The 143,174-nt window shown below is 45.0% G+C and overlaps 3 protein-coding genes, 1 long non-coding RNA gene and 1 pseudogene across 16 annotated transcripts in view; 2 read left to right on the top strand and 3 right to left on the bottom strand.

Moving 5' to 3' along the window:
* MYH10 (myosin heavy chain 10) overlaps positions 1 to 54,576 on the top strand; it is a 152,773-nt gene extending 98,197 nt beyond the window's left edge. For 6 of the 10 annotated variants that reach the window (XM_039476894.2, XM_010339845.2, XM_010339844.2 and 3 more), the window contains 27 exons: positions 1,485 to 1,547; positions 11,441 to 11,634; positions 11,727 to 11,848; positions 14,794 to 14,863; positions 14,962 to 15,122; positions 17,959 to 18,067; positions 18,174 to 18,305; positions 19,167 to 19,373; positions 21,488 to 21,625; positions 23,383 to 23,506; positions 25,866 to 26,037; positions 27,426 to 27,638; positions 31,016 to 31,160; positions 32,501 to 32,707; positions 35,508 to 35,612; positions 36,837 to 36,989; positions 37,711 to 37,959; positions 38,258 to 38,470; positions 40,221 to 40,433; positions 43,076 to 43,237; positions 44,193 to 44,321; positions 47,034 to 47,122; positions 47,871 to 47,994; positions 48,075 to 48,283; positions 50,198 to 50,306; positions 51,518 to 51,690; positions 52,915 to 54,576. In XM_039476894.2, the coding sequence (XP_039332828.1) occupies positions 1,485 to 1,547; positions 11,441 to 11,634; positions 11,727 to 11,848; positions 14,794 to 14,863; positions 14,962 to 15,122; positions 17,959 to 18,067; positions 18,174 to 18,305; positions 19,167 to 19,373; positions 21,488 to 21,625; positions 23,383 to 23,506; positions 25,866 to 26,037; positions 27,426 to 27,638; positions 31,016 to 31,160; positions 32,501 to 32,707; positions 35,508 to 35,612; positions 36,837 to 36,989; positions 37,711 to 37,959; positions 38,258 to 38,470; positions 40,221 to 40,433; positions 43,076 to 43,237; positions 44,193 to 44,321; positions 47,034 to 47,122; positions 47,871 to 47,994; positions 48,075 to 48,283; positions 50,198 to 50,306; positions 51,518 to 51,690; positions 52,915 to 53,059 (4,130 nt within the window). In that variant the 3' untranslated portion in view covers positions 53,060 to 54,576. The remainder of the gene's footprint in view (positions 1 to 1,484; positions 1,548 to 11,440; positions 11,635 to 11,726; positions 11,849 to 14,793; positions 14,864 to 14,961; positions 15,123 to 17,958; positions 18,068 to 18,173; positions 18,306 to 19,166; positions 19,374 to 21,487; positions 21,626 to 23,382; positions 23,507 to 25,865; positions 26,038 to 27,425; positions 27,639 to 31,015; positions 31,161 to 32,500; positions 32,708 to 35,507; positions 35,613 to 36,836; positions 36,990 to 37,710; positions 37,960 to 38,257; positions 38,471 to 40,220; positions 40,434 to 43,075; positions 43,238 to 44,192; positions 44,322 to 47,033; positions 47,123 to 47,870; positions 47,995 to 48,074; positions 48,284 to 50,197; positions 50,307 to 51,517; positions 51,691 to 52,914) is intronic. The other 4 variants (XM_003929228.4, XM_039476897.2, XM_039476896.2 and 1 more) reach the window with 1 other exon arrangement.
* Positions 20,619 to 20,684, bottom strand: LOC120367008 (U7 small nuclear RNA; annotated as a pseudogene).
* Positions 54,577 to 59,820: 5,244 nt separating the features above from the next.
* On the bottom strand, positions 59,821 to 117,677 carry NDEL1 (nudE neurodevelopment protein 1 like 1). Of its 4 annotated transcripts, none has more exons than XM_003929226.4 (10): positions 93,625 to 93,786; positions 85,562 to 85,659; positions 84,080 to 84,233; positions 83,047 to 83,195; positions 80,032 to 80,168; positions 76,200 to 76,373; positions 73,513 to 73,604; positions 69,276 to 69,427; positions 65,824 to 65,858; positions 59,821 to 62,333 (listed from the first exon to the last, which is right to left on the bottom strand). In XM_003929226.4, exons 2-10 carry the CDS (start codon positions 85,645 to 85,647, stop codon positions 62,326 to 62,328), a joined length of 987 nt encoding a protein of 328 aa, XP_003929275.1. In that variant the 5' UTR covers positions 85,648 to 85,659; positions 93,625 to 93,786; the 3' UTR covers positions 59,821 to 62,325. The 4 variants fall into 4 exon arrangements, with proteins under 4 accessions (XP_003929275.1, XP_074244264.1, XP_003929274.1 ...); XM_074388164.1 differs by lacking the exon at positions 93,625 to 93,786 and adding an exon at positions 117,583 to 117,677 and having other exon boundaries at positions 62,242 to 62,333; XM_074388163.1 differs by lacking the exons at positions 65,824 to 65,858; positions 93,625 to 93,786 and adding an exon at positions 117,583 to 117,677 and having other exon boundaries at positions 59,822 to 62,333.
* On the bottom strand, positions 97,874 to 105,683 carry LOC141581795 (uncharacterized). Its single transcript, XR_012514534.1, has 2 exons — positions 103,425 to 105,683; positions 97,874 to 102,805 (listed from the first exon to the last, which is right to left on the bottom strand). It is a non-coding gene; the product is annotated as an uncharacterized LOC141581795 (long non-coding RNA).
* Positions 117,678 to 140,850: 23,173 nt separating the features above from the next.
* Positions 140,851 to 141,552, top strand: RNF222 (ring finger protein 222). Its single transcript, XM_039475800.2, has one exon. The coding sequence runs from the start codon at positions 140,865 to 140,867 to the stop codon at positions 141,543 to 141,545; it is 681 nt and encodes a 226-aa protein (XP_039331734.2). The 5' UTR covers positions 140,851 to 140,864; the 3' UTR covers positions 141,546 to 141,552.
* The last annotated feature ends 1,622 nt before the right edge of the window (positions 141,553 to 143,174 follow it).

Here is a 143,174-nt window from a genome sequence, read left to right as displayed (position 1 = left end):
CTAGCTTCTGTTCTGGAATACTCCTACATGTTTGCTCTCCTGATAATGCTGCTCTTAGCAGAAGGTGCTGTGGTTCTTCAGCTTAGGTGAACAATTAGTTTAATCTGAGTGACATAGAAGATCTCAGAGGCCACTCACTGTTGGGAGGCACTGTTCTTCAGGGTGAGGAGCAAGCAGAGAAGCAGTACCATGTTTGTCCAGTTTTGAGGACCGTTTGTTCCATATATAAAGTAGGGGCAGGCACAGAAGTTTGAAGAGGGTTCTAAGGTGGAGAATTTATCACTGCTCACTCTGGATGTAGAGATTTCAGGATAAGGGGAGCAATTTTTCTCTAGGAAAATAACCCTGGAAAAACATTATTTTCCCCTTTTCAGAGCCACTTAAAAGCAGAAAATGACAAGTTGACCGTGAACGGATGAATATATGGTATATGAATATAGTTTGCCTGTGAAGGTACAACACCTAGAGTATGAAACTTTTTGTGTTATTTTGAGTTTATGGCTGGACACGGTGGCTCACACCTGTAATCCCAGCAGTTTGGGAGGCTGAGGCAGGAGGATCGCTTGACCCCAGGAGTTCAAGACCAGCCTGGGCAACACAGCAAGACCCTGTCTCAACTGAAAAAAAAAAAAAAAAAGAAAGAAAGAAAAACAAAAGAAAATAGAGTTTGTTTTAGAGTTTTCTCAAGGCCAAACCAGGAGAAATAAGATTTATCGTTGGCAGCCCTGCCCTAGAGATTTATAATGCCCTAGTTTTTGCTAAAAGATGTTATTTGGGATCTCTTTACCAGCTATAAAGGACTTCTTAGCACCTCTTAAAGTTTAAATCCAGGAAAAAACCCTAAAGATTGCATTTTCATGTCAATGTACCTCCTAGGATATTTTCATGAGTAACAGTATAATCAATAAGTATAATCTTGCTTATGATTCAAAATTATTTTAACATTTTGCTACAACAGAACTTGAATTTTGTTTCCCTTAATGGTAGTTCTCTATTGTATAGTAATTTGTATTCAAAGTCAATTACATTTCCAATAATCTGTATTGGAAGTAAAATTACACAGCAGTGTAATTTTTGACAGTAAAAGCCGCTAGTATTTACAGTCGCCATAGTGCTGTGACGTAACTGCAGTCGCATCCTAAGCTACTAAGATATTTTTATGATAGACAACTCAAATAGTGCCTTATTCCTTTTAAATGTCATCTTGCATTTACATGGGATAATCATTGGACATTGATATCATATAATGCTCACTCCAGGATTTGGGAATATGCTCTTTGGATTTAACGTTAGTCTATTTTAGAAAGAACTTTGTCCAAATGTGCAAATTCTCTAAAAAGTCACGTTTGCATGGGATCTGCCCCGAACTAGCTCCTTTTGTAGCCCGATTTCAAAGTTGACTTGTGCTGTCGAATGTCTTTCACACTAACTGAAGTGTTTGTGTATTTGCTCTTCTGTCCTGTTTTTGCTGTTTCTCGCTTTAGAGATTCAGAATATTCAGAGAGCTTCTTTCTATGACAGTGTTTCTGGTCTTCATGAGCCACCAGGTGAATGTATAAAGCCTGTAGGTCTTCCAAAACAGAAGGGTTTTAAGCCCACAGGAAAAATGTGTGGGGGGACTGGCAGGGTGGCTGGGGAGGGCAGGGGGGTAGGCTTGGGGGTTGGAGTGGGTTTCTGGGTTTCTGTTTTTGTTTTGCTCATAGGCCTGCATGAACCTTTCATTTCATGCTCAGTTTTATTATACTTCAAGGCAAATGTTTGAGTGCATAAGCAATTTAATTGCTACTGCCTACACATTGCTTCTTATTTTATGCATAGCACTTATAGCACCGCATATTAAAAGGTATGCCACTACCTTTTCCAATAGTGCCATTGTGATACACAGTCCTCTAAGGGAATTGTTAAGAACTGATCTGCTAAATGACATCTCCTTTGCTTTTGAGTCACCTTTAAATTTTCAACTCTAAGGAATTCCAAGGATGAGTTTTCTCTTTTATTTAAGACACTAACATTTTGTAGACCAATAATTAGATATTTACCTCAGGCGTGTTGGTCTCATCATTATACCTTTTGTTTGGAATTTGTGTGCACATCTGGCTACTTGGCCTTTTCTTCTCAACCAGAGGCCCTGAAACTATCTATCAGGCCTGATATGTGCAAGTTGAGACTAATATAGAGTGGAGTGTTGTCAGAATTATACATTGAACCTGAAATTGAGCTCCAAATGTTTGGGCTTTGTGATCTGAATCCTTAGCCCTGTGTTGTAATACAGCCTAATGACAGCTACACAGTCTCCAAAAGCCCAATAAAAAATGAAGCCCACCCAGCCTACCAAGTGTTTAGTGAAATTGGCAAGTAGCGAAACAAAGATAAATTTATCTTATGAAATTTCCTTTATGATTTTTGGAACATGATAATGCTGAGATCCAAATCCATCACAAAAGTCATTTTTAAAATGTTAAAGGACCATGCCTATTTTAATCCAACTCAAAATTCCTGCCATCAACTCCAGTTCACATACTATGAAAGAAGTAGATTGCAAGTATGGAGTGGGAAGAGAGAAGAGATTATGCCAGAGACAGCATAAACAGGAATGAAAATTCCACAGAACTCCAAAGGAAAAGATCTCTAAATTCAGTCATCTTCGGCGCTGGGGAATACTGACAGTGTTGAAATGGAGACGGGGAGCTTGGAGGTAGTTTCCAGCTATAACCTGGGACTTGTGCTTTATTAAAGCTTAGTGCTTGATCTTTGGACTTTCTCCTAAAGTAAGCGCCCTCTTTAGATGAATTCCCTTTGGATTTCTAACCTCGTAAGAGAATTCCAGCCTGTGAGCTCTTTGAGGGCAGGGCCAGTGTCTGGCTTTACTCACTGTCATTTCTTCAGCACCTGGCACAGAGGAGGCACAGCATCACTAAGTCATGAGTGAGAACTGATGGATGGATGGGGTGGTAACGCCATATCCGTTTTTTCAGCCCCAGCAGCTTCGCCTACCACTCCCACCGTGGCCTTTCCCTCACCTAAAGCACGGACACTCTTTCCTTTGGGATCATGATCTTTGGGTTGTATACTCCAGGCATTTTGCTGTACCAGCAGCATCCAGTACGGAGCCACTCTTAGAAGACTTCCTTCTAATGAATGAGCTGGGGGAGGCTCATTCCCCTCACTGCACCCTCACCTTGGCACTGAAAATGTTTCCAGTTCTGTCTCTCTCTGTCAGGCGTCCCTTGGTTGAGTTACTCAGCTGAACCAAGTATCAAGGGTCTCAATCTCTACTTCACCTTGGAAGCCCATCCATCTACCAAGGCCAAATATGGTCTTTGAAATTGTGTGTAATATTTTACAGCAAAATTGTTTTCTCTTTAGTGTGTTTACGGATTCAAGACCACTACCCCAGGGAGGGGTAAGGATTTTTAAATGAAAATGTAGGACTTTAATATTTCCAGTGTTTTTTTGGAAGACAATGAATGAAGGAGTTTCTAGGAATCCAAATTGTGATTGCCTGTGATGTGCTGACATGTGGTAGGCATCTCTCTAAAGCAAGTGATACAAATAGGGCCCATGTGCGTACACATGTGTAATGATGGGGAAATAGCATTATGAAGAGCATGTAGGCTTCTGAGGATAAAAATGAGAGACTGGAACAGAGATTTCCAGAAGCACCACAGGACAGGTGTAAAAGAGAAAGGAACAGGGGAGAACAGGATCCCTAGAAGCAAATACAGAGGTCATACAAGTTTCTGCTAGAAAGTCAAGGAGTTTTCTTGCAAGTATATTTTGAAAGTCTGGACTGCAGAGATGAACCAGTAGTGGAAGACACAAGCAGAATGAACCAGGAAAGAGGGGTTGTAACCTCAAAGCTACACGCAGAGCTTTTGGACTAAAAGGGTAATAGGGTAATAGAGACTATCAAAGGCTTTAGACCTGATCCAAACCATGTTGTAGGGGCAGTTATGTATCATTTTCACTAACTCTAATTTATACCTACACCTGCAATTTCCTTCATAGAACGGCACCAGTTAGGCTCTTTGAACCGCCATGTGCGCTAGATTGCAGCTGACAGTTCTGGAAGAGAACCACCAGAGAAAAAATAGGGGGAAACCTGAGAAGTACATGTAGAGTCAAGTATCATGAGTCAAGATAAGTTGGTAGCCATTTAATCTCCTTATACGTGACATCCATTGATCATAACCCCTATCTAAAATCCCATTTTAGGATCTGTGGTTTAGGTCTGACATAGTTTCCATGTTTAAATTGTTCTCCCTTTCAGTGGATGAAGGTTTTTGTTATTGTTAACAGTATATTCTACTCCTTCATATTTTTTTATCATGAGTGTTAGCAATAGTTGGAAACTTCACGGAGGAGAAGCAGCACTTGGGGAATGCAGCTTGAGTTCCTGAGGGCAAGTGTGGACAGTGACATTTAGTTCTCAGGGCTACTGTGAGTATCAACTGAGGCCATGTGAGCCTGAATACGTGGCTCACGGGAGTGCCTGAATATGTGGTGTTGTAGAGTTGCTGTTGCCATGGCTGCATCTGCAGCAGCTGCTACTGTAATTACAAAAAACGGAGAACCCTGATAAATGTTTATTTCCTTGGCTTTATTTAACCTGAGTGCAATATCGCTCATAGTGTCCCAAGATGCAGCTGATAGGTAGTGTTGCCTTGTTTCAGTCAGTGTGGTGCCCAGTCTCAATGTGAGTTGGGAACACAGGACCCAACAAGGGAAGAAAGCGAGCGCAGAGCACAGTGAAGCTGCAGGCGAAGAGTGGCTTCCTATCTGCCCAGTGCCTTAGGTGGCTGAAAGAAATAAGAAGGTAGATGGAGGTAAGGGAGTCATTCAAGTTTGGCTTGAGACTAGTGCTTGGGATCAAGAAGATTGCTTTCTCCTTAAATCACATGCTTCCTCTCAACCTCTCAACTTCCTGGGGTTTTTCTAAAAATTTCCAGATGCTAGAGTAATCAGTAGATCAGTTCTAGCAACTAGTTATGTAACTACTGTAAACTGGTTATTACAGTACCATGTAACAGGGATATTATGGAAATAGACTGATGTTAAGATTGTTTCTGTGAATTCATAATAGTTAAATATTTTGTTTCCAGTTGTTTTTGACAGTGACATTTTCATCTGTACAAGAATTGTCTTACCATTATTGAAATGAGTATTGAGAACCTACTCCATGCCTCACATGGTGCTGGGCAGTAGAGACCTTTCATAAGAAGTGTGTGATGCCCCTCTCAGTCATCAGCATCTGGCTGGTGAAATTAACATTAAATAGGTCTCTTCCCCCTTTTTTGGTTTCTAGCTATATTAACTAGAATGAATATCTGAAGATCTAGCTTAAATACTTGAAATTAAATTTAGTAACACTAGGATTTTGACCCATGCACAGATTTGAAAAACATAAAAATCTACGGACCCGTCTCCTAGATGATCCCCTAGAAGAAGGGCCAGTTAAGGATTCTGGCACCAGCCGATGCCATTCCTTCTATGAAATTGTTATTGGCAGTTTCATGATGAGATAGATGACATGTTGCATTTTCTCTCTTAAACTGTGAATATGTCCTCACAGATTTTAGCCTGGAACTCATCAAATTTCCGACTGTTTAAACAAATTGTTATAGATTAGTAAATTAGGTGTTAGTATAAAATACCTTTCAGGCTTCTAGAACCAAGTAATGAATTTAAATGCCCACCAATAATCCTAACCAGACTCTCCTGGCAAATCAGATTGAAGAATTTGTAGTGTAAGAATAAACAAAGCTAGTCTTTACCCTGAAACTGTGGCTGGAGGAAAGTCACTTTGAGATTGAGAAGCAACATTAGGTTTTCCAAGGAGGCGCACTGCTCATTTCAAGGAGCTGCTGGAATCTTGTCTTCACATTTTCTGCTTTTCTCTACTTTCTGCTTTGATCAAGAAAATACTCTTAAAATAGAGGTTTTTCGGGTCTTGATTTTTGAGTAAAATCATGCATTATTAGTGTGGCCCAAATCATTAATGAATTTCCCTAAGTGTCTCTCTTTTACTCACAAGATAATTGTGTTGGTGGAATCTAACCGAGTTTAAAATGTTGAATTAAAGCTGGGTGTGGTGACTTACACCTGTAATCCCAGCATTTGGGAGGCCAAGGTAGGAGGATTACCTAAGGTAATCGAGACCAGCCTGACCAACATGGAGAAACTCTGTCTCTACTAACAATACAAAATTAGCCAGGCACGGTGACACATGCCTGTAATCCCAGCTACTTGGGAGGCTGAAGCAGGAGAATCAGTTGAATCCGGGAGGTGGTGGTTGCAGTGAGCTGAAATAGCGCTATTGCACTCCAACCTGGGCAATAAGAGCAAAACTCCATCTCAAAACAAAAATGTTGAATTAGAAACAAGAATTGAACATCTAAAGCATTACTTTTTAAAATCTGAATATTTAGCTTTGGATTATACTTATTAATATGAAAGTCAGGATTATTACGACTGTATTTATTGCTTACTATATTTTTTTAAAACCACACACACAACACTGACAGAGATTGTGTTTAAGAACTGCCTGTGCAGGCTAAAGTACTGCACAACCAATGTAACTGAATCCTTGCAGAGTAGCATAGTGCTCTTCCTCTGTTGTTGTGGTGAAGATTTGTTCTTCTGATAAACTTCATGCAAGTTCATTTAGCAGATACTTTATTAAATAGCTACTGTGTGCCCAGCACCAGACACTGGCCAATATTTGTGGGTAGGAGATTGTCTCCGCTGATGGTTGGGGGCCCAGAGACACCATGGGCACAGCTCTCGGGGCCCTGAGTGTGTGAGATGCTGAAAAAATGTTCCCTGGGAAGCTCAATCCAGTGAGAAGATACACAGAACCGCATGGAAATTCTGTCCCACGGATTCAAAGCCTAGAGGAGGGAGTGGCCTGTTTAGCTTTGGAGGCAGGGTGAAAACCGAGCCTAAGAAGAGTTCCCTGAAATAGCTGGTAAAGGAAAAGGAGATTTAAAAGTATTTAAGAGTTTGCCAAGATGAATGGAGCAGGCTGGGCATTTCAGGCAGAGAGAAAAGGATGAAATGTGAAGTCATTGTGTCTTTGAGAAAACGCAACTAGTTTCGTACAGTTGGCCTTCAGGGGCATGTGTGAAAGGGACAAGAGAGGTGCCTTCACTGAGCACTTGAATGTCTTTCAGGCTCACAACTCTGAAGTGTGGTCTCCTTAGCTCCATTTCAAGAGGAGGAAATTGAAGCTTAGAGAGGTTGGGTCACTTGTCCCAAAATCACCCAGCTCATGAGCGTAGTGTGTCTGACTCTAAGTGGAGGTCACTGCTGTGCTCTACTACTGAGCTTAGTTATTTGGACAATATCCGACAGGCTGTGGGAGAAATTCAAGAATGTGAATGCTTAGTTTTGTCTTTTAGAAATGGCTGCTAATCATTACACTGGGACCAAAGGCATAAATGGAAGGAACTGTGTGGCACTGGAATGGGGGAGAAGCGCAGGATCTAGGGCAGAAGCAGGAGCCCAGCAAGGGCAGGGAGAGAGGGGTGGATAGATGACATCTTAACCTTTGGCTTGACCAGTTTTGGTCAGTGGTTCCACTGGATAGGAAACCCAGGAGGAAGAACAGGACAGAGGGTGGGTCCATGCTCGGGTTTAAGACATGGACCTTTGTCCCCTCTCCATATCCTTTTTTTTTTTTTTTTTTTGAGATGGAGTCTCGCTCTGTTGCCCAGGCTAGAGTGCAGTGATGTGATCTCAGCTCACTGCAACCTCCGCCTCCCAGGTTCAGGTGATTCTTCTGCCTCAGCCTCCCAAATATCATGGTGGCGTCTGCCACCATGCCCAGCTAATTTTGTATTTTTAGCAGAGACGGGGTTTCACCGTCTTGGCCAGGCTCGTCTTGAACTCTTGACCTCGTAATCTACCCGCCTCGGCCTCCCAAAGTGCTGCGATTATAGGCGTGGGCCACCACACCTGGCCACCTTTTTTTTTTTTTTTTTTTTTTAAGACCAATCGCACAATCTCGGCTCACTGCAACCTTCATTTCCTGGGTTCAAGCAATTCTCCTGCCTCAGCCTCCTGAGTAGCTGGGACTACAGGTGTGTACCACCATGCCCAGCTAATTTTTGTATTTGTTGTACTTTTAGTAGAGACGCATGTTGGCCAGGCTGGTCTCAAACTCCTAACCTCAGATGATGGATCCTCCCACCTCAGCCTCCCAAAATGCTAGTATTACAGGCATAAGCCACCACAGCCTGCCTCAGTATCATTGTCAGCTCCTCCTCTGCTGAGCTCCCTGGGGATGGTCCTAGGCCCTCATCTCTTTCTGGTCTCCCCTAGGTAGAAGTTGACAACTCCCAAATTTACCATTCTAGCTCAGAACTCTCTTCCTAGCGGCAGACTGGAATATTCCTCTTGTCATTTGACATCTCTCTTCCACTTCAAAGGCCCCCAGGCATCCCAGACTTACTTAGAGTTTGGGTCTTGTCTTCCCATCCACAAAAACCACTTCCCTCCTTGTCTTCCCCACCAGCCACTCAGTTGCTGAAGCCAGAATCCTAGCAGTTGTTCTTGAAATGCCTCTCTTCCTCACTTTCCATATCAAGTTCGTCATAAGAGCAAGTCAATTCTCCCACTAGAAATATCTCCTGAATCTTCCTTCTCCGACCATCTTCATAATCTCACTAGTTCAAGCTGCCCTCATCTTCTAGACTGTGGACTCCTGGAAGGGTCACCTGTCTGGTCTCCCCACTTCCACTTCTCCCCTCCCCCATCCCCAGGCCATTCTGCAGGCAGCAGCTGGTGTGAGTGTCATGAGCTCCTCCTCATACTGGTGCCTCCTCCTTGGTGCTGGCCTTACTTCACTTCTTCCTGCCCCCAGCCTTCCACATATCTGTTTGTACTGACTGGAGTAGGTATCTTCCCACAGGCCCATTAATCTTTGAGTGTTAAATGGCATTTCCCCAGAGAGATCTCTAACCATTCATTTCTCCTATAGCATCCTGTTCTTTTCTTTGAATGAATTTCTCACTCTTTGTAATTACAAACATAGTTAATATTTGTATCATTTATTCATTGACATATGTATATCAAGCATGTTAGTGCCAGACAGCATGCTGGGAGCAGGATGCAAGACTGAGTCAAAGCAGACATGCTAGGATTGAACTAGCATTTGTAGAAGGCAGAGGCACCTTTGTAACATCTGGGTGGAGAGTAGAATACAAGTGTTTGGCAGCTGGCTCTGGGTAGTCAGGTATATCTAGTTAGAGTCATAGCTGAGATCACCCGGGCTGGGAATATGGCTTGAGAAAAGCAGAGTGCCAGTGTCAGCACTTGTATTGTGTCTTATTCTAGAAGGGTAGCAGATGAATTGATTTGGGGGTCCCAGGTGAGTGCCATGAGGTACAGGAAAAGCAGAAGAGAAATCATCAAGTAACACGGGACTGGAGTATCTAGAGGTAAGTAGGGTACAGGAGAAGGTGGGGCTCCTAAAAAAGCCAAGAGTGGGGAGTTTTTAGAATGCTGCTGTGACATCACCAGGTAAACGTACCACGATCAGGAAAAACAAGCACTGGGTGGTGTCTGTCTGTTTAGCAATTGACCAGTCATTGCCTGAGTAGCGTTGGGCAGGAAAGGAAGAGGGTGGCCCATAAGCCAGTTGTCTACATACTGGGAAGTTAGTGGCAGAGGATATGGTGTGCCAAGCGTGTCAACTTCTCCAGAAAGAAGCTTGGCTCTAAGGAGATAAGAGAAGTAGGCAGATACAGGGTCAAGGGAAGATTAGTATTTTATGGGGCATCCAGAAGTGGGTTTGGTGCTACTTTTTGCTGGGGCAAGTGAAGAGGGAGAGGTTGAAGGCACAGAAAGAATGCGGTCTTTGAGGTAGACAGTCTTAAATGCACAAGCAAAAGAGGTAGCTCAGACCCACAGCCTTGAAGCTGGTGGCTTTGCTTGGAAGCAGCTGTGGTACAGTGTGCATGCACGGGCCTGGAAATTAAACAGCTTTTACCCGCCCTTCTCCCAGCTTCCATTGAAGACTCGCATAACTTGAGCAGTTAACTTTTACCTCCTGGGATCATGGTTCTCTTTTGTTAAAAACCTCATTGGAGGCTGAGCACGGTGGCTCACACTGGTAATCCCAGCACCTCGGGAGGCCAAGGCAAGTGGATCACGAGGTCGGGAGTTCGAGACCAGCCTGACCAATATGGTGAAACCCCGTCTCTACTAAGAATACAGAAAAATTAGCTAGGCATGGTGGTACATGCCTGTAATCCCAGCTACTCGGGAGGCTGAAGCAGGGGAATCACTTGAACCGAGAGGCGGAGGTTGCAGTGAGCCAAGATTGCACCACTACACTCCAGCCTAGGTGACAAAGCAAGACTTCGTCTCAAAAAAAAAAAAAAAACCTCATCAGAAATTGATAATCGAATGAGATCTTGCACATAAAGCTCTTCATACAGTGTCAGGTCCCCATGTGCTTCTGTCACAGGAAACAGGACCCATAGCAGTTCCTGGCACACTGAAACGAGGTGTCTGGTAGGATTGAGGAGGGCATTAAAAAGGGCAGTTCAATTGATAATTCTGATTGATTTTAAAGTATTTCAGTAATATGTTTCATTCATTTAACGTTTTCTCAATAAGAGGATATGTACATTATGCACCAAATGTTTTGCTTGTGGCTGCTGCACTGTTTATGATCTCATCATTAGAAGTATTAGGTCTTTGTGGATAATGTAAAAATAGCAATTGCTCTAACAGGGGAATGTCTGACAGGTTTAGCCATCGAATACGTAGGAAGTTTAGGCATTTATTCATTTCAGAAGAGTCTTTCCTATTTTGTGTTCCAGCCCTTTAATAAGTGTCATTCATGTTTTGAGAAAGGAGCTGAAGCTGACACATTGCTAATAATCTGAACCCCTGTAGTCTAATCTTCCTGCATTCATTCCTAAAACTTGAATGATTTTTCTTACTGAAAATCTAATGACTAATAAGAAAGAGTTCTGGTCCCTAGTCCCTGAGCTTACTTGTTAAATGGATTTGTACAATCAGATATTCTTACATATTTTTATAAGCAATTTCCTATTTGGAGGCCTCTCACAGTATCAGTCTGTATGTATCAGTCATGCCAGCCAATGAATTTTCATTTACCAAGTAATTGTCAATGTAACAGGCAGAATGTTACCCAAGACAGTGAATTCCTGAAACTAGCGCAGCGGAAGGCATCTGCTGGTGTGTGTTAGTTTGGAGCTGTCAAAGCACTACAGTATCCTGCCATATAAGTGTGTGGCTGTGAGCTCCCGGCTTGTGCAGTGTGAAATATGCTGACTGCCTTACCTATATGGCATCTCCTGTCATTTGTTCCACAAAGCTTGTGCTGCTGCACTCTCACTGTGTCTTCTCTTTCCCTGCTCACGAGTGAGGTTTGGCTTATATTTGTCTTCTCCTTTCTTCTCACCAGTGGACCGTATTGTAGGTCTGGATCAAGTCACTGGTATGACTGAGACAGCTTTCGGCTCTGCATATAAAACCAAGAAGGGCATGTTTCGTACCGTCGGGCAACTCTACAAAGAATCTCTCACCAAGCTGATGGCAACCCTCCGAAACACCAACCCTAACTTTGTTCGCTGCATCATTCCAAATCATGAGAAGAGGGTATGTGTTGAGCAAAACATATGCTACTATTTGTAATTGATCTAAGTCCACTGCCAAAGATTAAACTGTGACACGATTGTTTGCTTGATTAGGCTGGAAAACTGGATCCACACCTAGTTCTGGATCAGCTTCGCTGTAATGGTGTCCTGGAAGGGATCAGAATCTGTCGCCAGGGGTTCCCCAACCGAATAGTTTTCCAGGAATTCAGACAGAGGTATTGCTAACTTTTCCCTTTTTTTTGCATATGTATCAAAGCTTAATATGAATTAAAACAATGATATAATAAGGAAATCTTTTTCCTTGTTCCCTACATAGTTTGTTTTCTTACGTAGCAAACATATAATGAGGCACTGGGAAAGGGACGACCCTTATTACCTTGAATATTGGTAGAAAAATTGAGTGCTTACTTTATAAAAAGGCAGTATGCTAGGAACTGCTATGGGCGCTGCAAAGAAACATGCCATGTTTTCAGGACCCTGAAGTTAGCTTTGAGATAAACATAGAAAGCTGAAAGCTTGGCTGGGCACAGCGGCTCACACCTTTAATCCCAGCACTTTGGGAGGCCGAGGCAGGCAGATCACGAGGTCCAGAGTTCGAGACCAGTCTAGCCAATATGGTGAAACCTATTCTCTACTAAAAATACAAAAAAATTAGCTGGGCGTGGTGGTGCACACCTGTAATCCCAGTTACTCGGGAGGCTGAGGCAGAAGAACCGCTCGAACCCAGGAGGCGGAGGTTGCAGTGAGCTGAAGTCACGCCACTGCACTCCAGCCTGGGTGACAGAGCTCAAGACTGTCTCAAAAAAAAAAAAAAAGGAAAGAGAAAGCTGAAAGTTTACAGTTTACTCATTCAGACATTTCTACCTGGGATCAAACTTAATATTTATTTATTTATTGAGATGGAGTCTTGCTCTGTTGCCAGGCTAGAATGCAGTGGCACAATCTCAGCTCACTGCAACCTCCGCCTCCCGGGTTCAAGTAATTCTTCTGCCATGGACTCCTGAGTAGCTGGCATTACAGGCATGTGCCATCATGCATCATGCCTGGCTAATTTTTTGTATTTTTATTTTATTTTATTTATTTTTGAGATAGAGTCTTGCTCTATTACCAGGCTAGAGTGCAGTGACTCAGCTCACTGCAACCTCCAACTCCCTGGTTCAAGTGATTCTGCTGCCTCAGCCTCCTGAGTAGCCGAGATTACAGGCAAGCACCACCCTGCCCAGCTATTTTTTTTGTATTTTTAGTAGAGATGAGGTTTCACCATGTTGGCCAGGATGGTCTCTGTCGCCTGACCTCATGAGCCACCCACCTCCCTAAGTGCTGGGATTACAGGCCAAACATAATTATTTTTAAAATTGATTTTTTTGGATGGTCTCTGTCACCTGACCTCATGAGCCACCTGCCTCCCTAAGTGCTGGGATTACAGGCCAAACATAATTATTTTTAAAATTGATTTTTTTAATAGATGAGTAATGTATGTTCCTTTTAGGAAAATTTGAAAATATAAAAGAAGTAAAAAAGTAAATAAAAATCATCCAGGAGAGAGTCCTGAAAACACATTGGGGTACTTCTTTCCATCTTTTCTCAATGACTATATCTGTATGTGTGTGTGTGTGTATGTGTATGTATTTTTTTCTGAAGTATGTATTTGTGCATACACATGCATGCAATTACAGTCTTTTAACTAACATAGGGAAAGGAGTAGATTAGAAAGGATTAAGAAAAAATAAAAAGGAAAAGATCTATCAACATGCAGTGGAAGTGGATACAAACATATGATGAGAACGAGTTTTCTTTTTTTTTTTTGTTTTGAGATGGAGTCTTGCACTGTTGCCCAGGCTGGAGTGCAGTGGCACAATCTCGGCTCACTGCAACCTCTGCCTCCCAGGTTCAAGCAATTCTCCTGCCTCAGCCTCCCGAGTAGCTGGGATTACAGGCGCCCGCCACCACGCCCGGCTAATTTTTTGTATTTTCAGTAGAGATGGGGTTTCACTAGGTTGGTCAGACTGGTCTCGAACTCCTGACCTTGTGATCTACCCGCCTTGGCCTCCCAAAGTGCTGGGATTACAGGCATGAGAGAACGAGTTACTTTTAACTTCTATTTGGTAATTTTCCTGAATAGTTACTTTAGTTTGCTTTTTTTCTTCTTTTTTCTGGAAATCACATTTCAAAGTATGACACTATTTGTTGTTCCAAATGGTGCTGCCAGGTCAAAGAATGGTCCTTGTGCCCTTTCTCCCACTGTTTTAGATAGAATCACCTTCAGAAGCTCTTCCAATCCTTGTATGTTTTCAGGAAAGCCATCATTCTGATCCCATTGTATAATAAAGTCTGGTAGAGTTTCATTTTTTGTTGTTAGGAGAAAAAGGGAGTATAATTGGCATCCAAGATACAAAGTTGATTGATGTAGCCAGGATTCATCCTTTAATACAGCCAGTATCTTTTGTTTTTCTGACTGAGATAGAGCTCGTATACAGTGAGGTACACAGATTTTAAATGTGCAGCTCATGGCCGGGCGCTGGGGCTCACGCCTGTAATCCCAACTCTTAGAGAGGCAGAGGCGGGAGAATAGCTTGAGCCCAGGAGTTCAAGACCTGCCTGGGCAATATAGTGAGACCCTGTTCTCCACGAAAAAGAAAAAAAAAAAAAGCATAACTTAAATGTGCAGTTCAGTGAACACATGTACGCATATATACCCAGACCAACATCATGTCAGATGTTATCCTGATATTTTCTGATGTTCTAAATAGAAGTCTATGAACACAGCTGTTACAGCCCTTTTTGTTATCTGATAAATGCTACAAATTGACAGAGACTTCAAGTACAGAAAGCCAGATTCTCTTTTGCATCTTGAGGATATGAACATTTTGTGGGAAATGAAGAAAAATGTAAGGTTTCTAAAACACCATGCTTTTGATTCTTCTCTGCCACAACCTCCTAAACCTACTTTTTGACCTGAAAGAACTAACCTCATTTTTACTTATGAGAAATAGAAAGTAGATCTACAGAAAACATCAGATTACCACCAGTTCGTTTCTTTACTGTTAATTGTACATGCATTACCCAAAATTTTATGGCCTCTTAGGGCAAAACTCACAGTTAGTAGATACACATTGTTCACAGATTTCTACAAAATACTTCTTGGAATTTGTTCTTACAGATATGAGATCTTAACTCCAAATGCTATTCCTAAAGGTTTTATGGATGGCAAACAGGCCTGTGAACGAATGGTAAGCTTTTCTTGATTTTTGTTCTTTTTTTTTTTGCTTTGTAGACTTAATCTAATCTTTTTTACAGTAAAAATGTAAATAAACCCTTTCTCTCTTAGATCCGGGCTTTAGAATTGGACCCAAACTTGTATAGAATTGGACAGAGCAAGATATTTTTCAGAGCCGGAGTTCTGGCACACTTAGAGGAAGAAAGAGATTTAAAAATCACCGATATCATTATCTTCTTCCAGGCTGTTTGCAGAGGTTACCTTGCCAGAAAGTAAGTGGGTATTCACAAATTAGTCATTGACTGAGGATGTGCTTGTGCTAAATAAGCATTGTGTTTTGGGCTAGGGATGCAAGAGTGTGTGAGACAAAGTCTGTCCTTATGGAAATTGCTTTATAGTGGCAGAGATAGGTAAACACGTGAACATTCTAAGTCATGGGATGTGTTGCGATAAGAAAACACACAGGAGACTGGGGATGGTGGCTCACACCTGCAATCTCAGCCCTTTGGGAGGCCAAGGTGGGCAGATCACTTTGAGCTCAGGAGTTCCAGACCAGCCAGGGCAACATGGCGAAACTCCATCTCTACTAAAAACACAAAGCCAGTCATGGTAGCACACACCTATATTCCCAGCTACTTGCAGGGGCTGAGGCAAGAGAATCGCTTGAACCCAGGAGGCAGAGGTTGCCATGAGCTGAGATTAGCCACTGCACTCCAGCCTGGGAATCAAAGCCAAACTCTACCAAAAACAACAACAATAACAACTTATGCCAGAAACATGCTACAACTCTCAAAAGTGCAGGAAATGAAGTATATAAATATACTTTGGTGCAGCTTTTTCGTTGATCTAAACCTTACTTGCAAAGTTTTCAAGATAGAAAGTTAAAGAGATTTCACTTGCATTATTTCATCTTGAGACTTAAAACTAACAAATCCATGTAATCGTATATGTAAGCCAGCATACCTTTGTCTTTGCAGCCCCTGCCCCTAAATATTTTAGTCACATTATATATATGGTAGGCTGGGACTTAAAATTAAAATACATCAATAAAAGAAGATAACCTATTCAAAGGAACCAGATTGTACTGTGGAAAAAGGTAGAATAGTGTTTATAATAGTCCAAAAAAAAAAAAAAGTTTCTGTACAGAAGTCTATGAACTTGAGGTTGAAGCACCCTGGAGGACATTGGGATAAGGATAAAAAGAGGAACAGCGTCAAAGCGATTTTGAACACTTTTGAAGTCTGCTTTCCAAACACTCAGAGATAGGTTGATGTCACAGAGCTGCCTCATGAACACCTGGAGGACAGTGCCTGACACATAGACTCAGTAAAAATCAGCTGGCCATTGTGGAAGAGGAAACTGGCTGCCTCATTCCACTAAACAAAGTGCCCGGCATGTTTTTGACTTATCATTTGACAGTTTTATCTCCCAGAGAGCCAAGAAGGCAACTAGGGCAGTAGTTTTTGCTAAGAAGATTGGGTGAAGTTTTACAGCTTTCCTGAAGGCGATTGCAAGAATTAGAAGGTGGATGCTTAATAGTTTTAAAAGTCATTTTTGAAACTTGTTTTTGTAGTAGAAACTCTTGGAATTAAGACTTGGCCAGTCCTGGCCGGGCATGGTGGCTCACCCCTGTAATTCCAGCACTTGGGGAAGCCAAGGTGGGTGGATCACTTGAGGTCAGTTTGAGACCAGCCTGGCCAACATGGCAAAAACCTGTCTCTACTAAAAATACAAAAAAACTAGCAAGGCATGGTGGTGCACGCTTGTAGTCTCAGCTTCTCAGGAGGCTGAGGCACGAGAGGGATGCTGAGGCACGAGAATTGCTTGAGCCCAAGAGGTGGAGGTTGCAGTGAGCCAAGATTGTACTTGTGCTCCAGCCTGGGCAGCAGAGCAAGACTCTATCTCCAAAAAAAAAAAAGACTTGGCCAATTATTTTTGGCTGGTAGGAATAAGTTAGAAATCTTTGTAAGGAGCAAGAATAAAAACAGTTATGAAGCAGTGGGCTCAGGGAAAATTCTAACCAGCAAGGAGGAATTCATTGGCAGTTTGGCAGTTGTGGGATTCTTGCAAGGAAATGTGACAGGTAGGTAATTTCTGCTCTAAAATAGCAATTGTGTGTCTTTTCTTAAGACACACCCACTCCTAATACAGCTGTTTGCTGGAGTGAATGAATAATTCAAAATTTTCTTATTTTTTCCATCACTTTCAATTGCTTCTTTCACAGGAGAGCCCTATAGCTACTCCTGCAAGCCATTATAAAAGGACTCCAGAGAAATAATCACAGATTATTTCTTAGGAAGTGTGCAGTTGTTAATTTACTCAGCAAACATATTCTGAGAAGGCCTAGAGTCTGTCAGTCACTTGGTTGTGTGCTGGGATCAAACAGGCCATGATCCCTGCTTCTGAGGGTCTCAGAGGCCAGGTAGGAGCATAGCCATGTGAGCAGGCTGTCGGAGTGGAGCATCGGCGCTGTTCGAGGGGTCCAGGAGACTCAGGCCATTCTGGTGCTCTGGAATCCAGGAATGGAATGTCCAGTAGTGGGTAGTCCCCAGAGGAGTGCAGCGCACAAGGTACTTGGCTTTGGCTGAGGAAAAGCCACTGAGTTCTGAGTCCAGGAGTCCTTTGTCAAGACCTGAAATGCAGATTCAGTAGCCTGGTAGGGTAGAAAGCTGACTTCTGGAAGCCAGGAAGTCAGTAACAGGAACATTTGCCTGTGGATCCTGAAAGTTTCATAAGGGGTTGAAAAAGATAAATTGCAGCCTGGCGCGGTGGCTCACGCCTATAATCCCAGCACTTTGGGAGGCCGAGGCGGGCGGATCACGAGGTCGAGAGATCAAGACCATCCTGGCCAACATGGTGAAACCCCATCTCTACTAAAAGTACAGAAATTAGCTGGGCGTGGTGGCTCATGCCTGTAGTCCCAGCTACTTGGGAGGCTGAGGCAGGAGAATTGCTTGAACCCAGGAGGTGGAGGTTGCAGTGAGCTGAGATCACACCACTGCACTCCAGCCTGGCAATTAAAAAAAAAAAAGAAAATAGACTTATTATGACAATAGCCATTCAAGCACCTTTTTCTTTACTTCATAAGTTTTTCTTATCGTTCTTCAGAGCCTTTGCCAAGAAGCAGCAACAACTAAGTGCCTTAAAGGTCTTGCAGCGGAACTGTGCCGCATACCTGAAATTACGGCACTGGCAGTGGTGGCGAGTCTTCACAAAGGTGAGCTTGGCTCACTTCTTTCCAGATCCCTTTCAAATAGCAGAGTTTGATCAGAAAAAACCCTTAGGAAAGAGCAGGGATGATAAACTGTTTAATTTTGTCATAGGTGAAGCCTCTTCTACAAGTGACTCGCCAGGAGGAAGAACTTCAGGCCAAAGATGAAGAGCTGTTGAAGGTGAAGGAGAAGCAGACAAAAGTGGAAGGAGAGCTGGAGGAGATGGAACGGAAGCACCAGCAGGTGTGTGCGGTGACCTCAGAACTCACACTTGGCCCTGAATCCCTAGGAGATCTTGCTCTGATAGCAACCCCCACACTATACCCACCATATCGTCTTATTTTATGTGAGGCCTTTTCAGTCATTTCCAAATTGTATACATTTTGCCAATAGAGTTAACAGATACATTCTGCCTCTCATTTTAGATTTCTGTAAGTTAAAAGCAACCTTACCTCTTGCATCTTTGCTTTTGTTATTCATGCTGTCAAGCATGTACTTAACACCTGTTTTAGATGAGGCTCTCAGTACTGTCACCTTCCTGTGTCTGTTTATGAGAGGAAATAGAAAAAAGGAAAAAGATGAGATGCTTGAGTAGAGGTCACCACCTATCCTTTAGCAACAGTGGCCTTGAATGCGTGTCCCTCTTCTGGGCAGCTTTCTTCATGGACAAAGCAGCGGCTCAGGAAACGTTTGTTGGCAACAATAATAGAATTATAGTGTTCAAGGGCAGAAATATTAACAATAAAGGCCAAGGATATCGCTTACTACCAGACAGGCATTAGTAATCACCATGAACTTTATAGCATTTGAATTATATTTTCAGTCTCCTATTTATCTGTCCCTTGTAAATTACCTTCATAGATAAACTGTAATGAATGTAATATGTACTATTCACGGTAACTTGAGACAACAGGAACAACCAAAAATGTTTTCATCTAGCTTATTTTTCTATAGACAAAAACATATTTGAAAGTTTGCCCAGTGATGTTATATATTTTTATCTCCCAGTTTCTTTGCTGTCCATTGACCATTGAAATCACAGTGAATAGATCCTGTGTATGTATGTACTAGGGGCAAATCGTAGACATTTTATTGTGATTGCAGCTTTTAGAAGAGAAGAATATCCTTGCAGAACAACTACAAGCAGAGACTGAGCTCTTTGCTGAAGCAGAAGAGATGAGGGCAAGACTTGCTGCCAAAAAGCAGGAATTAGAAGAGATTCTACATGACTTGGAGTCTAGGGTTGAAGAAGAAGAAGAAAGAAATCAAATCCTCCAAAATGAAAAGAAAAAAATGCAAGCACACATTCAGGTATTTATAATAATTTTTACTTAGAAGCATATTTTGGATTTTCAAGTGGATCTGTTGAATAGATAGAAGCTATGTGTATGGATTCATTTGTCCACAGAAAAGCAAGAGGATTCTGGGTTATGGGAATCCACCTCTAGAAAGATGACTACCATTTGAAGCACACCTATCATAGATTTTTTTTGAACATAGATTTGTCATTTTGAATAGGAATATTTTTTATGTTCTGAGTGGCATCTAATTTGCAAAGAGATTCAAAGTCACAAACCTCCCAGGGTCTGTAGCATTCTATAGAAGACCTAACTTGTTCTTCATGTTGTCAGTGCTTCTGTTGCTCACTCCATTCATTAGATGGACCTCTACTACATGGTTTGGCTAATAAGAAATGCTGTGTAATAGGAGGTGGCCAAGAGTCAGAATCAGAATTTTTGAAAATTACCCCTTTCCTGGTACTTAACTTTCTTATTGAAATACAAGCTGTAATCAAAAGGGACAATTTTTTTTTTATTCTGATTGAGACAAATGTACTTTGTAAATGGTCTTTATATTTTAGAGATACGGTCTGAAGGTTGTACCAATGAAATCTGATGTCTGGGATTTACTTCAAAATAACCCTGGAGGAGAAGGTAGAAGGTGGAGGCATAGAATAAATGGAATTGACCATGAGTTGATGCTTGTTAAGGCCAAAGTGATGCTTTTGTGTGGGTCTCATTATGCTGATCCGTGTGCTTATATGTGGGTTTCAAATTTTTACAATAAAACACTCATTTTTTGCAAGGGTTTCATTCTAAAATTAACAATGAGTCAATTAGCCAAAGTTACTTTGAACATTTCCTTCACTTGGCCATGTGTTGATTTGTACAACCCTGGTTCTGGCTTTTTGGGGATTTTTTGTTTTTGTTTTTGGTGTTTTGTTTTGTTTTTGAGACAGAGTCTCGCCCTTTTGCCCAGGCTGGACTGAAATGGCACCATCTCGGCTCGCTGCAACCTCTGCCTCCTGGGTTAAAGAGATTCTTCCACCTCAACCTTCTGAATAGCTGGGATTACAGGCGCCTGTTGCCACATCCAGCTAATTTATGTATTTATGAGGTTTCACCATGTTGGCCAGCTGGTCTTGAACTCTTGACTTCAGGTGATCCACCCAACTTGGCCTCTCAAAGTGTTAGCATTACAGGCATGAATCACTGCACCCAGCCTGGGTTTTTTGTTGTTGTTTTTTTAATTTTTAAAAATTATTTTGGAGCAGGTGGGAGCTTTCCGGCAAATAAAAACCGGAAAGCCTGCTAGACAAATTCTAAAAGAGCTGTAACACTTTTTAAAAATTTTTTAATTTTTGTGAGTATATATTAAGTGTGTGTGTATATACATGGGGTGCATGAGATGTTTTGATACAGGAATGCAGGGTATAATAATCACATCATGTAAAGTGGAGTAATCTATGATCCCAAGTAATAGTATATTTATCATAAACAGTAAAGTAGTTTAAAGATCTGCACATTTTAATAAAAATAAGTATGAACTATAATCCCGTCCAGTCTAGTGAAGTGCCCTGCTGTGAAAGGTGCACAGGAACTGAGACAGCTCATTTCTCACCACCTGTACTCTTTAAATTGTTGTTTTCGTGTTCTCTTTCTCTTCTCTTTGGCCAAACATGTATCTAGTTGAATTCAGCTAAATTAAAAACACATTTGATGAGTGCTACTACATTATTCATGTTTGCCTGAGTTGGCATTATTCCAAAATATGAATTTTAATTGCTATATGTTATTCCATTTCACAAATGTGCCAACATTTAATTACCCAGACCTTTTTGTACCATTTTTATATAAATTGCATCTGTGACAATTTCCTAAAATTGCTGGTTTAAAGGAAAGGCCCATTTTCAAAGCTACATTTTGCCATATTGGCTTCTAGAAGGATTGACCCAGTTTGTACTTTAACCTGTAGCAGATACAAATGTCTGTTTCACATAACTGCATTTCATATCTTTTAAAATATCATTGGCATTTTGAGAAATCAAAAATTAGTGTCTCATTATAACGCATTCCTGTGCTCTATGAGTATGTGGTCACATCTCGAGGAAAAAGTGGTGAGACTGACTGTGTGTTCTTCACAAGGACCTGGAAGAGCAGCTGGACGAGGAAGAAGGGGCTCGGCAAAAGCTGCAGCTGGAGAAGGTGACAGCCGAGGCCAAGATCAAGAAGATGGAAGAGGAGATTCTGCTTCTCGAGGACCAGAATTCCAAGTTTATCAAAGTAAGAGAGTATCCCCACAAAAAGCCAATTTTAGTTACAGAAAATATTTACATAATATTATGTTGATACACTCACTGAAAGTGACCTCAAACAGAAAATTCTCAAGATTTTGGATTCATTTACTGAATTTTTCTGTCAGTCTCTACTTGTATAGATTTCTAAAGATACAGGCACCACTGAATTTTTTAAACCTACCAGATATCCTATTAATCTTTTAGACTTTTAACGAGTGCATTTTGTGCACAGCGGTCACTCAGTGATGACTTGTTTCCATCTGTGCAAGCATTAATTCATCCACCATTGGCTATGGGACTCCGAATGCCAGGCACCTGGGCCAAGCTCCTGGGTGGGCACCAAGACACACCTGTAAGCCTTCCTGCCCTTTTGGAGTACAGTCATGCATTGTTTAACGATGAGGACACGATCTGGGAAATGCATTGTGAAGTTATTTTACCCTTGTACAAACAGAGTATACTGACACAAACCTAGATGATAGAGCCTGCTTATACACCCAGGCTGTACAGTGTGGCCGATTGCTTCTAGGCCACAAACCTGTACGGCATGTTACTGTCCTGAATCCTGTAGGCAGTTAGAACACAGTGCTAAGAAGTACTTGTGCATCTAAACATATCTAAACAAAAGTGTAATAAAAATATGATAGAAAGGTACAGTTAAAATTATAGGAAAGATTAAAAATGGCAGTTTGGCCGGGCGCAGTGACTCATGCCTGTAATCCCAGCACTTTGGGAGGCCAAGGCGGGCGCATCAACTAAGGTCAGGAGTTAAAGACCAGCCTGACCAACATGGAGAAACCCCGTCTCTACTAAAAATGCAAAGTTAGCTGGGCATGGTGGTGCATGCCTGTAATCCCAGCTATTCGGGAGGCTGAGGCAGGAGAATCAGTTGAACCCGAGAGATGGAGGTGTGGTGAGCCAAGATCACACCATTGCACTCCAGCCTGGGCAACGAGCAAAACTCTGTCTCAAAAAAAAATAAAAAGGCACACCTCTATAGGGCACTCACCATGAACAGAGCTTGCAGGACTGAACGTTGCTCTGGCTAAGTCAGTGAGTGAACGGTGAGTGAATGTGAAGGCCTAGGGCACTGCTGTACATGAATGCAGACTTTATAAACATGCTACACCAAGGTTGCAGTACATTTAATTTTTTTTTTTTTTTTTTTTTTTTTGAGACGGAGTTTCGCTCTTGTTACCCAGTCTGGAGTGCAATGGCGCGATCTCGGCTCACTGCAACCTCCGCCTCCCGTGTTCAGGCAATTCTCCTGCCTCAGCCTCCTGAGTAGCTGGGATTACAGGCACGTGCCACCATGCCCAGCTAATTTTTTGTATTTTTAGTAGAGATGGGGTTTCACCATGTTGACCAGGATGGTCTCGATCTCTCGACCTCATGATCCACCCGCCTCGGCCTCCCAAAGTGCTGGGATTACAAGCTTGAGCCACCGCGCCCGGCCAGTGCAGTACATTTAATTTAACAATAGAGTCATTGCACTACAGTGTCATGACAGCTCTGATGAATTTTTCAGCTCCACTGTCATCTTACAAGACCACTGTCGTGTATGTGGTTCTCATTGTCCAGAACGTCGTTACTCAGTGCATGACTGTGTGGTCTTCTGGGGGAGGCAGGGCTGTTATTACTTGTTTTCTCTCAAGTCAAAGACAGTTGACCTTTATGAGGAATACAGAACCCAGGTGCTTATTTTGAATGGCTTTTCTGAAGCAGTCAATTTTTCCTGTCCAGGAAAAGAAACTCATGGAAGATCGCATTGCTGAGTGTTCCTCTCAGCTGGCTGAAGAGGAAGAAAAGGCAAAAAACTTGGCCAAAATCAGGAATAAGCAAGAAGTGATGATCTCAGATTTAGAAGGTTGGTGTTTGGGGCTAGAGAAATTTAGGACCAGGACATGTGAGTGTTGTGTTTAGCTTTTACTGTAATCAGAACATGCAAAAATAAAAACATACATGATGATTACTAATAAGGATCATCAGTTTGGGTCGACTTATTAAAATAGGTCTCTTGGCTGGGTGCAGTGTCTCAGGCCTGTAATCCCAACACTTTGGGAGACTGAGGCAGGAGGTTTGCATGAGGCAAGGAGTTTACCAGCCTGGGCAACATAGTGAGACCCCCATCTCTACAAAAAATTTAAAAATTAACCTGACATAGTGGTGCACCAGCTTCCAAGTAGCTGGGGCACTCACTACAGTGTTATGACAGCTATGATGAATTTTTCAGCTCCATTATCATCTTATTTATAATGCCTCAAATAGCTGGGACTACTTGGAAGCTGAGGCAGCAGGATTGCTTGTGCCAAGGGGCTCACTGTAGTGAACTGTGATCGTGCCACTGCACTCTAGCCTGGGTAACACAGCAAGATCCTGTCTTTAAAAAATAATAGAAAGGGCTCTTATAGGTTATTTTGTATTACCTTGTCACTTAATAGTTTTCCTTTCTTTTTTTTTTTTTTTTTTTTTTTTTTGAGATGGAGTTTCTCTCTTGTTGCCCAGGCTGAAGTGCAATGGCACAATCCTGGCTCACTGCAACCTCCACCTTCCAGGTTCAAGTATTCTCTTGCCTCAGCCTCCCAAGTAGCTGGGATTACAGGCATGCACCACCACACCTGGCTAATTTTGTATTTTTAGTAGAGATGGGGTTTCACCATGTTGGTCAGGCTATTCTCAAACTCTTAACCTTAGATGATCCACCTACCTTGGCCTCTCAAAGTGTTGGAATTACAGGCATGAGCCTTTTTTAACTTTGGTGCTATGGTAAAAGATACTGCCCTGTGGTGGGCATGGTTGGGATTAAATCATTTGGGTCCTACAGACCACTGGACTTTGTGTTTAATCTAAGCTGCATTAAATAGTGCCCAGATTTCACCTCACAAAGGAACTGGCCAGTGACATAAAAGCTAGCAGGTACACAGAAGACACTGCTGTGGGCCACAGTGTAATGTCAGGAGATCCTAGGACATTATACAGTTTCTGCAAAAGAAATAAGAAAAGAGGATGGAAGTTGGAAAGAGCAGCTAGACTGGTATCACCACCAGAGGGAGGGAGCTCTGTGCAGGCAGGTGCCCACTGTTTCTTAATGTGTGCTTTTATGATAGGAAGAAGACAGGGTTGGCTTTTTTAAAATATTTCGGATTTTGGCCAGGTGCAGTGGCTCATGCCTGTAATCCCAGCACTTTGGGAGGACGAGGTGGGAGGATCACGAAGTAAAGAGATCGAGACCATCCTGGCCAACATGGTGAAACCCTGTTTCTACTCAAAATACGAAAATTAGCTGGGTGTGGTGGCCTGCACCTGTAGTCCTAGCTATTTTGGAGGCTGAGACAGGAGAATCGCTTAAACCCAGGGGGCGGAGGTTGCAGTGAGCCAAGATCACACTACTGCACTCCAGCCAGGCGACAGAGCAAGACTCCATCTCAAAAAAAAAAAAAAATTGGGGTTTTGTTTGTTTGTTTTAGTGTAAATTAAAGAGGGAATGCCAGTACGAAATTACTTTCGTAATCCATTTGTACTAGTAGATGGTTTTGCTGCTGAGGAAGTACCCATAAGCATATGTGCTGTTTTTCTTACCTGTTTGATCAGCCTGTGACACTCAGCGTCATCCTCTCAGCAAATTGGTTCCTGCTGGAGAAGACAAAGGCATACAGGTCATTGTGAGGAAATAAATCATTCAGTGAAATAGATCATTAGGGCTAATTGAGGGATCACTGCAGAATTTTAGAGGGGAGGGTGGAAAAGATGTCTGCCCTCTCTGTCCACTCTTTTGTCTTCTCTCTCCCAGTACTCGAGGATGGCCGTTTTCTTGGTTCAGACCAGGGGGTTCCCACGGAAAAGGGAATGGGGTGACAGGCAGCTCCGACTCCTGCCCCAGCACCTGCTGAGACACTTTGCAAACCTAGGCCCAGTGATGGGTTTGACATGAGAGGATTCCAGATCCCTTCAGCTCTCACAGTGTGGTCTCACCTCCCATGAAAGGACATTGTTAGGACACTCAATTCCTTCCCTAAAATTCCCTCCCTACACTAATTTGTCTCCCCTCCAGATCTCGGTGGGTTTGAAATGACTGAGCCATTGACATCAGGGCGTGACCATGTCATCAGGACAGTGACATGCTTTTGAATAAAATGGCTTATTTTCAACTTTGATCAGTTGAAATTTCAGTTTATTCATGTGAGTCGCTCAGTGTGTTTAAGAGCTTCTTATATCTTGCCTTAAAGAACGTTTAAAGAAGGAAGAAAAGACTCGTCAGGAACTGGAAAAGGCCAAAAGAAAACTTGATGGGGAGACAACTGACCTGCAGGACCAGATCGCCGAACTGCAGGCGCAGATTGATGAGCTCAAACTACAGCTGGCCAAGAAGGAGGAGGAGCTGCAGGGGGCGCTGGCCAGGTCTGCAGCCGCAGCTGTGTTGCGCGGGACCCCGTGAGGCTGAGTTTCAGCAGAATCCATTATATTTGGGAGCATCCAAAAACCCTGGGAGAGTGAGATGGGGTTTACTTGCTGTTGGGTGTGACCTGAGAAAGTGAAAAGCCCAGGAGTACAGAATTTGTGTCAGGCAGCAAGAAAGTCTCATAAACCAGCTCAGTATTTATACTTAAAAAAATGACTGTATTATGAAACCCTTGGAAATTCACACCAGAACAAATTATTTCACTATAACAAATGTTTTGGTCTCTGTGCATTACAGATTAACTGTGGTATGTTTTATTTATTTTTTTATTTATTTTTGAAGACAGAGTCTTGCTCTGTCATCAAGGCTGGAGTGCAGTGGGGCAATCTCGGCTCACTGCAGCCTCCGCCTCCTGGGTTCAAGCAACTCTCATGCCTCAGCCTCCCGACTAGCTGAGATTACAGGTATACACCACTTTACCCAGCTAACTTTTATATTTTTAGTAGAGATGGGGTTTCACCATGTTGGTCAAGCTGGTCTCAAACTCCTGACCACAAGTGACCCACCCACCTCATCCTCCCAAAGTGCTGAGATTACAGGTGTGAGCCACATGCCTGGCCTATAGTATGTTGTAGAACTTGAAGGGAAATCACTTTTCAGAAATTGTATTTCTCCACTGATAGCATGATTGAATAATCAGTTCCAAACCATTCAGTTTAGAATGTAAATCAGATATATTTATATCTAATGTTTCATTTCTTTATAAAGAATAACTATTTGGCTACATAGTTGTACTACTTGGAGTCTGTAATGTGTTACAATCAAAATCTTTCAAGAAAAGTCTCCCTCACCTCAAATATCCCAACTATTTCCAATCAGGAAATTCTACCAACATTTTAAACCACAGACATAAGCAAAAAGATGCCCTATGGAAGAGAGGCACCCGAGGGGTAAGGATGAGAGCCTCTTTCTTCCACTGTGTTCTTTGAGCATCTCTGGTTTGGCTGGGTTCTGGTGTAATGGACGAGGTCTCCCCTTCATAGTTATAAGCAGATTTCTAACTATAACAGCATTTGACTTCAGAGAAAATATTTTAGTATTCTAAGGCCTAAAGTAAGAGTGTCCTACCTTTTAATGGAGAAGGATGGTTATTTGGAAAGGGGGCTGGGCTGGAATCTAGTTCTGGCTCTGCCACCAGTAGCTTTGGGGCCTTCAGAAAGTCTTCCATCTGAAGTGCTGAGCGTCTGTACCCGTCTCAGGCCCCAGAAAGCGAGGGATGTGAGACGGGGGTCTCCTCGTGGCAAAGTGCTCAGGGGCTGGCTCGCCTGAGAAACAGGCCATCCAGGTGCCCATCTCTGAGTGCCTCTCGTGCTGGGTGTTCCAACAGAGGTGACGATGAGACACTCCATAAGAACAATGCACTCAAAGTTGTGCGAGAGCTACAAGCCCAAATCGCTGAACTTCAGGAAGACTTTGAATCCGAGAAGGCTTCACGGAACAAGGCAGAAAAGCAGAAAAGGGACTTGAGTGAGGAACTGGAAGCTCTGAAAACAGAGCTGGAGGACACGCTGGACACCACGGCAGCCCAGCAGGAGCTACGGTGAGTGCAGGAGAGGAAGCAGGGCCCGGGGCCCCCACCCACCTCCCCGAGCCCACGCAGAAATGCCTGGGTGTGCTTGCTGTCTTTGGGAGGCAGCGTGTTTTTCCTCGTGATGACAGGTGGAACAGTGATTAAATAGTAATGGTTAGAAACAGTCCAGCCTGTGGGTAGAAACACCTGTGCAGGCGTGGGTGGGTGGACCAGCAGACTGAGGGACACAGAGTGAGATGGGTGTGATCAGAAACGCTGGGGCCAGTGATGGATGTCTAGGGAGAGACAGGGACAACTGCACAGAGTGGGGAGCGGTGAAAAGAGATTTATAGATAGCAATTGATAGGACCAGAGGGAGAGAGCGGTAAACACAGGAATAAGAGGAGATACTCAGGAGGCCAGCCATGTGCTGGCAGTGCCAGGTGGCGTGAACAGTGTAGGTAACCAGCTGAAAAGGGAAGGGTGCCTTCATGGGTAAAAAGAAGGCCGGCGCAGGCACTGGACAGAGGTGTGCTGTCGGCAGAGGCAGGTGCAGTGTCACGCGCCAGCAGCCCAGGTGGGCATGAACGGTGATAAGCATAGGTGAACATGGCTAGAGAAGGCTCCTGGGTAGAAAGCTGCAGTGTGGCAGCCCAGGAGTCACAGGAGAGCGTAGCAGTGAGCCAGCACGCAAGCCTGGAGGTGCCGGCCTGCACCTCCCACAGCCTCGTAGGTGTCATCACTGTGGAGAGCAGCGTGGGGGTGTGCCAGCTTGCTGTCTTGGCAGATGCCATCTGCTCCCTCCAAGACTTAGACTGCCTGGAGCCTCAGGGCCACCCCAGGAGTCCCAGCCAGAAGGAAAACCTCACTGCCTTGGCTGGCTGCAGAGACACCTGCTGGCTCTTCCAGGGTGTGAATGATGGAAATAATAGCCCATCACCCTGGGGAGTTGCTGGGGCCTGGAATAAAACAAGAAAGACAGAAGAATTGTTTATGAATACAAGTGTGACCAGAGAGGCAGAAAATGACCCAGAGCAAGCAGGAGGGAAATGTGTTGTGGTGAAAACCACTGCAATTCCCCAGAGGACAAGGATATCATCAGCTGTGTCCCATCAAGCAGCTGGAAACCTGAGCACTTGGTCGTGGAAGGAATGACATCATGGTGTCTACAGGGCAGGCCGGCTCGATAGAGCAGTGAGACTGAGGTCAGATGATGAGTGTGAGGAGGTTCTCAGTGGTGGAATATGGAGGCGGTGAGCCTTGTGATGTTTGTCCATGATCTTGGCCATGACTATGTGCAACTACAGCAGCTGCAGAGGTTGGTTGGTTGGTTTTTGTCTTCACCTATTACCAAGAGGGAGGAAAAAGCCCCTCTGAGCCACACATGGTTCAAGGCTTCCTACCCCACTCTAGCAGAGTCACTGTTGTTAGTAGTTTTTAAGTCCTGGCCTTCTCTTTGAAATATCTGCTTTTTTAAAATCTGGAAACCACTGAACTAGACTTTCCTGAACTCTCCACTCCCAGCTGGGCTTTTGACTGCAGTAGAAAAAAAGGTTCCGATCATTTTTCCCATCCAACCCTTGCACAAAAGTTAACGTGCATATTTATTAAAACCATGTGTATGCTCAGCTGTAGCACTTAGTGATTCTGTTTTGCCTACAGCTCAAACGTGTACTCCATTCTTGCTAAGGACCCTTAGAGAACACAAACCACCACCCTGCCTGGGCCCTGGTTCTTCCCATGATTAGTATAAAGTAATAGTCCTCTGTAAATCGTATACTCTTCTGCAGACTCACTGACATTTTAACTCTTTTGAGGACTTTTGATGAAAGACTAAAAGAAATTGGGTTATTCAGCCTGCAGGAGAGAAGGTTAAGGTTTCCTTTGACTATTAGTAGAGATTAGGAACAGAACCATTTTCCCAAAAGACAATGAGCTGATAGTTGGAGAGATTTCCCTGGAGTCTGATCAGTGAAGCACTGGCCACTAGAGTAAACTGCAACAATCTTGATGGAAGCCTTGCAGAGACCAGGACCAGCAGCACACGTCTTTGACCTCTGGCTGAGCCAGTGGAACCTGGGGCTGAGCTAGGCTAGACCACGAAGAATCCTCAGTGATTCATTCTGGCTGGGCTACATGTGACCACAGAGCCGGCAGCCACCAGGCCCTGTTCTCTTGGCACTGGGATCTCTTAGCCAGCCCCTGCGTCTCATGACTCCAGAAGAGAGGCAAAGAGGGGAAGAGAAAATGTGTCCACATGGGAATCAGCGTGTGAATCCCTGTTCTAAGTTGTGACATGTTTTAAAGTATAGGGCAAGTTTGCTAGTGATATGCCTCAGGATTAGTGTGAGGTGGTAGCTATCTCAACTTTGCTAATACAGGTCTTAGCAGGAGTGCCGTTTACCTGACTGGCTTCAGTCTTCATCAAGTGTGTGCTTAAACATAGTGCTCAGATTAACAAATTTAGAGTGACTCCCCTGGGGGAGCAAGATCTCTTCTAGACAGTCAATAACTCTCATTATTCAAGTTGCCCTGTATCTATTACAGCCAATTTAAAAAATGTTAGAAAGCCATGGAAAGATATTTAATGCTAATGTGATCTTCATACCATAGAGTGCAGGTTACATAAAAACTCAGTTTACATCAGATCATTCAAGTTCTATGGCCATGGACCTGCTGCGTTCTCATATCAAACATCAGAGACCCTTTCTGAATCCTCTTTGAGCTGCCTTCTAATTTTCCTGCCCCTCTTCCCCAAACTTAAGCCATTTTCTAGTAGAGTTTTGGGAGAATGTTAGTTAATTGCGGCTTCTTCACATGAATGCTAAAAGTCTTGCTTTTTACAGCACAAGGTGCTGATTCATTTGGCCTTTGCCACCCCTTCACTTTGGAAAATCTCTGAGAGATTACCTTTTTCCAGTTGTATTCGTCTGTTGGGGCTGTAGCAGGCAGTTTGGCATCTTACATTAACCAATTCCTGACCTCCAGTAAAACCAGACTGTCCAGAACAATTTGAAGACCCCTAGGGATGTCATCCTGTGTCTTGATAAGTCAGATATGGCAAGGAAGTTGCACTGCTTTTTCTTTTTTTAAAGATAGGGTCTCATTTGCCCAGGCTGGCATGCAGTGGTGCAATCATAGATCATTGCAGCCTCAACCTCCCAGGCTCAAGCGATCCGCCTTGGCCTCCCAAATCGGCCAAGATTACAGGCGGGAAACACGACTCAGCCCTCTAGGAAGATTTCGGATATCACAGTAATAGACCTGCCAGCCTTCTGGAAATAGCACATCAAAAAAATTAAAGGAATTTATGTCATATTTAAAACAGCAGCACTTTTTCAAAAAGAAAATGTGTTTTTTAATCAGTCGGCCAATTCTGATCTTTCTTTAAAAATGTCTTTCTCTAGTACTAAACGTGAACAAGAAGTGGCAGAGCTGAAGAAGGCTCTTGAGGAGGAAACTAAGAACCATGAAGCTCAAATCCAGGACATGAGACAAAGACACGCAGCAGCCCTGGAGGAGCTCTCAGAGCAGCTGGAACAGGCGAAGCGGGTAAGGGAGACCCTGCCTCGTGCTGTGGCCTGGAGAACACCCGCCGTCAGACCCACTCCCATCCTATCTGGCCGTTCCATTCAGTCATGTATTGATTGGGGCCCGGCTTCTCTGTACGTCATTGAGTGGGCTGCTGCGTACCCAGCTGCCAAGGCAGGAGCGACTTTCTAAAAGCACACTGCCTAGTTAGGGAGAAAAGGCACACGCAAATGCTTGGATCCAGCCGCCATCCCAGATCACGTGGTCCTCCGCAGTGCCTCCTCTTACCGAATCACTCTCCATGGCTTCACACGAAACCCTGAGTGGTTTGAAAGTCTTTCTTCCCTTGCTTGTCTGCTGCCAGTAAGTCACAGGTCCTGCTGACATTCCCCTTCAGGGGTTCCTGACATTCTTCTCTCCCTTCTTGTCCTTCCCTGCCTGTGATCTCACCTCAGCCACCAAACGCAGTGTTGCCATTCATTTCCTTGTTCCCACTTCTGTATCTCAGATCTAGGCTTTCTGTTCTGCTGAAACGTGTGCCCTGGGACTCGCGCCACCCTCCTGACAGGCCTCCATTACTTCCCATAATATTCGCCTTCGTGACTTGGTTCTTGCTTCACTTTCCCCATCTTTCTATTCTTCGTTTAGCCGCATGCTGCTTTTTAATGTGGACAATGACAATGTTAACATTCATGGAACATTTACATTTGTGTCAGGTGCTGTGCTAAGTAAGCACCCTACATGAATTGCCTTCTTTAATCTTTGCTACAGCCCTGTGGTATGCCTCCTATAATTCTCATTTAAAAGACAAGGACACTGAGGCCCAGTGGTGTTAGGTAATTAAGCCAGGCCACACAGCTGGTTTGTGGAAAGGCAGCTTGAAGCCAGACAGTCTGGCCCCAGATTCCCATGTAGCCACCCTACCATACCTGATCTTGTCCCTGAGGCAAGATGTCATTGGAGATACATCCTGTTGTGACCCACCCCTGCACCAAGGGTGCTTGCTCGTGTTAGTAAGTATAAAACAATTTTTTACACTAACAACACTTGTTTTGTACAAAGGACAGTGTGAGTGATTACTCTGCAGACAGGACACACTTTGCATTGACAAGGATAATTACTTAGTACAGTGAGCCCCTACATACCTGCATCTGCTCCTCAGAGCAGGATGTACCTGTGTGTTCCTTATGTAGGAATCCTTACACTCAAAGAATAGCAAACGTTTTCATTCATTCATTCAACAAATGTTGATTACAGACTCACTGAGTGTTAGGCACAGTTCTGCAGACTCAGAAAGCAGTCCTGAGTATGGAGTTTTACAAAATAACTTGTGAATTATTTTTTTCCTTTCCATCTCCTAGTTCAAAGCAAATCTAGAGAAGAACAAGCAGGGCCTAGAGACGGATAACAAGGAGCTGGCGTGTGAGGTGAAGGTGCTGCAGCAGGTCAAGGCCGAGTCTGAGCACAAGAGGAAGAAACTGGATGCGCAGGTGCAGGAGCTCCATGCCAAGGTCTCTGAAGGCGACAGGCTCAGGGTGGAGCTGGTAGAGAAAGCAAGTAAGCTGCAGGTAAGCGAAACCTCTGTCCTACAGAGGCCCTCATTGACCATTTTACCCCTCTGTGCAATAAGAGACGCATGGTCCGTGTGCTGTGCAGTACCTGAAAATGACTAGCCAGTGAATGCATCGGCTCTTAGGTGTCTCTAGGGTATATTACTTTGATGAAGTTAAACAATATTTTAAGAAGACAGCATGAATTGGACGTAATTAGTTCCACTTTGAATTGTGTTTATCATTGCTTGAACGGTTTGAAGCACTTCATTGGCAAAGATTTTCGAGAGTTTTATTCTCTACACTGCTGGTACAAATTAGTGCAACCTTTTCTAAAGGACAGTCTGGCAGTCTTAGATCACAAGCCTCAAAACTGGGAGTATCCTCAGATCCGAAAAATCCATGTCTAGTCATTTATCCTAGGGAAATAGCTAGGGATGTACACACAGAATCAACCTCAAGAATGTTCATTGCAGAAGTGTGTACAAAAATATATACAGTCAGCCCTCGGAATCCACTGGGGGATTGCATCCAGGACCTCCTACAGATACCAAAGTCTGCAGATGCTGGAGTCCCTAATAAAAATGGCATCATACTTGCATCTATGCACATCCTCCCATATACTATAAATCATCTCTAGATTACTTGTAATACCTAAGACAATGTAAATGCTATGTAAATAGTTGTTACACTGTATTTTTTTAGGAAATAACCACCCAAAAAAGTCACGTTTTTAGGAAATAACATGTTGTAGGAAATAACTCGAGAGTCCTCAGCTGTACCTGTTCAGCGCACATGCAGGGTATTCTTTCTGAATATTTTTAATCCATGGTTGGTTGAATCCACAGATGGAACCTATGGATAGGAAGGGCTGACTGTGCTTTGAAACAACTTTAATGTTCCATACGGACTTCTATGCAACCAGCAAAAACAATATAGTCGATGGGTCCTCATTGGTAAGAAAAGATGTACATCATGTATTGCCACATTGAAAAAGCATTACAGAACTGTGTTGTGTCAGAGGCCCAAGAACGCACTGCAGTACATGATTCTCCAGGACTCAGAGGACTCCACAGAGAGGGCTGCTCATGGCAATGATTTATTACAGTGAAAAGCAAAAGCAGTAAAAGGGCACGAGAGCTGAAGTCCTGAGGAAACCAGGAACGAGCTTCCAAGAGTCCTCTCCCAGCAGAGTCATACAGGATGTGCTTCATTCCTCCAGCATGAGTCCTGATGGCACGCGTGAAATGTTGTCTCCCAAGAAGCTCTTTACAGACTCAGTGCCCGGGGTTTTTACTAGGAACTGGTAACGTGCACCCCCCTTGCCTGGCATAAACCCAAACTGCAGACTCCCAGAAGAAACACAGGTGGTCAGCATAGACCACATTGTCTACATGGAGAGTTTAGAGAAGGACCACCCTTATCATTTAGGAAATAGTGGGAACTCTTGCTAAATTCAAGTTCTCAGACGCCAGCCAAGGGTCAACGTCGCAAGCAGGCCTTTCGAAGGAGGGCAGTCCCAGTCTGCTATGTTAACGTGTAGGTACTGAAATACGGTATGTGTGCTCTCACACATCTGGAAAGATATTCCTAAAAGAGAAAATCTCTGAAACAGCATGATGAACTCTGCCTACAGCAGGGAAAGGAGGGGAGCGACAGTTCCTCATCCCCTGTGCCGCACCAGGCGTGTGTTAGGCTCCCATGTACGCTGTTCCCCATTTAGTCCTCAGGCAACCCTCTGATAGGTGAGGAACCTGAGGCTCAAAGAAGCTTAGGCTCTCGCCCCCTCTAGCGCTGGTGTGACTTCTAGAGCTGGTGCCGAAGGCAGGAATCCCTTCCCCACCACACTGTTCCCAAGATGGAAGAAGTGTGAACTCTGTGAAGGATATGGCTAAAAAGAGTGAAAATGCGTCACAGCGTGCACTCCGTTGTGGCTGCCCCGCTGCGTCCCTCCGCTTTTTCCCAGCACCCTCTGTCCTCAACAATTATAAAGCGTCTTATACCATGAAGATTTGTTTGGAAAATATTTTAGAACTATTACTGAGAAGGAAAAATATTACATTATTCATGTAATCTAATCATAAGAAATGGCTTAAATATTCATGATGAATCTATAATACCAGTTTTTTAAAATCTTAAAGAACTTCTAGCTGGGCATGGTGGCCCAAACCTATCATCCCAGCTACTCGGGAGGCTGAGGCAGGAGAATCTCTTGAACCTGGGAGGCAGAGGTTGCAGTGAGCTGAGATCATGCCATTGCACTCCAGCCTGGGCGACACAGTAGGACTCCATTTCAAAAAAAAAAAAGAACTTCCTTGTATCCCTTTTATAGAAGCTTCAAGTTCTATAAGAATGTGAATTATACTTGCCTCTCAAAGCATATTAGCACATCTTCGTGTGAAGGAAGACGAAAATCAAGCACCAGCTGGCCTTTCAGCATCCCCGCAGAGGATACAGCCACTCTTTCAAAGGCTTTGCTTTAATTTTTGTCTCTTCATGATAAAAATAGAAAAAGGTAGGAAACCAGTTAGGAGGCCTCCCCCACCCCCGCCCCACATGGGCTCTATTCTCCTCCCTGTCTTTTCCATCGGTAGAGACTTTTAAGGTGGCCAGGGAGGCAGGTTCTAGTACCTACTTATTTGAGCTTCATTTGAAGGCAACAGACTCTTGGTAGTGAGTCTGCCTTAACTGAATGGGTAGTTTCAGGTTCACACTCCCCTTGAGCTCTTCTATATTTGTGTTCTGCTTAAAAGCTGTGTTTCTAGACCTTTTCTGCTCACTTACTATTGAGTTGAATTTAATCTTTTACTCTTTACAGAATGAGCTAGATAATGTCTCCACCCTTCTGGAAGAAGCGGAGAAGAAGGGTATTAAATTTGCTAAGGATGCAGCTAGTCTTGAGTCTCAACTACAGGATACACAGGTATTCCACGGGGAGCAAGGGGTCTTTATCATAACTAACATTTCTGGAATATATAAGCTGGCGAAATACGCTGCTCCCAGAATTGCCCTCTGTGTCACCCCTTACTCGTTTTATGTCATACTTGTATTTGGCACCAGCCTTGCTACTCGGGATTTCTCCCTGGAAGCCCAGTGTCTTGATGCAGAGCCCCTGGGGTTCTTGTGTCTGGCAGGCATGTGGGTGGCCTGGGAGGCAGCTCCAGCTGTCATTCACGGCCACTGCCTGGGCTGTGGTTCACCCAAGCTGTGGTCCTACTGCACACAATGTATTGCTAGCCATTTGACATATGATTGTTTCATTATGGTTGAAATTTCATTGTGCTGACCTAAGAGAAACAGTCCATTTTGTAAACGGGTGAGTTGACGCTTGCTTATCATACTGTTAAGACTTGTGTTGAATCATCTGTTAGGGATGTTTTTAAGTCAGCTACAGGTAACTTGGAAATAATGCAGCACTTTATTCTTGGAGTTTTTCATCTTTTGTTAAACTTACAAACATTTATAAGTGTTTATTTGCCAGGCTCTAGGCTAGGTGCTGGGGATTAAATATATATATATCAGACAAGCAGAAAGTGAAATAATTAGGCAGTTGGGGACAAATTCATTTTAACTGAAGCATACCCCGTGACAAGGCACAGCCTGGTGAGTAAGACTAGACAAGGCCAGAGCCAGAGCACAGAAATTCTGCTCTGCACAACTAATGCCTTTGAAGATTTTCTAGTCTGAAAGTAACAGGAAAGACATGTTTGTGCTTACATTTTAGAAGTCGATCTGGCAGGAAATATACAGGACAGATCACTGAAGGGATGCCTAAGACGGGAGAGGTGATCCTAGTGCGAAGGGCATGAACTACGGCGGGGAAAGGGGTGGAGAGGAAGGGATTCTAGATGTGCCTAAGGAGATGCAGGGGTGTGGCAGGGATGCCTGGAGGCCCCAGCCTGGGCTCCAGGGTGGGCGGTGCAGCTGTTCATTCTTCAGAGACAAGTCTGAAGCAGTGTCGGTGTGAAGAGCTTTTACAAAGTTATTATGTGTTTTTTTTAAATCATCTGTGTTTGTGACTGTCACTGGGTATCCTCATGCACCGAGGCGCTCTCTCTTTTTTTAGGGCATGAATTCTTTAATACAGGTGTGTTTATTTTGGTGATAAGTATGACGGACATGTTGCCCTTTTAAAAAAATGACACAGGAGCTTCTTCAGGAGGAGACACGCCAGAAACTGAACCTCAGCAGTCGGATCCGGCAGCTGGAGGAGGAGAAGAGCGGCCTCCAGGAGCAGCAGGAGGAGGAGGAGGAGGCCAGGAAGAACCTGGAGAAGCAAGTGCTGGCCCTGCAGTCCCAGGTGTGCGTCCTCTTTAGGAAGCCGCGGTGGCCTCAATGTGTGTCTGCAGCAGCTCTGGCCCTGCTGTGCTGGGCTCTCTCAATGCCATTTGGGACAGTTAATTAGGTTGTACTAAATTAAGCCCATTAAATAGTTTTTCTTTGACCCAGCCACATGCTGGTTATGATGCTGGAAGCCCTTAAAATAAATACCTAGGACTGTGTCAACTATGTAAGGTTTCAATCCAGTCATCATTTTATAGACCATTAGCTACGAAATTAAGTGACAGTCTAAGATTCATTTGTTGTAAAATCACAGTATGGATTTTTCTTCTCTCAGAATATTACAAACAAATTTTTTTTTCTTTATTCTTCAAATGCAAAAACCAATTAAGGTTTCTTGTGGGTTTTTTTGTTTGTTTTTGAGACAGAGTCTCACTCTGTTGCCCAGGCTGGAGTGCAGTGGCACAATCTTTGCTCACTGCAACTTCTGCCTCCTAGACTCAAGTGATCCTCCCACCTCAGCCTCCCCAGTAGCTGAGACTACAGACAGGCAATTTTTGTATTTTTAGTAGAGATGAGGTTTCACTCTATTGGCCAGGCTGGTCTCGAACTCCTGACCTCAAGTGTTCCACCCGCTTCGGCCTCCCAAAGTACTGGGATTACAGGCATGAGCCACCATGCCCGGCCCCAACTGAGTTCTTTAATACTGATCTTTCCGTTTGTCCTTACGCAAAACCTAGTTGGCTGATACCAAGAAGAAAGTAGATGATGACCTGGGAACCATTGAAAGTCTGGAAGAAGCCAAGAAGAAGCTTCTGAAGGATGTGGAGGCCCTGAGCCAGCGCCTGGAGGAGAAGGCACTGGCATATGACAAGCTGGAAAAGACCAAGAACCGCCTGCAGCAGGAGCTGGACGACCTCACAGTGGACCTGGACCACCAGCGCCAGGTCGCCTCCAACTTGGAGAAGAAGCAGAAGAAGTTTGACCAGGTGGGTACTCTACACCCCGACTCCCAAACCCAAGACCCAGGGCCATGTGCCATTTCCTCCTGGCAGAGCTCTTGCTTTTGTTGGTTTGGTTTAATCTTATTTAAAGGCAGTTAAATATGATACATATTTATATCAAAATTGGAAAACGTGGGAAAGAAAAAAAAAAAAGAAAATACGAGAACAGCATAATCTAGTAGCAGCATTCTTGCGATAAATCAGCTAAATCAGCCACTTAGTGGAAGAGAAGAGTTTATGTCACTGTTGTGGTTTTTAATATTCCCCATCCTCTTCTGCATAGCTGTTAGCAGAGGAGAAGAACATCTCTGCTCGCTATGCCGAAGAGCGGGACCGGGCTGAAGCAGAGGCCAGAGAGAAAGAAACCAAAGCCCTGTCCCTGGCCCGGGCCCTCGAGGAAGCCCTGGAGGCCAAGGAGGAGTTTGAGAGGCAGAACAAGCAGCTCCGAGCAGACATGGAAGACTTGATGAGCTCCAAAGATGACGTGGGGAAGAACGTAAGTCACCGTGGGCTCCACGCTTTGGCACGGGAGAGTATCCCTGGGGCTTCGCAAGGGAGCAGGCAACCCCTTCAGGGCACCTGAAGGACCTGGGAATGCAAAGCGCAGCCCAACACTGAAGCCATCCAGGAGTGTCTTGGCCTGTGCCTGACTCGGGGGTTCAAGTCTTTTGGGACCAGATGTCAGGTTTTCTGCAGTCTCCACACCCCCCAATGACAAGCTAGACGTGGAGCTCTTGCAGCAGCACTGGCTGGAGGGGAATGTTTCTCCTTGTCGCTTTCCCTGCCCCAGCCTGCATCCTGGCAGGGGGGCCTTTCAACAAAAGGGTTTCATGGTTTTGCCATCACAGGTAGTTATCAAATGTGAGACCACAAGATCCCTTTAGATTCAGGTGAGTGGGGACCCGGAGGGAAGGAGGAGGGAATGGCAGCTTCCTCTGACCTGGGTCTTCCCAGGGAGGTCCCACTGTTTTCTTTGAGAGCTTCAGTAGCTTTGGGGGCTTATCCACAGCTGAGAAGCTTCTGTCTCGGTTTCTCTTCCCATTGCATACATCTTCCACAAGAGCTGCCATGATACTTAGTTATCCTCCATCCTTTCCTTAGTATATGACATGCTGAAGACAGCAGAACCAACCCAGGCCTGGTATCTGAAGACAAGGGCCTCAGCCTGGCTCCTCCACGGGCTTCCATTCTGACCGTGGGAAGCCACTTAAACTTTTTAAGCCTAGATTCCTTATCAGTCAGATGGACATTATACTTGTCCAATTTCATGAAGTTCCTGTGTCTGCTTTGAAAAGCATCAAGTCAAGAGGCAGGGTCTCATTTTCGTGGGCTATGGGCCATCCAGCCACATCGTAAGTTGGTGAAGGTGGTCCCACCTTCCTGCTGCGTCTCCCACAACTTGGCACTTAGGAACTAGCCTCATGGACAAAAAGAAGCCACTGAAAGAAGTGACCAGGATCACACAGTAACATGAGAGAGAGCTCCACAGCTGATTTCATATTCATTTTCTGTAGAATCCACACTCACATGTTCATCCCACAAATATGTCTGGTATGCCTACTGAGCACCAGACACTGGAGAGAAATGGGCCTTCCTCCTGTCCTGTTTCCCCGTGCTCATCCTGTGAGAACTGAGGTGGTCCTGGACCCCAGAGGGGACACACAGCAGCACCAAGGCCTCCCTCCAGAGGCTGCCTCGAGGATCAAAGGGGTCAGGAGGTGGAGCTGCAACCCAGTGCCTGGTGCAGAGAATGAGAGAGATGGTGCTGGGGGGATCTTTGTCCAGAGAAAGATGAGGCCTCTGCACTGTGTCCTGCTTAGGCCTAAGCCACCCTCATAGCACTTTCCACGTGTGCTTTGCAATACGAATCTACAGCAAGAGGTGTACTGTGGTACTTGTTCCTCAGGCAGCAGGCAAGGGGTCAGTCAGCAGACGGGTTCCCCGGCATTGCTGTTTCCATTAGTGTTTGGCTCACTGAAGAGCTCTCGGCTTAAAGGTCATCAGAGGAGGATGACCAGAGAACACATGTGATAAAATCCACACTGCAGTTCTAAACTGCATACACTGAAATGGGAAATAGCAGCAGCCTGAGGGGGAAAGGGAAGGACGTGCATGTGGCAGGGGGCCAGCCCAGGGGGACCAAAGTGGCCAGCGTGCCATTAGTGGCCCTGTAAAACAGGGAGAGTGCTGTTCTTCACACATGCCTCCGCCCAGGTCAACTCTTTCCTGATGCTTCGGCGATTTAGGTTCACGAACTTGAAAAATCCAAACGAGCCCTGGAGCAGCAGGTGGAGGAAATGAGGACCCAGCTGGAGGAGCTGGAAGACGAGCTCCAGGCCACAGAAGATGCCAAGCTTCGTCTGGAAGTCAACATGCAGGCCATGAAGGCCCAGTTTGAGAGAGACTTGCAAACCAGAGATGAGCAGAATGAAGAGAAGAAGCGGCTGCTGATGAAACAGGTCGGTCAAAGGGGGCGTGGCCTCCAGAACAAGGGTCTGAAGGCCCCCAAAGCCCAGGTCTGGGTCAGTATCTTGTTCGTTCATGTTAGAACACATTTGAGGAAATACAGAGTTGAGTAACACGTGGAATGAATGGATTTATTCGGTCATTTGAGAATTTTCTTAAATTTTATTGTAACTGGTTTAGGTTTTTCTACTTCTCAGACAGTATCATTGCTGCTTACAAGCCAGGACACTTATCAGTTAGAAAGCCCTCAGCAGACTCCCGAGGTTCACATTCCTTGTCCTAGAATGTGGGTATAGGAAAGAATTGATGCACAGCAGACACAGTGGTTCAGCAGATTTCTGCAGTTCAGATCACAGGTCCTAATAATTAAATCACTTTTCAAAAGGAAGAAAATAGCAGATAAATTTTTCATTTTATAAAGTTATCCATCTAAGTTGTATACTTTTCTGAATGTATATTAGACACTTTTCTGCATGGATGTTAAACTTCTAGTCTAGAAGTTTACTTTAAAAATTAATTGTGGATGGATATTTTAACAGTCCCTTACAGTTCATGGCAGTAAGTCTTGGATTTAGGGTGTGTGTGTGTTTTTTTCTTTTTTGGGATGGAGTCTCACTCTCTCACACAGACTGGAGTGCAGTAGCATGATATTGGTTCACTGCAACCTCTGCCTCCCACATTCAAATGATTCTCCTGCCTCAACCTCCCAAGTAGCTGGGACTACAGGCATGCACCATGATGTCTGGCTAATTTTTATATTTTTAATAGAGATGGGGTTTCATCATGTTGGCCAGGCTGGTCTAAAACTCCTGGACTCAAGTGATCTGCCCACCTTGGCCTCCCAGAGTGCTGGGATTATAGGCATGAACCACCACCCCTGGCCAGATTTGGGATATATTTAATTTTGCTTTATTTTGTTATTTTCACTCTCCTAACTATTGGTCATTTATTGCTGGATAACACATTGCTCCAAACAACAAATTATGCAAACTGTAACAACATGTATGTCACAGTTTCTGTGAGTGAGGAATTCGGAAGCTGTTCAGTCTGGTACAGTCAGGACCTCAGCCCTGGCTGCATCATCTGAAGGCCCAACGAGGGCTTGGAGGAGCCGTGCCAAGCTGGCTCACCCACATGGTGTCAGCAGGAGGCCTCAGCAGCTCACCACATGGGCTTCCTGAGTGTCCTGGAGGGAGCCTCAGGAGACTGAGAGATCCAAAAGAAAGCAAGCAAGGAGGAAGCTTCCAGGCCTTTTATGACCTAATCTCCCAAGTCTCATGTGATCACTTTTTTATTGTTTGTTAGAAACGAGTCACTAAGACTGGCCCACATTCAAGAGATTACACTCCAACTGTTTAAGGTGGGGAGTAGTAAGAATTTGTAGACATTTTTTTAAACCACCAAACTTTGAAATACCACGTTAGTGGCTCTACATTAGGAGCCTCCTGCTCTCCTGTGCCTTGAGGTACAACCCTGGACCTCTGCAGAATACAGCGAGCAGATGATGAGCACCTCTGCATGATGCAGGAGCAGCTGCCCTGCTCGTCCTCTCCCACACCAACCCCTGCAGAGGAGCAGCAGCCACAGCCTTGTTTCTCCCCTTTGGTGAGGACCAGTGGAGCCACCACTCCACCAGGCCCCACTGCCTCCACAGCAGCCCCCACACCAGCCGCCATCCTCTTCGCGGGAAGGGGAAGTTCTGTGAAGGCAAGGACCTTTCCTTGCTCACCCAAGCCTCCAGCTGCTAGAGCACTACCTAGGCCACAGGTATTTATTAAGGTATTTATGACCCTATACCTTAATAAATACATGACAAAGCATTTATGGCTGAATAAGGGGAGGAAGCAGGACAGGTTGGGAAGAGCGTGTCAGGGCAGTGGCACACTGTCCCCGTGGACTCATGGGCTGATAAGGTTTGGAGCTCAACAGCTTCATGTCTAGTGAAGGTTTAAGGATTTGGTTTAAGGACTCCAGAGCACCTTCTTCTGAGCACCCCTCACACAGCGTGAACGTAGTACCCCATCCCCGCTGCACATTAGGGGGCTCACCAAGAGAAGAGCACCACAGAGTGAGTGAGTCCCCCTCGGTTTCCAGCCCACATCTTACTCATCCTCACTGTCCCATCTGCCTGCTCCAGAGCTGGAGCATTTTGGCCCTCCTCCGTTGGACAGCTTTGACTGCTCCCCACTTTCCTGCTCATCAAAGGCAGTTTCTGACTGGTTATGACACCCCTGAAAAGTGTCCATGCCCCACACTCTCACAGCTTTAGGAAAGACATGCCATCTGCACCTCTTAGCAACTACCGCAGCCTTTATTACGTGGTTACCGCATCATCTCGGGTCTTTCCATCTTGGCTTCATCTACACTCTGAGCTCAGGTCACTGGCTGCCTTCTCGTGTGCCTTGAAGCAGTCAGTGGGGTGGTTTGTACCAGGTGGTGGTATTTAAAGATCTCTTTGAACAAAATTCAGCTACTGTGGTTTTCTGTTCATAACAGTTTGGTAACAGAGACCTCTGCAGAGTAACAGAAGGTTCTACTCACCCGAGTCACCAGAGCTCCCACCTGAGGACAGGCTGCCTGCTCTCTGTGAGTGGATACTTGGACTTATCCAGCATAATCCGATGCTGTTCATTAGGTGCGGGAGCTCGAGGCGGAGCTGGAGGACGAGAGGAAACAGCGGGCGCTGGCTGTGGCTTCCAAGAAAAAGATGGAGATAGACCTGAAGGACCTCGAAGCCCAGATCGAGGCTGCGAACAAAGCTCGGGATGAGGTGATCAAGCAGCTCCGCAAGCTCCAGGTGCGTGCCGCTGCCCACAGGGACTCCGCGTGGCACCACATGACCCGTGCCACTGCCCACGGGGGTCTCCGCGTGGCACCACATGACCCGTGCCGCTGCCCACGGGGTCTCTGCATGGCGCCACATGACCCGCGTGACTCTTACACAGGGAGCAGCACTGCGCCGCTGTCACCCACCATGGGGGCATAGCACCACTGTCAGCATGGCCATGGGTGGGACAGCAGGCCACGTGTGTCCACTGTGTCCACAGGAGATGCTTGAGCGCACTTAGCAGCACGTCCTTGTCTTGTTCATCTTTTAGAGGGAAGGCATTCAGTCACTGATCCTTACGTATGATATCGGCTCAGTTTTTCATTGATGCCCTCTATCAAGAGTTGGATTTCCTTCTGTTTATGGCTTGTTGAGTATTTTTATATTGAAAGGGTATTAGATTTTGTCAAGTGCCTTTTCAACTTTTATTGTGATGATCAATCATATGGTTACATTAACTGTTACATTATAGTTACATTCACTGTTTATTGTCAAACCAATCTTGCTGTCCTCAGAGAGATCCCACTTGGTCGTGGCGTATGATCCTTTTTACATGTTGCCAGATTCATTTTGCTACTATTTGGTTGAAAATCTTGGCATTTGTATTCATAAGGGATTTCACTTTGATCTGTAGTTTTCTTATGATATCTTTGTCATTTCCATATACTTTTATATTTACAGTGAATGTATATTACTTTTATAATCTAGAAAAAGAATCATGTTTAAAAGCTAAGAATGGTGCCAGGCACAGCGGCTCACACATGTAATCCTAGCACTTCGGGAGGCCAAGGCAGGAGGAATGCCCGAGGCCTTGAGTTGAGAACAGCCTGGGCAACATAGCGAGAGCTCATCTCTTAAAAAAAATTTTTTTCTAATTAAAACTAAGAATGCAAATCACCCCCAAAACCTTCTTATTTAATCGTAGGCTCAGATGAAGGATTACCAACGTGAATTAGAAGAAGCTCGTGCATCCAGAGATGAGATTTTTGCTCAATCCAAAGAGAGTGAAAAGAAACTGAAGAGTCTGGAAGCGGAAATCCTTCAATTGCAAGAGGTTGGTTTGTTACTTACTTTTCAGTATTTGTCCTTGAAATTTCACCAAGATCAAAAAAGTTTTTTATATCTTTGTAGTCCACTGTAATGTCAGTATCCATTTTAGTTGTTGCATTTATTTTTGGGGTTTTTTTTTTTTTGAGTATCCATTTTTAATATGGTCTCCAACCTTATTGCCACTTCAGTTTGGAAACACAAAGTGATCACTTCAACACTGCTCATGTATATTCCTCTACCTGGCTAAAGGCAAAGGAGCTGATGAGCAGCTTTTCAGGCCACCTTCTTGGCCTGCTCCCCGTGCAGGAAAGGGAAGTGATACTTTAGTGTTGATAAGCGCGAGGACTGTGTAACCCCAACCGTGGTGATGCAAAATTGCCTGTTTTTACACAGAAGCACTACTCATGTGATAACTTAAAAGGAGAGAAGTTTCTTTAATTGAATTCCTGTTATTCCTTTATCTTTTTTGTAAGTTCTCATGATGCAGGGACTGATAAAGTGTTGCCTACAGGAATTACAACAGAGCAAGACACGCTTAAATATACACATTACCATGTAAAGGATGGATAGTCAAAATTTCTTCAAACCTGGAAAGATAAGTTAAACGTTAGTATCAGTTAATATGAAAAAACTCCCGATACAAACACCTAGAAATATTGGGTAAAATATTAACAAAGGCAGAGCTGAGCTTGCAAGAAAAGATGGCTCTCTGGGAGTGAGGAATGAACAAGGAACTGAAAACTAGATCAGCAAACGCCGAGCAGACCCCAAGATAACCCGAGAGCCAGTTTTGGGAGGTTTTCATCTGGCTGGCCTCTATCTCACCATTTTTGCTCCTTGTTTTTCTGACTTCTTGAGTCGGACACCTAGCTCATCAGCTTTCAAGCTTCTTGTTTCGTATGTCTATAAAAGAGTGTAAATTCCCCTCTAAGATCTGTTTTTGTCTTGTCCCACAGATTTTGATGTGGAGTCATCTTACTGTCATTTAATTCTAAATTTTTTAATTTCTATTACGGTTTCTTCTTTATCCCATGAGTAATTTAACCTTGCGGCTTCAATTTTCAAATGTATGGCATTTGCTTCTTTTTAAAGTTCATTTTAGTTTTATCACATTGTGGTCAGAGAATGTTGAGAGCGCTCTGGCACCTAGAACACATTTGTTTTTGTAAGTGTTCCATGTATGCTTAAAAACGATGCATGTTCGTCGACAGAGTAGATGTGTAAGCTCTATGTGTCCATCATGGAGTTGACTGGTGAGATTCCCCAAAGGCTCATTTCCCCAGGCGCTGTGGCTCTTGGAGCCTGCCTCCTACAGAGCGCTCCTGGGCCATTACCCACGTGTCCAGGCGGCATTCGGTGTACCATGCTCTGTTTTTTTTTCTGAAAGTGTTTCTTTCAGACTCTCAGGCAAGGTCCGAATCACAGTGCATTAGGGAGAAGAGACTGAGCTGGAAAGCTGGCCCAACCTTTCCCCCTGTTGCTGACACTTTTCCTTCCCTCAGGAACCTCTGTTCATTTGGCTTAGAAGCCCCAGGGTCCTTTCCTTTCTCCTATGGGTCCCTCAGTCTACCTAAAGCACCCCCAGCCAGTGGACATTCCCAAGAGGGCAGAACACCAGAGGCCAGATGGCAGAGCTGTCTGGGTTCAGTGGCTCTGGGGTCAGGCTGGGAGCAGGTGCTGCCTCTTTTTCCCTCCTGACTCCCTCCCTGCCCCGGGCCTGTCAGGGGACCCACAGCCCACACTCATGTAAGGCAGGTGCATGTGCTGGAGCAGGCAGAGGAGCTCCCGTGCAGCCCTCCTCCTGAGACACCTTCAAGGTGTGCTCTTGCCAAATGTGGCATCTTTTGGAAAGGGCAGCTGGTGGGAAGAGCCCTGAACAGGGAGTCAGAACCCTGACTTTTTGCTGCTGACCAGCCTTGGGACTTTGGGCCAGTATCTTTATCCAGGTGGGCCTCAGTTCCCTCATTTATAAAACAAATGCACCCTTGACTCCTTTCTGTGGCAAATCATCTTTCCAAGGAAGTTTGTGGAAAAACAGGCATCATGCAGTTCCTCTCACGGGCTGGCAGGCACTGGGCTGTCCCTGCTGTTCTGCCCAGTCCTCACAGAGCCCCCTGTGAAGCCACAATGGCCTGACTGGCCAGGGCTCCATCCCCTTCAAGAAAGAGGCCCTGCTCACCACAGAGGCCCAGCCCTACGAACGCTTGAGCCCCGCGGGTGCCCCCACCTGCCTTCTCCCTGTGGGAGCGCTGATCCTCACTGCTGCACAGCTGCCTGGATCCGCACTGGTCCGTGCAGCCAGTGTACTTGGATCGCAAACTATGTATGTGAAAGATACTGCAGGGCAGTAAGCTGGTACAGCTCATGTTTCTTAGGGCTCAGGGTTTGTATAAAGTTCCTGCTCAGTTTATATTAAGAAGTATCTGCTTTCCAAGAAGGGCAGGAACGTAGCCACCTCTTTAGGTTGGAAGTGACAGCAAAGCCCTGATGGCAGCAGAGTTCCCTCTGGACACTTTTGTGTCAGATGCTGACACCACACACCACCTGGCTGGCCTGCACCAGATTTCCTTGCCAGTTTAATTTCTCAAATCTAAACGACAGCTTGAAGTACAGGTAAACAGTGACGGGAACAAGGTCACTGCAGCTCCAGCCACTGTCAGATTCCACAGGTGAGGAAACTGTTCAGTCAGAGCTTAACACAGTCTCCACTGCTTAGGAACTTGCCTCGTCTGAGCGAGCCCGCCGACATGCTGAACAGGAGAGAGACGAACTGGCCGATGAGATAGCCAACAGCGCTTCTGGCAAGTGAGTCTCCCACGGCCAGGGGCAGGGGCGGGTTCTCAGGGCACTGCCGAGAAGGCTGGAGGTGTCAATACACCTGGCATCAGCAGGTGGTTTGCTCCCCCTTCGCTGGGCCTGGGCTGCCTCAGCCATCGTACCCTGTGCCAGTCCTGAGTCCCACAGGTGTGAGCCATGGTCTGCACTAACTGGCACTGCAGGCTTTCACTTCCCAGTCCATTAGGTTTGGCAAACAGGTTCCTCAGATACGACCTTTCTCTGAATTCATTTTTCGTTAAAAGTCATTATCTTTTTTTCCAATTCAGTTGATTTCTCCACTGAATTACTGAACCAAAGGTTCATCATGTACCTTTTTGAGCATGCCGTATGAGAATTGAGAATTGTATTCTCAGTGCACTGGAAAACCACTAGAGTCTATGGGGGGTGGGGGAGGCTGGGCTCGTGCTTGTGTTCTGAAAGTTGACTCTGGCAGCTGTCTGTGGAGAACAGCTGGAGAGAGGCAGACAGGGCAGCTGGAGGCCACCCCAGCAGTCCAGGTGAGAGATGACAGGCCTGCATCTGGGTGGGGCAGCAGGGGAGGGTGTTTGCAAGTGTCATCAGTGGGACCTACTGATGGATTCAGGGATGGGTCCAGGAAAAGGAGAAACTTCAGGATGGCTGCTCAGGTTTCCAGCACCAGGGTGGGTGGAGGAGTCTTCCCTCCTCCCGTGCTGTGCTGAGCTGGGACCTGTTGCCTCCTCCTCTCCCCGGCCAGGTCCGCGCTGCTGGATGAGAAGCGGCGTCTGGAGGCTCGGATTGCACAGCTGGAGGAGGAGCTTGAGGAGGAGCAGAGCAACATGGAGCTGCTCAACGACCGCTTCCGCAAGACCACTCTACAGGTGGCCCACTCAGGGGCCCGCCACCCAGGGAGGGCTATGCCACCCCTCAGGCACAAGTGACTAAACTCTCTCCTCTCCAGGTGGACACACTGAACGCTGAGCTAGCAGCTGAGCGCAGCGCCGCCCAGAAGAGTGACAACGCACGCCAGCAACTGGAGCGGCAGAACAAGGAGTTGAAGGCCAAGCTGCAGGAGCTAGAGGGTGCTGTCAAGTCCAAGTTCAAGGCCACCATCTCAGCCCTGGAGGCCAAGATTGGGCAGCTGGAGGAGCAGCTTGAGCAGGAAGCCAAGTAAGAGGTTTTTGTTGCCATATATCCAAACTTACCCACCAGGCTCAGTCAGACAGACACGCCACTTCCATGAAGGGCTCCCCACTGCGCGAGCAGAGAACACGCACAACCAGAGTGGGAGACAGAAGTTGGCGTGAGCTGTGAGAAAAGAGCGGCGAGCGTTCAGAGGGTGGAAGGACAGACGGCCTCTGAGAACAGTCAGGGAAGACTGGGCTTTAGGACTCGGCTCAGGGCTAACCACACCGGGCCTGAGTTTGCATCTCCTACCCAGAGTCCATTTGCCAAGTGTGTGGCATCGCATTAAATGCCGGTTTGCTGGCAGGGAAGAAATGCAGTATGACAAAAATCCAAGCCTTTCTCCTCCCCACAGGAAGGGATTGCTTAACAGCTTTCATATTGTTGTATCCAAGCATTCTGAAATGTCTGAGGAACTATACAGTACAGCTCTGGCAGGCAGGCATTTACAAAGCTATCAGGCCACATTCCCCAGAGCCAGGCAGACCTTCGGATTCACCCTCTGGCTGGGGAGCCTGGAGCCCAGAAATGCAGGACTCGTGGCCAGAACCCTGCATCCTCCCCAGCCCCACACCCCAGGACTTCCGACTCCACTCCTGGGACTCCGGTGGGCTGAAGTAACATAATTCACTCTTTGAGCTGACTCCTTCTGTATCCATTTTTGCATATTTGTTAAGGAACAAAAAGTAACTTTTTCTGTTTTCCATGGAGCCATCCAAATAAGTTACCTGTCCTTCATATGGGACAACATAGATCTGTCTAGAAACATGGGTTTGTTTCACCTCTAACCAAAGAGTGAGCATAGAGGATTTTTGTTTGTTTTCAATGTGAGCTGCCAAAGCCCTGTAAATTCTCAAGTGAGACAATCACTTAATAAATTGGGTTGTTTCTCAGGCTAAAAGTTTAGGTGATTAAACTAAGGATTGTGTCTTCAAAAGTCTATGTTCAGCCGGGCGCGGTGGCTCAAGCCTGTAATCCCAGCACTTTGGGAGGCCGAGGCGGGTGGATCACGAGGTCAAGAGATCGAGACCATCCTGGTCAACATGGTGAAACCCCGTCTCTACTCAAAATAGAAAAAATTAGCTGGGCATGGTGGCGCGTGCCTGTAATCCCAGCTACTCGGGAGGCTGAGGCAGGAGAATTGCCTGAACCCAGGAGGCGGAGGTTGCGGTGAGCCGAGATCACGCCATTGCACTCCAGCCTGGGTAACAAGAGCGAAACTCCGTCTCAAAAAAAAAAAAAAAAGTCTATGTTCAGTATAACCGACAGGTAGCTTGTATGTAACATTTGCTGTTGAGAAAAATCACTGCATACACACCAGGCGCGGTGGCTCACAACTGTAATCCCAGCACTTTGGGAGGCCGAGGTGGGCAGATCACCTGAGGTTAGGAGTTCAAGACCAGCCTGGCTAATGTGGTTAAAACTCCATCTCTACTAAAAATACAAAAATTAGCAAGGTGTGGTGGCACACACCTGTAATCCCAGCTACTTGGGAGGCTGAGGCACAGGAATCATTTGAACCCGGGAGGTGGAGGTTGCATTGAGCAGAGTTGGCACCACTGCACTCCAGCCAGACTGACAGAGAGAGACTCCATCTCAAAAACAAACAAAGAAAAAAGTAAGATAACTGAGTAGTGATGAATACCTGTGTACAGTGATTAATACCTACACATGCAGGAATAGTTTGCTTTTTCTACCTTTTGCTATTGAGGAATACATTAAAGGCAATTCCTTTTTTGACCAGAAGGAGGTTTCAGCACATTAGTCGTGATATTCTGGGCAAAGAGGTCCATCACCTCCACCATGCGTCATCTTCCCAAAGAAAAAGGGCTTTTAAAATATTTTTCCCACACAAATATCATTTCAAGAATTTCAGAACTAATGTGACCACTTTCATAGGGAACGAGCAGCCGCCAACAAATTAGTCCGTCGTACTGAGAAGAAGCTGAAGGAAATCTTCATGCAGGTGGAAGATGAACGTCGACATGCAGATCAGTACAAAGAACAGGTACGCCGGTGCCTCCCTGGAAGCACGTGAGTGAATGAGCTGGTGGCACAACTGACCGGTGGCATTCAGAAGCCTCCTCATTCTGACGTTTCAACTCACATGTGCCGTTCCATGTTCCTGGCGGGTATCTCTGGTTGCTGGGGACACAGAGGTGGTAAAACGGGGGCACTCACAGGAGGGTGGGGAGAGCAGATCAGGAAGCAAGTTCAGTGAGGACTGAACTGTGAAGCTCCTGCATTCTCCACTAGAATGAATGAATGCTCGGTGAGCACAGGGGTTTCTGCCTGTTTTGCTCCCTGTTATCTCCCTAGTGCCTAGTATAGCTCCTGGGCATCGCCAGCAGTCATGAGGCACTGGCTGGATGTAGGGTGGACGCAGGAGAAGTGACTAGAAAGTGAAGGGGAGAGAGGTCCTGCACGCTGCACCGGGGTGGTCTCCAGTGTCTGCATCCAGGCCCTTTTCTAAGGATGCAGGGAATGTTCCGCAGAACTTTGAACCGTGGGTCAGAACTGTCCGGACTGCAGTGTGGGCAGCTGTCCCCTCCCTCCCCTGAGGATTTCACTGCCTTTGGCCCAAACCCTCCCCTACTGCATTCAGTCAGGCTACCTGGCCCTTCCCACCTCTACCCTTGAAGACTACAGCACTAAGAACAGTTGAAGGTGGTGTGAGCTGGACCCACAAGACACTGGCCAGTCCCTGTGCAGCGCAGGAATGGAGGGCCCGAAAGGGAGGCTCTTCGTTCTTGGGTCAGGTCATCCCAGGGTGGCTTTCTGCTTGCATCTGAGTATAGTATCTGAGATGCCCATACTTGAAAGGAGATGTAAGAATGCATTGTGCAATCTCCCGGGGTTGGGGATTATCCCACATTGCTGGTTCCTCTGCATTTTGCAAGAATAGCAATTTCCTTTCCGTCCATTAGGTCATGTGTGTGAAGATATTAAACACTCATTTTTCTGCAGAAAACTCACCAGTAAAAACAGTCTTGAATATTTTTTCGTTTCTGTTGGCCTAGTGTGCTCTGTAGATGCTGGCTTTGCTGAGAGCAGCAGGCTGGTTACAGAGACTCTGACCAGCCCCCAGCATGTGTGTACATCTGTGTACACGCACGCTCACAAGGGCAGGCAGAGTGCCACACTGCCACACTTGGGGTGCAGAGAGGCCGACACCGGATTCACCAGTTTGCTTTGTTTTGGTTCACGTACCTTCCCAAGATGGAGAAGGCCAACGCGCGGATGAAGCAGCTTAAACGCCAGCTGGAGGAAGCAGAAGAAGAAGCTACACGTGCCAACGCATCTCGGCGTAAACTCCAGCGGGAACTGGATGATGCCACCGAGGCCAACGAGGGCTTGAGCCGCGAGGTCAGCACCCTGAAGAACCGGCTGAGGTGAGCGGCCATGTGGACCCAAGCCGGCAGGCAGCTGCTCTGCGGGTTAGCTTAGGCTCGGGGCACAGCTGGTCGGAGAAAGTTTACTTAGATTCATGCGCAGTGACCCATTCTTTCTCCTGAACCACTTATTTAAAATGATCTCCGACCTTTATAGTCATCCTTTGAGGAGAATAAAAGAGGAGCAGGCCCACTCAGTGCCAGTCACTACAGGACCACACCAGTACACTGCAGCAGGCTTGAGCTGGGTCAGGTGTCCATCCACGTCCAGACATCTGCTAGCGAGGTGAGGTCCCAGCCTCTGTTAAAAGCGGGACAGGCGCTCCTCCCGGGACCCGGTGTCCCCAGCCCTCCTCAGCGCCATCCTCCTCGCCACACTGGAGCCACTGTGCACCAGTGAGAGGGCGGAGCATGGGACAGCTACAGCTAGTCTCTGCCCCAGAAGAACAAGTCAGCTGAGGTTTCAGCAAATCTGGCCAATGGGCAGATATAGTGTATACCCTGCTTTTGTGCGGCCATCAGGCAAAGAATGGTTTCTACGTTTTTAAAGGGTTATAAAAACAGAAAAACAAAGAATATGCAACAGAGTCCCTACGTGGCCCGCAAATCCTCAAAATACTTGCTATCTGGCTGATCCCTGGGTAACAGGTAGAGCTTGGCCATTGTCTTTCCTTTTTTTTTTTTTTTGAGACGGAGTTTCGCTCTTGTTACCCAGGCTGGAGTGCAATGGCGCGATCTCGGCTCACCACAACCTCCGCCTCCTGGTTCAGGCAATTTTCCTGCCTCAGCCTCCTGAGTAGCTGGGATTACAGGCACGCGCCACTATGCCCAGCTGATTTTTTGTATTTTTAGTAGAGACGGGGTTTCACCATGTTGACCAGGATGGTCTCGAACTCTCGACCTCGTGATCCACCCGCCTCGGCCTCCCAAAGTGCTGGGATTACAGGCTTGAGCCACCGCGCCCGGCCATTGTCTATCTTTCTTACCGTTTCCATCACAGACTGTCCTAGGCTGAATCGAGTCTTCCCCGGTTCTCTGAGGACTCTGCTCCGCTTAATCTGCAGGCGGGGTTATGGCAGAGGCGGAAAAGCAGTCTTTTCCCCACCAGGTCGTGTGTTTGAAGAAGGGACGCATGGGGGAGGTTCCGTGGCACTGAGTGGCTAAACATGTTGACAGCCATGTGCTCCTCTTTACCCACCCGCATCTGCTTCCTGTTCTCTCCAGGCGGGGCGGCCCCATCAGCTTTTCTTCCAGCCGATCTGGCCGGCGCCAGCTGCACATTGAGGGGGCTTCCCTGGAGCTCTCCGACGACGACACAGAAAGTAAGACCAGTGATGTCAATGAGACGCAGCCAGCCCAGTCAGAGTAAAGTCGCAGGAAGCCAGAGGAGGCAATACAGTGGGACACTTAGGAACGCACCCGGTGCCAGCCTGCCTTGGGGCCTCCTGCAGACTTAGGAAATTGGCAAGCTACAGGATTCCTTCCTGAAAGATCAACTGTGTCTTAAGGCTCTCCAGCCTACGTATACTGTATCCTGCTTCAGACTTAGGTACAATTGCTCCCCTTTTTATATATAGACACACACAGAACACACATATTAAACAGATTGTTTCATCATTGCATCTATTTTCCATATAGTCATCAAGAGACCATTTTATAAACATGGTAAGAACCCTTTTTCAAACAAACTCCAGGCCCTTTGTTGCGGGTCGCTGGGTCACTGGGGCAGCGCCGTGGTCGTCGCTGTCACTGCATGCTCTCTGTCGTACAGACAGGTAACCTAGTTCTGTGTTCACGTGGCCCCGACTCCTCAGCCACATCAAGTCTCCTAGACCATGGTGGACCCTAAACTGCACCTGTATCTCTCTTTTCCTTCCAATAATGATCAACATGATTTCAGTGAGCAAACTGTGAAAGGGGCTTTGGAAAGAGCAAGAGGGGTGGGCTGGATTGGGAGCAACACTCATTTGGGCTTACCTTGCCGGTCCCCCAAGGGGGCCTGCCCCTCGAGTCGATGGTGTCCCGCGTCTACTCACGTGAACTGTCCTTGGCCAGGGCGGGTCTGTGCATAGCAGGGATCATGGCCACAGTGCGGCCGAGGCCCCGGCTGGCAGCCATGGATCACTAGACTTCCAGATGGTCTCCCGAACCGCCTGGCTCTGCCGGCGCCCTCCTCACAGCAGGAGCAAGCAGCCGTGGACCCCTAAGCCGAGCTGGTGGAAGGCCCACCCTCGCCAGCCAGGCCCTCACGCTGACCTTGCAAATTCAGCCGCTGCTTTGAGCCCAAAATGGGAATATTGGTTTTGTGTCCAAGGCTTGTTCCGAGTTTGTGAATGAGGTTTATGGAACCTCCAGAACAGAGGCCATCCTCCTGAATGTTGACATGCCAGTGGGTGTGACTTCTCCTCCATTCCTCCTTCTCCCTTCCCTTTGGACAGTGTTACAGTGAACATTTAGCATCCTGTTTTTGGTTGATAGTTAAGCAAACTGACATTACAGAAAGTGCCTTAGACACTACAGTACTAAGACAATGTTGAAGATATTATTTGCCTCTATAACAATTTATGTATTCAGTTTTGACTGTGCTTCATATCATGTACCTCTCTAGTCAAAGTGGTATTACAAACATTCAGTGACAACGAATCAGTGTTAATTATAAATCCTTGATCCTCTGCAATGTGCTTGAAAACACAAACCTTTTGGGTTAAAAGCTTTAACATCTGTTAGGAAGAATTTGTCCTGTGGGTTTGGAATCTTGGATTTTCCCCCTTTATGAATTGTACTGGCTGTTGACCACCAGACACCTGACTGCAAATATCTTTTCTTGTATTCCCATATTTCTAGACAATGATTTTTGTAAGACAATAAATTTATTCATTATAGATATTTGCGCCTGCTCTGTTTACTTGGAGATAAAAGCACCCGTGGAGAATAAACAGACCTCAATAAATAAGAATAATCATGTGAACACAGAATCTGTTTCTCACCTTCTGTTCTCGATTTCCCACCCGTGATCTGACTGGAGGGTGGGCGCTATGCAGACTTCAAATGATGGTGCCAGGCCTTCTGCTGAGGGCGCTGTCTCCCAGGTCAGACAACAGGATGATTCTCAGGGCTGTCCTGGCTTCAAGTCCTGTTCCTGCCAGTGGCTCGTGGGGTGCAGATGCACTAGGAAGGGAAAGACCACCCAAAGGCAGGAGCTGGCCCAACTGTTAAGGGGGTGATTTAGGAGGGAGCTGGTCACCAACCAATGACGCATACTGCTGGGTTAGAACATGTTAAGAGGATCCAAGACGTTTCGGGCTGCATTTTCAGGGAGACAAGCAGTGAAGGTGCCTTTGGGAGAATTCAGTAATGAGGCCAACAGCAGCCTCGCCTCTGTAGTGTGGGCCAAGCCAGGTGGAGAGCAAAATCCTAGGGCAGCACAAAAATCACAAAGAGAATGCTAATTTCTTATTCCACAGTATTCTTGGGTTGAGCTGGTTCTGGTATAAGGGGTCTATCACTAGGCTTCCTGGCAACAGTGGAACCGTGTGAAATGGCAGAAATGCCCTCTTCCTCCTGTGCCACTACCATGGGAGAGGAAAGGTGAGTCACAGGTATGGTGTTTCAGCGGGGTTTCCACCCCTGCATCCAGTTCTTATCCAAAAGTGTATGGAATTCAGAGACTTGTTTTTCTCAAAAAGAAAGAATTCTGGGCTGGCTGCAGTGCTCAAGCCTGTAATCCCAGCACTTTGGGATCATTTGAGGTCAGAAGTTCAAGACCAGCCTGGCAAACATGGTGAAACCCCGTCTCTACTAAAAATACAAAAATGAGCCAGGTGTGGTGGCGCACACCTATAGTCCCAGCTACCTGTGGGGCTGAGGCATGAAAATCACTTGGACCCAGGAGGCAGAGGCTGCAGGGACCCAGCTGAGATCGTGCCAGTGCACTCCAGCCTGGGCGACAGAGGAAGACTATCTCAAAAGAAAAAAAGAATTCTTCCCTGCTGGCTGGTCTAATTGGCATTCATGTCAGTTTCCCAACTGCTCAGCGTGCCAGGAGAAACAATCTGTGTGGACCAATTCCAGGGCCTGATTCTGCAAAAATACTATTTATAACTAGAAAGGACCTTTCTTTACTGAACCATCACTCCAGACCTAAGGAAAGGTAGTTTATACCACCTTTTGTGAGCATTCAGAGCACAAGGAAGACAGTTTATGGCAGCTGGGCTGTGAGTGTATCAGAAAGTGAAGCTGGTCAGCTTCTACCCAGCAGCAGTGTGGTTCCCGGTGAGGACGAACTCAGGCAAGACTTGGGAAAGGCTTGCTGTCTCGCTGAGGTGGGGTTTAGACGACACACGCTGTGCTGGGGCTTCATTTAGGGCTGTGAGTGCTCTGCCCTTGCCTCATCATAGGCACTGTTTTTATTTTTGTTTTTTGAGATGAGTTTCACTCTTGTCACCCAGGCTGGAGTGCAATGGCACGATCTTGACTCACTGCAACCTTCACATCCTGGTTCAAGCGATTCTCCTGCCTCAGCCTCCTGAGTAGTTGGGATTACAGACATGTGCTACCACACCCAGCTAACTTTTGTAACAAATTTTAGTAGAGATGGGGTTTCATCATGTTGGTCAGGCTGGTCTTGAACTCATGACCTCAGATGATCCACTCACCTCAGCCTCCCAAAGTGCTGGGATTACAGGTGTGAGCCACCGTGCCCAGCCTTTTTTTTTTTTTTTTTTTTTTTTTTTTTTTTTTTTTCAAAATGCAGCCATTCCAGGGGATTATTTTAAACTGCTCTGGAGGGATAACAACTTTTTTTTTTTGAGATGGAGTCCCACTCTTGCCCAGGCTAGAGCACAGTGGGACGATCTTGGCTCAGTTCAAACTCTGCCTCCAGGTTCAAGCGTTTCTCTGCCTCAACCTCCCAAGTAGTTGGGATTACAGGCGCCCACCACGCCTGGCTAATTTTTATTTTTGTTTTGTAGAAACCGTTTCACCACGTTGCACAGGCTGGTCTCAAACTCCCGACCTCAGGTGATCTGCCCACTTTGGCCTCCCTTCCCAAGTGCTAGGATTACAGGTGTGAGCCACCATGCCTGGCCAATAACACCTATTTCTAGCCTGCTGGCTTGAGGGGATACTTCCAATTCCTGATGGTGTCAGGCTGTAGATTTGTCACATCTTTCTGTCACCAATTTTTCCTGTCCCAGGAAACCTCAGCTAAGATGAACTGTGGGCCATAGGCCAAGCTGTTCTAGCCAACCCTTCCTACGGCCCTGGGTATGACTGGCCCATGGCCCTTTTCCCCAGGGCCGGTATTGCTGAGGGACAGACATGTCCATGTCAGAGAAGAGAGCTCCTGGCTTTCAAACCACACCTTCCTGTCCTTCCTTCATCCCTCCAAAAAAGAAAAAAGCCAGAACAGGCTCCAGGTTGGAATCCTTAGAAAGCGGTGATGACTCCTCCCCCTCCAGTTGCAGGCAGGTCTCCCGTCAGGGGCTCACCCACACAGGCTTCCCAGTCTCTGGCAGGGACGCAAGAAAGCACCTCTCCCTTTCCATCTTTCTGAGACAACATCTGTACCAAGAGCTTTCCCAAATTTTGAGTGTTTGCCAAAATGCTGTCCTGAGCCAGCTGTCAGGACCAGACACAGAAGTCGACTTCCTTTTGTAGGCACCTGCCATTTGGGAATAAAGCAAATTGTGAAGTACCTCATCTTGTTGGAAATCTTAGTATGAAGCTATGAAAGGGTGGGCGTCTGTCATACTGCCGCTTTTCAGAGATGTTCACGTAGCTACAGAGCCTGTATACTGGGCAGAAAGTGTGGCTCCGGCCTTCAACCTCTACTGAGACTAGGCAACCCACTAACAGGCTCTATTCTGGCTGACTGGATGTCATAAAGCCTTATTCAAGAGGTAATGTGACATAACCGGCAAACTGGGTCTGACAGATTCCCAGGCAGAGCACTGCCTCCCAAGCATGTGTCATACTGCACAGGTGCCAGGGCGCCCCCGGCTTCACGTACACAACATCTGTGTCTCGTAATCACTGTCAGTAGGCAGCAGCTGTGATGGTGTCACTGCCCGACTCCTGGCGAGATTGATAAGCCCAGTATCAAAACTTGCAGGATGGGAAATACAAAATTAGAAGTGGTAAAACATGCCTGTAATCCCAGCTACTTGGGAGGCTGAGGCAGGAGAATCGCTTGAACCCAGGAGGCGGAGGTTGCAGTGAGCCGAGATTGTGCCACTGCACTCCAGCCTGGGCAACAAGAGCAAAACTCCATCTGAAAAAGAAAGAAAGAAAAAAAAACCTTGCAGAATGGGCATCAGCAGCTTAGAAGGAAAATTTGGAATCTGCTTTCCAGGAATGCTGTATCACCAACACCCACCATGAGACAGGGCACCACACCGTTATAGACAGGGAGAGGGCAGAGCCGGCTACAAGGCGCTCCCTAAAGCTGTGGCTCCACCCAGATGCCTCCCCTTTCCCAGAGGTGCCAGCTTCCACTTTGGCTCTCAGAGACATGCACTAGTGGCATCTCTGGGGCAGATGCAGAAAGAGGCGGAGTCAGCATGTGCACGTGGCACAGAAGGAAGGCTCCTGCTGCAAAGGCTGTGCCGGCCCCGCCCCTCATCATTTCCAAGCCTTCCAAACCTGCTCCTCTCCCGAGGCACAGGACAGAGCATGGGAGTCAAGGCCAGCGAGGCCTCACGTTTGGAAAGGCACAGCAGACGAAGACCGGGCTCATGCCCAAGCCTGGCTTCACCATGAATTAGCCGTGTGAGCTCAGGCAAGTCAAACCCAGGCCCACAGTCCCTTCTGCCACCTGCGGTCAGAGCAGCGTGTCCTGCCCTCAGTTCACTTCTGTGTAGTTCTCGCAGGCCTCCCTGTGACTCAAGTTCCCAACTTTGGCTTCTGGCTCTCTTCTGCATTGGTGGGGGGGTCATATCTGGCTACTCTAGGCTGAAAGAAGTAGAGTGCTAGCTACTACTCTTTTTTTTTTTTTTGAGACAGATTCTAAGTCTGTAGCCAGGCTGGAGTGCAGTGGTGTGATCTCGGCTCACTGCAACCTCTAACTCCCAGGTTCAAGCAATTCTCCTGCTTCAGCCTCCCGAGTAGCTAGGACTACAGGTGCACGCTACCACGTCCGGCTAGTTTTTATATTTTTAGTAGAGATGGGTTTTCACCATGTTGGCCAGGATGGTCTCAATCTCCTGACCTCGTGATCCACCTGCCTCGGCCTCCCAAAGTGCTGGAACTACAGGCACACACCACCACGCCTGGCTACTTTTTCTATTTTTAGTAGAGACAGGGTTTCACCATGTTGGCCAGAATGACCTCAATCTCCTGACCTCAGGATCTACCCACCTCGGCATCCCAAAGTGCTGGAATTGCAGGCATGGGCCACCACACCTGGCCACTACTCTTCTAAGATGACATTTGGGAACGAGGGGTAGGACTGAGTGGCTGTAATACAAACACCTGGAGGCAAGAAGCTGCCCACCACCTGGGAGATGAGCCCCACCAGCAGGGAGGAACAGCACATGGATGCAGCTCAGGGAGGCTCATTCCCGAGGTTTCAACAGGATGAGTGAAACCAAGCACCTGGTAGCCCCAGGAAGAAACCCTACCCAGAGGCACCCTTTAGCTAGACAGGCAAACAACACATAGCGACATTCATGCCAGGTAGCAGATGCTCTCTCTGACCACATCCAAAGTAGCAACTTACACCACACAGTCCAAACAGAAAGTGGGAGATGAGGTCCAGGCAGTCAGTTTCCTCCCAGGGTCATTTACCAAGAGTTGCTACAGCCACAGAAAATGTCACTAAGGCTGGGTGCAGTGGCTCATGCCTATAATCCCAGAACTTTGGGAGGCTGAGGTGGGTGGATTACCTGAGATCAAGAGTTTGAGACCATCCTGACCAACATAGTGAAACCCTGTCTCTACTAAAAATACACACACACACACAAAAAAAAAATTAGCCAGGCATGGCTGTTGGCACCTGTAATCCCAGCTACTTGGGAGGCTGAGTCAGGAGAATCTCTGGAATCTGAGAGGCAGAGGTTGTGGTGAGCTGAGACTGCACCACTGCACTCCAGCATGGGCAACAGGGCAAGATTCTGTCTCAAAAAAAAAAAAAAAAAAAAGTCACTGAAGTTGGCATATAAGCCCCCACTGCTAAATTAGACTAAGAAAATTTTTTAATTTTTAAAGCGGAAGTCTCCTCCCAAAGGGTCCAGAAATAAGCCCAATGGTACACTGCTACTGTTCCAGGGACATGGCCCAGACTCTTCTAGACCCAGAGCAGTGGATGACTCGTGGGCTCCCGTAGCCAGGGCCCTTCCTCCAGCCATCAACTGAGTGACCAGCAACTGGCAGAGCAGTTTGGGTAAGATGAGGCTGGTTAAATGCAAAGGAAGTGAGAAATCATTTGGAGAGCCAGGGACCAGGATTCAGGGCTCCAAACATCATCTATGCTGTAACCAGAGTTAAAGCCCTGCTTGCTGTGTTTTAGTTGGAGTTTCTACATAAATAGAGGTTGGCTTATGTTGAAACCTCTCATTTAATCCAATCCTTCCAATGAGGGTTGGGAAAGAAGCTGGAAGTTGCTGCATATCAACAGGAGGCTTAGGATTGTCCTCTCAGCCACTGCCAGCCTGGCCGGGCACAGCACACACCCCACTGCCAGTGTCCCTGGAGAGGCAGCTCAGGATAAAATCTCCAAGAACAGCAGATATTCCTGTCCATAGATTAATAGAGAATTGTTTGACAATGGATCCTACTTAATAGTTCTTATTCACTCAGGGTTTGATTCACTTAGTTTTCATTTACTTATAGTTTTAAAACTGTAAGATATACTGTTTACGTTGTTATAAGCAAAGTGTCAGAATCTGATGCATTCACATAGACTCCCAGTTTACGCGTTCTTCAATGTGTTTGTTACCTTGCGTCTTGCTACCAAATATCTGGCACCTTCTCTCACTCACTAGCATTAACCTGAGGGGTGAGGAGATGCGCCAGATCGAGGTGACTTCTAATCCCAGAATGACGACATCTGTCATGAATAGCAGCACGGCTGCAGGACCAGCTCCCAGGTCCGCCCCAGTTACTCCGGCACTTCATGACCTTCCACCCTCAACATCCTCTCCTGGTCCTTCCTTCCAGATTTTCACATGGGGCCCAGGCCATTCTCAACCTGCTCCTGGAAACACAGCCAAGCCCAGAAGCCAGCACCAAGAAACAGCATGAGGACGCCCGCTCCACGCAGGAGACCTCTCCAGAGACCGCCTCATCTCTCTCCCACTCCGGCTGCTGCCCGCTGCGCATCCCATGCAGAGCAGCAGTGACACTGGAACCTGGCTTCATGGGCCCCAGCGCTCCTCTCGTGGGATGGCAGAGACTGAAGAAAGCAACAGCAATCCTTTTTTTCTGTGAAATTTATTGTTTCCACATTAAAAGACTGTTTTTGAGGGGAAGTATTTTTTGTAACCACATGATGATCCTATACAGCTGCCCAGAGTAGGACACCATCAGAGTCATTAACATGCCATGTGAGTTCTGAATAAATAAAAGCTACAAAGCCCAAGTTATATACAAATATCTTAGGCAATAATGTTTACAAACCTATGTACAATAAAACAAATGTAAACAGTAAATGCAGCATGAGAGTAATCAAAGGATGCACAGGGACAACCACCATTATCAGTCCGCCCCCAGAGCCGGCGCCAGCCTGCCCTGGAGCCACTCATCCTTCCTAACACAACAGGACGGCCCTTGGAAGAGAAAACAAAAACGCTCTGAAGATGAAGACATTGTTGAACTAAAGAAACGGAAGGCTGGCGAGAGGCTGCCCCGCTCCCTCACCCCGAGTCTGAGGCGCAGGGAGGAGGAGACAGCACAGAGGCTCGGCCTGTGTGTGCCCTGCCCCAGAGGCCCTGCCACGTGGGGCTCAGGCGGGCGTTGTGCTGCTCTGGGAGGTAAGTCCATGGAATGGTAGCTGCTGAAGTAAAATCAGAAGGTGCAGAAAACATTCCCTAATTCAGTAACCTTCCTGACTCTTGGCCAGAAACAGGCCCAAACTGTGAGGGGCGGAGTGGGGGACACATGATCATGAGCACTGGAGATGCCTGGGTGGGAGCTCCGGAGGGCACACACTGACCTGATTTGGGGAGAACTTCTAGAAGATTTGCAATGTCCTAAACACAACTAAATCCTATCAGTACAGCAGAGTGGGGACTATGAGGCAGGTGTGATGAATGGGTACTTCTGCATCCAGTGACCAAGTAATACACGTATGTATCACCTTGTGACCCACAAAAGTGCAATCATGTGAAACCAACGGCACTACGGCGAGAAGAGAAAATAGCCAGTATTGATATCGCGCAGAGTCCCGGGGCTGGGCAGGGCCCAGCAGCCGCCACTGCATGCAGCCTGCCCTCTGCCAGCCGTGTGGAGGCAGACGGAGGGGCATGGGGCCGGGCCCAGGCACCAAGGGGTGAGGCGTGGGTGTCCTGGGTTGTTGGAGGAGGGCAGGAGCCCCCACCTGGAGGCTGGGCACTCACACACTGAGAGGCAGCATACCCGGTGCTGACGAGGGGCGCGAGGAGCCCAGACCAGGAGGAGGAGGAGCTGGGTCAAAGCCGTTTACTGCCCTGTGGGAGCAACCAGAGCACAGAAAGGAAGAAAGCGGAAGAGAAAAACCGTCATTTACAATCACTCACACACAACGGGAAATTCATTTGCTTTCTAAAACTACTCGCCCACAGTAGGGTCCTGATGGCCCAGGGGGACTGGCTGCCTGGACAGCACCAGCTCGTTAGAGAACTGAGCCTCAGGAATGCGGGGGAACCAGGACCACATGGCCCTTCTTGGCAACTTCCGCACACCGGCCACTGAAGCCACAGTCCTGATTCTTTCCCCAGAGAGCAGCTCCAAATGCCTGGCAAGAGGGAGCTAGTTAAATAACGGTACAACTAAACAATAAGATATCACACAGCCATTAAAAACACATTCCACGAGTTAACAGCATGGGAAAATATTCAGTATGTAACCCTAAGTTACATACTGAAAAAGAAGGAGGTTACCAAACTGCATATATTCAATAATACAAAAGAAAAAAAAGCAAACAGTAAATATTCTAGATTCTAGACTACAGCCCCTTAGATGTTACTATCTATGTAGCTAAATCTACAATGCAGGAAGGGACATGAGTATATATGAATGTATATATACACACATTACATATGCACACACATATATAAACACACATATACGTACATAGGATCATATATATCATAGAAAAAAATCTAAGAATCATTATTTTTCTTCCCTCTGGGTTGTGAATTTTGTTTACTTTATCCTTTTTTAATCATTTTCCAAATCTCCTACAATGTATTAACACATGAGTATCTTAATAAGGTGGAGAAAAATAACTTTAAAAAATTATTTAGCAGGCAATGCCAGATGAGTAGGCTTTTCAATGCAGACTCGTGTGCAGGCAGCCCAGCCCAACCCACCAGCCTGCAGCCAGGACCCAGCACCCAGAGCCCAGCGATGCAGGGAGCTCCCCAGCGCCCCCCTTTGCCCCCGTGCAGTGCAGCCACAGAAAGCAGCGAGAGAGGGAGGGAGTATGCAGCCTGGAACCTTCCCTCAGGAGCCACTACAGCCCTTCCACCTTGAAAAGCTTCCTAGGAAAACTTGTCCCACTAGCAATTAGGGAGATACAGCCAACTACAACGAGGGGCCACACTGCACCCCATCTGCCCACTACTGCTCCCACCTACTCATCAGAGGGGTCCAGGGAGCTGAATACAGACTCATGGAGAGAGGTTCTCTTTAAAAAAAAAGAAAAAAAGTACCGACACACACTCCCTGCAGAGACAGCTGTTTCATACATGGACAAGGTGAGGGTAACCTCACAGAGAAACAGGCTTGCAGAGACATCAGTCCCTGCCTACCTGGAAGAAACAAAGTTGATATCTAAAGAAACTCAGAGTACACATCTGGCGTTTCAATTCCAACCACGCATACAGAGACCGAGAGCCACAGCACAGGCTCTGCCCATGTCATTTCTCCCTGGTGTACACCGTCCTCCTTCAAGGACAAACAGCCGGATCTCCCCTTTCCTCATCGGGTTAGGAGAGGTCTGATTTTTGACCTTCAACACATTTGAAAGTTTAAACCATGCTTTCCCATTCTCCCAAGGTCACACGCCTGTGCCTCTTCTGGGGCCAAGGCCATATCCTATTTGCCACTGTAGCCCTCATATAATAGGTTCCATCTGTCTGGCTAGTCCCAGAGTCCCTGACACCTGCTTCTCCTAGAAACCTCAGGGATAACCAGGCAGGCCCCACAAATGACCGCAGCTCTCAGCAGCGAACCTCAGATTCCCAGCCTCACAGACCACAGTGGCAGCCTCCAAACTTGGACTGCAGACAGCCCTCGGAACCCAGCAGAAAGGGAGCACCAGTGGATGCCAGGATGAATTTGGCACCCGGGCCACAGAGGTGTGCAAAAGCAGCAACTAGGAGATGGCTCCTCGAGGAGGCTGAGGGCTGAGATTCTGGACTTTTCAGGTGGGACGGACCTTTAAGGAACATGAGGTTCATCCCACTATTACACTGCCAAGGAAACCACAGCAAGAGAAGGTCCAGCCATTAACCTCAGCTCGCCTAGCGAGCCGTCGATGGGGAAGTCGGGCCCAGCTGCCTCCAGATGCCCAGGCCAGCACCCTTTCCTAGTCTCCTGGTCATAGGCACCCAGCAGACCTCAGCGAGCAACCAGCTCAGCACTCCCAAGGAAGCTCGGCTCTGACGGGAAAAGCAAGTGATGCAGCCCAGGCGATAAAGAGAGAACCAGTAGATTTCTGTGTGGACAGAAATGAGTGCTTCACGTGAAGGTGGGTGGAACAGAGAGAGAACGACAATCCACCAGGGTCTCACCTAGCACCTCTCTTGTGAGTCAAGAAGTGGAAAGTTAAAGAACAGAGAAGAAAGCTGGCCTTATAGGTGGGATGACAGGTCTGGTGAGATCCCTTCGGGGACCTGCAAAGTTTTGCCCAAGAAAAAGATTACCAAGAGAAGAGACTCAATATTCAACATACGCAGTTTCAGGGAGCAGCAGGGAGCCCCAGGGCAATGTCCCAGTGGACAACACAGGACTAAAGGAAGAGAGAACGGGCAGACTTGAAGACACAGATCTGGGAATCATATATGGAAAAAAGGTTCCAGAACTATCAAATGCCATGATCTTACCACCAAAGACTAGGTAAGGAGACTGAAATACAGAGACTCCCGGTGAGAAAAGGTGCTAAGGTCAGCTGTAAAATGGCAGTGGAAGAAGTGCAAAGGGGGAGGAACCAAGGCACATTTAGAAGCTGCTCAGAAAGACAATAAATCTAAAGCAACCCAGGTAAAGGATGGAGACATGAAATCTGTCGAAGAAGCAAGGACGAGGGCACTGGAGAGGGCAGGAGGGTGGGCTAGAGCGATCCTGAAAAGCCTGCGGGCAGGCACCGCCACACCTCGACTCTCCCTGTTTAGTGGATGAGTGTGTGCACAGAACAGCTCCAACCTGCTCCAGTCCTCAGCCCAGGCTCTGCAAACTGCAAAGCAGTTCTGAAATGTAAGGGAGATCTTACACACATCCCCGTCTACCATTCCATTTTAACTGGGGACTACACGTGTTGAGCGCAGAGGTAAGGGAGTGCCCATACAGCAAGGCTCCGTCATTGCTGGTGCCTGATTTGAGAAAACAGAAGCAATTGGGTCACAGGAAGAACCTCAGTCCCATGAAGACAGTCAAATGTGATCCCAGGGCCTGACAGTGACCCTATACCCCATCATCAGACTCTGACTTCAACACTGCAGCTCCCTAGCCCACCTCAGGGGTGCCACCTGGTATGCTGCTCCCAGCCACCCCCAGGACCACTGCAACTAATTTGTTCTTGCTTCCCACAGCTGAACTAATAATAACGGCATACAGTCAAGTTCGACAGCTCCTTGAAAGCTCACTGATGGGCTGTAAGTGGGTTAAAGCTGAGTCAGCCCCATGCAGTTAGTAAAACCAGATTGTTAATGTGTCTTCCACCACACACCAGGATTGAGAAAGAATGAAAAGAGCACAGCAAACAAATTCAGTTACCCATGAACAACGTGGGAAATATGACTTTTTCTTGCCTAATAAAAGAAAGGAAAACATATTAAACAGTAATACAAATACTATTTCCACACCATGCCCTAACATCAGTCCACCTACACACAGCCCAAAAGAACTCACACTGGCTACAAAAATAGAGCACATTGCATAAGAAGTAACTACATAAAAGTTATGCAAAGAAAACAATGTTTTTGAGGGAATCCAAGTGACTACGCTACACATGAAACGTGTGTCCTTTTAGATGCTGAGATGAAGGGTTACCACGGCTGAAGGAACAGCTCAGCACCAGGGAAGCGGGCACGGCAGCCCATGTTTCAGGAACTGGCAGAAGTGATCACAGACTAGGCAAAATTCCGAATCCAAAAACCCCTCAAATGACCAGAATTTACAAGAAAAATCTGAATCCCATAAAGCAATATAGCCCAGCTAAGGTATATCGTTTTATGTGAGAAAGCTTCACTGCATCTCAGGTTGTGACGGGGTGGGAAGGTGGAGTGAACACATGGGCACCCACACACGTGCACACGCACACAAACCTACTCTGATTACATCTTTTCCCCAGACAATCCTGCCACAGGCTTCTAGCGGCACCGGTAAGCTCTCACCACAGTGCTACAGACTACCCAGGAGTGAGAGGGAGGGCAGGCAGGTTCCGCAGTGGAGGGCTTTTTGAAATGGGGAGATTTTCTCATGCTGAAACTACAAGCCATGCTTCTCTACTTCTATACAGGCAGACTTTTTTTCTTTTTTTTTTTAACCTGCCAGAGTGTAGAATGGATCCAGGAACTGGGATATCCTGCCCTTCCTTTTGCACCTGATACACAACATCTTGGTTTTTATCTAGTCAACAGGTCGGCAGGAAGAAAGGCCAGAGGTAAAAAGCCAGGCAGGCTAGAAGCCACAATCGAAGCAAAGCAGCAATAAAGTGAAAAAACAGCAAAACCCACGAAAGAGTTATCCTCAGGATACAGCAACTACAAAGCTAACCCGCAACAGGTTAATATTTCAGTGCGTACACACAATCCACTTATCATACCAGGTAAGCACTCGCACAGCAGCCAGCCCACAAAAGCATATTTCTTAATAGAAAAGGCACAGTGTAAAACCAAAACCAAGTCTCTGTAACTGTTCTTATTGGGAAACACAGCACATTTCCAGGTTCAGTTCAAGAAAGAAAGCCTATACTTGATGCTCTTGAGAAACAGGCCTGGTTTCCACTCACACTGAGTCCTCACATCTCCCTGAGAGCAAGTTCACCTCTTGGCAATCCCTGCCCTGGTGCTCTGCATTGGGAGGCAAGTGGCAGGCAGGAGTAGTGACCCTGAACAGACAGTGTCATCCTTCCCCCATCATGACTGTCCTGAGGGCTGCCACACACACAGGCACCTGTCCAACCAATCCATTTATGTTTCATGCCTGCTCTCATGTCATAAGGCACCTGAGGCCCATCAAGAAATATGATTCCAAGGAAAGATTAATAACTACTCTCAGAGAGGTTCATTTTAAGTTGCAGGAAAAAATAATCAGGCACTGTTTCCAAAATTTATGAAGACTTCCCCAAACGTTCTCCATATCATTTGGGGAAAATGGTTATGCTCATGTGAAAACATCCAGCCATTCCATTTACCATTCCAGCATAAAAACAAGGGCTACCACAAGTCTGCCTAAAACTCCTAAGCCTGAGGAAAATCAATTTTATATTTACTCCACCCGAGAAACCCCAATGGTTAGAATAAAGTTCTGATTACAGATCAGCATGGTAGCAATCCCAGGACTTTAGGAGGCTGAAGCAGGAGGATCACTTGAGCCCAGAAATTTGAGAACAGCCTAAGCAACATAGTGAGACCCCATCTCTTAAAAAGACAAAAAATAGGGCCGGGTGCGGTGGCTCAAGCCTGTAATCCCAGCACTTTGGGAGGCCGAGGCAGGTGGATCACGAGGTCAAGAGATCGAGACCATCCTGGTCAACATGGTGAAACCCTGTCTCTACTAAAAATACAAAAAATCAGCTGGGCATGGTGGTGCGTGCCTGTAATCCCAGCTACTCAGGAGGCTGAGGCAGGAGAATTGCCTGAACCCAGGAGGCGGAGGTTGCGGTGAGCCGAGATTGCGCCATTGCACTCCAGCCTCAGTAACAAGAGTAAAACTCCGTCTCAAAAAAAAAAAAAAAGACAAAAAATAAAAAATGTTTAAAAATTTTTTATAAGAATAAAGTTCTAATTTTATTCTTTTTAATAGTGATGATTTACAATGTGCTTTTAATACAAAATCCTTAATGAAATGTATATAATTCATGGTAAAATTCTCTTAAGGGACAGATATCAACCAAAACACTCCACTACAAGGATAAGACCCTTTTCAGAGTGCCCTGTGTGTCCAATCTGGTCCTTTATAAATGTACTATCATTATTGGGGATGGCAGAAAATACCAGCTGCCTTAAGAAACTGTGAACATTTCTAGAGTTGTACCTGCTCTGCTTTCACAGAAAAGCAAGAATTACCTCTATGACTCAAAGCAGAGATAGTGGCAAGGGATCATGGGTGCCTGTTAGCTGTTTCAATAACCACCTTTGGCAACATGGTCAGCATCCCCAGGCCACAGGTCCTAACTAGTGACCTACATTAAGGCAATCATGTAGTATTTAAAAATACATAAGAAAACTGAGGTAGAAAATACACATGACATGAAAAGATAATGGCAATATAAGTCATGATAGGCACAATGCAAAGCAATCTTTAAAGTATAATCCCGTAACTGTGTTAAAACAACTTATGCATAAAAGACGCATAAAAATATGATTTGACATGCCTTGGCATAACTAAGCAATGCAGAAACAGTGTAAAAGCAGGAAACACTGACTTTTTAGTTTATGTACTTCTATAGCAACCCAAATTTTTGCATTAAGGATTATCACTGCTTCAATCTTAGGATAATTTTACTTCAATCTTCAAAAAAGCCTTAACTTTATACAAAAGTTGTATCTCCTAAACTGTATTTGATCCAGTGCCTACATACTTCAAGGTCTTATATTTCTCTAAAATTCTCACAGGGGAGGTCTGTTGCAGAGTTTGCATATATTTAATTGTGATGCTCTCTTGTACCCTTAAAAAATATTTGCAAGCTAGCCAGCCTGTAAGCGCCTGGAGAACAGGGACCTTATCACAGTCACTTGACTCACCAGAGCCTCACACTGCTGCCTTTCAAGAGTCTGCTTCCCAGGACAGAAGCCTCAGATTCAGGGTTCCTGGGGCAACAGACTCCATGGGGACTAGAGGATATCAACAGACTTCATGTCCCCTAAGATTAGAATGATAACAGGCTTCAAGTAGGTAGGTTAGTCAAGCTGAGTTTAGCTTTGCAAGGCTTCATTATGCTCACTTAATAATCTGTAACTTTACTAGTCAAAAAATTATCACTGTAAACATTCAGGACTTACCCTTTGTCGAAGAATGATGTGTGCCCTGATCGAGAGAACTTTGTGCCATTGCCATTCAGCACCCCACAGTTAACATTCCCTGAAATATAGGATTTTCGTGATGCTTGGTCCTTTGCAAAATTCCTGCAAGCTGCTAATTTGGATTCTAAAGCCTACAAAAAAAGAAGGAGGAATGATATGGTTGTCAAAACAGTAGCTGCACATAAAAATTTGCATTTCAAACCATTTCCATTTCAAGCCTCAAAACCTACTCATCTCAGTAGACAATGATGGTTAGTTCAGCCACAATCACCTTGCTAATAAAAAGGGGAATACTTATGTTCCCTTTCTAATGAGCTTAGAATATTTTATTTCTTCGTCTTAGCATTACTGAAGGAAACACACATAATCTTCCCCTTACTGGCACAGGAGGCCCGGCAGATCCCAGGTCTCTTGTCCCTACCCATAGTTGGTTTCTAAAGTGTAGGCTGTTGGTTGCTGTTAGGGGGCAGGGTGCATTTTGGGAGCAAGCACTACTAAAAAACCCAAAAATATCACTTGAGAATTTTTTTAGTGCAGCCAATTCTTTCTCTAAGTTCTTCATTTTTTCTACTGCATGGGAATGGATGAGAGAATTTACAACACTTTACATGAAATTAAAAGCTGTTTTATTTCTCAGAGCACTCTGTAAAATGTTTAACTGATATCCTTTGTTTGCAATTAAATAATTCACCTGCAAATGACACTGGCCCTTCAGCAGTTCCCTCTAAATTGGGCACCCTCGGTTTGTACCTGTCAGCACAACACCTGGCAAGCACCAGGCTCTACTAATAAACAGATGACATGAAGAGATCAGGCGTTTCTCATCTATTTCCACAAGCTCAGGCATCACCAACTCCCTCTTTCCCATAAACACTTTGCCCAAATCAAACCCCTCCTCCTCCAAAAAGAAAAATACCATCCATGGGGGGAAAAAAATGCAATTCATGTCTATTATCCACTACGCTAAAGGACTGGGAATGCAAAGCTAAATTAAGTCCACAGGTAACACACACTTCACTTTGAGAATCCATTCAAACTTCCTCCCCCCACATTCCAATAAGAGCTATTAAGAAACAGCAACGAGGCCAGGCGCGGTGGCTCTAGCCTGTAATCCCAGCACTTTGGGAGGCCAAGGCGGGTGGATCACAAGGTCAAGAGATCGAGACCATCCTGGTCAACATGGTGAAACCCCGTCTCTACTAAAAATACAAAAAAAAGTAGCTGGGCATGGTGGCATATGTCTGTAATCCAAGCTACTCAGGAGGCTGAGGCAGGAGAATTGCCTGAACCCAGGAGGCGGAGGTTGCGGTGAGCCGAGATCGCGCCATTGCACTCCAGCCTGGGTAATAAGAGCAAAACTCCGTTTCAAAAAAAAAAAAAAAAGAAAAGAAACAGCAACGACGGCTGGGCACAGTGGCTCATCCCTGTAATCCCAGCACTTTCGGAGACCAAGGCAGGTGGATCACTTGAGGCCAGGAGTTTGAGACCAGCCAGGCCAACATGGTAAAACCCGGTCTCTACTAAAGAAAAAATTTAAAAATTAGCCAGGTGTAGTGGCATACACCTGTAATCCCAGCTATACACCTGTAATCCCAGCAGGAGGCTGAGGCACAAGAATCGCTTGAACCCAGGAAGCACAGGTTGAGCCTTGATAGCACCACTGCACTCCAGCCTGGGCAACAGAGCAAGAGACTATCTCAAAAAAAGAAACAGCAACAAAAACAGACAAATTTTTTTCTTCTCTTTCTTTCCTATGACAAAAGTACAGTGACCTAATAAAATGACAACAGGAAAAAGAGGTAATGACCTTGTAGGACAGCTCTGAATAGGCATAATTCAACAGTAATTCAGCAGCTTATTAAAACTACACACACACGGTAGAAATTGAGAGCCATTCATTTTCCATATTCAAGACATGTGTTCATTCATTCATTCAAATACATTATTGAGCATCTATCACACAGCAGGCACAAGTTATGTCTGAGACACCAGTGAGGCATCCAAGCACAAGCAAGCAGGTCTTTTCAGGGGAAAAGAGTGGCCTAGAGATTAGGATTTGAAAGATATCCACACCCAGCAGTGGATGAAACCATGGTTGTGATTAAGATCAGAAAATCAAGGACAGAACTCTGAGTAAAACCAATACTGAAAGGATGAGCAGAGGAAGACCCAACAAGATGACTAAGAGGAATGCAAAGAAAGTTGGGAGCAGCCATGAAACAGCATCAGAGAAGCAGAGAAAAGAGGGCATTAAAAAAAAAAAAAGGTCAGTGTTGAATGTTTCAAGTAAAATTAGGACAGAACAGCATCCGTTAGACTGGACAGCACTGAGATCATCAGTGAGCAGTTTCCGTGGCATGAGCAGGACAGAGCCCAGGCTGAAATCTCTGGGGAGTGCACATGCAGTCAAAACGCTAACAATAAATGAAGACATGCTTTCAAGAAGCTTTAAAGTATGTGGTATGTACCATGTAAGTACTACATATATTTATATGGATAACATGTAATACAGAAATACTAAAGTATACATGTATAATACATAACATATAATGTGTAATAAATAAATGTTACACATAAATATTAACACATACCTAGCAAAAGGTAAGATACAGGAGAAATAAAGATTTTAGGGTTGGAAAAAATGAGATCCAAAGCACAGATGGACAAAATTAGCCACGGGCAGGAATTTGTACTTTCACCACTGGGACAAAGAGGAGGAATGGCTACAAATAGAGGTAATAATAGGAGGGTAAAAACAGAAGATGAAAATAGAAATCAAAGGACCTTAAAGCAAATGGCCTTGATTTTCTGTGTGAAGAGGGACTTCCAGTTCAGCAGACAAAGCCATGTAAAGAGGCATAAATGAAATATTCACAGAAGCAAACGAGGGCTGGTGGACAGCAGCAGACCAAAAGTGCTGGTGATTTTTGGAGGTCATCACTTTGATGACTCTTGGAAAACAGATTGTCGGCTGAATGCATAAACCATTCAAGGATGCCTAATTAAACTTTCATGCACCACTTCTGAATAAATTAAAATACTAAAGCAAAACAAACAAGGAACAAAGACAGACAACATGGGGTTGAGGAACAGGCAGAACTAACCCGAGAGTAAAATGAGGAGAAATTCAAGAGCGACAACAATGCAGCGGCCCTAGAAGCACATCAGGGCATCCTGCAGAAAGTATGAGTGAGAAGCTGGAAGACATAAGAGCAAAGACAAGTGCAAGTTTCTTCTACTCAAAAGAAAGAAGGGGAAAATAGAAATGCAGGAAAAGAAAACAGCACACAGGTCAGCTTGATATGAATATTTAAAAACTCAACATGATTTTGAGTAAATTATAGTTAAACAAAATTCTCAAAACACATTTGTTGAGTGGCACGAATATAAAGACCAGAAGTGAAACTGTTCTGGAACACAAGGCTCATACCAAGGAGAAGGCGCTGAAGTTGAGGTGGCCAAGGAACAATAAGGTGGGCAAGACTAAGAGTAGAGAGTGATGCCGTGAGCCAAATGTTAAAGTTCCACAAAACACAAGACAAGGGAATGACCAGGAAGACGGGAGACAGCAGCAAAGACCAGGATGAGGGTGGTAGAACACACAGCAGGCCTTAGACAAAGTATTCTAAACAAGGACAGAGGCATTGTGCTGTTCAAACAGGAATGGGGACAGGAAGAATGCCCTGGGGGGAGCCTCCGAGCTCCGGATACAGGCTTTTCTTCCGGGGCATCATGGAAGTGTCATCTGGACTAGCCTCTGGCTAGTCACTGGATGCTTTTACTTCTCAGCTTCACTACAGCCTTTACTACAGAAAAGTATCCTTTCTTTCTTCCTTCACTTCAAATTAAGAAATAATTCAGCCAGGCACAGTGGCTCACGCCTGTAATCCCAGCACTTTAGGAGGCCAAGGCCGGTGGATCACCTAAGGTCAGGAGCTCAAGAGCAGCCTGACCAACATGGAGAAACCCCATCTCTACTAAAAATACAAAACATTAGCCAGGCATGGTGGCACATGCCTGTAATCCCAGCTAGTTCGGAGGCAGGAGAATCGCTTAAACCTGAGAGGTAGAGGTTGCGGTCAGCCAAGATCGCGCCACTGCACTCCAGACTGGGCAACAAGAGTGAAACTCCACCTCAAAAAAAAAAAAAAAGAAAAAAGAAATAATTCAATACCTTGTCAGTGGGAACACCTAGTGATCAATAATTGAAACTTACCCCGACTTTGCGTAAGAGATCCCCCACGATATTCAGTGCTGATATCCTAGCAGAAGGAGTTAGTGGACTGGTACCAAAACCATTTGGTATAGCTAGAGAAAAATAAGAGATGAGTGATTACACTTGCATTTCCCTTTACACTTGGGTTTGGCTGCTGAGATTACAAAGTAGTGTAACACTCCACACAATATCAACAAACTACTTCCAACTATGAATAAAGTCTAGATACCACAGCAGGTTTAACCACTCTCCAATTGGTGAACATTTACATTATGTCAAATTTTTCACCATTACAAATAATGCTACAAGGACATACTTTTACACATCTAGACAAATATTTCTGGAAAAGAGATTCCTAAAAATAGAACTGCTAGGTCAGAGCATATGCCCATTTTTTTCACCTTAATGCTCTCTAAAAAGCCTGTACCAGTATCAGCAATCTATGTGGTGGTACCCTCAATAAGATCAGATATTTTCTTTTTTTTTTTTTTTGCCAATTTGATAGTCATGTTTAGTTTCTATTTCCATAACTAGTCACTTGAATCTCTTCCAAAAATCAGCTGCTTAGTCTTTGTATGTTTTTTCTACTGGTTTGCTGGGAGGCTGAGGTAGGAGAATCGCTTGAACCCAGGAGGCAGAGGTTGCAAGTGAGCCAAGGTCGTACCACTGAACTCTAGCCTAGGCAACAAGAGCAAAAATCCATCTCAAAAAAAAAAAAAAAAAAAAGAAAGAAACAAACAAACATTGTAAATAGTAAGATACAATTAGAGACAGACTACTTCAGAAAGATCAGCTCTAAGATCTCACGGATTTCTCTGATCACCTGCTGCTCCTTGCAATTCTGTGCTTTCTTGCAACGAAATTGCAGTGATCTAGTACACAGCAGCTTTTAGGTTAGCCAGTGAAAATTTACGCTATCGGTTCCAGCCTAAAAACATATCTATTAAGCAAATATTACTGCCATAGGGTTGCCATATCTCAGACTGTGCCAGAGCAGGCTCCATGTCCCGTTGACTCCCCAAGTCCGTGAATAAAAACTCTAACAGGCTATTAAAAAATACATGCACCACCTGTGGGTGTCACCGCAACTGACGCTTTTAACTATTCTGATTAGTCCTCAACTAAAGGATTTTCAGATCTGCATAATTCTAATTAGTAACATAATAGCAAACTTTGTTAGCCCTCAGATGTAATTGTGAAATCTTCAAATACACAAGCAGCTATTCTGAAAAACCAATAATGAGGGCTCCTGATGACTGCTGTAATCTATTGCCTGCCCTTTGTCCTCAACAGTAAAGATGGCATACTAGTGCAATTAGTAACACCTTACGACCATATAGCACCTTCACATACCTTATCTGATGTCACCTGGTAACAAGGCAAAGGCAAGTTAAATTAGCTACTCAAGAGCTACTAAGCACTTGAAACGCAGTTAATGTGAACAAGAAACTGAATTTTGTATTTCATTTAGAGTAATACAAATTTAGGCCAAGGCGGGTGGATCACAAGGTCAAGAAATTGAGACCATCCTGACCAACATGGTGAAACCCCATTACAAAAACTAGCTGGGCATGGTGGTGCGCGCCTGTAGTTGCAGCTACTCAGGAGGCTGAGGCAGGAGAATTGCTTGAACCTGGGAGGCGGAGGTTGCAGTGAGCCAAGATCACGCCACTGCACTCCAGCCTGGCACCTAGTGACACAGCGAGAATCTGTCTTAAAAAATAATAATAATAAATACAGTCACATGGGCTAGTGACTACTTTATTGAGTAGCACAGGCACAGCTCACTGTACTAATTGCCCACACAGCATTTTGAAAGATAGAACCCTATAATTGAAAAAGGGGTGGGATGACAGCTTCTAATATAGGGTGAAAAAAAGCATGGGGGGACAAGAGTAGCTGAAACATGAACTGTGAGCTGCAAAATCTAAACAAATCTCAATTGAGAGCTTTGGGATTCCATTTTAAGGTTCTATCTAGTGGCTAAGTGGTTTTTCTGCTTATTTGGATTTTTAAAAACACACTGGCTGATGGCCACATGACTATTTTGTATATGCCAATCATCAATTACTCTGAAAGATGCCTTTGAAAATGGCAGCTCCTGAAGCATGTAACAAAATGAGCATGTCCATCCAAGCCGGTACATGAGTCTGAAAGATAACTTAATGATTCTCTGTACATTCTATGTAGAAAAGCCTCAGGTCTCCCATAAAATGCAAAGTGGCAAAAGGAAGAAATAAGACTGTGTTTAAATATGATCCCCAAATTTATATGTGACAAAGAGATGTGCACAAACACAAACACACAATTTAAAAAAAGACTCCAAATGTTAATGGTGGGTGTCTGTAAGTGATAACATGATTTTTATTTTCTTTTTCGTGTGTTTTTAAAATTTTCTACCTAAACATACTGCTATTATCAAAAAATCTATTGCTGTAATCAAAAAATAAACTTTCCTTAAAAACCTTTAACTTTTAAAAATCTCATCTTAAATGTAGCCATCATTTCACTGTTTCCTATGCATGAGTGGCCCAGGAAGGCAATTCCTTCTTCTGTTTCACATAGACTAGACTTCACCAACTTTTAAACTAAAATTACTCTTTAAACCTTAGCAACCCACTTCAGCAACGAACTCCCTTAAGCTGATAATCTAACACAACACCTCAAAAACAAAAGACATTACAAACCTTTTGGTGAAGGAAAAGTGTTCTCCGTTCCTTTGCCAACAGGGGTTGCTGGCAAAGAGAGTGACGCTTGGACAGCAGAGTCCATCTTTTCACAGTCTAGAGTTGGAGAGCTAGGAGCCGACTTTCTAGTTACTTCCTGTTGTCTTTCTCGAACTGCTAGTTCTTGCCTTAAATCTGTAAAATATTGCAAACGAGGGAAGGAATACTCACTAGAGGAAGAAAATATATCAAGAAAAGTGACATCTAAAATGTTGTAAAGACTTTCTTCCTAAATTACTATTTCTCAAAAAATAATTTTCTAGTTATTAATAATTTTTCTATCTAGGGTAATAAAAATGGCAAAACTACTATCGAAATGATCTTTCAGAATTTAAAAATGTTGTAATCTGAGAGAAGTTACTTATGCTCATATGCAAAAAGAAACAGTGCAGAGTACAGAGTACAATTCACACAAAAGTAAATATTCTTCACCAACTCATTTGCTTTTATTTTCAAATGTGTAGTTTTGGGATTACTGCAAAACTGTGTGGATTTTTGTAATTTTAAATGGGTTGGTATCAACTATCACCACTATGAAATATTTGGTTTTAGAAAAGAAGTACTCGGAACAGTTTAAAGTTTTTTCTTGCTTTCAAATATCAAGGATTTTTTTTTTTTTCTGACGAGTCTTGCTTTGTCACCCAGGCTGGAGTGCACTGGTGCAATCTCAGCTCACTGCAATCTCTGCCTCCGGGTGCAAGCAATTCTCCTGGCTCGGCCTCCCCAGTAGCTGGGATTACAGGCACCTGCCAGTATGCCCAGCTAAATTTTTTGTACTTTGAGTAGAGACAGGGTTGCACCATGTTGATCAGGCTGGTCTTGACCTCAAACGATCTGCCCGCCTCAGCCTCCCAAAGTGCTGCGATTACACACGTGAGCCACCACACCCAGCCAGTATCGAGTTTTTAACCAAAAATTAATGTTTTCTTTTCCTATTATGCAATTAACCTTTGTTTCTTTGTTTAACAAAGAAACAAAGTCATCCCCCTTTTGGGTATGTATCCTAAAGAATTCAAAACCGGATCTCAAAGAGATGTATTTACACACCCATGTTCACAGTGACATCATTCACAATAGTCAAGAGATGAGAGCAACTCGATGTCCACCCACAGATGAACAGATAAAGAAAACGAATACGTACAATGGACTATCATTCAGCCTTAAAAAAGAAGGAAATCTTGTCACGTGCTACACATGGATAAACCTTGACAACACTATGTTAAGTGTAATAAGGCAGTCACAAATAACTCTATAATTCCCCTTATATAAGGTATCTAAAGTAGTTGAACTCATAGAAAGTAGAAATGCGGTTGACAGGGGCTAAAAGGAAGGAAAAACGAGCAGTGACTACTCAACAGGCATAGTTTCAGTTTTGCAAGATGAAAAAGTTCTAAAAATCTGTTTATACAACAATTTCACTATACTTAACACTATTGGACTGTACACTTAAAAATGGTTAAGAAGCCAGGCACAGTGGCTCACACCTGTAATCCCAATATTTTGGGAGACAGAAACAGAAGGATCACTTAAGGCCAAGAGTTCAAGACCAGCCTGGCTGACAAAGTGAGACTGTGTTGTCACAAAAAAATGTTTTGTAATTAGCCGGATGTAGTAGCACATTCCTGTAATCCTAGCTACACAGGAGGCTGAGGTAGGAGGATCACTTAAGCCTAGGAGTTTGAGGCTGCAGTGAGCTACCATCACTCCACTGTATCCTAGCCTGGGCAACAGAGCAAATCCTGTCTCAAAAAAAAAAAAAAAACAGTAGTTAAGATGGTCAACGTAGGCCGGGCGCAGTGGCTCAAGCCTGTAATCCCAGCACTTTGGGAGGCCGAGGCAGGTGGATCACGAGGTCAAGAGATCGAGACCATCCTGGTCAACATGGTGAAACCCCGTCTCTACTAAAAATACAAAAAATTAGCTGGGCATGGTGGTGCGTGCCTGTAATCCCAGCTACTCAGGAGGCTGAGGCAGGAGAATTGCCTGAACCCAGGAGGCGGAGGCTGCGGTGAGCCAAGATCGTGCCATTGCACTCCAGCCTGGGTAACAAGAGCGAAACTCCGTCTCAAAAAAAAAAAAAAAAGATGGTCAACGTTATGTGTTTTTTACCACAATTATAACCAAGTAAGATATAAATTATGAGAAGTTCTTCAGGTAAATATACCACTTCCTCAGAGGAAAGAAAGGACATAATAAAACTATCTCTGAAAGATTCAATAAACATTGGACAAGAAGTTTCACAAGTAGTAATTGAACTACAAATCAGAAAACGAGATAGCAATTTTCAACTTTCAAATGGACTGATAAATTATTCTGTTAATAATTATTATTAACAAAGCTGTAGAGTATGAAGACACTCAGTTGTTACCACTAAAAATATTTCCTTTGCCTCTCCTAAAGAAATCAGCAGATACTCCTAAATATTATGAAGATCTTAGTCGCAGCACTACTTATAACCAACTCATTACTAAAACATAACCATATAATAGGTTATCTAACATTTTGAAAATCTGTTTTAAAAGATTTTTTTATTGTCATGGACCGTATTTTCTACGTTAAGTTGTGGGAAAAGTGGGGAAAAGAAATAAGGGTGCATGTAAGAGTCTGTGTGTCTGCATAGTACGGTCTTTCAAAAAAAATAGGCAGATAGGTACAGTCATAGGAAACACTGGAAAGAAATTCAACCAACTGTTAGGGGGTTCTCTCCAGATAAAGGATTGGCAGTACTTTCTATTTTCTTCTTTGTGGTATTTTGAATTCTATAATGCATAAGGGAAAAAGGGGGGGAAAAGGAAAATTTTAAAGGAAAGTATATATGAACTATACATATAATACGTATACAGCAGTATGTATACTATTTATGTGTATGTATACTATGTGTACATACTGCTGTATACGTATTATATATATCGTTTATTATTTAGGTAGGAGCAACAAGGAAAAAAACCAAAACAAATGCAACAGCATATGCACAGTGGTAGTGGCTACAGCTTTGGAAATCAGACCAGGGTTTAAACCTCAGCTGACAAGCTATATTACCTGGGACTAAACTCAAACTCTGTTTTCTCATCTCTAAAATAGAGATAAGAATATCTAGCTCTTAGCATTGATGATACAGGTATTAAATAAATTAGCAGATTTGCAGATATCACAGTGCTTAAAAAAGTATACAAAAGTACAGCTTTGTCCAGGCATGGTGGCTCACACCTGTACCCTCAGCACTTTGGGAGGCCAAGACAGGCAGATTATTTGAGGTCAGAAATTCGAGACCAGCCTGGCCAACACGGTGAAACCCGGTCTCTACTAAAAATACAAAAGTTAGCCGGGCATGCTGGTGGGCACCTGTAATCCCAGCTACTTGGGAGGCTGAGACAGGAGAATTGCCTGAGCCTGGGAGGTGGAGGCTGCAGTGAGCAGAGACCATGCCATTGCACTCCAACCGGGGCAACAGAGCAAGACTTCATCTCAAAAAAAAAAAAGATAGTATAGCTTTGAAAAAGTTGACCCTAAGCTGCTTCTTGCATAGGGACAGTAAGGTAAGGGATGACAGTTTTCCCTCAGTATACATAGGGACTGGTTCTAGGACCCCCACCTACACCAAAATTGGCACATACTCAAGTCCCACACTTGGCCCATAAATATGAAAAGTCAGTCCTCCGTATACAGGGTTTTGAATGCTGTGTATACCGTATTTTCACTCTGTGTTTGGTTGAAAAAAAGTCAAAGTGGACCCACACAGTTCAAACCCACATTGTTCAAGGGTCAACTATATTCTTTCAGTGATAAATTTTACCTCTTGCTTCATCCTTTAACCTCTGTACAGAGACCAACAAAGATTCCTTTTCATCAAGTTCACTTTCTAAAAACGCATTTCGTTCAATGGCCTGATTTAGCCTCTGTTCAAAGTCTTCCAGTGAAACTATTGTTGCCCTAAGAAGAAAATCAGAGTACATGAATTAAATAAATAACACATGCAAACAGAGAGTACAAATGAAAACTGTCATTTATCTCGTGACATTTCCTGACCTAGCCAGGCTGGCCCCATCCAAAGAAAACGATCTTGTCCCTTCCTACCACTGCTGGTACATAGTGTCTCTATCATTTGGGCAATATATTCAATATATTCTCTTAAATTCCCATCTATTCCGTAATGTTCCCCACTGATAGGCTAGTTGTTACGCTATTTATATCTAACACTGTATATTGAACACAATACAAAATCAAGTACACACATTTTCAGAAAGAAAACTTTTCAACACTTGTCATGTATATATGTAAGAGTTTGTTTAAAACATTAAGTCCTAAGTCAGGGAACTTAAAGCCAACTCACACTGACTTCCTAGAACTAAATCAAAAGGAAAATCCAAACTTTCCACACCTAAGTAAGGAAAGGCCCAGAGGTTCCTCTTTGCTTTCTGCAACCAATCAGACATTTGCATAGGGTGTTACTTTGTAACTTCACTTCAGCCTCTGATTTGGTTGCCCTCTGCAACCAATTAACCAATTAATTAGACTGATCACGGGCCACTACTTCATTTGCATGGGGTATACACCAAGTGGCCAATGGAAAACCTCTAGAGGGTATCTGGACACCAGAAGATCCCGTAACCAGGGCCCCTCAGCCGCTGCTTGGGCCTGCTCCCATCCTGGGGAGTGTATTTCCATTTTCAATAAATCCGTGCTTTTGTTGCTTCATTCCTTCCTTGCTTTGCTGTGTGTTTTGTACAAATATTTGTTCAAGAACCTGAATGACTTGCAGTCAAGACCCTCCACCAGTAACTGTCCCACTCCATTTACCTCCTGCCAACCCTTTTCTTCCTGGACTTCTCAGACACTCATTCAACAAACATTAACATGCACCTATTCTATGTCTCACACTATGTGCAATCTGCTATAGAAATAAAATTCCCTCACCTCAAGTCAGAATTTAAAGCCACATCTAATTTTATCAATTCCTACCAATTGCCAAAATGTCTCTCATATCCATTTCTTCTTCAACCTTCTGTCCCAAACTCCTCCAAAATTCTGCCTGAATTCTTCATTCATCACCTGGATTACTCCTAAATGGTCTTTACACCTCCTCCCTACTTCCAATTCCTATTATCTTCTCCAATCAAAATCTGTTATTACTCCTTTGTTTAAAAAACCAAATTAATGAGTTCTCCATTGCCTAGAGAGTGACTTTCAAACACAGCCTACTAGGTTGTTCACAGTCTGGCCCCAACCACCTTCCAGGCTCATCTCCTTCAGCCACACTATCACTATACACATCAATCAATGTGAAATATGGGCCAGGGGCAGTGGCTCATGCCTGTAATCCCAGCACTTTGAGAGGCCGAGGTGGGCAAATCACTTGAGGTCAGGAGTTCAAGACCAGCTTGACCAACATGGCAAAACCCCATCTCTACTAAAAATACAAAAATTAGCCAGGCATAGTGGCACACACCTGTAAACCCAGCTACTAGGGAGGCTGAGGCATGAGAATCGCTTGAACCCAGTAGGCAGAGGTTGCAGTGAGTGCAAACGGAGCCGCTGCACTCCAGCCTGGGCAACAAAGCAAGACTCCCATCTCAGAGAAAAAAAAAAAAAAAAAAGATCAAATATGAATACTTCAAGCACTTTCCTGCCTCTCTGCCTTTGCACCTGTCTTTTTACCCGGTTAACGGCTACTCTTCCTTGCAGACTCAGCAATGGCTTCCCAAATTCCACAAGGTGCTCTGGCTGCTGCCTCCTCTATGCCCTTGAGCAGCTTGCCCACTTCTTTTTACTAGGCTATTGACACAGTGAATGTACCTACGTGTCACCCCCAAGGGTAGTGACCTGACTAGCTCTGCATCTGTACATCACTGCATAAATAGGAAGAAAATATCAGGAAACTACTATAAAGTAATAGGAATTAAGTTTGGAATGATTAAGAAACAAATAATTACAGATGCATGAAAGTCTGGCAACAGTAATAGCAAGCCACTGTAGGCTGCTCAGAAAATTTGAACTGAAACCAACATTTTAAGAAAATTCATCAGTCAATAATAAAACACAAGAGAAGAAAAAGGAATAGAAATATAAAGACAGATCAGCTAGAAGATAACTGCAGAAACCAGGTATAAGATGTGAGGACCGACAGAAAGTACGGAAGTGTTAAGAACACAGAGGGAAGATGGAGGAAGGCATGGGACAGTTTAGAAAAAAACAACCCAGGCCAGGTACAGTGGCTCACGCCTGTAATCCCAACACTTGGAGAGGCCGAGGCAGGCAGATCACTTGATGCCGTAATTCAAGACCACCCTGGCCAACAAGGCAAAACCCATCTCTACTAAAAATACAAAAATTAGCCAGGTGTGGTGGTGCACACCTGTAATCACAGCTACTTGGAAGGCTGAGGCACAAGAATTGCTTGAACCTGGGAGGCAGAGGTTTCAGTGAGCCGAGATCATGCCACTTTTTAGGGCAACTATTATTGCCCTAAAAAGAAAAATTAGAGTACATGAATTTAATAAATAACACACTCTATACCTGCACTCCAGCCTGGGTGACAGAGTAAGACCCCGTCTCACAAAAACAAAACAAAATCAGTAAGATCAACAATGGCATAAGGAAGGAAAAAGGAAAAACTGAAAGAGAAAAGCTGTGAAGGGCATTATCTGGGAGATGAGGATTTGGGGTTCTTTTCCATACGATGAGTTACAGGTGACATGAAAAACCAAAAGGAATGTTCTAGGACTAAGATCTAGGAGAAAAGCCCAATAAAGATTTTCAACACTAATCATCAACTTCATTTTTTTCTAACAAAATGCAGTCATTCGTTTACCTTTTGGCTCGCTCCAGGTCGTCATTGGCCTGCTCCAGCTCTCTCACATACTTATGCAATTGCTCCTTAATGGCTCGAGTCTGACTTAAATCATCTTCTAACACTGAGACCTGCTTGTAGCTCTGTGCATACTGATGCTCTAGCTTCTCCTGAAGGCATCAGTTATAAAAAAGTACATGTCATTAATATACAGTCCTCTTTTAATAAAGATGTAACTCAAGTTAAAAGGGTGGGGGTAGAACCCAAGTAATTTGCCCACACTCTTTTAACAATTATTTTAAAAACAACTAAATCACACATTCATTCTAAGTGCCTAAACTCATGTTAAGTTTCGTCGACCAGTCTCCTCTCAGAAAGACACCCAATAACAATCTCTCTGAAAAGAAGTAATATAAAAAAAAACCCTTGCCTCAAAATCCCCAAACTTGTTGGGGAAACCTCTGGGTTTTCAGGCTAAATGTGGCCCAGGGTAAGCACAGAATTCAAATGCCCTACCCTTTACCTTCCCACCCAGAGTTCCCCAAACCCACCTATTCCCCAAACACTAAACACCCTCAAACATGTGGCTACAGTAGATGGCAAAGGGCAGAGAAAAGGATTAATCCTTTGGCTCCTAAAAACTCCTTTTTTAGAAGGGAAATCTTTAATCCAAATTAAATTCCAAAACTGAAAGAGCTATAAACAATAATGAAATAAATCCATATTTCCTATAATTGTAAACATACTTCAGAATGAGGTACTCTGTCAAAACAAATAATCAGGCAGCTTTTGAAAAGTATAGGAACTACAATATAATACAGCTAGAACATTACAGCTAGAAAAGTGACAGCTACAAAGTTTTTAAGTGAACTCCTAAACTCTAAACCACCTTTTCCCTTGGTTCCATGGAAGAAAACATTTTATTCAAAAATTAATTTCAAGCCTTTTTTTTAAACCACTTTTGTCACCTGCTGCTCTTAAGCACCTGAAAAATATACTTCTCATTTTAATTAAACCCAACACATTAAACACCAGCTTCTACTGCTGCAATTACCTTTAATGCCTCCACTTCATATTTCAGTCTTTGGTTATCAGCCTGCAAGTCTCTATTCCTTTGTTCAGCCTGTACTAATTGTGCCTCCAACTCTGCTTCTAATTCTCTGCTTCCTTCCTGGAATTCAACTAGCTCATCCCGAGCTTCCTGGAAGCTAATCAGAAACAAAGTGGGAAAGATGAGTTATAGTAAGAACCACAAGAATGGTCCTGGAGATGATTATATAGCAATTCGATAATTTTTGCTTGAATGCTAATGCTCTCATAAAATATACTAAAGACAATCTGTTTTCCATCTCTTACAGTATATATTCAGGATTCAATGAAAATTACTTACAAGCCCAAGAAGCAGTCACAAGTCAGTGATTACAATATTTATGAAAAGTAAGTCTACATGGTTCAATACCATTAACTTCTTCCACCACAGAACTCAGATGGGAGAAAAATGCATCTTTACTTTCATTAAAGTAACAAATTTGGCATTTCCCTCTGCTTTATTCAACAGAAATCACAGATATTTTCATGTCACAACAGAATTGCTGCATCTATCGCTAAATATCACTTATTCTCATGACTATTTCAAAATTAGGTAGTTATTACATTCACTTCTGTATCTTTTTTACTTAATGCATTAATAGAGAAGTACATATTGCTATGCCATAAATTAGATAACTTTTTTCAATACAGTTCATTTCCTTTGTAATTCTATTATTCTATGCACTTAAAAATATTATGCTGAGAAGTCCATAGGCTACCCCGGCCTATTACAACATCTATGACACAGAAAAAGATTAAGAATCCTGCCATAGATACACACCTTTCATATCCACTGGCACAACAGAATAACTGACTTCGGTGATAATAATGAAAGAGGAGTAAAAGGTTTGATAAGACTTAGTAAACTCTGTTAACCAAAATAGGAAAATGTATCAATATTTAGAAAGATCCCATTTTAAAAACAGAAATTTGAGACAAGTTTTGGTGCAAAAGGTTTTTATCTAAAAGTTCTCCCAACCAATAATTGAAATTGTATAAAACATTCCATGCCCCTGAAGCTTCTCCCCCTCCCTCAAAGCTTTGCTGGCTCTAGACACTGATCATGCTTGCCTGAGGAGAACGTAATCTGTTCTACGCAGCCCTAGACAGCTTATCAGAATCTCCAAATGACCAAAATGAAGAGGCAGAATCAGTGCACGCAAAGCAGGCCAAAGACGGCCTAAAAAGCATAAAGAAAGCAAATGATCAGAAGAAATCATAAATGACAGTTTTCCTACAATTTTAATAATTTGAACAATATAAAGACTTACAGCACGTTTATGCTATTTAAAAATAAGCAATGTGGCGACTATTTCTAGAATCTCAATCCTAGAATCCTAAATCTGTAATTCTAAATTTAGCTTTATGTTAAAAAGAAAAACATACAAACAAGACATGGTGCATTTCAAACGCCCTCCCCTACTTTTAGTGTGCTTTTCAACATTACCTTTGCTTATACTTCAAGGAAAGTTCCTTCCAATAAGCAGTTTCCTCCTTTAAACTTGAAAAATCTGGTATATCTTCACCATCCATGATCAAGAAAGCCTGTGAAATATTAAAGACAAATTAGAAAACAGAGAAATCTGGGCCGGGCGCGGTGGCTCAAGCCTGTAATCCCAGCACTTTGGGAGGCCGAGGCGGGTGGATCACGAGGTCAAGAGATCGAGACCATCCTGGTCAACATGGTGAAACCCCGTCTCTACTAAAAATACAAAAAATTAGCTGGGCATGGTGGCTCGTGCCTGTAATCCCAGCTACTCAGGAGGCTGAGGCAGGAGAATTGCCTGAACCCAGGAGGCGGAGGTTGCGGTGAGCCAAGATCGCGCCATTGCACTCCAGCCTGGGTAACAAGAGCGAAACTCCGTCTCAAAAAAAAACAAAAACAAACAAAAAAAAAGAAAACAGAAAAATCTAAGCAAAAGCATAAAATCTGGGACAACAATAAATTGCAGCATTTTGGAGGGAATAAAACATGAGATTCTAGTGGTCAACTCTCTTGTAACTCAGGCCTGTAAGCCACTTCACTGCTCCTCTCAGGGACCACCAATATTGTGAATGAGGTCTTAACAAAGGTTCTTTCACACAAAGCAACATGAGGCACTTTGGTTGCAGCACAGGTGCTGGGTGACTTGGCTAACAGAATCATGATGCACACAGAGTTCCAGCAGTTTGTTTAAGGCCAACTGGCCTTCTGGGAATCAGGAGACAGAAACAAGCTGATTGTCAGACGCTGCCACTGCTGCATGCATGCCCTTCCCAGGTGTACAATTGCTTCAAAACAGCTGCATCGAACATTTTATGCCATGTGACCCTACTAGAAAATCAGGTACCACATTCCCAATAATTTACTAAGATCAAATTTCTAAAAACTTCCTGTTAATTATCTTTGAAGTCCAAAGCTTCCTTCCAAAAGGCCACTAATCTCCAACTTCAGTGATCTCTCTTTCATCTTGGTTCTTCTCCCAAGGCATTCAGAGGGGGAAAAGCGATTTAATGAACTTACATTTGGACTAGCTACCTAAAACTCCCAACCGATCATCAGGCTCACTCTAGAGTCATGCCTACAGTTTCCTAGCACCCCACTTCCCAAGCATCCCACTTTACATTCCAGCACTACTGTTCAAAACTATCTTAACACACCATGCTATTTCAGGTCTGGAAAACCCACCCCAGGTCTTCTCTAGCTGGAATTGCTCCCCTAACCAGGAAAACTTCTACTTATCCTTAAAACCTAGTTGTCATCTTTTATAGAGAGGTTTTCTTGCCCTCAATTGAACAGCATTAAAATCTCTTGTACTCTTTGCTACCTCTATACCCTACACATGCTTTCACTGATATAATTACCACAGAGCAATGCATTTGCTTATACCTTTTGTGTCAACTGTTAGGCTGACTTATTTAGTTCCGTCTCAGTCCAATGCCTGCACAATAGTGTTTCAGGAAACATCATAAGAACTCTTATGATGTTTACTGAATTAAAGCATAATTGATTCAACCTAATCCATACTAGGCAGCAAGAAATTAAGACCAGCTTTAAAAGTAAATTAATAAAACCTGGAGATGCAGAGAACTTGGAGTTTATCTAGCACAAGCCACTCAGGAAGGTTTAGCAAACTTAAAGAAATGAAAGATTAAATCTCTCCACATCATCAAACATGGATCACAGCAGAAGTTCAGTAAATATTTGAATTAAGGTTGGGCATGGTGGTTCATGCCTGTAATCCCAACACATGGCGAGACTGAGGCAAGAGGACTGCTTAAGCCCAGAAGCAGTAAGGCTGCAGTAAGCCATGATTTTGAGGCTGCAGTGAGCCATGAGTGTGCTACTGCACTCCATCCTGGGCAACACAGCAAGACCCTATCTCTAAAATAAATAAATATCTGAAGTGATTTATAATCACCCTTTCATTATTCCCTGTTTACTTTCAAAGTACCACTTTATTAACATCTGAATTCCTACTTCAGGAATGGAGTAAGCAAAAAGATGTGTGGGTAGTTTACTTCTAGCTCACAATGTACCACCATATATTAAATCAGTATTAGAAAACCTATCATCAGTTAGACACAATTATTAATCCATACATGGGCAGCCACATTCAGTCACTTACATTGGCTCAGTACAGGCTCCGCATCAAAGAAAAGGGAGCTGATGGGATTTATCGGGAAGAACCCCGGGGATAACCACTGCACACTAGCTACCTCGAATCATCATCGTCCGGCCCTGAAATATAAATGGACAACCAAGAGCCACCCAACAAATAAGAAAACCCAGTAGCATGAATAAGAAAATTTTAGGACCTATTGAACTGACAGGAAACAGACAACTGAGGAAATGAGACTTTTTTCTTATACAAGAACTCAGGAGGTACTAGACAAAGACTTAAAAAAAAAAAAAAAAAAAAAAGTCAGGAGGGCTACCATCCTACACACTTCCTGAGACAAGCACACAAGAAGGGAGAAAACCATGACCTGGACAGCACAGGATGCAGGAAACCGGCTAAAACCTAGGACTGCAATAAAGAGAAGTCTCAGGATGAAGCCTAGTCCATTGGGCCTATAGAATGCTTCATACAGATGGATGACACCAAGAAAAATCAAGAATCCTGCAGAACAGAGAGCCTACAATACAAGTGAGAGGCTAGATATATTTGAGGTTGTGGTGAAGACATGTTACTCTACTGTCAATAAGAAAAAGAGCAATTTAAAAGCTCAGGAAAAAAGCAGCAGAAGTCCTGATTCATATACAAAACATTTTGTAAGTTAATAATTTCAAGTCTAATATTTTTTATTGATTTCACCTTATTTGAAGCAACTGGGATAAGTTCCATAAATTTATAGCCATCAATGAACTTCCTGTTTTTGGTCTTAACTTTGCCCTAGGTCCCATGTGTTGTCCTCTTGGAAGCTTCCAGGGTTTGGTGAACAAAACTGTATTCTCCTTTTTTATGCCCCCTCTGGTTTTGTAGCCTTTGATGATAATACCTCTCAGCCTTGGTCTTCCCAAAGTGATGATTTCTTGCCTTTTTAGCCTATAATCATTTGGCAGCCATCTCAGTTCCTTAAGTATTTTGTCATGCTTTATATTGTCCCTAGATACACCTGTCTGCCTTTCTGGGGCCAAGTGGCTAGTGCTGCTTCTGTGCTGAACATTTTATTCACCGGTTGGATAATTTTTCTTTTGAGTTTTCAGTATTCTTTGTTACTGTGCAGCAAGTGATGATATTGCCAATAGTGTGGCCCATGAACCCATATTGTTACAGAAGTTTCTAATGACTGTTAGATGCCTTCCTTAGTATCTAACATCTATTTGAAGGTGTTTGAAATGTGAAGCCAATTTTTCTACAAAAAGAGTTACAATTGTTTTGAATCTACAAATGCTATTCAGGAGTCCACTTCAAAACATTACTGTGTGGGGGTATTTTTTGTTGGTTTTGACCCATTTACATAGTATCAGAGGACCTACCAGCAGCTAATGCTTTGAAGAGCATTTAGTCAAATAGTGATTCCCTGCGGAATAGCATCGTTTACACCTCTAGATATACTGCGAGTATCCATTTGTCTCTGATTTTTAGTTCTTGAACAGGGACATCCTTTAATACAACCACCAACTTTCCCATGAGTGCCCACCTCCCCCATAACTCAGGTTTTAAACAGCCTTTTGCATGAAACTTCTTGATAATCTAGCCCTTGCATCCTCTTTGTTCAATTATTTACATTCAGTGTCAAATAATTCTAGTAAAACTATTTTACTTCACACACAATATTTTTTTTCTGAGACAGAGTCTCACTCTGTTGCCCAGGCTGGAGTGCAGTGGCACAATCTCAGTTCACTGCAACCTCCGACTCCCAGGTTCAAGCAATTCTCCTGCCGCAGCCTCCCAAGTAGCTGGAATTAGAGGTGCCCACCAACACACCTGGCTAATTTTTGTATTTTTGGTGGAGACGGGTTTTCATCATGTTAGCCAGGCTGGTCTCAAACTCCTGACGTCATAATCCACCCGCCTCGGCCTCCCAAAGTGCTGAAATTACAGGCATGAGCCACCATGCCCGGCCACATTCTTTATTTTCTTGCTAAATCTTACGTGAACTGAATGTTGACCACAACTTTTCTAATTGACAGGCTATTTTCACAACATGCTGATATTATACAACAGTATTATGTCAGATCATTTACTAAAAGGGCGATCATCTCTTCCAGATCAAACCAATTTAAAACACTTAACCAAGAATACGTCATAGGAGCAGCACAGCGAAGTGGTTAAGAGCCCAGACCCTGAAGCCAAACTGCCCAGGTCTAAAGTCAGACCTGGAAGTTCTGACTCTCTACTGACGCATCTACTCACTACTTGGGTGACCTTGGGCAAGTTACTTCATTATTCGGTGCCCAGTTTCCTCAGCTGTACAACAGGGATAATCATTAAAATGAAGTTATGAAGTGAGTTAATATTTGTAAAGTACTTAGGACAGAACCCGGCACATGGTAAAAAACATACATGTCGCTGGGTATACCTGTAATCCTAGCACATTGGGAGGCTGAGGCAGGTGGATAATGAGGTCAAGAGTTCAAGACCAGCCTGGCTGGCCAAGATGGTGAAACCGTCTCTACTAAAAACACAAAAAATTATCCAGGCGTGGTGGTGGTAGGCTATAATCCCAGGTGCTCAGGAGGCTGAGGCAGAGAACTGCTTGAACCTGGGAGGCAGAGGTTGCAGTAAGCCAAGTCTGCACCACTTCACTCCAGCCTGGGCAACAGAGCAAGACTCCATCTCAAAAAAAAAGAAAAAAGAAAAATATGTTCATCAAACTATCAAAAACTGGTAATTCAATAGTAGACCTTCCAAGTATGACCACAAAGTAAACAGGCTTCAAAATTTAAAACATCAAATGATTCTTTAAAATTAATCATTTCAGGAAGCTATATGCATATTCCAGTGATACCACCATTGCTGAAAAACATTTCCAAAACTACTTTTTTGGAATAACCTTTACGAGCCACACTAAAAATAAAGCAGGCTGGGCTCAGTGGCTCATGCCTATAATCCCAGTACTTTGGGAGGCTGAGGCAGGTGGATCACTTAAGGTCAGGAGTTTGAGACAAGCCTGGCCAACATGTTGAAACCTCAACTCTACTGAAACTACAAAAAAAAAAAAAAAAAAAAAAAATTAGCCAGGTGTGGTGGCGAGTACCTGTAATACCAGCTACTCAGAAGGCTGAGGCAGGAGAATCGCTTGAACCTGGGAGGAGGAGGTTGCAGTGAGCCTAGATCACACCACTGTATCCATCTCACACAACAGAGCAAGACTTCGTCTCAAAAGAAAAAAGAACAAAGCAAAAACTTCTTACTTTGTGGTCACACCTCATTTTTATTGCTTCCTAACTGGTATTATCCAGCTCTATCACCCTACTTTTTACCTATGAGATTTACCCTTTTCAAAAATCAGATTCTGGCCAGGCATAGTGGCTCAGGCATATAATACCAGCACTTTGGGAGGCTGAGATGGGAATGTCACTTGAGTCTAGGAGTTCAATACCAGCCTGGACAACATGCCGAAACTCCATCTGTAACAAAAACGAGCTGGGCATGGTGGCATGCACCTGTGGTCTCAGTTACTCCTGAGAGTGAGGTGGGAGGATCGCTTGAGTCCAGACAGTTGAGGCTGCAGTAAGCCGTAGTCACACCACTGCACTCCAGGGTGACAAAATGCGACCCTGTCCCCAAAAAAGTAAAAATAAAAATCAGATTCTTTACAAATAACAAAATTTGCTACCACTGCAGCTACTCAAAAGACAGTTTAAGGGACTGTTCTACAGTCTGTTCAGTTTGCTTCAAGTTACATTGGGAGGATGTGTTCACTGTGTTATTTGAAACTATGTAACTAGAGATATTCAGGCTATAGAAAGTTAGCCAATATAGAAAACATATTGCTAAAACAATGTTCTAATGGTACATTCACAATTTTCTGAAACTAAAATGAAGATGGATACTTATGTATTATTCTCTCCTGCCCCCACCCATCTTTAATATCAGGTCTCAATATCAACAGTCTCAAAAGCATGACAATTTTTACAAAAAGCATTACCATACCGTGTATGACCTTCAGAAATCTAGCAACAATCAACTCATTTGGGTTTAATACAGCCTGTCCAAAACGCTTTTTATTTACAAGGAATTACTCTTTGCACAATGGTAAGATAATCTATTTTAAATAATATTGTTTCTTGTTAACAGTTGTAAAATGGACTAGTGAGGTTGGAAGAGTCCTTTCGAAACTGACTATTGGTAATACATGCCTTTTGACTGAAATTCTACTACTCTCAAAGGTGACATTTACAGAATTTTTAACTCTTCAAAGTTGATCATAAACATGGTCTTTGATTTTATCAGACTGTTTTTTCTACTTTATGGAGTGTTCAGAAACTTACTTCAGAAGCAATTTTAAGCTTTAGTAACCACATTTATCTCAGCATTGTTTACAATGAAAATAAAAATAAGTTGTTTTGCAGATGTCATGAAAGCAAGATCTAAGTTTTACTAAGGTTCCTACTTATTTTAAGCTCCTTATCCAATTTCAATTTATTTAATTTTAAAAATCCAGCCTGGGCGACACAGCAAGACTCCGTCTCCCCCCAAAAAAAAAAAAAGAAAAAAAGAAAAAAAAAATCAAAAGAACTACAGCTTCAGAAGATTTAGCAACTTCTATCTGGATCAAGTCAAGCTCTAACCAGGGCTGGCCAAAGATTTTCTTTGTTCCTCATACATTCTAATTTTAAATAACAATAATCTTAATAATTCAGAAGACGTATCTCTTAGTTTCCCTTTACTTCTCTTCAGCCCGTGACTTAAGACTGCATTGTGCCCATCAGCTTCATGATTTAGCAAAGCCATTACCCTATCTTTTAAGCACATGAAGTGCAACACAATTTATCAGACAAAATAATTAACGAGCAACTCCTGAACAAGCTTCACAGTAAGAGTTTTCTCATGACTGAGCAGCAGTTTTTATCCTAGGTGAGTTTGCTCAAAAATAAATGAATCAGTAATCTACCAGCTTCTGGCGTATCTTTGGCAAGTCATACTTTCTGCCTTATTTTCTAGCTGAGAAGGATATAAAAATCCCACGAAAAGAAACCAGAACTCCGAGCCTAGAAATGTAAATTACGATCCAAGCTAAGCCACTCACCAGTTGGCTGTATAAATCAATTACCCCCATCCCAGCTGAATGTCTCTATCCAAATGGCGATAACATAATCAGTTGCAACCACCAGGTGATGCGGTTCAAAAGCAATAGGAAGAAGAGTGTTCTGAAACGTGTAAAGGCGCTACGTAAACAGATGGTAATAATCAGCAGTGATAGAACTCTCACTTCCTCTGCAAAACTTAGGGTCAACATCTTGTGGCTTACAACAAGAAAAGAGGCGAGGACAAGTAACCTGAGCCCGTAGGTGACACTTTCCCGACTCCAAGGGGAGGATGATTCGCAGTTCAGGGCGGAAGTCAGGGGAATGCCAATCCGAGCCCAACGTGGGCTGCTCGAGCTCTCGCCCCCCATGGGAAAGAGGCTCTGCGAGATTAAAATCCAACCCGGCTCCAAGCCACCCTCGCAACTGAAGGAATTTCGGGGAGAGGGGAGGAGGAGGGCTGGGCGCGCCGCTGCCACCTCCGACTGGGCCACTCCTTGCGCCGCCAGCGCCCCAGCTCGCGGTGCCACGTCCCGGCCTCCGTCACCGCCATCCCTCACCCCACCCCGGAACGGGGCACATCCTCCAGAGACCGCAGGGCTCGTTCCCTTGCAGGCGGCCCTGGGATGCCAACGTAGGAACAGGGAAGGAAGGGGACAGTTAGAGCGGTTGGAACAGTTGCCCCGGGCTACTCGCCCCAGAACGCCGCCGGGTCCGCCCCGGCGGAGCCTCAGACACGGCCCCGGGCCGGGCGGGCTCCCCAAGGGCAGGCCTCGGCGCCGCCAGCCCGGCGCAGCCCCTTAGGGAGCGGCCCCGCGCTGCAGGCTCACCTCCAATGTGTCAAAAGCGCATGTTCGCCGCCGCTCGACAGACGACTCCGCTCCGCTGGCCTGGCCAGGCCCGCCCAGCCGCTCAGCTCGGCTCCCCTCCGCAGCCCCGAGCTCCACTCCGCGTACCTCCGCGCCCGGCTCCTCCCCGACACGTCAGGGTCTGCCTGGGTGTCCGAGGCCATTCTGTGACGCACGGAGGCGGGGCTCGGAGCATGCGCGGTAGCGCGCTGGTGGGCAGGGCGGGGCGGGGCAGGGCTGGTGTCACAGGGGGCGGGCCAGAGCCCGGCGCGCTGACGTCAAATTGAAGGCGTCCTTTTGCGCAGGCGCCCCTGGACCCCGCGACCGGCTGCTTTTCGCTTCTGCCATTCCCTGAAACTGCTATTCGAGAGGGTGGCACCAAGACAGATGGGATCCTGCCTTTAGTTTTACGGCCACCAAGTCCCTTCAAGTGTCTGTGTGTCAGTGTTCCCGTTTATAAAATGAATCTCGGCTCATAGTTCACCTCCGATTCCATTGCCTGCCGAACACCCAATGGAACACCAGGAGCATTCTATTCCCTCTTCACCACGCTCACAAAGCTGTGTTGTTTTTACAGCACTTCCACTGCTTAAATTTTATACTTGTTCTTGTCTTCCTCCAGTAGAATTTTAAGTTTTATAAGAGCTAGAACCTCTTATGCCTTGCTCACCCCAACAAATAACTTGATTCTAGGCAAAGTGGACGCTCGAGTATTTGATAAATGAATGAATGGATTCGTTGGCACCAAGACGATTGCATATTTGCCCGTTTATATATTGTATATATCTGAGCATATGTTCATTTTTATATACATCCGTGTCTTTGTGTGACTTTCTCCCCTTCAGGGCCCCCAAGAAATGGAGACCTACATATCTTTTATGTATATAAAATATATATACCTCTTACAATCCATCTTGCATTATTGTTTATGTTTTAGTATGTAAACACACGAACCTGTGTGTGTGTGTGTGTATACGTGTGTATTCCCTAACAGACTTGGAAGCAGGCTGGAGGAGACACTAGCGCAAAACAAAAAGAGGGATACGCAACTTACATAGAGAGTGGAAACTTAAAGGAAGAGATACATTTCTAAAACAAGTTTAAGAACTTTTGCTGTATAATGTACAATGTAGTCTTTTCTATTTTAGAGACAGGGTCTACTATGTTGCCCAGGTTGGTCAAGAACTCCTGACTTCAGCTCACAGCTGTAATACCAGCACTTTGAGAGGCCGAGGCAGGTGAATCACTTGAAGCCAGGAGTTCGAGACCAGCCTGGCCAACATGATGAAACCCCGTCTCTACTAAAAGTGCAAAAATTAGCTGGGCATGGTGGCAGGCACCTGTAATTCCAACTACTCAGGAGGCTGAGGCAGGAGAATTGCTTGAACTCAGGAGGCAGACCTTGCAGTGAGCCGAGATCACACCACTAGACTCCTGCCCGGGTTACAGAGTGAGACTCCGTCTAAAACAAACAAACAAACAAAAACAAAACAAAAAAGAACTCCTGACTTCAGGCAATCTTCCCACCACCACAGCCTCCCAAAGTCCCGGGATTACAGGCGCCAGTCTCCATGCTGGACCCAACATAATCCTTTCTAATTTCAGTGCTTTTAGAATTGAATTTGTGGGTGTGAACACAAAAATAATGTATGAGACATGCCTCAAGGTGAAAGCAAAGTAAGCCTAGGAGGCCTAGTTTATACTTTTGAGGGAGATGAAGATAAACATGAACAATGCAAGATGGATTTTAAGAGGAATTCCAATCAATAAAGATCAGAGAAGGGATTAATGGGGTTTGTGGGAAGGATAACATATTACATATGCCGATTATGAATAATATTTGTTTTTTGAGATGGAGTTTCGCTCTTGTTACCCAGGCTGGAATGCAATGGAGCGATCTCGGCTCACTGCAACCTCGGCCTCCTGGGTTCAGGCAATTCTCCTGCCTCAGCCTCCTGAGTAGCTGGGATTACAGGCACACGCCACCATGCCCAGCTGATTTTTTGTATTTTTAGTAGAGACGGGGTTTCACCATGTCGACCAGGATGGTCTCGAACTCTCAACCTCGTGATCCACCCGCCTCGGCCTCCCAAAGTGCTGGGATTACAGGCTTGAGCCACCGCGCCCAGCTATGAATAATATTATGAATAATATGCATATTATGAAAAAACTATTCATGGATTTCAAATTTTTTTTTTTTGCACAAGGCTAAGCATAGTGGCTCATATCTGTAATCCCAGCACTTTGGGAGGCTCAGGTGGTCAGATCACTTGAGCCCAGGAGTTCAATACCAGCCTGAGCAACATAGTGAGACACCTGTCTCTAAAAAAATAAAATAAATGTTGGCACCAAAATAAATGTGTTCTAACTTGCTACAACATTTCTGAACAGGATCTAGCTTGAAGCAACAAGATGAGATAAGAAATCAGTTTGAAAAGAGTCCCTATAAGAACATGTATTCTACAAAATTGAAGCAATAAAAATATTAAATTTATGGTGAAGGCTGGGTAGAAAAATGGTGAAATCATTGATGCTTTATAAAAAGTTTATAAGGGCATTGCCCCAAAAGAAATCAGCAGTTTACAAATGGATAACCCATTTTAAGAAGAAACAGGACAATGTTGAAGATGAAGCCCACAGCAGCATACCTTCCACATCAATTTGTGAGGGAAAAAAGTCATCTTGTTCATGCCCTAATTGAAGAGGATCAATGATTAACAGCAGAAACAATAGCCAGCACCACAGATATCTCAACTGATTTAGCCTACCCAATCCTAACTCGAAAATTAAAGTTGAGCGAGCTTTCCACTCAATGGGTGCCAAAACCATTGTGCCCAGATCAGCTGCCGACAAGAACAGAGCTTTCAAAATGTCACAAATTTTAAACAAGTGGGATCAAGATCATGAAGCATTTCTTTGAAGAGTCGTAATCAGAAATGAAACTTGGCTTTACTAATACAATGCTGAAGACAAAGCACAATCAAAGCAATGGCTACCAAGAGATGGAAGTGGTCCAGTCAAAGCATAGTGAACCAGTCAAGAGAAAAAAATCATGGCAACCATTTTTTGAATTGTTCAAGGCATTTTGCTTATTGACTTTCTGGAAGGCTAAAGCATAATAACATCTGCTTATGGCCTGGTGCAGTGGCTCATGCCTGTAATCCCAGCACTTTGGGAGGCCAGGGCAGGCAGATCATGAGGTCAGGAGATTGAGACCATCCTGGCCAACGTGGTGAAACAAAAATTAGTTGGGTGTGGTGGCATGGGCCTGTAATCCCAGCTACTCGGGAGGCTGAGGCAGGAGAATCACTTGAACCAGGGAGTCAGAGGTTGCAGTGAGCTGAGATCACACCATTGCACTCCAGCCTGGTGATGGAGTGAGACTCTGTCTCAATAAATAAATAAATAAATAAATAAATAAAAACATCTGTTTATTATGAGAATGTTTTGAGAAGGTTAGCCAAAGCTTTAATGGAAAAATGCCCAGTAAGCCTTCACTAGGGAGACCTTTCCACTATGACAATGTTCCTGTTCATTTGTCTCATCAAACAAGGGCAATTTTGCAAGAGTTTCAGTGGAAAATCACTAGACATCACCTTACAGTTCCAATTTGGCTCCTTCTGAAGACGTTTTGTTTCCCGATCTTAAAAAACCTTTAAAGAGCACTTTTTCTTTAGTTAATAATGTAAAAAAGACTTCATTAACATGCTTAAAAACTCCTAGATCCTAAGTTCTTTAGGAATGTACTAAATAAATGACAGATGTCATTGGTTACAAAAGTGTCTTGACCTTGGCTGGGCACAGTGGCTCAAACCTGTAATCCCAGCACTTTGGGAGGCCAAGGCAGCCAGATCACTTGAAGCCAGGAGTTCAAGACTAGCCTGGCCAACATGGTGAAACCCCGTCTCTACTAAAAATACAGAAAAATTAGCTGGATGCGATGGCATGTGCCCGTAATCCCAGCTACTCAGGTGGCTGAGGCATGAGAATCACTTGGACCTGGGAGGTAGAGGTTGCAGTGAGCCAAGATCATGCCACATCATTGCACTCCAACCTGGGTGACAGAGCGAGACTCTGTCTCAAAAAAAAAAAATAAGTGTCTTGACCTTGATGGAGCTTATGTTGAGAAATAAAGTTTATATTTTTTATTTTTATATTTCAATCCCATTTTTCTATGAACTTTTCAAAGTTCTCTTGTAGGCACTGGCAAATGTGCTATACGTTTGGTCTGCACAATTTCATCCTCACAATGATCCCATGAGATAGGTACTGTTATTCTCTTTTTTTTTTTTTTTTTTTTTGAGATGGAGTTTCATTCTCGATGCCCAAGCTGGAGTGCAGTGGTGTGATCTCAGCTCACCACAACCTCTGCCTTCAAGGTAAAAGCAATTCTCTTGCCTCAGCCTCCCAAGTAGCTGGGATTATAGGCATGCACCACCATGCCTGTCTAATTTTGTATTTTTAAGAGAGTTGGGGTTTCTCCATGTTGGCCAGGTTGGTCTTGAACTCCTGTCCTCAGGTGATTCGACTGCCTTGGCCTCCCAAACTGCTGGGACTATAGGCATGAGCCACCTCACCTGGCCCCTTATTCCCATTTTTTAAATGAGGAAACAGACTCGTCAAGAAGAAGTTTCCCAAAGTCTCTCAACTAGAAAGATGAGGCCTCAAACCTCAAACCCACCCAGTTTGGATTGTCTAACTCCCCAGAAAACACACTATTAACAACTATTATACTGCTATTCAAGAATGAGTAGTATTTGCAATAACTACCATTTATTGGTCTACAGCACTGTGCTAAGTGCTTTGCGTGCTTTCCCTCCCTCAATCCTCACATCATGCCTGTGAGGCTGTAATTATTGCTTCCATTTTACATACTGTAAACTCAGACCCAGAGGAGCTAGGGCTTAAACCCCAGCAGGTCTTACTTCAAGGCCTGTGGCCTGAGACAGTGGGCTGGTACAGCTCGTTCAGGCTCTGGGGCTCTGCTTCCCTGGCTGAAGCTATGCTCTGGCTGATGAGATCACAGACAGGGAGGGGATGAACGAAGGCTTTCCTGTGGACCTGGTGCCAAGATGGAACAGTCCTATCCCAAGAGGAAAAAATAAGGGCTGCAGCTCTGTCCCTGCCTCCTGGCTTCGGTGCTTGGAAATGCACTGAGTCATCTAATGCCAGGCCAGGCCCCTCGAAAAATGTTGGCATCATCTTCCAAGCTGCCACCCCTCCCACGCAGCCTGGACCCAGAACTGGTGTTTGTCAGGACTGGACTGTTGGCTTCATCTTAATGAATAGGCTTTGCCTGGCAGGATTCTATGAGGTGCCAAAGGGCCCATACTGATCTAATTCCTTCCTCCTCGTGAGTTGAGCTTTCTCCCTGGGAGATGGGCTTGGGCTGGGCATGTCAGTTAGCCATCAGCAACCTTTGCCCCAGACCCTGCTTCTAATATGCCAAATCCAGAAAAAATAAAATGGAAAGGAAGATGGAAATCAGCCCTGAAAGGGAACAGAAGTTATGAACCAGCCATGCGGTGGTAGAAAAGGTGAGCGAGGGCTGCCACACCCTTCTGCCTTTATAAATCTTTATAAAGGAAGGGGTTTGCTGAGGCGTGGGTCCAGTACAAGGTCTTTCTTGGACTGAGCCAAAAAGGTTAATGTTGCTATCCCTGAGGGCATGCATGAGGATCCCAACATCTCTCCTGTCGAAAACTCTGAGATTCAGGAAACAGAGGCCAGATTCCACCACGGGGAGGGGTGGAGGTTGACCGGCTACCCTAAGGGAGATGTGGGTACAAGCCCAAACCCTAGCTAGTAAAGATACTGGACTCTGGCCACATCACACACTCACAGAAGGTGATGTAATGCACATGGGCCCACTGTGAAAATTCTGACAAGATGGGGCATATTTAATTCTACTGAATCAGGTGAGCAAGACATGGCAAAATCAAAGACGTGCTCCAGCCTAATTTCTCTCTATTCCTTTGGCCAGCATTTTTTGCTCATCTCTCAGGGTATAGATCTAGCTGGGCAAAGAGCACCCAATGGCTGGCCAGTTGCTAATGGTCTGGTGAATGTGTCCACCAGATGTCCCGCCACCACCTCCAGCTCTACAGGACGAAAACCCAAACAGATTTTCCTTTGCCGCAACAGCAATTTCCAAAACAATTTTCATGTTTCTGCCAATGGTGCCATCATTCTAGTCACTGAGGCGCAAAGCACTTATCAAATCCCCCGTAATCATTTCCCTCCCCAGCTCGCATCTCACTCACGTGATCACCAAACCCAAAGACTTTCCCTTCGTAAACTCAAGTAAATGTACTCATTTTACAGTGCTTTCTTCCCACATTGCCCATAATCCAGAAAGTTTCCCATTTGTCTGCCCCTCCCTCTCCAAGCTTCTCTCCCTAGAATTTCTTCTTGTTTCAGCCAGCAGTCCCTACATAACCACAAGAATAATCTAACTAGGTCATGGGTGGTGGCTCACACCTGTAATCCCAGCACTGGGAGGCCAAGGCAGGAGGATCACAAGGTCAGGAGATAGAGACCAGCTTGGCCAACACGGTGAAACTCCATCTCTACTAAAAATACAAAAAAAAAAAACAGCCGGGCGTGGTGGCTCAAGCCTGTAATCCCAGCACTTTGGGAGGCCGAGGCGGGTGGATCACAAGGTCAAGAGATCAAGACCATCCTGGTCAACATGGTGAAACCCCGTCTCTACTAAAAATACAAAAAATTAGCTGGGCATGGTGGTGCGTGCCTGTAATCCCAGCTACTCAGGAGGCTGAGGCAGAAGAATTGCCTGAACCCAGGGGGCGGAGGTTGCGGTGAGCCAAGATCGCGCCATTGCACTCCAGCCTGGGTAACAAGAGCAAAACTCTGTCTCAGGGGAGGAAAAAAAAAAAAAATACAAAAAAAAAAATAGCCAGGCATGGTGGCTCATGCCTGTAGTCCCAGCAACTCGGGAAGCTAATGCAGGAGAATCACTTAAACCCAGGAGGTGGAGGTTGCAGTGAGCTGAGATTACACCACTGAACTCCAGCCTGGGAGACAGAATGAGACTCCATCTCAAAAAAAAAAAACAATCTTTCTAAAATCCCACTGTATACAGAACATCCCTGGCTCCAAAACTTGTTTTGGCATCTTGTTACCTTTGTGATAAAGAACAAAGTAGTCTGGTACTCAAAGCCCTCCCAAAGCAAGTCCAAGCCACTTCTGTGGTCTATATCCTATGGATTACCTATCTAGGTCTAGCCAGACCCTCCACCATGGTCCCGCAAATAAATGATTCCTTTCCTCTATGGCCCTATCTTACTGACTCCCACTGCCCTGGGAAGTGGAGACTGCAGTGAGCTGAGGTCATGCCACTGCACTCCAGCCTGGGTGACAGAATGAGAAAAAAAAAAAAAAAATATATATATATATATATATACACACACACACATACAGACATACATATACTCTTGAGCTCAAGCTTCAAGAGTGAGAAGTGGTTTTATAGAGAGAGAAAAGTCTTTTCATTCATCAGCAAGGAGTGTGGTGCCTGCTGAGGGCCACGCATGGTTTTAGGTGATGGGATCCCACCACAACTTGAAAAAGCACCCCATGCCCCTACCCAATATAATTAGCTTATATTCTAAAGGTAAAGATAGACAGCAAGCAGACAGACTAATCTATTTCTGCTACATCATAAGAAATGCTATAAAGAAAAACAACCAGAGCAAAGGAGGTTGCAGTGAGCCGAGATCATGCCACTGCATTCCAGCCTGGGCAACAGGGCAAGACTCTGTCTCAAAACATATTTATGTTTATGGGATTCTCTTCCTCCATAAGTTGTCAAGGCCCTTAAAACAAAAGAGTGCAATGTAAGATGTAACCAAGATGCAAAATTTTAAAAGAACGTAAAAGTAGGCCGGGTACGGTGACTCGAACCTGTAATCCCAGCACCTTGGGAGGCCAAGGCAGGCGGATCATGAGGTCAGGAGATCAAGACCATCCTGGCCAACAAGGTGAAACCCCATCTCTATTAAAAATACAAAAATTAGCCGGGCATGGGGGCACGCACCTGTAGTCCCAGCTACTTGGGAGGCCGAGACAGAAGAATAGCTTGAACCTGGGAGGCGGCGATTGCCATGAGCCTAGATGGGACCACTGCACTCCAGCCTGGTGACGGACTGAGACTTCATCCCCCCCACAAAAAAAGTGTATGTGCAGATGCCTTAAACAGAGAAATGCACTTTAATTTTTCATCATAACATTTGGCGCTGAGCGAGCACTCAGTAAATATTGGTCGTGCGAATGGCTTGCTGGGTGGTCCACAGAATGCCAGATCCTTCAATCAGGAGATGAATTTCCCCTTCCAAGACATTGGATGTTTTTTTGTTTTTTTGGTTTTTTTTGGTTATTTTTTCTTCTTGTTTTGTTTTTGTTTGGAAATGGCGTCTCACTCTGTCTCCCAGGCTGGAGTGCAGCGGTGTGATCTTGGCTCACTGGAACCTCTGCCTCCCAGGTTCAAGTGATTCTCCTGCCTCAGCCTTCCGAGTAGCTGGCGCTATAGGCCTGCGCCACCACACTCGGCTAATTTTTTGTATTTTTAGTAGAGATGGGGTTTCACCATATTGACCAGGCAGGTCTCAAACTCCTGGCCTCCAGTGATCTGCCCGCTTCAGCCTCCCAAAGTCCTGGGATTATAGGCATAAGCCACCATGCCCAGACTCCCTTCCAAGACTTTGAATGGTAACCAACTCATGTTTGATTCAAAAATGCTCACTTACGGTTCGGTCCCTGACCCTTGGCCCAGCCAGCCACAAACAGCCCAGCCTGGGCTATTCCTACACCACCTTGAAGGGAAAGGAAGTTCTATTTGTTGTCTTTATTACATCCTCAGCAGCTTCTGGAGCAAACAGAGCTCACCAGCCACTCAAAGTGGCTCAGACTTCCAAACTTCAGCGCTTCCACCAGAGTTTGTCCCCACATGTTCCAACTCCAGTTGGCTGTAAGTCAACGGAAAGGCTGGAATTGGGTAGAGATGGATTTGCTTTGCAGTATCTTGAATTCCAAGCCCCCTTCGCCTCCCTTCCCTTTCCGCCGTGCCTGAGAATGTGGCCCACTTCTGGCCCTTGGCCCCCTTGCCAGGAGGGTGCTTCACCCTGTGCGGGCCGCCAGGTGTAGCCTGTTGAAAGGTAGCTTTTAGAGAAGAAAAAAAATGACAACAATTTCGGTTGGGGATGAAACAGGCCTTCCTATGAAGGTCCTGCCTTGGTGGTAGAAAGAAAGAGATTTTGTCCTTTCTTTCCAGGGGTAAATTGAAGTTTCGAGAGCCTTTAATTCCCTATTAGGTCTGCCTAGCCTTTTCTCCCCTATTGGTGGAACCTGACACCATGCCATGCTCCGTGAGTCTCTGGCTCGTCCTGATTTTTTCCCAGAAGACTACTTGAACTGCGGACTTCCTCCTGATCTGGAACCTCCTGGTTTTCCTGAATTCCCCAAGCTCCAGTCTTCATTATCATCCTTGGCTCCCATCCCAGCCACTTGACGGCCACTACCCACACCCCAGGGTGGCAGCTGCCTCCCAAGAAAAGGAGGGCATGACACTGCTAATTGCTAAGTGGGTTAACACCCGGCAACCTTAAGGGCTGTTCACATCACACCTACATAAACAGTGTGACTATCCCTGGGAAAAATGGTATGTGCTCACATCACTTTATATAGACAAGGTGGCACCAGGTGTACCTACTTCCAAACTAGACTAATGAAATGACAGGGCTGAAAAGAAATGGAGTGTTTCTTACCAGTCTAAGCCTATTAAGCAATTTCAGCTCGATTCCCATCACCAGGTAAGCCAATTAGTCAAAGCTGACAGGACCAAAAGTCATACTTCCAAACATTCAATGAATATTTAATGAGGGCCTGGCACTGTTCTAGATGCCAGGCATAGCACAATTAACAAAAGAAGCTAAATTCTTTCCTTCCTGGAGGTTTCCTAAAAATGAAAAAGAAGGGAAACAGACAATGAGGCTGGGCTCAAGGGCTCATTCCCATAATCCCAACACTTTAGGAGGCTAGGTGGGTGGGAGGATCACTTGAGTTCAAAACTAGCCCGTGTAACATGGTGAGACCATCTCCATGCAAATTTTAAAATTAGCTGGCAAAGTGACTCACACCTGTAATCCTAGCTATTCTATAGGCTGAGGTGGGAGGATGGCTGGAGGCCAGGGGTTTGAGGCTGCAGTGAGCCCTGATTGCACCACTGTACTCCAGCCCAGGTGAGAGAGCCAAACCAAGAAAGAAAAGAGAAAGGAAGGGAAGGGAAGGGCAGGGAAGGGCAAGGCAGGGAAGGGAAGAAGGGAAGTGAAGGGAAAGAGAGAGAGAGAACAAAAGAAAAAGAAAGAAAGAAAGAAAGAGGACAAAGAACCCTGAGTATGTCAGCAGAAACAAATACTAAGGAGACAAAATTAGCCAAGGTTTTTTTTTTTAATATTTTACATTTAAGGTGGCATCTAGGGCAGTGGCCATGATTTATTTATCTCTGGCCCCAACGTCTGGCATGTCAGGGGCACTTAACATTTATTAAATGAATAAAAGCTTCTAATTAATTTTTTCTGAGACAAGGTCTCACTCTGTCACCAAGGCTGGAGTACAGTGGTTCAATCACAGTTCACTGCAGCCTCGACCTCCTGGGCTCAGGTGATCCCCCAACCTGAGGCTCTCAAGTACTTGGGACCACAGGCATATGCCACCACACCCAGCTAAATTTTGTACTTTTTGTAGAGATAGGGTCTCACTATGTTGCCCAGGCTGGTCTCAAACTCCTAGGCTCAAGCAATCCTCCCACCTCAGCCTTCCAAAGTGCTGAGATTACAGGCATAAGCTACTGAGCCTGGCCTCAAAGCACTTTTTTAGTTTAGAACTCAAATAAAGAACTTCCTGTTTGGAAACAAGCAATAAGAAGCAATTGACAAAATTTTTAAATGCAGATAGCTAAGAAACATGTGAATCATATCCTTCCTTGATCCTAATCAAACACATTCAAAGTAGGACAGTGAAGAGAGTCCATATTTCATCCAACACATATAAGAGATTCTAAAACATTAGACTACAAATGCATACAAGAGCACCAAGAAGCTAGCACCCTCATGTAAAGGGCTGAGAATGGTGTCACAGTTCTTGGTAGGCAGTGTAGCAGCCTATACCAAACGCTTAAAAATATGCAACCTTGGCTAGGCATAGTGCTTCACACCTGTGATTAGAGCACTTTGGGAGACTGAAGCGGGTGGATCACCTGAGTTCAGGAATTTGAGACCAGCCTCGCCAACATGGGGAAATCCTGTCTCTACTAAAAATACAAAACTTAGTTGAGCATGGTGGTGCACACCTGTAATCCCAGCTACTTGGGAGGCCAAGGCACACACACACACACACACAAAGGTGTAGCCTCTGTGATTCAGCGTTATACTTCTAGAAATTTACCTAAAGGGAAGTATTAAGGATGTGTGCAAATTGTCCAAGAGGATGTTCATCAAAGCGTTGTTTAGCAAAACATTGGAAACATCCCAGACTAAAGGACTAATGAAGTGGGATGATGTGACAGCTACACAGTGTTACAGTATCCAAATGGTAACAATGTTACAGAAGACTGTTAATAAGGAAAACGTCCACAATATGCAGTTAAATGAATAAAGCAGTTAACTCAACAACAGGTATGTGATCCCATCTTTGTAAAGTATACACACATTAGACATTCGACAGAGAGTCTGGGGACGTAAACACCAAATGAGGTGAGATCACAATCTAATCTCTCTCTCTCATCTGTTCTTCCTTCCTTTTTTCTTTTCTGTATTTGTAATCAAAAAATGTCTTAAATGTGTAATTTTTTAAAGTGTAAAAAATAAGAAGCTGGGCATGGTGGCGCGTGCCTGTAATCCCAGCTACTCAGGAGGCTGAGGCAGAAGAATTGCCTGAACCCAGGAGGCGGAGGTTGCGGTGAGCCGAGATCGCGCCATTGCACTCCAGCCTGGGTAACAAGAGCGAAACTCTGTCTCAAAAGAAAAAATAAGAATGCATCCAAACTTAACAAAGCAAGATAATCTCCTACTTCCTAAGCCTGTGGATTTAGGATCTGTTTTGAAAAAAAAAAAAAAAAAAAAAAAAAAGGCAGCCTTTCAGCCAAGTAACTCTAGCAGACATAGGAGTGACCTGAGCACTCTTGTCAGTAAAGCTTCTGAAGGGTTCCCATTTTTGCATTACAGATATAAGGAATGCATTCCCTTCTGCTATGACTCCCTAATTAGTCCAACCTGATGTTATGTACAATTCCCTCCATTTTTTTTTTTTTTTTTTTTTTTTTTTAGACAGAGCCTTGCTCTGTCACCCAGGCTGGAGTGCAGTGGCACGACCTTGGCTCACTGCAATCTCTGCCTCCAGGTTCAAGCAATTCTCCTGCCTCAGCCTCCCAAGTAGCTGGGATTACAGGCACCCACCACCATACCCAGCTAATTTTTGTATTTTTAGTAGAGCTGGAGGTTTCACCATGTTGGCCAGGCTGGTCTCAAACTCTTGACCTCATGTGATCCACCCACCTTGACCACGAAAAGTGCTGGGATTACAGGCGTGAGCCACCATGCCCGGCCTTTTTTTTTTTTTTTTTTTTTTTTTTTCTTTTTGAGACAGAGTCTTGCTGTCAGCCAGGCTAGAGTGCAGTGGCCTGATCTTGGCTCACTGCAACCTCTGCCTCCTGTGTTCAAGTAATTCTCCTGCCTCAGCCTCCAGAGTAGCTCGAATTACAGGAATGCACCACCATAACTGGCTATTTTTTGTATTTTTCGTAGAGATGGCGTTTTGCCATGTTGATCGGGCTGGTCTCAAACTCCTGGCCTCGGCCAGTCTGCTGGCCTCAGCCTGCCAAAGTGCTGGGATGATAGGCGTGAGCCCCCAGCCCAGACTACAATTCCCTCTTGTGAACAGATATGGTGGCTCTCCAGTATAAGTTTCCACCCCACGATCTTTTCCATTTCATACCTTCTAAACACCTACTAACTGAACACATAACAATATCTGAGACTTTGAGTGGTAAAATTACCTGGGATGTCAACTGTCACTAATCTGGAATGTAGGGATTGCTTCTCTTGTCTGGCAGGAGGTCACTTGTCTGGTGACCACTGTCTAAGTAAGAACAAAACAATACCCCAACCATTTAAAACTAAAATTTAATATGGTAAAATAACAGTCCATGGGATCACAGAAGAAATTTCATGATAGTTTTCATCCATCCCTGTATCATACAACACAAATCTACATGTCCCCTTTGAAAATTACAAGGAGGTTTTACGGCCTTTACATGGAAAATATTTTCCGCTCAAAATTAGGTGTCAGGGCTTCTTCACTCAGGAGTGCCTACAGGTGGATTTTTACTCATACACACTGAATTGCAGACGTGAAGCATCCCAGATTCCACGTGAATCAAGGTAGAAATGCCCCTTCCAGGAGAGGGAAGCAGGCCAGGCAGAAGAGAAGACATTCACTGAAGTGCTGGGGGCAAGATAAAGGGACGGCAGGGGGCTGGGCATGGTGGCACACACCTGTAATCCCAGCTGCTTGGGAGGCTAAGGCAGGAGAATCACTTGAACCCAGGAGGCGGAGGTTGTGGTGAGCCAAGAGCATACCACTGCACTCCAACCTGGGCAATAGAGCAAGACTCCAACAACAACAACAAAAAAAAGGTAGGGGTGGAGGAGGTAGGCAGGGGAGCCCTTTCTCCAAGCACAAGCACGTTTCAACAGTTCTCTAAAGATTATGTGTTAACAGGATGGTTATTAACACCCTGATAAAAAGATACTAGAGCATTAGAGGAAGTAGTTTGAAAGCAAGAGGCCCAGACACGTAGAGAAGAGGATCACAGGACAGCAAGGCCCACCCTCCACCCCCGGCCATTGCAGGCACCACCTTTTCTCAGGGCTCCCAGCCTGGTGTGAGCCATGCCTCGTGTTATTCACCTTGGCCAAATCAGCCCCATCCTAGGTGATTTTGTTAAAATGACTTGCCTTCTCTGGGCCTCAGTTTCTTCATCTATAAAATGAGCAGGTTGAAGCAGATGACACTGTTGACAGTAAGTGAGTCAGGACCCACCCTGACATCTAGCCCAAGCAGCATCCCGGTGGAGCGGAGAGCCCTTCCCCTCCTTGGCTAGTCTGCAGAACACGATGGCAGAATCAGCCCTCTCCTGGGAGGGTATGGGCAATGACTAAGGATAGTCTTATTCTTGCCAGCGTTCCTTTCTATGCCCCAAGGAAATGCTGAACTTGCGGAATGAACCACTTCATGGGCATGTCAGGTCCAGGGCATTCATTTCTTGTGGCTACTATAATTACCACAAGCCTGGTGGCTTAAAACAACACAGATTTATTTTCTTGCACTTCTGAAGGTCGGGAGTGTCTAAACCGATACTTAGAGAGCTAAAATCAAGGTGTCAGGCAGTGCTGGTTCCTGCCGAGAGCTTGGAAAGAGTCAGTTTCTTGCCTCCTCCAGCTTCTAGAGGCCACCAGCGCTCCTTGGCTTATGGCTGCATTTGGCCCAATCGCTGCTTCCATCAACATATTGCTGTCTCTGACTTTGATAAGCTTCCCTCTTATAAGGACCCTTCTGATTACACTGAGCTGACCCACATAATCTCCCCATCTCAAAAGCCTTAATCATATCTGCCAAGTCTCTTTTGCCATATAAGGTAATATACAGGTTCTGGGGATTAGGATGTGAACATTTTTGGGAAGCTATTATTCTGCCTACCACTTTATGATGTTCCAGTTTACCACCTGCCCATGATTTGCCATTTCTGCACGTCATCTTTGAATATTTATTTGAATTTACTCACTTATTTAAAGATTAGCTTAAATCTTCCATTAACCTCATTCTAAACAATCACCTCTATGAAGTCATAGAATTGATGTTCGTCGTATTTTCCCTAGCATTCCCTAAAATAAATACCCAACTACTGAAATTTCAAATGTGCCTCTCTTACCACTTAACATCAGTCTGCCTGTCACCAGCAGTACATAGACCATCACTTGGGGAATAAAAATATAGTCCAACCTAGTGAATTTACAGAAAAGGGTAATTTATCCAAGAATACACACAAGCAAAGAGCCAAGCTTCAGCTACACCCACAACTTCTGCTTCCTGTCTCCATGCTCATCAATGACAACTTGAAAATACGTCAGCTTCTCCTTAATAGCATTCCTAACATTGATGATTCATATAATCTAGGGCTTGGTTCCCATTCTCTTACACTCATAGATATTTAATATTTGAAAATTTAAACACAATATAAACAAAATATAAACAAAATTCCCTTTGTTTCCCCTGGCCACCAGTATTCATGCATCTGACTTATCCATATTAAACAGCAGGCTGTTTATTTGACCGGCATCTGGACAGCGTCCAGGCCCCAGGGAAGAATGAGCTGAGAATGGAGGTCAGTGGCCAGCGGTGACCTTGTAGTTTGACCTTTGGCATCTCTCCCAGATGCAAATTGAACTTTGCAACCACTTTTGAGAAGCCAAGAGTCCTTTCTGTACACAGAGTGTGGGATAATGTTTAATTGTCCTCTTCTTATATAACAATCAGCATGCAATAAAAAATAGCTGTCATTTATTGAATATTTAGTAGAGGACAGGCCCTGTGTGAAGCGTTTTATTTTGTTTGCTTTTTTGAGACAGAGTCCCACTCTGCCACCCAGGCCAGAGTGCAGTGGCACAATCTGGGCTCACTGCAACCTCTGCCTTCAGGGTTCAAGCGGTTCTCCTGCCTCAGGTTCCTGAGTAGCTAGGATTACAGGTGCACGCGACCATGCCTGGCTAATTTTTATATTTTTAGCAACGGGGTTTCACCACGTTGGCCAGGCTAGTCTCGAACTCCTGAGCTCAAGTGATCCTCCTGCTTCGGCCTCCCAAAGTGCTGGGATTACAGGCATAAACCACCACACCCAGTTTATTTTGTATTTTTGAGGGGGGCAGCCTCCTGAACCAGAGTAGGCTCAGAGCACTTCCCTAAGTGCTTTACAAACATCCTTCACAACAATCTATGAAGCAGCTATTAGCGTTCCCACTTTACAGATGAGGAAATCCAGTCCTGGAGAGGTTAAGCAACATCTCCAAGGTCACACAGCTAGTGTGACAAATTCAGTAATCACAGAACCCTCAGACATAGAAGAGAACTTTGAAATAATCTGACACATGAGAAAACCAGGGAGATTAACCAATCTGCCCAAGGATATATGAGTCTGAGTTAGTGGCAGACTCAGGGACAGAATTCAGGTTTTCAGCTCTTAGACCGGTCTGTCTTTGGATTTTTTTTTTTTTTTTTTTTTTTTTTTTTAGATGGAATTTTGCTCTGTTGCCCAGGCTGGAGTGCAGTGGCGTGATCTTGGCTCACTGCAACCTCCACCTCCTGGGTTCAAGCAGTTCTCCTGCCTCAGCCTCCCAAGTACCTAGGATTACAGGTGTGCACCACCATGCCTGGATAATTGTTTTGTATTTTTATTAGAGACAGCATTTCACCATGTTTGCCAGGCTGATTTCAAACCCCTGACCTCAAGTGATCCATCTGCCTCAACCTCTCAAAGTGCTAATATTACAGGCATGAGCCACTGCACCCGGCCCGATTTTTCTCTCTTTTAAGCTATTACTTCTAAGTGATTTACTTCTTTTTTTCTCCTCATTCCATCTCGTACTTCTTCGTGGGTGCTTCTAGCCCTAGTCAGTTTCACTGTGATGCGAAACTGTGGAGGTATGTAAGAGGGTCCCAGAATGATCCTTCGCAATCACTCCCTCTGACCCAGCAACAAACATGGAAAGTGCTAGAACATCTCCATGAGTCTGTATTCATTAAATTGGAATTTGTAATAATTTAACCTGAAAAGAATTAAAGTTTACCTTCATTCTTTTCCCCCCAAAAAAGAGATTGCTAAGCAGATACATGGTGGAAACAGTATTAGATGGGGTCACGATCAAGAAAGGAACTCGTTAATCAAAATTTTAACCCAATAGGAACCTAAATATGTGTAATTTAGGAGATTGACTAAATAAATGATTATATATACGTTCAAAGAAATACTGGATGGTCGCTGAAAATGATGTCACAGAACAATGCATATGAGAATAAATTATGGTTTCCTAAGTTGAAAGCATGACACAAAATTACTTTTCTAAATATATGCTCAGGGAAAAAAAAAGACTTGAAGGATATATTTATAAGTGGTGGCTGTCTCTGAGTGATTCATATTTTCTTTTTGGGTTTATCAGTATTTTCCAAATTTTCTACAGCAAATACTTAATTTTATCATCTAAGGGAAGAAAATCATCAAAAATTTTAGATGACGTCATTAAGACTCACTATTTTCTGAAATCTGTGCTCTGAGACTACATATACAAGAAAATAAGGGATCAATCCAGGTGTGGTGGCTCACACCTGTTATCCCAGTACTTTGGGAGGCCTAGTCAGGAGGATTTCTTGAGGCCAGGAGTTCAAGACCAATCAGGGCAACATGGCAAGACACTGCCTCTATTTTTTTAAAAAAATGGCTAGGCAAGGTGGCTCACACCTGTAATCCCAGCACTTTGAGAAGCAGAGGCAGGTGGATCATAAGGTCAAGAGATTGAGACTACCCTAGCCAACATGGTGAAACCCTATCTCTACTAAAAATACAAAAAATTAGCTGGGCGTGGTGCACATAACTGTAGTCCCCGCTACTTGGGAGGCTGAAGCAGGAGAATCACTTGAACCCAGGAAGCGGAGGTTGCAGTGAGCCAAGATTGTGCCACTACACTCTAGCCTGGGTAGCAGAATCAGATTCTGTCTCAAAAAAAAAAAAAAAATACAAAATAGCCGGGTAAGATGCTGTGTGCTTATAGTCTCACCACTTGGGAGGCTCTGGTGGGAGGATCACTTGAGCCTGGAAGGTTGATGCTGCAATGAACTGTGATCACACCACTGCACTCCAGCCTGGGTGACAGAGTGAGACTCCATCAAAAAGATAAAACAGAGAGAGAGAGAGAGGATAGAAGGAAGGGATCAGCCATAAACCTCTCTGCAGAGCTGGCCATACATGAATATTAGCAGTCATCCAGCCCCAGTAGAAAAATGAGCAATGGGACCGGGCAAGATGGCTCACACCTGTAATCCCAGCACTTTGAGAGGCCAAGGCAGGTGGATTATGAAGAGACAGAGACCATCTGACCAACAAGGTGAAACCCCGTCTCTACTAAAAATGCAAAAATCAGCTGGGCACAGTGGCACGCACCTGTAATCCCAGCTACTCAGGAGGCTGAGGCAGTGGTCCACAAACACCTAAGAAGACTCTCAGCTACATCATTAATAACTTTTAAACATAAATGAAAATGACAATGAGATATCTCCTTGCTTTTTGCTTATCAGATTAGCAAATGTTAAGACAAATGACAACACCCAACGTTAATGAAAGTGTAAGGAAGCCCACTCTGTCCTCCAATGCTGGTAGCAGTGAAAAATACAGCAACCATCTTGGTTACCATGATGGATTAAATAACTGTATCTTCACTTCCTCTTGAAATCCCACCAAAAAAATAGACCGAACAAAAATTTTAAAAGATATAAACCCACAGGGACAGAGGATAGGAAAGTAGACAACGGTGGGCGAGACAGCAACAGGATTTTGGAAGCTGGGAAGTGGACGAGTGAGCGGCAGCTGACGGCGTGGATCAGAAAAGGCTGAAAACCGAATGGCAACCAGAAGCCATTGCCTCTAACTCCAAAAAGCCACACCTTTAACTCCAGAAAGTGTCAGGAACTGGAGGTGCTACCTACTTCAAAAAGCAAGGTAGGGTGGGGCTAAAAACAGGAAGATCTGTTGAAACATATGATGTGTTCACGAAGTGTTTCAACACAGGCTTCACAGCCCAGGCAATCAGCAAGTCGAGGCATCTACTTCTCTCCCACCCCAGCAGGAAAAGGAGGTTAGCTTTCTGGAGGAACTAAACCAGAGTAGCTCCACATTTGGGGAGACAGCACATCTGAGGGCAGAGTTAAGCCACTACACCATAAAGGGAAGAAGGATTTGGGAGAGAGGAAGTCTTTGAAGCTATGTACAGAATGATGAGAGCCCCTCCTGTCCCCTTATGGCCCCCCAGAATGTTACCAGCCTGGCTTGTACCCTCCAGGCAGGAGATTGGAGCATTTTTCTGGGGGGCTCTCAATCACATGGACTAGTCCCCCCATTTGACCACCATACACAGAGACCCAACGACGAAGGCCAGATACAGACACATGCGCAGACACACACACGCACACACAGACACAAACATAAACACCCTCCCATCAGCTTCTAGTTCCTTGATCATAAACAGGAACAATCAACAAGTAATCACCAAACATTTGAGGAAGCCTCCAATGTGAAAGATAAAACAAAATAGCATAAAAGAAATTCAAGGGCTTAAATATAATTCATAGATTCAGAAAAAGAAAAAAGAGAACGGGAGAAGTGGCTCATGCCTGTAATCCCAGCTCTTTGGGAGGCCAACACGGGCAGATCTCTTGAGGTCAAAATACAAAAATTAGCTAGGCGTGGTGACACATGTCTGTAATCCCAGCTACTCGGGAGGCTGAGGCATGAGAATCACTTGAACCTGGGAAGCAGAGGTTGCAAGGAGCCGAGATTGCACCACTGTACTCCAGCCTGAAAGACAGCAAGAGTCTGTCTAGAAAAAAAGAAAGAAAAAAGAAAAAAAAGAGATTCGGCAGCAATAGACACAACGCAGGGAGGAGAAGTAAGCTGGAAAAATGTTTAATATCTTCAGAGAAATAAAGTCATTGCATCATGAAACAAGAACATGGGGCTACAAAAAAAGAAATGAGAACAAGAGCCCTTTTTAACAAACAAGGAGGGACCAGACTCATGCCTGTAATCCCAGCACTTTGGGGGGCCAAGGTGGGCAGATCACAAGGTCAGGAGATCGAGACCATCCTGGCCAACATGATGAAACCCCATCTCTACTAAAATATAAAAAATAAGCCAGACATGGTGCACGCCTGTAGTCCCAGCTACTCAGGAGGCTGAGGCAGGGGAATTCCTTGAACCCAAGAGGTGGAGGTTGCAGTGAGCTGAGATTATGCCACTGCACTCCAGTCTGGTGACAGAACAAGAGTCTTTCTCAAAAAAAAAAAAAAAAAAAAAAAAAAAAGGAGGGTCGAAATTAAAATATTCATATGAAGACCATGACTATTAAATTGAGAAAATCTTCAAAACAGGAGAAAAAAAAGACAGATCACCCAAACAGAAGATTAAAGGAAGAAAATGAGAGGATAAACCCCAAAGTCCAATACCCAAATGATAGGATTTCAGAAAGCAAGAACACAGAAAATAAGGAGGAGGAAGTTATTTTAAGATAATAATTCAAGAGATCTTTCCAGAATTGAATAACATGAGCACCCAGACTGAAAGGGTCTCCTGAGTATGTAGCACAATCAATGAAAAAACACCCACAGATGACAAGACACCCCTAAAAACTTCCACAGACGAAAAACCAGGACAAGTACAAAGGATCCTGAATCATAATAGCAGAAGACTTCAAGAATAAATGAGAAGCTTGAAGACAAGGAAGCCTTGCCTTTAACATTCAGAGAAAAAATCATTTCCAACCAGTATTCTAAATCAAGCCGGACCTTTCAACAAGTATAAGGATAGAATGAAGGCCTGTTTCCAAATACTCAAAACCTAACAAAATTACCTCCTATAGGCCAGGCGCGGTGGCTCACACCTGTAATCCCAGCACTTTGGGAGGCAGAAGCAGGTGGATCACAGGTCAGGAGTTCAAGACCAGCCTGGCCAAGATGGTGAAACCTTGTCTACTAAAAACACACACAAAATTAGCCAGGCATGGTGGCGGGTGCCTGTAATCCCAGCCACTCGGGAGGCTGAAGCAGAGAATTGCTTGAACGAGGGAGGCAGAGGTTGCAGTGAGCCAAGATTGCACCACTGCACTCCAGCCCGGGCAACAGAGTGAGACTCCATCTCAACAAAAAATTACTTCTTATAATTGGAAGATGCGTGTCACCAAAGCAGGTAAGAAAATGCACAGGAAAATGTGAGACCCATACAAACAGACAAGTACTGCACGATTCTCACCTGAGGTCATCAGAAGAGTGAAATTCATAAAAACAGAAAGTAGAATGGTAGTTCCCAGGGCCTGGGAGGGAGGGAGAATGGGGATTAGTGCTTAATGGGTACAGAGTTTCAGTTTGGAAGATGAAAAGTTCTGGAGATGGGTGTTGGTGAGAGTGAGCACAACCATGCGAGTGTGCTGAATGCCACTGAACTGCACACTTAAAAATGACTAAAATGAGGCCGGGCGCAGTGGCTCAAGCCTGTAATCCCAGCACTTTGGGAGGCCGAGGCGGGTGGATCACGAGGTCAAGAGATCGAGACCATCCTGGTCAACATGGTGAAACCCCGTCTCTACTAAAATACAAAAAATTAGCTGGGCATGGTGGCGCATGCCTGTAATCCCAGCTACTCAGGAGGCTGAGGCAGGAGAATTGCCTGAACCCAGGAGGCGGAGGTTGCGGTGAGCCAAGATTGCGCCATTGCACTCCAGCCTGGGTAACAAGAGCGAAACTCCGTCTAAAAAAAAAAAATGACTAAAATGGTAAACTTTGTGCTGCATATATTTACCACAATTAAAAGTGTAAAATGGGACAGGCACATTAAAAATGTAAAATGGGTGGCTCACGTCTATAATCCCAGCATTTTGGGAGGCCGAAGTAGGAGGATGGCTTGAGCCCAGGAGTTCCAGAATAGCCTAGGTAACGTAGTGAGGCTCTGTCTCTACAAAAAATACAAAACTCTGCCAAGTATGGCAGCACGTGCCTGTAGTCCCAGCTACCCAGAAGGCTGAGGTAAGAGGATCACCTGAGCCCGGGGAGGTCCAGGCTGCAATGAGGTGTGATTGCACAACTGCATTCCAGCCTGGGCAACAGAGCGAGACCTTATCTCTAATACAAATAAATAAATAAATAAATGTTAAAACTATAAAGTGGTGAAATATATATACTAAATGATATCTATATCAATTATATATTTAATTTATGTATATTATATATATTTAATTTATATATATAAATTAAAAAGTGTCAAAACCTCATCTCTACAAAAAAATACAAAGAATTAGCCAGGTGTGGTGGCATGCACCTGTGGCCCCAGCTACTTGGGAGGCTGAGGTGGGAGGATGGCTCAAGCCCTGGAGTTCGAAACTGTAGTAAACCATGATCGCACCACTCCACGCTAGCTTAGGCAACAGAGCAAGACCCCATCTTGAGGGGAGGAGAGGAGAGGGGTGGGGAGGGGTGGAGAGGGGAGGAGAGGAAGGAAGGATGGGAGGGACGGCGGGAGGGAGGGAAGAAGGAAGGGAGGGAGTATCCAAAAGAGAGAGGATTCACATAAGATAGAGAAAAGGGAATTCCGTAGATGATGTTAAGGGGTATCCCAGGACAACATTCAGCAGTCTGGGGGAGAAACCAATCCAGGTGGGAGCACCAGGCCGATGTCTCTGAGGAATAAGAGAGAGAAAAGGAGATAGAGACTGAGAGATACTCTAATGTGTTTGATCATATTGCCGGGAATTTGATAGCTTTGTTGGAGAAGAATCAGTGATACGTATCTAAAAACTAAGCAAATGAGGCCACAGCGGCTCAAGCCTGTAATCCCAGCTACTTGGGAGGCTGAGGTGGGAAGATCTCTTGAGGTCAAGAGTTTGAGACCAGGCTAGGCAACATAGCAAGACGCTGTCTCAAATAAATAAATAAGATGGTATGACATTTCTTAAGGGAATCTGGACAAATCAGAACTAAGTGTATGTGCAACCTTTCACCCAGCAATCCAACACCTAAGGACTTATTCTAAGGAAATAATAGGACTAGCATGCAAAGATGTATATTCAATGATGTTTACTGCAGCACTGTTTATTATTGAAGAAATAAATTGGAAACATCCTAAACACCCATCAATAGGAAACTGGTTTAATAAATCCTGGTACAGCTGCACAATAGAATACTACACAGCTGTTAAAAGGGACAAAGTAGATAATTATGAATTAACAAGAGATGACACTCAAGAGATATTATTAAGTGAAAAAAAGGTTACAAGACAGTAAGTAGAATTTGACATTAAAATATTCATTTAAAAGTCTAGATGTCTATGTGCCAAAGTATTAGTCTTTGGAGATAGAATTATGCAAAGACTTTCAATTTCTCTGTACTGTTTAAATTTTTATCAGCTATTATATTGTCAGGAAAAATCATCTAGTTCCATTTGCAAAATGAAATAAAAGTAACCCCAAACCCTGAGGAATACAATCATACAGTTTACAAAACACCTTCACAATCATCACTCTACTTAAGTTTGCAAAAGTCCAAAAAAATAAAGAGGGCTTACATTTTATAGATGAGAAAGCACTTTCAGAGGGAAGCAAATGGTCCATGAGCAACGAAGCCAAGGTGCCAGGACATGATGGCAAGCCCCTAACTCAGTTAGCTCAGCATGACTTCAGTCCACCGCCCTGACTGTCTCCAGCTCCAGATAAACCTGTCGGAACCCTATGAGCTCCCTCTGCAACCCAGAAAAATGCTACCTGGGCACTTCAGGAAATAGAAAACCAAATCAAGGTGATCAGAATCTCAGGGGGAAGATGTGGTAGACGATGTGGTTTCAGGAAGCCACCAAAGCCATCTCTTTGTGTCACCCAACGCCCACCCCAAAGGGACACAGCCAACCTTCCAAACAGACCTCAATCTTTGACAATCCCCCTGCCTCATGGGCAGAGAGGGTCTTCAGACACCAGGAGCACCCCCCCCCCCATTCTAGCATCTCTCAGGCAAACCCTCATGTGGCCCAGACCGTCTCCAATCAGCCCTTTCCTCCCAATGTACCATGTCCTGGGTCCCAGGCTTCAGCTGATCAGATCCACGGCGGCAGACGGGGGCCCACGCTGAACTTGCTGAAACAAAGTAGAAGTCAGTAAGAAGAGCGAAAATCACCGTCAGAACAAAGATACCCGAGGACCGGATGTGGGTTAGAGCCAGGAAGGCTGGGGCCTGCTGCCCTGAAGTGAGGCAACCCTGCCTGCCTCGTCACTCAGCTGGAGTTGAGCAAGACTTCAGTACTTCGAGAAGGAAAGAAGAAATTCAAGTCCTAGCTTCTCAGCCAGGCCTCCCCATCTTCCCTGCATGTGTAGTTTGGTCTTCCGGAGAGATGTCCTGGTCCCTCCTCCACTTTCCTGCCTCCATCCCTGTATTTGGAGGGTGAAGACCAGGGGAAGAGCTGTCACTAATGCGGGGAGACAGTGGATGTCAATGTTGTTTGTCTCTCCATGAGGGCCCAGCACACAACGTGGTAATAAGAGAATGAGCTTGTCACATAGCCTCCACCTGCCACTTGTAGCTGTGAGAGCTTGAGGCTGGGCGCGGTGGCTCACGCCTGTGATCCCAGCACTTTGGGAAGCCGACATGGGTGGATCACCTAAGGTCAGAAGTTCAAGAACAGCCTGGCCGGGCGCGGTGGCTCAAGCCTGTAATCCCAGCACTTTGGGAGGCCAAGGCGGGTGGATCACGAGGTCGAGACATCGAGACCATCCTGGTCAACATAGTGAAACCCCGTCTCTACTAAAAATACAAAAAACTAGCTGGGCATGGTGGCACGTGCCTGTAATCCCAGCTACTTAGGAGGCTGAGGCAGGAGAATTGCCTGAGCCCAGGAGGCGGAGGTTGCGGTGAGCCGAGATCGCGCCATTGCACTCCAGCCTGGGTAACAAGAGCAAAACTCCGTCTCAAAAAAAAAAAAAAGAACAGCCTGGCTGACACGGCGAAACCCTGTCTCTACTAAAAATACAAAAATTAGCCAGTCATGTTGGTGCACACCTGTAATCCCAGCTACTCAGGAGGCTGGGGCAGAAGAATCGCTTGAACCCAGGAGGCAGAGGTTGCAGTGAGCCGAGATTGCGCCACTGCACTCCAGCCTGGGTAACAGAGCGACACTCCCTCTCAAAAAAAAAGAACTTGAGCAAGATGCTTTGCTTTCGGAGTCTCATTTTCTCCATCTATAAATGAAACAATTGCCGGTACTGACCTTATAACATTGTGTAGGACAGGCGCCCCCAAACTACACCCCGCGGGCCGCATGCGGCCCCCTGAGGCCATTTATCCGGTCCCCCGCCGCACTTCAGGAAGGGGCACCTCTTTCATTGGTGGTCAGTGAGAGGAGCACAGTATGTGGTGGCCTTCCAATGGTCTGAGGGACAGTGAACTGGCCCCCTGTGTAAAAAGTTTGGGGACGCCTGGTGTAGGGCTTAAATGAGATCACATGTGTAATTGACTCCATCCAAGTCCAATTAGTTCCTTTAGCTGTTGGTGGTTGTCCCCTTCCAGCCCTATCAGATGTGACTCACTCCTAAGGCTTTATTAGGTTTGATCATCCTGGTCTGAAGAGTCCCCTGAACACTTTTGCCCCACAGTGGCTGCAGGTCTCATGTGTCAATCAGCCCTTCACTGATCATTCTTTTCCTATTCCCAGGGTGATGTCTTTTCTCCCCAAGGCCAGCCCATGGAAGTAGGGGCTGTGTGGATTTGTCTCTGTATCCTCAGGAGCACTCATCAGACCCCTAGAGGTTAAGTCCATACATGTTTGTGGACCTTAGATGTACATGAAAACATCACCCCTATTTAAAGCATGTGTGTAAACTTAGGTTCTGGGCTGAGGAATCCATAGCAGTGGGACTGAGGCTTTTTCAGGTTGTGGCAAAGCCATGCATGAAGGCAGGATCAGGGTGGCCCTTGGCTCCTCTTAGCTCCTCTTGCAAGGCCCTAAAGCCCCTAATGATGTGAAATAGGGGAGTGTGCTGAAAGCTGCTGCTTGATCTGCCTGGATATTCTGCCCACCTCCATCTCCAGAAGGAAGCCTGCTTCCGGCTTAGCCTGCAGCGCACTTAAATCCCCCTCAAAAGCAGCTCTTGGGTTTGCCACCTGCAAATCAAGGCACCTGACCTCTTCCTAGCTCTCTGTCCTCACCTCCTGACACCCTTCTTCTCAGATGATGAATATCCTAATAGCTGAGATGACATTCTCTTTTTTTTTTTTTTTTTTTTGAGACAGAGTCTCTCTCTGTTGCCCAGGCTGGAGTGCAGTGGCCTGTTGTCGGCTCACTGCAACCTCCGCCTCCCAGATTCAAGGAATTCTCTGCTTCAGCCTCCTGAGAAGCTGGGATTGCAGGCACCCACCACCATGCCCAGCTAATTTTTGTATTTTTTTTTTTTTTTTTTTTTTTTTGAGACGGAGTTTCGCTCGTTACCCAGGCTGGAGTGCAATGGCGCGATCTCGGCTCACCGCAACCTCCGCCTCCTGGGTTCAGGCAATTCTCCTGCCTCAGCCTCCTGAGTAGCTGGGAAATTTTTGTATTTTTGGTAGAGACGGGGTTTCACCATCTTGGCCAAGCTGGTCTTGAACTCTTGACCTAATGATCCAACCACTTCAGCCTCTCAAAATGCTGGGATTACAGTCATGAGCCACCACATGTGGCCCAAGATGACACCTTCTTAAGGATTGACCCCACCACTTGCTTCCTCCAATTTACCACCCTGCCAGGGCAATGTGCCTGACCCCATACTGCTCTTGGGGTACCCCAAGCTTTGCTGAGGTTTACTATGTGCTAGGCAGTGTGCAATGTGCTTTGTGTACAATATCCTGCTTTAATTCTCAAGTAACTTTCTAAGGTAGAGGCTATTACTATTCCCATTTTAAGAGATGAGGAAACTGAGACCCAAAGAAGTCATGCAACTTGCCCAAGGTCATGCAGTGACGGGGCTCACACTCTAACTTGTATTTCAGACATTTCTGTGAAATTGTGTTCACTCTGGTAAACTCTTTGGGAGAAGAGCCTGAATTTGCTTCTCTCTCATCTCTCATATTGCATAGAGATGGAAACTTACACAGTCAGCATGTTCTAACAAATTTTAGAACTACTGGACATGAGTCATCACCAGAGAGCTTGTTAGAAATGCAGAATCTCAGGCCCCACCCCAGTCCTACGGAATCAGAATTTGCATTTTCACAAGAGAAGAGGGTGACGGGTTTGCTCATCAAAGTTTGAGACCACACTGTTCTAAACTGAATTGAATGGATGGTGCTCTACAGACACCCACAAGCCAAACAAGCATAGGAAAACAAAACAAAAATACCCACAGGACTCTTGGTCTTGGGAATTGTACTTCCAGAGGAAGCACAGAGCAAAAAGTTAGGGCTGGGAGGTTCCCAGTGCCTCACTCCATTTTCACTTGCTGGTGCTCCAGTAAGATCTTGGCCCTAGGAGTCTGGATAGTAACGAGACGTCTTTAGGGCGCCACCTGCTGGCCGTGATTAGGTAGGTATCGCGCATTTCTGCTCCAGGCATTCCCGCTCCAGGCATTCCCTCTCTAAGCTGCAGCTTAAGGTCTGAGCTTTCTGTCGGGGATCTCTTGGTTCTTTATTTCTGCCCCTTCAACGTTCACCATTCACTATTCCTGTCGCTAGTTCAGATAACTCTTTACTCTCTAAATGACAAGGATGCAGCACCCCCATGTTTGCTTAGCCCCTTGACCTTCTCAATTCAATTCAACTCATTAGGCATTTGTTGAGCTCCTAGTGGGTGCAAAGCATTAAGACTTTAACAGACCAGTCTTCTCACCAGCATCAAAGCAAGTGGTCAGTAAATCAGCCAGGCCCTTAGTGTTCTGGCTAAAAGTCAAACCACAAAGATTTAATACTGGTCCCTATAAGAAAGTAGTTGCCACATTCACGTGAACGTATTTCTATTTACCTGTATTTATAGCTATTTTAAATCAATAAGAAAGGAAAGCATCCAACTCGATAACTGGGGAAAAGATACAGATAAGTTTATAGCAGAAGAAGTGCAAATAGTCAAAAAATTTTTAGGAAATTTACTTATTTTATCCCTTTCTTACCTGTGGGTAACACTCGCCATGGGTACCGAGGAAGGAGAACTGTCCAGACCCCAGGCACAATTAGTGCCTGAAGAATATCTTAGTCTATAGTGATTACTCAGCTATTTCCTTTATATAATCCTTTATATATAATCATATATTAGTTTATAGAATTAGTGCCTGAAGTATAACTTACTGCTTACATGTATCTAGCTTATATAATCATATTTAATACTTATATCTAGCATACTTAGTTCTGTATAATCTTTGTATATAATCATATAGGTATTTTAGTTGGAGCTGCACTGACACATTTAGTGCTGATTTATAGAATCCTTCTATATAACCATATAGCAGGTTGTAGCAGGAGGAATGCCTAGAGCAGTCACAGAACAGAAGCAGTACATGGGGAAACAGCCAGACAAGGACAAGAACCAAAGATCCAGGTGGCGGTGTCCCTGCCTGAAAGGGCATACGCTGTATGGCAGGCTTGGAGCAAGAGCCTCTCCTCCTGATGAAGGAGCTGTAGAGGCTTGCATCCAGTTCCTGTGGAAAGTAGGCCTCAGGCCTGAGATCCTGGAAATAACCAAAGGAGAAGAACCCCTTAAGCTTACAGCATCCTTCCATTAGAAATCCTTTGAAGTCTCCAGCCCCCAGATAAGAAGTGTTATACACAACACCTGTTGCACACATTCCACCTCCTTGCCTCAGTGATCTAATGGGTGTGGACCCCTTTTTCTGTACACAACTCTCTACTACTGCGCAAATATTTTTTTGAGACCAAAAAAAAAAGTAAATAGCTAGAAATTAGTTTTTAAAAGAATTAAATGGTAATTCTGGAACTAAATTAATGAAAGACATTAAATATTAATATTTCATTAATATTACAATATTAATGAGAGACATTAAACTCACTGTATCGCCCAGTTGGTTGGACTGCAATGGTACAATCTTAGCTCACTGCAATCTCTGCCTCCCGGATTCAAGTGATTCTCATATCTCAGCCTCCCAAGTAGCTGGGATTACAGGCATGTACCACCATGCCCAGCTAATTTTTTGTATTTTTAGTAGATTTGGGGTTTTGCTATGTTGGCCAGGCTGGTCTTGAACTCCTGTCCTCAAGTGATCCTCCCTCCTCAGCCTCCCAAAGTGCTGGGATTACAGGTGTGAGCCACTGTACCCAGCCCCTATATACTTTCTTCAGTGTATTGGAGTTCAAATATGATAATACCAATAACTTGTTCTCCTTTAGATCTGCTTCTACCATTAATTTTTTGCTTGCTTTTTGTTTCTTTGGCCTTGTGCCCTGGCAAGGCTGCTAATTTTTGTTAAATACTGGATGGGGGGTAGAATGAAAAATTGCATTCTCACTTAACAGGTTGGAGCTAAAAGAAAAATGGTAGAGGCTCTGAATGATGCTCTTCTCCAGAAAAAAATATAAATTTCTTTTTTTTTTTTCCCCCAGCCAGTTAGAGTAGGGTCAAATCATTTAATCCAATCAGGAATGGAGATGTTACAGGCTTTGCGTGAGCTGGCCTGTTTCTGGATTGCCCTGATTCCTAGGTCATGGTCTGGTAGGACTCTCTCTGAAACCCTAGGGTGTTAACCAGATTCTTCTTTCTTATCGGACCCTGAACTCCAATTTTTAAATTCTCACCTCCCTGCAAAGGCCAAAAGCTAGGCTTAGCTTAAGAGCAGGTTTCCGATTTGCTTCTGCCACTCCCCCTCACCCCAGCATGTGCAGAGAATATAACTTGGCAAATTTTCTGAGAAAAAAAAAAAAAAACTACATGGGAATTTGGGGCTCACCTCTCTCGTGCCCTTTCCCCCAGGATCTTAGTTCCTTAAATTCTGTTTGCCTTGAATTCTGATTTTTGAGCCCTGTGACATTGCCCAAGCTTTAGGTCACCCATTTCTGCCCAGCCTCAAGGCCACCCAAGCAAACTGGCAAATTTCTTGAGAGTCAAAAGCAGCGGAGAATATCTGCTGACCTCAAAGTGTGTCCCTTCTCTCAGGATTCTCATTGTTTAATTCTGTATGTGCTGACTGCTTTCTAATGCCTTAAAATAGCTGTGCGTCTGCGTGTGTGTGTGTGTGTGTGTGTGTGTGTGTGTGTGTGTGTGTGTGTGTGAGAGAGAGAGAGAGAGAGAGAGACAGAGAGAGAAATCTAATTTTTACATTGTCATCTAAAAGAATCCTAATCTGATCCAAGCCACTCTGTCATGACCAAAGCAAAAGGCAGTGGGTGCATATTTTTTTAACATGAGAACTCTGACCATTTTGGAGAAAATAGACCATGAGGGGAACAGAGTAGAGCAGAAAGGGAAGTTAAAGGCTCTTGCAGAATTCCAGACAAGCTGATGGTAATGCCTTAAGCTAGGATACTGACCATGATGACAGAGAGAGATGGATGGCTTTCAGATATTTTTTTCTTTTGGTAAAGATAAAGTTACAATAACATCCAGGCAAGGTGGGTAGGTTTGACAACAAAAGACAATTTCCTGTACTACTGAAGGGAGTCCAAACTGGCACAACCTTCCTAAAAGGTAAATTTACAATATTTATCACAAGACTTTAAAATAATACTATCATTTGAGCTATCAATTCCATTTCTAGTAATTTATTTTAGGGAAATACCACCAAGATTTTGCAGTAAAAACACTTACTTATTGCAGACTTTTTTTTGAAATGGAGTTTCACTCTTGTTGCCCAGGCTAGAGTGCAAGGGTGTGATCTCGGCTCACTTGAACCTCCACCACCCGAGTTCAAGTGATTCTCCTGCCTCAGTCTCATGAGTAGCTGGGATTATAGGCAGATGCCACAACGCCCAGCTAGTTTTTGTATTTTTAGTAGAGACAGGGTTCACCATGTTGGTCAAGGCTGATTTTGAACTCCTGATCTCGGGTGATCCGCCCGCCTTGGCCTCCCAAAGTTCTGGAATTACAGACGTGAGCCACCACCTCGCCCAGCCAACCTTTTTTTATAATAGAAAACAATTGGAAACAACCTAAATATGAGTCAACGTGAGATTAATGAAGCAAATTACTACATCTATTTATAAAAGAGGATCTAAAAGAATGTTTATTGCGGCCGGGCGCGGTGGCTCAAGCCTGTAATCCCAGCACTTTGGGAGGCCGAGGCGGGTGGATCACGAGGTCGAGAGATCGAGACCATCCTGGTCAACATGGTGAAACCCCGTCTCTACTAAAAATACAAAAAAAATTAGCTGGGCATGGTGGTGTGTGCCTGTAGTCCCAGCTACTCAGGAGGCTGAGGCAGGAGAATTGCTTGAACCCAGGAGGCAGAGGTTGCAGTGAGCCGAGATCGTGCCATTGCACTCCAGCCTGGTTAACAAGAGCGACACTCTATCTCAAAAAAAAAAAAAAAAAAAAAAAAGTTTATTGGGATTAAAAGACAACAATTTAAAAAACAGGTTCTAAAAGCATTCATACAATGTGACCATATTTATCCTAAAAATAATTATATCTCCTATGTATAACTATACATTTTAATGTAATTATATATTATATGGCTATATACATATTACATATATATGCTGTAATAAACATCAAAATATTAATGGCAGTTTTCTGTAGAAGTGGTGTAGAGCTTATATTGTGTGTGTGTGTGTGTGTGTGTGTGTGTGTGTGTGTTAAAATTTTCCACATTTTTTTCAATAGTAGTGCTATTTTTATTATCAGAAAATAAGGTCATTCTTACTCTGAACCCTGTCCCTGACCCTGGCATTACCTGTCTCAAGAATTGAGGCCTCAGCCGGGCGAGGTGGCTCAAGCCTGTAATCCCAGCACTTTGGGAGGCCGAGGCGGGTGGATCACGAGGTCAAGAGATCGAGACCATCCTGGTCAACATGGTGAAACCCCGTCTCTACTAAAAATACTAAAAAAATTAGCTGGGCATGGTGGCGTGTGCCTGTAATCCCAGCTACTCAGGAGGCTGAGGCAGGAGAATTGCCTGAACCCAGGAGGCGGAGGTTGCGGTGAGCCGAGATCGCGCCATTGCACTCCAGCCTGGGCAACAAGAGCGAAACTCCGTCTCAAAAAAAAAAAAAAAAAAAAAGAATTGAGGCCTCTCAGCTGCCAGGGAGGAGTTAAGCCCTAGGATGAAGATTGCCAACTCAGAAAATCCTCCAAGGCGGCCAGCACTGTTTCTCCAGCTGCTGCCACCACCCCAGGTGTGGGGAGAGGTCTCCCTTCCACCTTCTGTGTCCCTGAGAACAAACCTCCCTGATGGCTTGGTGGCTTCCCTCCCCCACCAGTCCTGAAGTGTCTCTGCCCCTGGAGGGGGCCATTTAACCACAGTAAGAGGGAATCCAAGGGCAGCCAGCACACTTAGTGCGGTGGGAGCCAGGAGCACAGCCCTGTACTGGCCGGGCTGGCACAGGCTTGGGCCATGACTCAGGCCCTTCCTGCTCACCTGGCTCCCCGCCCTGCTGTCTCTGCCTCCTCCCGGGCCCGCACCCTGGGGTCACCATCCTTCCTTGCTAGTTTCATCCTGTTGAAAGAGTCCAAGCTACTTTTCTTTGGATTCTTTTGTTTGATCCACTGCAAGAGCTTCCCCCACAAAGGGCTCTCAAGTCAAGCATTTAACCCAGGTCTTAGGCTCAGCCACAGAAAGTCCTAGAGTCGCCTGTTTCCAGCTCTGGGATTCCAAGTTTCTGTCCCCTGCGTGGGCACCAGCCCTCACCCACTCGTGCCAGTGTCTGCATGCATGACACTTGAGACTGTACACAAGTGAACCTTTTTATACTTGAAAGTTTGTATTAATTAATTAAAGTTTGTAGCATTTCGGGAATTGATCGTGATTTTAGGCTTAATTATATTTTTAAGGTATAGATACTTATATCTGAGGCTGTTAAAGGTATGAATGCTTATGTTTAAGGGTTGCGTTTTGTTTTGCAATTTTTCCCAGGCTGCAGTCAGTGGCACGATCTCTGCAACCTCCACCTCCCAGGTTCAAACAAAATTCTTATGCCTCAGCCTCCGGAGTAGCTGGGATTACAAACGACCTCCACTACACCTGGCTAAATTTTGTATTTTAGTAGAAATGGGGTTTCGCCATGTTGCCTGGGCTGGTCTTGAAATCCTGAGCTCAAGCAGTCCACTCACCCCAGCCTCCCAAAGTGCCAGGATTACAAGTGTGAGTCACAGTGCTGGGCCATTTTTAAGATATTTTTAAGATGCTTTTGCCAGGCACAGTGGCTCAAGCCTGTAATCCTAGCACTGTGGGAGACTGAAAGGGGTGGATCACTTGAGGTCAGGAGTTCAAGACCAGCTTGGCTAACATGATGAAACTCTGTCTTTACCAAAAAATACAAAAGAATTAGCTGGGTGTGGTGGCGTGTGCCTGTAATCCCAGCTACTCGGGAGGCTGAGGCATGAGAATCACTTAAACCCAGGAGGCGGAGGTTACAGTGAGCCAAGATCAGGTTATTGCAAAAAAAAAAAAAAAGAAAAGAAATGGATGCTTTTTAAAGGTATGGATATTTTTAAGGTATAGATGTTTATATTTCAGGTCTTTTGAAGGTATAGATGTTTATATCTAAGGTATTATTCAGGGATGGATGCTTTTTTAAGGTATACATTTTTTAAAGGCATAAATAGGATGAAGCTGAGTAGGAATTTAAGTTTAAATTTAAGGCTCAATTTTTTTTCAAAATCAAATAAACTATTGTACATGCAGCACTTAGAAGTGGCAACAGCTACCAAGACCAATCACTGAATTAGGTTGTCACCTGGGATTCTTTTCCTCCTTCAGCAGGCCCAGCTGCTATCCCTCTTATTCCCCATACTCACTTCCCAGAGCACCTGCCCAGAACAATGCTTTTTCCTGGACATCGGCATACAGTGGCTAAAGTAAGGCTCTAACCCAATTATGGACCCTTTCCACCATCTCCAGCTAGCCCGAAGCTTCTTACTCCTTTACGTCTTTGAGGAAGGAATTTTAGTGTGGATTCCAAAGGAATTTAGAATAGAAAGTAGAGAGAGGGAGAGCATCAGGATAAATAGCTAATGCGTGCGGGGCTTAATACCCAGGCGATGGATTGACAGGTGCAGCAAACCACCATGGCATACGTTTACCTATGTAACAAACCTAAAAATTAAAAATTTACATTTAAAAATTAAATTAAAAAATTTTAAAAAGAAGAGAAAGTAGGCCAGGTGCGGCAGCTCACGCCTGTAATCCCAGCACTTTGGGAGGCCGAGGTGGGTGGATCACAAACTCAGGAGTTCAAGACCAGCCTGGCCAAGGTGGCAAAACCCCGTCTCTACTAAAAATACAAAAATTAGCCAGGCACAGTGGCAGTCACCTGTAATCCCAGCTACTTGGGAGGCTGAGGCTGGAGAATCACTTGAACACGAGGGGCAGAGGTTGCAGTGAGCCGAGATTGCGCCACTGCACTCCAGCCTGGGTAACGGAGCAAGACTCCATCTCAAAATAAATAAATAAATAATGGAAAGTAGAATGACTCTGACTCTGCTGCCCAGACTCCCTCTTCACCCCACTCCTGGCCCAGCACAGATGAGTTAGGCTTGAGAAGGCAGATTTTTTTTTTTAACTTAAACATTTTTTAGCTCTAGTAATACCAGGTCTTTGTGCCAGGGTCTACAGAGATGCATGAAATAGGATCCCCCTCCTTCAAGGTTTTAAAAGATGTAGAGGAAGGCCACTGGTGGTGGCTCATGCCTGTAATCCCAGCACTTTGGGAGGCTGGGGCAGGTAGATCACTTGAGGTCAGAAGTTCAAGACCAGCCTGGCCAACATAGTGAAACCCTGCCTCTACTAATAATACAAAAAAGTAGCTGGGCATAGTGGCAAGTGCCTGTAATTCCAGCTACTTGGGAAAGCTGAGACAAGAGAATCGTGTGAACCTAGGAGGTGGAGGTTGCAGTGAGCCAAGATCACGTCACTGCACTCTAGCCTGGGCGACAGTGCGAGACGCCATCTCAAAAAAAAAAAAAAAAAAAAAAAAAAAAAAAAAAAAAAAAAAAAGATCTGCTTGAATCCTTGCTTAAATTATTTAGAGTACATACCCAGAGGCGGAATTGATAGATCATACAGCAATTCTATATTTAAGTTTTTGAACCACCATACTGTTTTCCAAAGAAGATGTACCATTTTACATTCCCACCAGCAGGGTACGAGGGTTCCAATTTCTTCATATCTTCACCAACTCTTGTTTATTTTCTAGTGTGTTTCTTTTTTTCTGTCTTTTCTTTTTTTTTTTTCTTTTTGGTCTTGTTTTGTTTATCCTTATCTTCTGAAGGGATTGGGCAGATGAGGGACAGGGAGGGAAATAATCTTCACTGCAAGTCATTTAACACTTTCTCACTTTTTTTTTTTTTGAGACAAATCTTGCTCTGTTGCCCAGGCTGGAGTGCAGAGGCATCATCTTGGCTCACTGCAACATCTGCCTCCCAGGTTCAAGTGATTCTCCTGCTTCAGCCTCCCAAGTAGCTGGGATTACAGGTGCCTGCCACCACGCCTGGCTAATTTTTTGTATTTTTAGTAGAGACAGGGTTTCGCCATGTTGGCCAGGCTGGTCTCAAATTCCTGACCTCAGGCGATCTGCCCACCTCGGCCTCCCAAAGTGCTGGGATTACAGGCATGAGCCACCACGCCTGGCCACTTTCTAACTTTTGAATCATCTGAATATATTATTTATTCAAGAAGTTCCTTTGTTTTTCCAACATTTATTATGAAAATTTCCAAACATACAGCAAAGTTGAAAGAATTTTGTAAGAATCCATACATCTGCCACCTAGATTCCACCATTAGCATGCACTATTCTTACATTATCATGTATCCATCCATCTATCCAATTATTAAAAATACAGAGTGTACTTTCCTGGGCCTCTCCCAAGACCTGCAAGTCATGAGTAGGGCCTGGAAACCTGCTTCCGTCATCTGTTCTCCAGGTGATTCTGGCATTAGGAACTTCTGTCCTGGTCCAGCTACTCATCCCATGCAGAAACCATACCTGCCGTTAGTCAGTGTCCAGCGGGGGTGGGATTCTTCCCTTGTCTCAAAGGCCCTTAGTCTCACAAAATCTCTCTAAGGAAGATCTTATCTTGCTGGGCCAAAGTGATCTCCAGACCCATCTCCATCCTGGCCAGCCTCTTCCACAGGACATACTTTGGTACCTCATCGACACCACTCCCGATGTGGCCCCAGAACTAGACAAAACTCTACGGCATGACCTGCCCAGGGAAGCAACCCCTGGTTTCGTTCCCCTCTGAGCTGGAACTATTCTTCCATGATTCAGCGTGCATTTGTCCTTTCTGCAGAGAAGAGGAGGACACTAAAATGACATGGCAGTATTTGCAACAGACACCTTAGTCACTAAATCAGGGCAAGATTGGCCAGGCCCCTTGAATAAGGAAGTATTTGCATCTTCTTACTCGCCTTTAGCCTTCTCTTCTTGCCATAATAGTAATAAGGATGATTTCGATGATAATTGATAGATAAATGAAGAAATATATATATACGTATTAGATAGATGGAGAGATTGAATGGATAGATAGATTTATGGAGGGATTGGAGAGAGAGATTGGATGGATGGATGGATTGATGGAGAGATAGATCAATGGAGAGATAGATACATAGAGATGATCAGTGGAGAGATTAGGTAGATAGAAGATCAATGGAGTGACAGATCGATTGAAAAAGAGAGATGATTGATTGATGGAGAGATTATATAGATGGATGGATCAATGGAGAAATAAAGAGCTATTAGGTAGATAGATGGATAGATGGACAGATGGATGGATGGATCAAGGGATAGACTGATGGATGGATGAAGAGGACAGACAGAGACTAGAAAGATCAATAGATACTTAGACCAGTTCAGATAGATGGATCAATGGAGAGACCAGATAGACAGGTGAATTGATTGATCCGAAGACAGATAGACAGACACAGAGATAAACACTGACAGAGCCCTTCCTGAGTACCAGGTGTTGTTCCAGGCACACTGCTTGCATTCATTCATTTTATTGTCACAACAGCCCTGTAGAGTAGATACAATTATCCCTGTTTTCTACAGATGAAGCAGCTGGGGCACGGAAGGATTAAGTAAGCGACCCAAAGATACACGGCATTTTCTCTTTAGTCACCAACACACATAAACACACAGAGCACTCATGACTGCTCATGCAGTCTTTAATTTCCCAGAGCTCCCTACCATCAAGTCCTATAGTGTAGTTCCTCCTGGCTAGTGTACCTGTGCTCTTGACCTTCCCTGGTAACTAATTCTTTCTGCCTGCCAAAATCCAACAGCCCACTTTCCCAGAAACTTGCTAGATGGCTAGAGCCAACCTAATAAACAAATTCAACTTAAAGTGTCTCTGGTTGATATATTTACCTCCTCAGATAAATGTATGTGCACATGCCAACATATATGAGTATGTGCAATTTTTAAAGTGAAATTCTTTTTTTTTTTTTTTTTTTTTTTTGAAATGGAGTCTCGCTCTGTCACCCAGGCTGGAGTGCAGTTTTTCAGCTCACTGCAACCTCTGCCTCCCAGGTTCAAGAAATTCTCCTGCCTCAGCCTCCTGAGTAGCTGGGACTACAGGTGTGTGCCACCACATCAGGCTAATTTTTTGTATTTTTAGTAGAAATGGGGTTTCACCATCTTAGCAAGGTGGTCTCGATCTCCTGACCTCATGATCAGCCCGCCTCGCCCTCCCAAAGTGCTGGGATTAAAGGCATGCGTCACCACGCCTGGCTGGAATTCTTCTTTTAGAACACAAAACCAAGACAGACAATGAGAATAAATATTTATATAGTAAAGGTAATCTTCATAGTCAAGCTACGTGATAGGGCCAATGGAAAAGATATTGGAGGCTTAGGATCTTTATAACACCCATAAATCACGTAACAAAAGTCTAAGGATGGCCTGGACTGGCTCTGTCCCCTCTCTGGGGGACATACAAGGGGTTGATAGTGGGCTATTTGGCGCCTTTTCAGGAGTTTCCAGAAAGCCCTAGGCAGAGTCAGGAGCCACACTGTTGAAGGGGCTTAGAACTCTGCAATGAGCCCCATGGAGGTGCCAGTGGAAGGAGAGAAATCTGCAGAGCCCTCTGGGATTAGACTTGCTGGATGAAAAGACAGAATGCCCAGTTAAATTTAAGTCTCAGATAGAAAAGCAGAACTCTTTAGTGCAAATATGTCCCAGATATTGTACTGGACATATTTATACTAAAAAGCATTTGTTGTTTGTCTGAAATTCGAATTTACCGGGACATACGGCATTTTCATTTGCTAATCTAAGACCACCTGGGACTCCCAGGGAAAGAACAAGAGAGACGACTTGCACTCATGGATCTCTGCCATGGTGGAGTGGCTGAGCACACTGCCCTGACTGTCCACCTAACAGCATCAAGGTGTCCATTGAGCCAGAGCCATGACTGCTCAGGCAGAAGAGGGGTCACCTTGTGTCACACGCATGCTGGGCTGTGCCTTGGATATAGTGACTTGCTTCTTTCAGAAGAAAACTGGTTTCTTGGGGACCTCCTGAGAGGGCTGGGAGGGAATCCTCCAAAATGATTTCCAGTTCCCTGAACTTCATTCCTCCATTATTCTTGATGACTGTTTTTCTTTTTCTTTTTCTTTTCCTTTGAGGCAGAGTCTCACTTGGTCACTCGCCCAGGCTGGAGTGCAGTGGTACAATCTTGGCTCACTGCAACCTCAGCCCCCTGGATTTAAGCAATTCTTGTGTGTCAGCCTCCCGAGTAGCTGGGACTACAGGCTCACACCACCACACCAAGCTAATTTTTGTATTTTTAGTAGTGATGAGGTTTCACCATGTTGGCCAGGCTGGTCCAACTCCTGGCCTCAGGCATTCTGCCCGCCTCAGTCTCCTAAAGTGCATGAGCCACTGCGCCCAGCCAATTATTTTTTTTCTAATCACAAAAGAAACACATTCAAGGTGAAAATGCAAACATCACAGAAATACAAAACTTAGAAAGTCTCTCCAGTAATAACTGCTATTAATAGGTTGATGTTAAAATCTTCCAGAGAGAGATCCAAGATGGCTGATCACTAGCAGCTCGGGATTGTAGCTCCTACTGAAAACGCAAAGAACGAGAGGACGCCACACCTTCACATGAATTCTCGTTGCTCACATACCAGGAGATTCCCAGCGGAGGAGCCCCACGGGTCGCCAGCGCGACTCCTGTGACCGGTGAGGCGGTTTTGCCGGCGCCTCGGAGCGTCGGTTCTTGGTGCAGAGTCAGAAAGGCACCATCAATCTTAACGCCGCTGATTTGGTCGGTGCAGTGGGTTGCTCAGATTTCGGCGCTGAGAATCAATAAGTTGGACGTCCACTCAGAAACCCAATTACAAAGACGGTAATTATAAAGACCACAAATGGATAAATCTACAACAAAGGGAAGAAAACAGCCAAAAAAGGCTGAGAATACCCAAGATCAGAACGCCTCTCCCTCAGCAGGGGATCCCAGTTCCTCATCAGCAACGAAACAAGGCTTGATGGAGAACGAGTGGGTTCCAATTACAGAAGCAGGCTTCAAAATGTGGATAATGAGAAACTTCTGTGAATTAAAAGAACTTGTGCTAACACAATCTAAAGAAACTAAGAACTTTGAAAAAAGGTTTGACGAAATGTCAACAAGAATACAAAATTTAGAGAGGAAAATAAGTGAATTGATGGAACTGAAAAACACAATACGAGAACTACGTGAAGTATGCACAAGTTTTAACAGCCGAATTGATCAAGCAGAAGAAAGGATATCAGAGGTCGAAGACCAACTCAATGAAATAAAACAAGAAGACAAGATTAGAGAAAAGAGGATAAAAAGGAATGAGCAAAGTCTCCAAGAAATATGGGACTATGTGAAAAGACCTAATCTACGCTTGATAGGTGTACCCGAATGTGACGAAGAGAATGAATCCAAGCTGGAAAATATGCTTCAGGATGTTATTCAGGAAAAATTTCCCAACTTAGTAAGGCAGGATAATATTCAACTCCAGGTAATACAGAGAACACCACAAAGATATTCCTCAAGAAGAGCAACTCCAAGGCACATAATTGTCAGATTCACCAGGGTTGAAATGAAGGAGAAAATACTAAGGGCAGCCAGAGAGAAAGGTCAGGTTACCCACAAAGGGAAGCCTATCAGACTCACAGCAGATCTCTCAGCAGAAACCCTACAAGCCAGAAGAGAGTGGGGACCAATATTCAACATCCTTAAAGAAAAGAACTTTCAACCAAGAATTTCACATCCAGCCAAACTAAGCTTCATAAGTGAAGGAAAAATAAAGTTTTTTGTGAACAAGCAAGCACTCAGAGAATTCATCACCACCAGGCCTGCTTTACAAGAGCTTCTGAAAGAACCACTACACACAGAAAGGAACAAACAGTATCAGCCTTTCTAAAAAATACCAAAAAGTAAAAAACATCAATATAATGAAGAATTTACATCAACTAATGGGCAAAATAGCCAGCTAACATTAAATGACAGTATTAAACTCACACATATCATTATTAATTCTAAATTTAAATTCACTGAATTCCTCAATTCAAAGACAGGCAATTTGGACAAAAAACTAAAACTGTATGCTGCATCCAGACCCATCTCACATTCAAGGATACACAAAGACTCAAAACAAAGGATGGAGAGAGACTTACCAACCAACCAGAGAGCAAAAATAAATAAATAAAAAGCAGAAGTTACAATTTTTGCCTCTGATAAAATAGTATTTAAAGCAACAAAGATCAAAAGAAGCAAAGAAGGACATTATATAATGATAAAAGAATCAATGCAACAACAAGAAGAGTTAAAGGTCCTAAATATACACGCACCCAATACAGGAATACCCAGACATACAAGACTTATAAAGAGACTTAGACTCCCACACAATAATAGTGGGAGACTTCAACATTAATATTAGACAGATCAATGAGACAGAAAATTAATAATGATATCCAGGACTTGAACTCAGATCTGGAACAAGTAAACGTAATTAATATTTATAGAACTCTCCACTTAACACAGAATATACACTCTTATCAGTACCACATCATATCAACTTGGAAGTTTAAACGAAATGTTGGTTGGCTCCTTGTTTGTTGCTCTCTTCCCTCATTTTCTTTTATCTCTCCATTATTGGGGACAATTGTAGGCATACCCATATTTGGACTGCATTCTAGCCCGGGCAGCAAAGCAATACCCCCATTCTCTCTCCCTCTTCCTTTTTCTCTTTCTTCCTCTTCTTTGTTCTTTTTCTTATTATTCTTTTTCTCAAAAAAAAAAAAAAAGTGGGGCCTTTAAGATGGGGCCTTTATAAAAAATAAAAATAAAAAAATAAAAAAAAAGAATCCCTGGCCTCTACCAACTATATGCCAGTAGCCTCTCATTCCCTCTAGCTGTGATAACCAAAAAAAAAAAAAAGAAGAATAGCTATTATGTGGTCACAGACCAACTTGGTCATTTTCCAAAAAGAAAATCCAAATTCTAATTTGACTCTTGTTATTAAAAAAAAAAAAAAAAAAGTTTCCCAGGATCTAAACAACACATTCTGACAAAACAGGTTAATTTAAGTTGCTAATTATTAACATTATTAAAATATTATTACATTTGCACATGTAATGATGTCTACATACTGATACACACACACACACACACACACACACACACAAACCCAAACTGGTAAAAAAAAAAAAAAAAAAAAAAGACATTGTGAAGATGTGACTTATGTTCTCAAATAAACGATCTTCTTAGTGAATCAATACAGTTATATGTACTTCCCTTAAATTATAGCTTAATTTTTTCTCTTAGATGTTAAACACAGTTAAGGTGATTAACCAGTTCTCCTATTTCAGAATGGGTCTAAGTCAGTGGGTTTAAACTCTATTCAGCAAGCCTGCTTCAGGGAGTCAGTAGAGAAGACATAGTTGAAGAAGGAGGCTGCACATGCGAGTCTCGGGGTTCTCAGGTGCATTTAGTCTAGTGGATTTCCCCTTTTAAAAAAAAATCTCCTTCCAGATGTTTGTCTATGAATATGATCGTGTATTATCTTCATAAATAGAATTGTATTACACAGGCTGTTCTGAAACTTGCTTCTATTTATCATGATGTCGGGGACTTCTTTCTGTATCTCGACGCATTCCTGCTTCATTGATCTTACGTGGCCTCATTCTTTATGTCAGTGGTGCTAGGTCTTTGGAGCTCTGAGCCCCTTTGGGTATTCCATGAATGACAAATGCACACAGGCAGATCCCACAAATATATGACTCTGAGTGTCATAGACTTCCCGACTCTGATCTACTACTGACCCCTGTACCCTGTGCATGGAGTGGAGATAGGGGTGTGGCGAGGGGGGCACATGGGGATCACTGAAATGGGTCCAGGAGGGTGGGAAGGACTATGTGGGTCACTTTACTATTGATAAGGAGACCCATGCCTGGGGAGCCTCAGTGAAAGGGGTCCTGGGTCACTGCCTCCATTGTGAGACTCTCTGACTCTCCTGAGGACCCACCCCTGGGCTCTTCCTCAGGCTGGGGGTTCCTCTCCTAGCATCCTCATCAAGATCACCTGACTCCAGCAGCTGCCAACCCCCTGGGCAACGCCAAAGCCTCCTGGCCTCAAACGGGTTGGGTGACATTCACTTCCTTGCACTGTCCTCCCGACCTGCTCTGTCATTAGGAATTGCCTCGGCGGCAGCAGTCACACTAACAGCCACAGGAGGAGATCGTGCTGCTGCCCCGCACCTCGGGGTGGCTCAGATCTGCTGGAGGCCACAGGTGGGAAGGTGGATGCTGCTCTCTCTGGTCCCAGCCAAAGTGAGTCTAGGGGCCTGGCTGTGGTGGGGAAGGAGCTTGGCAATGTTCTGGGCTGACGCTGGAAGGATGCAGGAGAATGAGAGAGAGAGAGAGAAACAGAAAGCGAGATAGAGAAGAGATACCTGTGGGTGGGGAAGGAGTCACAGCTAAAGCTATAGGAGCTTGCACTGGGGCTCCAGGAGGGAATCCCAGGTGCCTGGAAGTGTCACTCTGTCTCACAGGCACTTTTGCTGGGGTTGGGGATCGGGGGTGTTTTGTGGGCTACGGACACCTGTCCTCCTCACCTTGTCCTTGAGATGGGCTACCGCTGTGGGGACGCTCAGTACTGGGGTTCCCGAGGTCAGCTCCCTTGGTCCAGCCATTGCCTTCCCCCTGCCTCACAGGTGGCCAGAGGGGCATCCTTGTTTAGGGTTACTCTGAGGAAGGACGTTAGGGTAGTCACTTCTCTATCAGTGCTACTTCTTCTACTCCTTTGACCAAAGTCTGGAATGTCCCCCATGGAGGCGCTGCCAAACTAGCAGTGTGACTTTGAACAAGCTCCTTAAGCTCTGAGCCTCAGTTCCCTTATCCGTGAAGTGGAGATAATACCTACCTCCCAGACTGTTGTCAGGATCAAATGAGGAAGGGCTGAAAAATGCCAAGCACATAATTAGGATTCAATAAATGGTCGCTGTTGTCATTATTTATGATGAGCTCAACACTGGTCCCACTTCACCTAGGAAGACTTTCCAGCCCTCCTCTCCCCTCAGTCTCCTAAGGCACCAGTGGGGATGCTCTTGACACTGACTGCTGTTATGGAACATGTTTTTTGTGCTCAAACTACAGTATGTTTCTTGCATTTCTTCTGTTACCCTCTCCCTCACCACAGCACTCAAGACAGAATCAGACCATAAGAGGAACTCAAGGATGGAAAATGGAATGGGATTCTGAAAGGGAGAGACGCAAAGAGGCAGGGAGGGGTCAGGGAAAGACTGAGAAAGGGAGGCAAGAAGGTGGGGGAGGAGGTAGCATTGTCCAGGTGTGAACGACGAGGCTCTCTCGAAGCATGAAGCACGAGAAGGGGGAAAGATTGCCCAGAGAGGCCTTCCTTGGGGCGTGGAATGTCTTCTGTACTTCCCGGGTCCTTTCTACTTCCCCATAACTCAGATGAAAAGTAGAGGCTCTCCTTCCCTGCTTGTCTCAAGCAGGACTGTGTTTCCTGACTTGGCTAATATGTACTCCCCCAACCTATCAGCTGATTCTAACAATGTTCTACCATCTACGGAATCTTCTCTATTAACTCCCTGTCTGTCACCTTCACCGGTGACCTCAGGCCAGTCACTTCCCTCTCTCTAGACCTGGATCTGCTCATCTCTGAAACTAGGAGTTTCAACTAAGTGATCTCTAAAGTCCTTTTTTTCCCTCTAATATTCCTTATTTGCTCTTCTCTTGTCAGCCTTGATCTCTACTTCTCAGCTATTCAAACAACTTAAACCATTGATCATCAATCCTCCTTTCAAAAAAAAAATTCTTTCTCAAGAAAACTTATAAATGTCCACTAGGCTCTGAAGTTTTATGGGAACTTCCTTGACCACTACTTATCCCCAATATGTAAGCTCAGTACCTAGCATTAACAGGTGCTCAATAAATACATGTTGAATAACTGGATGGATGGATGGATGGATGGATGGATGGATGGATGGATGGGCAGAAGGATGGAATTCTTGCCGTTATATACTTTGGGGAGTTAGGAAATGCAGGGAAACATATCAATAGTTGATTGGCTTAAGAAAATCATGGCCATCCTGATTATAACGGCTGTTTGGTATAAACATTTGCAAATGTGTTACGAAATGATAACTACTCAGAAACATTGGAATAACCATTTAAATTCTAATCCATCGCCCATCATTTATCTCATCCATTGTCAGCTTGTTCAGCTATTCTAACTTAAGGTGAGCTGCCCTCTGTCAAGAGGGTGCGATTTTTTAGTCACCCACGTAACAAGGAACATTTTGGGCTGAGAGGGAAGGAAAGGAAGGCAAATGCTGGGGCTGCCTCAAGAGCTGTGACAGGGGTCTCCAAGTCCCCTTTGGGAGAAGAGGGGACAGGAGGTGGCCTGTCTTAATAATGACAACTGCCGTTTACTGTAAGAACGCTTACTCTGAGCTAGACTCTTCACTCACATAAGCTCACTTAATTCCCCCGACAACTCTGCAGGGAAGATTGTACCTTATCAATTTCATCTTATGGACAGGAAACTGAGGCTCAGAGAGGTTAAACAACTTGGCCAAGCTCATACAGACAGGAATGGATAGATCAAGGATTTGAAACCCCCTCCCCCAGCCTGAGGCCACACTGACCACCTCAAAGACCAAAGCTGGAAACTCCCAAGAAGGTTTGGGGGCCGCCTCCAGGATCCCAGGTTCCTTATCCCACCTCCAAATCTTTTTGCTCTTTCTTAGACTATAGGACATTTTCAATTCACGAAAATGGATTTGGAGCTGAGCCAAGAGAGGGAGGGATTCTCAAAGATCTGTGATCTTAATAGTTGTCCTTCCTACACATTGATTTTGTTCCCCTTATGTCATTTCTCAGGTCCGGGGGCTGCCGTACAGCTCTATCCTGTTAGTGTGTCCAGGGGTCTTTTGTCTCTGTCATGGATGGAAGACTTTATCAATAACAAGGAATCATGGTTCCTTCTAAAGAAGCTGTTCTAGATACGTTTAGGATACACAGTTGTGCCACTGGGAACTTTTCAATGAGGACACTTAGACCTCACCACATACCCAAGTGAATGTTTCCCTGCAAAGCCATCAACTTGTGAAGCCTTGTACTTAAACAAATCTGCTGACAATATCTTTGGGGCCCCTCCTTTGCTCTCAGATTCTGTTTAAAGCTCATCTTCTGGCAGGGCACGGTGGTTTGCATCTGTAATCCCAGCACTTTCGGAGGCCGAGGCAGGCAGATCACCGGAAGTCAGGAGTTCAAGACCAGCCTGGCCAACATGGTGAAACCCTAGCTCCACCAAAAATACAAAAATTAGCCAGGCATGGTGGCACACACCTGTAATACCGGCTATTCAGGAGGCTGAGACAGGAGAATCACTTTAACCCAGGAGGTGGAGGTTGCAGGGAGCTGAGGTCGTGCCACTGCACTCCAGCCCAGGTGACAGAGCAAGACTCCCTCTCAAAAATAATAATTATTATTATAATCTTGTTTCTTTATAGTGACTCCATAGCTTTGCTATTTTTTTTTTTCCTGAGGGAGTTTTGCTCTTATGCCCAGGCTGGAGTGCAATGGTGTGATCTTGGCTCACCACAACATCCATCTCCCAGGTTGAAGAGATTCTCCTGCCTCAGCCTCCCGAGTAACTGAGATTACAGGCATGTACCGCCATGCCCAGACAGTTTTTTGTATTTTTAGAAGAGACAGGGTTTCTCCATGTTGGTCTCGATCTCCCGACCTCAGGTGATCCTCCCACCTCAGCCTCCCAAAGTGCTGGGATTATAGGCGTGAGCCACCGTGCCCGGCCATAGCTGTGATTTCAAACAATATGATGCCACTTGATCACTCATTTACTTTCTTATCAGACATGGCTCCCAGTGACTCTTGGCCATTTCCAAAATATCAGACATAGTCTCAAAGGATGAAATTCTGCCTCCATTAAGGTTAATCAGATGCTTCTCTTACTGCCTCAGGCAGCCCCATAAGAAGAATTTGCAGAATGACTGAGCTGTGGCAGGTGAAGGAGTGAGCCCATAGCTCCCTGACTCGACTATGTGGAGGGCCAGCAGGCATTTGGATGTGTAAGTTCTGAGCTTTGTTTTCTTAAACAGTCATTGCTTTATAGCCACACTTAGCATGGAGGAATGCAATCCCATGGCTGGAGGAAATCCAATGGACTCGCCAACACCAGGTGAGGGCAGAGGTTGAGACTAGCACAGGCTTTTCCGGAAAATGGTCACTCTGGGTACAAGCCCAAACTGGAGACTGGACTGAGGCTGTGCATGAATCTTCTTAGCCACCTGCTTCCCCTGGGAACAGGGACTTCCTGTCTTCACTTCCATCACTGAAGCAGGAAGAGGTGAGGTGGTGACCTCACCATGTGTGTACGTGGTGGCTGAAGTGAGACATCAGGAATTCCACACACCCTCCTGGGGTCCAGTGTGACTGGGTTCTCTGGTTCTCTGTCTCCCGACTCTCCCTTCCAGAAGCATCTGCTCATCTCCACCTCTAGGTCTTCGGTCCCTTAGTTTGAGTCAGGTGGGCCATGGAGGAGGCGCAGCAGAGGAGGCAACGTTTGGAGGAAGAGAGAGGGGCAGAAGATAGAGAGGGGTAAAGGAGGCAGTGGAGATAGAAGTATAGGTAGGAGTTAGTACAGGAGTGGGAAACAGGAAAAACACCCCAATGTTCACAACCCTTCCCGCCCACAGCTGAGCATGCCAACTCCCAGGGCCATGTCAGAAGGGGAGAGCAAGGACAGCTCGGGCAGCGAGTGCCCCGTGTGCTACGAGAAGTTCCGGGACCTGGAGGGCGCAAGCCGGACGCTGAGCTGTGGCCACGTGTTCTGCCATGACTGCCTGGTCAAGTACCTGCTGTCCACCCGCGTGGACGGGCAGGTCCAGAGGATCCTGGTCTGCCCCATCTGCCGCTACGTCTCCTTCCTCAGCAAGAAGAGTTCCCGCTGGCCCTCCATGCTGGACAAGAGCTCCCAGACCCTGACTGTGCCAGTGGGCCTGCCCTCCGTACTCCCGCTGGACAGCCTGGGCCACACAAACCCCCTGGCTGCCTCCTCGTCTGCCTGGAGGCCACCCCACAGCCAGGCCAGGCCACCGGGTAGCCCGGGCCAGAGTGCCCAGCTCCCCCTGGACCTGCTGCCCAGCTTGCCCCGGGAGTCACAGGTCTTCGTCATCAGCCGCCACGGGATGCCCCTGGGGGAGCAGGACAGCGTGCTGCCCCGCCACAGCCTGGCGGAGCTCTCAGAGGCCTCCCCCGCACCCCGCTCTGCCCGCGCCTTCTGCTGCCGATCGCGGGCCCTGCTGCTCATCACACTCATCGCCGTGGTGGCTGTGGTGGCCGCCATCCTGCCCTGGGTGCTGCTGGTGAGGAAGCAGGCGTGAGCCACACCACAGGGAGGCCATCAGGCTGGCTGTGACCTGGCAGGGGGCAAGAGGCCCCACGGCAGCCCTGGTGCCACCAAGCTTTGAGGGACATGCGGGCAGACAGAGGGGAGGACCTGGCATAGAGAGGGCCTTGGGCTTCCCAACCCCCGCTGGGGCTTCAGCTGGACAGGGAGGCTGGAGCTGATGCTGCACACGTGTGTTCCCCTTCCTCTAGGCTGGGAAGATGGGAGGTCACTGCTCTCCTGTGGGCTCACCAGCCCTGAGCGGCAGACCTTACCTGCCAGGTAACCTGCCCAAAGCCAGGTGGGCCCCTCCAGGGACAAGGAAGTCCTGCTGGCAGACGTCCTGCTGGGCGGGCCGATGGCAGGATCCTCCAGGCCAGAATTACCACCCAGGATTCTGTCTGCTTACCCTCGGAAACAGACAGAAGCAGAGCCCAGAATCTCAGCACTCATCCTCAACCTCCACCACACTCCATCCCCAAGCCCTCCCTGTCCCCACCCTGCCAGCTTAGAAGGGCTTCCCTGAGGGAGAAGCTCATCTCAGAGGCTGCCCAGGATTTCTGGGAGAATCATCAGAAACTTCCTGGAGAGCTGAGGCCATATGCAGAGCCAGGGGTTTGTTGACAGAGGCCACACCAGCAGAGTGGCCCACAAGCAGGGCCACAGGTCTCCCTGAACCTTCCAGGCCCAAGGAGGGATCCAAACTCTGAGTCCTGGGGTTCTCAAGGGTGGCAGGAAGTGGAGGGGAAGCCTGACAGTCAAGCCTTGACTCAGCTGAGAACTATGTGAGCAAACGAACCCCTGGGGCCCCCCTCCCTCCCAACTCATCCTCCTCCTCATGACCCAGCCACTCATTTAGAGGCCACACCAGCTAGGCCAGTTTCCGAGGTGGACTGCCAAGCTGGACTGGGTGAGGAAGGGTGGGGAGGAAAACAGCTGTGCTTGTCAGGGACGCTGCCATCTCAACCAAGGAATGCTGAGGCCCAGGTGCTATCAGCTGCTCCCCAAGGTTTCTTTGCCTGGGGCCCCCAGGTTGGACTGTGAAGAGCCTCAGGTTGGGTCTAACCTGAGTCATTCGGGGATAGCTATAGGCTGTTTATTGAGGTCCATAAGTCAACACCTTACAATGGAGAACAGCAAAAACCTCCAGCGATTCCCAATAAGTAGCGGTCTGCACCCAGGTGTGCCCACAGCTGAGCCTCCCTCCCGCCAACCTATACCCTTCTCGGCAATTTGCTGTCTGTGGGGGAAGAAACAGCACTCTACGTTTTATCTAGTTCCTGAATGCCTGCTGTGGTGCTCATTTGGGGACCACTGGGGAATTGGGCTTCCCTACAGGGGATATTTGGGACATAGAAAGGGCTGCTTTAAAGCACTCATGGATTTCTCTGTGCCCATTCCAAAATTACAGAAGAGCCGGGTGCAGTGGCTCATGCCTGTAATCCCAACACTTTGGGAGGCTGAGGCAGGTGGATCACCTCAGGTCAGGGGTTCGAGACCATCCCGGCCAACATGGTGAAACCCCATCTCTACTAACAATTTTAAAAATTAGCTGGGCGTGGCGGCACGCGCCTGTAATCCCAGCTACTCGGGAGGCTGAGGAAGAATTGCTTGAACCTGGGCG

The sequence above is a fragment of the Saimiri boliviensis genome, chromosome 17 (genome assembly GCF_048565385.1).
Source record: "Saimiri boliviensis isolate mSaiBol1 chromosome 17, mSaiBol1.pri, whole genome shotgun sequence".
Taxonomy (NCBI): Eukaryota; Metazoa; Chordata; class Mammalia; order Primates; family Cebidae; genus Saimiri; species Saimiri boliviensis.
This window is presented reverse-complemented; position numbering and strand designations above follow the sequence as displayed.

What these genes read in the sequence shown, in the direction of transcription:
- NDEL1 (XM_074388163.1), bottom strand. An exon ending in TCCTTGAAGTATAAGCAAAG is followed by an intron (nt 84,234 to 85,561) that starts GTAATGTTGAAA and finishes GTTTCTGATTAG; the next exon opens with CTTCCAGGAAGCTCGGGATG. An exon ending in ATCTCTTACGCAAAGTCGGG is followed by an intron (nt 69,428 to 73,512) that starts GTAAGTTTCAAT and finishes CTTTTTTTGTAG; the next exon opens with GCTTTAGAATCCAAATTAGC.
- RNF222 (XM_039475800.2), top strand. Translation starts at nt 140,865, where the DNA reads ATGCCAACTCCCAGGGCCATGTCAGAAGGGGAGAGCAAGGACAGCTCG.